A 144179-nucleotide genomic window follows, 5' to 3' on the forward strand; every position below is an offset into this window, starting at 1 on the left:
TTTATTTATTTATTTATTTATTATTTTTTAAATATATATATATATATATATAACACATTTAATGTCATTCTTCCATTTAATTTTAAAGGATTATTAATTTTATTTGAATTTTTTTATTGTGAATTTAATTCAATTTTTTTCAAATAGTTAAATAAGAGTTTTAGTATGTAAACACAAGGGTGCTTGGCAGAAGGATATATGTCTAATAAAAGGGTGATACCCACCTAGTGGTTCTCTTAATTCAAAGCCATATAAACTTCTGAATAAATTTTAAAAACAAAATTTTAGTGTTTTGTTTGCATCCTACAACTGCTAACCCATGTGTTGTGATTTTGTAAGGTCATAATTAATTAATTAATTAAGGGAAGTAAGAAACTGCATTTGTCTGGCTCATGGCCCTTTTTACAATAATAATAAAAAAAATGGTAAAATGTTTCTTCACAACATCATTTGATGGTTTCATAACAAATTATTTACCAATGTTTTTTCATGATATCTTTAGGATAGACAAACCAAGGGCGTTTCTATTTTTTGTTTAATTTTGTTATAAAAATATTAGGTGCGTAATTTAAAAACAAAGCACTTAACTGAAAACATAAAATTATCTTTTACTATTGAATAAAAAAGAAAACAACCTTATTTCCAGCATCAATATAATATATTGATATATATTCCTATCTAGTAAGAATTTTTGACATTGATACATGCATATTTCAAAATCAAAATTAAAGCCATCTCAAACAAGCAAACGAAGAAATGAATCAGTCTGTGCACGTGTCTAAAAACGTACACACTCATATAGTAGTAATTTATTTATTGGTTTTCTCTTCAATTTATTTTTTTTGATTTGCTACAACCAAGCCCCGCACACACCCGACGTCGTTCCCACCAACCCACCCAAGTGGGAATTGTCGGTGGTTGCAAGGAGCGCCGAAACGACGAGCTTCAATGAACCTTCAATCGAAGCTTCCAGAACATGGCCACAACTGAAAACGAGGAAGAAAAACGAAGAAGGAAACGATGGCAACAGGATGAAAACGGGGGGGGGGGAGAAGAAAAGAAGAGAAGAGAAGATAAGTACCATCAGATTGTCCGCCACTCGCATCATCTGCATCGTCCACCGCAATGCTGTGAAACATCGCTCTGACCAGATTTTCACACTGAGAATCTGCTTTCCCCGAGTGGAAGTAGTAATAGTAGTGACAGTACCAGTACCGAATTCAGCCATACTAACGTGTCTAGGAATTTGCGACGCGACTTGTGGGAAATATATTTTTTTACGGAAGGAAGGAAGGATGGAAGGAAGCCGAGATAATCTTGTAGCTAAAAATCTAGACCTTGATCGCAGCGTCACAGGGAGATCTTAGGGGTGGGATGAAAAGAACCGACAGTGGCCATTGGTGTGGCAATTAACGGCGATGCGTCGTTACTTCTGACAAAGGCACCGCCCTTGTTCACGTGGCGCCGAACTGATGGTGTATCAGTGAATCGTTGCAGCTCCCAGCCCTTTCCCCTCCCCCTCTTGGTCAAGTTGCCGACCCATGATTATTGTCCGGTCGTCGTGATCGTCGATACATCAACCCACCGACTATGTGTTTTTTTCCACCGACCTTTGGGTGCTGTTTGTTTCAAGCACCTGCTAATTATCTGCCACGTTTGCGTTGGGTACCGCTTTGTGTTTGTGCGTTACTGTTGTGGTTGATGATGCTAATTTTTTCTTGATCGTCGAGTTTAAAAAAATGGGTTTCAGTGTTACTATTGTTTGGGTGGGGTCTGGGTTGCGTGGAAGGGGGATTTTATGGTTGTTTCGGTGAGGAATGCAGCTGTGGGTGGTTGGGTTGGCGGTATGTGCGGCGCAGAATGTGATGAGAGAGTAGTGGGTCCACACGCCGAGGTTTGGGTATCGTCCCTTCAGGAAAACGCCGACAGTGGTTCACTGTGGCGGTGGGTCTAGTTCCTCTAAAAATAATTGCGGCGTGAGATGAGCTTGAGAAGAAAGGGTGTTCCGCACCAAGGGCGTGATAACTGTCGGGATTTATGACCAGGGTTGTTCTTCAGTCACTGGCCGCCATCAGATTTGACCTCCGTGTGCGAAATGGCGCGTACGTGAGACACCAGCGTCACGAAGCTTTTCGTCCTCTGCGTTACCATCTGCATCCACTTAGAATCATCAACCCTCACTTTCCATGGCTCGGATCTTTGGTTGAGGTTCTGTCGGTAATCGATTAATACTGACGATGGCTGACCCTGGCAACCATGAAAGTTCGTCAATTACGCAAGGGATGCTGATTTTCGCTGTGACGATGGATGCGGTGGTGGGGGGGGGGGGTGTCGATGAAATGCAGCCTTTACCGCCAAGGAAACACGTCGAAAGGTTTTAAATTGATGGCATGTTCACTTGCCGCAAACTTGATGACACAAGACCACGCGACATCGAGAACAAGGTCTGACCATCCTCCGTCTGTTAATCGCAATATAGACAGCATGATGTACAACACTCAGTATTCTTCCCACACGAATCCGCGGAGTAGGGATGGATTTGGTTTCAATGCGTCGAAATCCAGTCGATTCAGCAGATCTGTGCAGACCAATACATGAATCCTCACCTTTTTCAATTCAGCTTTTGAGCAAATGATGAACTTTTTGTCTACTGAACGTCTTTTAGTATCAACATCATCATCTGCATCAGATCAAGTTCTAACAACTCACAGAAATTCTTCTGAGTTGTTTCCATCCTGTGGAAAGCAGGAAGCAAATTCTTACAAACTATGCATCTTGGAATTTATGGAAATGTTGTCACTTGGAACAACACTGCCAAAATTAGTGATAAATTTTATGATTAGATGGACATGAGGGGGGTGTCAAAGAAAGAAGTGGTTGTGCATTTCTTTATTTCATTATTTTGTTTTGAAGAAGCCAAATTTTTCATCAACCTTGTCAAGGTGATTGTGATGTATTTTTGTGTGATTGGATGAGGGAATTTTTATTTTGGTGGAGATTGTAGGTGGTGGTTACTGATATGTGGTAAGGATTGTTTTCTACTTGGGATTGATCTTGTTCTAACATTGGTTAGAGTTTTTTCAATCATTATAGTTTCTAAGGTAGGGTTGTTATATGTAAGGGTGTTGATATTTTTTGTAAGCACTTGTTTAATTTATATTTTTAGATGTTTATGTATTTAATAACTTTTAGCTATAATAGTATACAACACTATTTCATAGTTTGTATTGTTTACTTTCAGTTTTTTGATAATATTATTTATCTAATTGTATATAAAAAATTATTTGAAAAATTTATTACATAAAAATTTAAAATTTATTATTTATATTAAAATATCAAATATATATTTTTATGTGTATGTATAAATAATTAAAAATAATTTATTAATTAAAATTTATGATTTATATATATCTAATACATTTAAAAATGGCATAGACAAGAATTAAGAAGCTTCACTCTTATCTCTATGTATACTACCTAATTAAGAATTATATAGCAACATTCTATAAGACCTCTTATACGTAGCTAACTTGTAACACAAGTTTTTTATATGTGTAATTTATGGCGGACTGTCATGGATATATATTTATTGTAATTGTTACCTAGGTGATATGAATAGATAGAAGTAAGTAAAAGTAGATTAATTTCATAATACCTTCTAGAGAAGCTTCTTAGAAGCTTTATAGACACTGCTTTGACTTTACATGTGTTTATACTTGATTGATAGGTTAGAAACCTGGCCAAATAGTTAACCACGTGCCACACATGTTGATAGCTTGTGGAACAAGCTAATTATGTAGTGCCCACATAAAAAACTTGCCTTGCAAGTTAAGATACGTGTTGTGCAAAGTCAACACGTTTTTGGAGGTCTTATAAAACGTCACCGCATAGCTCTCTGCTAGATAGTATTTTTAGAGGTAAGAGTGAAGTCTTCTTTACTCTTGTCAATTCTTTTTTTGCTTCTAGTCTAGTTCAAGGGTCTCTAGTTTTCTTGCCTTTTGACAATAGCCACTCTAGTTTCTTTCTTAATATACATATTTAGTTATTTCTATTTTGTCATCATTCTTTCAAAAATGTCTCACTTCTTTATTTGTTTTTATCAAGTTTTTGTACTTGACACTAACTTATATTATAAGTCACCAACATGTATAATACATGCCCAATTTAGTATCCAAGTTTTTAATCTATCAATCATTTACAATTACATATAAAGTCAAATGTACATTTTTAAAGCTCATAAAAATTGATCTCACCCATTGATGGTACTTTATAATAAGGTAAAAAGACCACCTTATTATTTAATCATTGTTAAGGCCCTTATAACTTTTTTCAAATAAAACATCTAAAATATCAATAAGAATTCTTTATATCTCTAACAATATTACCAAATATTAAAAGTCTCTTCTAAGGTTGTTATATCAAACATGTTTTTATCTTGCCACCTATTCAACAAATAAGATTTTTTTTTTAAGAATCTTCACTTCTATTATGTTATCTTAAAGGATGTAATAATTTCAATATTTTGTTTTGAAACTCAATAATCAATAACTTTTGAGTTGATTTTGTTAGTTGTAGATTCTTTATCTCTTTACTGCCATATATATGACAATCACATACATGACAATCATAAGCAATAATATGAGATATAATAGAATCTTTATAAATCATCTTTTTATTTATAAAAAAAATTACTTGATTCTTTATCTTAATTATGATATATGTTATCAATAAAAATATTAATCTTCTTTGTTGCCTTTTTAAGATTCTTTGTTGGTTCCTATGTGCATTTATTAATATCATATCCATGCTAATCTAATATATTTTGGTGCCACCTTTTATATAATTTTTTTTCAATTTTAAACTCTTAATTATTATTTATTTTTATAGAAGTAGGTAGTATTTGTCTTCTTTTCAATACATCCATTATCTTGTATGGTTTAAGAAGAAATTTATGGAACATGGTGTCAAGGTAGAAAGAGTTTGCTTTAAGAAAGCATTAGGCTTTTGGCTATCATTACTTACTCAATCAAGTCTCAAGATAGAAAAACACCAAGTTTATGTATAAAATTGTCCTCATAGAAGCAATTACATCAATACATAAGTCTTAAGTATCAAAGATCATCCAAAATGTGAAAAAAATATTCTAAAATCTCATATATCCTTAAGGTAGAAATTTTCTAAACTTCAATTTCTCATATTTCACATTCGGACTATCCAAACAAACTAAATTTTTATATGAAGTATTGATGTAATATAAAAAACTACCAAAACAAATTTCAACAACAAATTTATTATGGATCTTGAGATATTGTCAAAATCCTAATAGTAGCTTCAAACCCTTGCTTACATATACATGTGTGAAATTTTCTTTATATCTCACAAACTAGGTACTTAAATACCATAAAATTTTGATATATAGATTCTTAACCTAATAACCCATATCTTTGAAAAATTTGAGCCAAAAATTCATTTAGAAACTCAACATATGGCTTCAATCATTACTATCAAAAAAAAAACTCACTTATTGTCTTTGAATTACATGTGATGTCTTCAACACTCTATAACTCCTTCATGCAAACTCTGAATGTAGCAAATCTTATACAAAAGACATAGATCTTATAATCATCTTTGCAGCTGCACCTCGCAATCTCAAAAAGTTCTAGTGTAATTTGTTATATTTTCGAAAGAACAACAATATGTCTTAAAAAAATACTTTAACTTCAAACAACTATAATTTTATCATCCTAATTCCAAATCCTCTAAAATTTATATGCAAATTATAGTTTAAATCCTAAATCTTATAATCTTTGCTTTTGATTTTTAAATGTCTCTTTTGAAGTTACTAAAATCCTCGTTATAGTCGTAGATAGCCTCGTGAGAGCCTATCAGGCATAGCTTTTTATCAATAGGGATGAAGATCCTTATTTCTTGTCTTTATCCATCCATACTTTGTTTTGATTCCTCCAAATGAGCTTATTAGAGGCTTGGATTTTCATCTTTGAGCTCCATTTTTTTTAAAATTTTATATTAAATATTTAAATCTTATATAATTTAAACACTATAATCAAAATGAATAAACCTCAAAATAAATTTTCTTACATCAACTCTCTTTAAATTAACCTACGAACCACTTTATTATACATCAATACTTATAAATATATAATATATTTTAGTTAATTTTTATATACTATAAATAATTATAGTACAAAAATAAGATATATTTTCATATAATTATTGATTATACTTATTTTTTTATTTGGATGAAATAATCTACTATCACAAATATTGAGTCAAAAAAACTTAAGATTTAAATTTTTGTGTTAAAATCTATGGAAACAAAAGACTTTGGTTATTTTGGTAGAGGTAATGGTTGAAAAAATCTATAAAGTCAATGACAAAGATTTTTTAATCTTAAACAAAGACCATATGATTATACAAAGTCTTTAAATATCTTTCACAATTGAAGCTACTAAAAATTCCTTGATAATAATTCTAAAGTCTTTTTGTACCCAAAATATTTTGTAGTTAGAAAATTGTAATGAGCTAGAAGAGCATGCAATTTTATTTTATCTTTTGAAATATAAAAGTGTCTTTTAAAATAGAATAGATTATTCTTGAATTTAAATTTAGAAATATAATTTTATTATAAAAGATTATTATTAATATTATAAATAAGAAGATTTGAAGACATGCTTGATTAAATTTTCTTTAAAAATATTAAATCAATAACCAATTTTATTTTTAGCTTGAAGAGAGAAGTATTTTGGCTTTAAAAGAATTATTTGTTATTGATCAAAAATTATATCTATTTTTTTTGGTCCAAGATAAAAATATCTAAAAATAATATGTAACAAAATTCGTTTTTTAATTGATACAATATATGAAATTTAAATCTTGAATTTATTTAAGATCTATCATAAGACTATCATTTGAAATATATATATATTTTATATATTGACGTCTAATCATGTATTTTTTATCTTTTTTAATATATATATATATATATATATATATATAAATTATGCTCTTTTGTATTCTTAGAATAGATTAAAATTTCATTTAGATAATAGATAACAAAATCTTCTAAATATTCTTAAAAAATATGCAAAAAGACTTTAGAATTATTATTAAGGAATTTTTAGTGCTCTTCTTAGTAGCTTCAATCATTCATAAATCCCAATCACCATGTTACTTTCATATTTAATTAATTTAGAATTTTTTATGTAAATCCTAACTCTAATCATTGAGCTTGGCAAGCAATAAATTTTAATCTAATCGTCCACTTGATGTGAAATTTTGCATGCAATTTTCAATATAAGTCTTATATATGCTTAATAAATTTCAGTCCAATCCAACTTACAAATTTTGAAAAAACCTTCAAAAACTACACTGATGTCACTTGACTGCCAACTTGAAAGGTGATGCAAAAGTTCTAGTAGTGATTTCTCCTTCTCCAACTTTTAACTTCAATTCAAAATTAATGTGCAGCTTGATCTTTCTTCAATACCATGCCAAATTTCACCTTGATCTAACTAGTAGATCTCTAGATATCATAGAAATCCTATCCAATCCTAAACTACCAACTTTCGATATGTTCTTGTATTAAAATCTAGACATTTTTTAATTACACTATTGGATTATCACAAAATATCACATATACTTAGAACACCTAATTAACTAAGTATTGTCAAAATTTTAATGGTAGATGTGACACCAATTTTAGGAATTAACCAAGAATGCTAATCCTAATATCATTGTATAAATTCTAAGTTGCCAATACAAACCTTGATTTCCAACAACAATTGGAAAGTCTTCAAAAATAGTATTAAAAGTAACCTTATGTTTCTAAAATAAGCTCCAACTTAATTCTCAAATCCTAATCTCCAATCTTGGAATGAAAACCTATTTTTTTGTAGGCGGTTGTTTTAGTGGCTAGAGGTCTGATTTTGACCATGTCTCACAAACGGTCAACCCTCGCGTATCAATCTAACCTATCCTAAGGATTTTTTAGTCCAACCTTATCTTCAAATTAATCCTAGTATCAATCATATTAATTATTTACCTCTTCTAACCTAGTATTATCAATTTATGGTCTTTCTAAGGTAATAAAAGAATTTCTACAACCTAGAAAGTAAGAGTACTAACCAACCTTCAACCTACTAACTATTAAGATAAGAGAATAACCTAAGATACTTTTATAAAAGCCATATTTAGATACTTTGAATTATTATTGAACCAAGATAATTAAATATTTATTAAAAATTCAATTTTTATTATAATTTCATTATATAGTTGTATTATATCACAACAAAGTTAATATAATTCAATGGCAATACTAAAGTCTTCTTAACACATACATTTGAAAATAGAAGATATGCAAATTAATATGGTATGTTTCAAATTTCTTATTAAGCAAGAAAATAGTCATTGTCATAAAGAAGGATTATGCTTGTATTATGGAGAACTTAAGTACATTGCTTAGTATTGTCCAAAGAACCAACACAACTACAAATTAACAAGTACAGTTGTCAAAAAAGATAGTATATCAAAGAATTATAGAATATCAAAAAAGATAGTATGTCAAAAAAGATAGTTTGTCCTATTGCACTAAGGACTTTGTAACTAGAACCTTATACAACACGTAGTGAAGGTCCTATTCTTTCCTTAGAACCTTCTTTTTATTTTATAATAAATGTTATTTTAGCACCTAAATATCACAAAGCCTTTGTCTTATTAGATTCAGGAGCCTTAGCGTGATTTCTAGATGAAAAATTTGCTAAAAGACATAGCATACATATAGTAAAGAAAACTAAACATACTCACATAGAAGTCATAGATGGTTGTCTATTATCTTTAGGAGATGTTACTTATGAAATCCTTCCTATAGAAATAATAATTAATGGTTATAGTAGCTTTTAAACATTTAATATCATTAAATCTTCTTTTAATTCAATTATTTTAGGTTTATCATGGCTAAAAAAATATAATCCTAAAATAAATTAGATTTTTTGTAATTATGACTTTTTAAAAAATATAAGATTGTAGTTAATCAAGTAAAAAGTTATATATCTAGTACAACTAAACATATATTTATATTTGCAAGTACTCTCTTACATGGTGCAAAAAAAGGATTACCTTGTGTCACTTATATTACATTTATTTCTAATGGTGGAAAGACTTTAAGTGGCATTCTAAATCAATATGAGATTTTCAAGTTGTATGTGAGAAGAAGAATGAACATATTCTATCAAAACATCATTCCTATGACTATTCAATTGACCTTTAAGAAAAAACTCAATCAATGTTTGGATCAATTTATAATTTATCACAAAATGAATTGATTGAATTCAAGGAGTATATTGAAGAAAATCTAGTCAAGAACTTCATACACCATTCCAAATCTCTAGCAAGAGCTCCTATTTTATTTGTGACAAAAAAAAAAAAAAAAAAAAAAAAAAAAAAAAATGATCATTGCGGATGTGTATCAATTATAAATTACTCAAAAAAACCATCATAAAAAACAAGTACTTGCTACCTTTGATATTTGGACTTCTTGATATGTTGAATCAAACTAAAATCTATATAAAAATAGATCTATGAAGAGCATATAATCTGATACACATCAAAGAAGAAGATAAATGAAAGATTGCATTTTAAATAAGGTTTGGATATTTCAAATATAATGTCATGCCATTTGGACTTATAAATTCATTAACAGCTTTCCAACATCTAATAAATGATGTCTTTCAAGAGTTTTTAGATGATTTTATTGTCTATTATCTAAATGACTTCTTAATCTATTCTAAGAATAAAAAAGAACATGAACTTCATATTTGTCGTGCACTACAAAAACTAAGAGATGTAAGATTCTATGCCAAGATAAAAAAGTGTATATTCTATACTATTCAAATCAACTTTTTAAGATACATCATTTTAAATAAAAAAGTTCAAATTATTATCGATTGAAAGATCTCAAAAATGGTAAAAGATGTCTAATATTTTTTGGAATTTGCCAACTACTACAAAATCTTCATCAAGAACTTCTCTCAAATTATAGCTCTACTTATACATTTGACTTATAAAGACAAACTTCAATAGAATCAAGAAGCATAAGCAATATTTGAAGCTTTGAAGAAAGCCTTTATTTTTGCACTAATCTTCTATCATGTCAACTTTTTTAAATTATTTTTTATAAAAAAAAAATGCATTGAACTTTGCTTTGGATGTTATATTATCACAAATAGAAAGAGATGATAAATATCATCCAATAGCTTTTTATTCAAGAAAATGTTTAGTGGCCAAATCCTAAAATTTCTCATAGATTCTAAATTTCAATTATTTAAGACCATAATCTAGAAAAACTCTCTTACTCTTTAGTTTAATTCCTTGATTGATATCAAATTTTTTACATGTATTTATAAAAAAATATAGTAACAAACCATTAAATTTTCATCTTTACATATGCTACAAAACTCACAAAATCGTCAAATTTGTAAACTTATTTTTATTTCTCAAGTTCTAAACCTACTAAGTATATCATTGACTTTGAAAATTCTTCAAAACCTCAATATTAATCCAAGTAATATGAAATCAACTCTTAAAAATCTCTTTACAAGTGTGCTCTCAAATCCTATTCTTCAATTGACAAAATAACTTTGGAGTCACTATAGGTGCATGGTTTTGTACCTTAGGGTTTGATTTTAATCAAGATTTACAACTGGTCTTTTTTAAGTATCAATTTTTGGTAATTTGAGGTAATTTTTGCTTAAACCTATTTATCAATCCTCTACTAAAGATGCCTACATTTTTTTCTTATTTCATTTACTTTGATTTTAGGTATTTATGCCTCTACAAAGTAAATAGAAGTCCCTTCTACAAAAAGCATCATTAAAATTAAAAAAATTATTAACTTCCTAACATTTATTCTTGTTTTTCTACTACATTTTTCTTGTATAATAACATCTATATTTTTATTTTTTACCATAAAGTCATATTACCACTTGACAATATGAGATAAGCAGCCAAAAACTCTTAGATGATTGAATTGAGGTTTATTACCTGAAAATATCTCCTCTATTGATTTGTTTTTATTGTTCCTATATATAGGTAGTCTATTCAATAAATAGATTATAGTTTTTGCTGCTTGAGGCTATAAATAAGTGGGCAATTTTGTATATAATAGCATGCTTTAAACTTTGTAACAGACTGGTGATTCAGCCCACTCTGCAAAAGACTTGTAATGTGGTCAATTCTGTGATACTACTTTACAGAATGTCTTGTTGGATAAGCTTCAAGTTCTGTGTCCAAACGCTGTCTGATGCTTGTCAATAGTGTTTTTTCTGAAACTCAGTACAAACGGTTCTTCATTCTATTCTTCACTCAAATTCATCGCCATTTCTTCTGTGCAATCGGCTTGCCAAGTTTGCTAGGGTTGGTGTATCCTTCTCAGATTGCAATACTCTTATAAAGGTTTCAAACTTAGCTAATAGATTTTTCAGTACTTTGAGAACTACCGCAATATATGATGGGAGTTTATTGATTTCCCTCAAATTGTTCAAGAGGTCATACATATATTGCATAAAGGTGAATACCCTCATTCCATCCATCATCTTAAGGTTCTCCCATTTATCAAGAATTTTCATACCATGGTCTGCGTTGAGTAAACATTAGTAAGAATTTTCAATGCAACTGCAGGAACGGTTGTGGTTAAGATGTATGACTTTAACATGTCAGTTAGCGATAATATGAAGAAGCCCATTGCTCTTGTTTTCTTCCTTCTGATGCTTTCATTCATGAGGTGTCTGTGACGTGGTGTTGTTGTTGACACCTTCAAGTGCGTCCGTTTCCTCCATTTCCTGCTTCGTCGTTGCCATGTTTGATGAAGCTTAGTTGTCGGAAGCAGTTCGCCGTGTGCTTTGTCTCTGTGACGTTGTATCGCTTCGAGTCACTACCTCCCATAAGTCCTCTCTTTCTAATACACTCTAGATCGTGCTCTTTCACGATTTGTAATTCTCTAGTCCAGCTAGCATTTTGAATTGTGCTATCATTAGGTCCATTGTTTCCATCTCTGTTCACACAAGTTACTCATGTTGTGACACTCTCTCTACTGTGTTGTCCGCTTTGATATCATGTTACGCCTATTGAATAACAATAGGATCGCAACACAACAAAACTTCATGGTGACACTAGAGAATCAAAGAAAAGAGAACAAGCATTCTACAATGACTTAACCTCTCCACTACAGGAGACCTCGTTGTTGCTGCTTAGAAAATCAGAGACCAACTCTCTTATGCAAGATAATGTTGTCAAAGGCTGTTTGATAGTCTGTAGGTGCATATCCAATGCGACAAGTAAGAAACCTAGACACAGGGGCATTTCGTCAACATTAACAGCCGATTGAACAAAAAGGAAGAGTGTCTGAAAAGGCTCCTGGTAAAAACTTGCTCGAGATTTCGGAACTCATTAGTCCAAAACGAATGGAGCGTCTAACGATCAGGCTTCACCAACGCCCGTTCACCAGAATAGATCATACAGAAATGTCTGACGGCTTAGCCAATTTGTTGTCTAGGCCAACAGCATTAAGAGATGCATCCATATTATCAGAAAGACTGACGTCGTGAAAGAATTACATTTTTGCACAAGAATCTCTACGATATTTCCGTACAGTCAAGTTGCAGCGAGTTTGAAGTAGGACTATAGCGTAGGTCAGCAGGAGCACAGCATGCCATTCTCTTCTGACACCATGTCACTACGCCAGGAATAGCTGTGGGGTCGCGCAAAAAGAGCCGTTTAGTTCCAGAGGAGAGGTGACGAAGCTGCACCCACCACTTGGCTGGAGCCATAGGTGAATAATCGTGAAACTGATGAATCAGATGTCCTCCTTCGTCTGCACAATTGTAATGCTAATTTTTCAGTTGCTCCCGGAGCTAAGAAGTTTAGGATCTTGTGTTTTAAATCATTTCTCACCGATATTGGCGTTGGTCGTAGTAGCCACATCATAGAGGTAAGTTAAAGCAGCCTGCTCTGTGAAATGATCTTAAAGACAGTCATATTCGGCCCTAGTTCCATGTCAGATAATCCATTTCATAAGTTGAAGGTGATACCCAGGTGGTGCGGTTTTCAGACAATACCAATATGCGTACACAATTGAAAAGCTCTAACGTGCACGGGTCACATGAAAGCTTATATGTCTTAGAGGACATGACTTTTCTCTGTCAACGTCGGCATTCGATACTATGACATCGGCACGTTTGATCATGAACATTGCACGACTGAGCATCACAAATTAGATAGCAAAGGAAGCTCACCGAGAAGGAATTGGAAATGCTTGACTGGAAGAACTTCTGGGCTCTTACCCATAGATTCGAAGTGCCCAGGTAACATCTTTGAGCTTGAGGATATACCATAAAGAAAAACAGATTCCTCATGCTTTTGCAATGTTGCGGAAAAATAGAAAATCGGACCGAAAGTAGAGCTGAAAGGGAGAGGCATACAGATCCAGAAGTAAGAGAATGAATCTGGCTTTTTTTTACCATGCGGTGAGTCGAAACATGCCATAATCCTTGCCATCATAATTGCCTTGACTTTGAATGCTGTTCTGTTATTTCTTCTGCCTCGTTCAAGCCCTCAGAGTTTGGTGAAAGCAGATTGCTTCACAGTTTCAATTGAAATGTACTGAATATAGAATTTCTAATCAGAAGGTGAAGCATTAATCTTCGCACGATTTCTGACAACAAAAAGATGGGTTCATCAGAAGTTAGAGCAGTACTGTTTCTTCAGTTTCCGAAAATTTTACTTCGTCTCCTATCGGTCTGAATAGAAGTAAGCAAATATTGGCAGTTGAATACGTAATAACGTTCGGTTCAAACACACTGATGGATTTTTTTTTCCAATTAAGGTTGTGTGACCACAACAAAGTTGCCATGAACAGAATATCCCTGCACTGAATGAGATTCATAGTTGAACTTTGTAAACGCTAAACTGGGGCGAAAACTATCCCGACTATCCAGCGAAACCGTGGTATAAAACAATACCTGCACCTCCGCGTTGAAATCGGTGCTAATAACACTCCGATGCAGAGCTTATTTTGCCCCCAAATTTTGTGCTTCAAAATGACCCATTTTTGCAAGGTCATAACTGTTACGAACTTGCCCTTGGTAGTCATCGGTAGCGGATGTTCGTCCAGTAGTACATGTTCAATTATTTTCGTGGACAGACCTAAATTTGGGTAGACCATGCTTCTGGAGCTCATTCAAGACTTACTCGCCCTCTTTCTGGTTCACGTCGACTTCCAGCAAACTATGTGCAGGGATAGATTCATCATCACAATCCCGCTCATCCACGATGTTTTTTTTTCTGCATGTCGAGACGCAATCAGACATCGATGGGGGAACTTATTTGTCTGCGTACGATGCTGCAAACATTGACAAATCATGACACAATGTTGAAATTCACGTACCTTGTTAATTGAGATTCTTTCTTTGAATGCATCCGTGGCAAAGCATACTAAATATTCTAAGGGAAAATATCATTTATACCCCTTAAATATGTTGATATGTTGATACACCAGTATTCTTGATAACAGCAAATCTACCCTCATTTTCTTGATAGTATCAAATGTACCCTTGATCTTGATCTTATCACAACTTTCTTTTTTTAAGTGGAAATGGGCCCAATTTGCTTGCCGCGGAGAAATCCGAGGGCCTTCTTCCGCGGTTTTTGGCACAGTTTTCGGCATGGTTTTAAAGCCAGGCCAAATTAGTAGCTTCACTCAGGAGCTATTCGTTCTTGGGATTCCATGACTTGAGATTTAAGGTATCATGTAACTTGTTCCACTCCTTTAAGAATGATATTGGATTTTCAGAGCATAAAAGCAAAAGAATCTTCGAAACGTGGTCATGGCGGTAACACTTGCATACTACCGTAGAATAAGACTTGCGTACCCTGGTGATTCAAAAGTGCGACCTCACAAACACGTCCTGTTCACGAGATGTACATAACAAACTAATTTGTTGCAATTTGCTTGGAGATTTCTTCATGTTTGAAGAGCTTCGAAAGTCTACCATGAAATAAAATAGATTCAAGGAGTCCGCGGGATATAAAAGTGGCTAACATGGACGGCCAAATGGGATGCTAACTTGAAACGATGCTGCGACGCATCCACAACTTTTGCGCGCCCACACGCGGAGCATATCAATAACTCAACAATAAACTGTGGGCGGAATCTGATCACGCACCTCAATCGGGCAGGACCCAATAATGCAGTGCAGTCCCCACACAACGTTTTCCAAGTAGTTCCACTTGTGTTATTATGATGCAATGTAGATACAACTGGACAAGTTAATGGTGATGGGGTTTCTGGTTGAAGAGTGTCTTGCTGCTAGATTCACATTTTTGTAAATGTTTACGATCACAGAAAGCACTGTGTGTAGTAGAGATTGCCGTGCGTCAAGGATTTTTGGGTTTCAAAAACTCCTGATGTGATGATAGTGACGAGTGGCTGTTGACAAGTTTGAATTTAGCGATGTCCAGTTGACTATCTCGAATTATGGAGACTTTGAGGAATCTTTGCACTTAGATCATCGTTATATGTGTTTTGTAAAGATTGAACTGTGCGCTGCGGATTGAAAGTGTTCCAAATGCGAGTCAATCACACGCAAGAAAATTGTTGTTTGAGCAGTAAGCGAATCAGCGGATGTAATCGTCTGTACACCACCAAGCTCAGTGTTATTCTATACATCTGATCGTTCAACTTAGACGCCTTGTATACTTCTCAAGATTCTCAATCTAGTCTCGGGTTTGCTTGCTACCAAGGCCTATGGTGGCGAAATAAACTTCAAAAGTTCAATTCCTACATTAATTTTGGGTTATCTTCATCTGCTTGTTCATTGCATTTTGATACTCAAGACGAAGAATAATTACTTGAGATTGAATGCAGTCCTACTCGCAATGAATTCCTCGGTGAGCACTTCGTTTCAGAATCTACAGGCACCTCTCCTCCTACAACCCCATGTTTTTCTTGCCTGAAATCCACAGGGGGGGGGGGTCACAAACTCGATGGCCAGCTTCGCCACGTTCTAGCGATGTTTCTCCACATACCCCCGAATTTCAAATCTGTAATCTATGGGCGTCGCTTTAGCCAAATTCAGATGTTTTCCTACAGCAGAGTCTGCGAGAGCAACTACGGAGTCAACAAAAGGTTTTGTGAATTCCGATCCCAGCCCGATTCCATCCTGATCAGCAGCATCCTCAAAATTTGCGTCTGATTACACTGAAACGTAAGAGTTAGACACGGTTCTGGGCTCCGAAACGATGAATACATAGTCTTTGCCTATAAGTTCAAGGTTCTGCCAGGGGCTTCCATCGGCAGGTTTATGAATAATTCCGAACTGCTTAATGAGGAACTTTGAAGTCCTCTTCTTCTTCTTCGTTACTCCGTTCTCCGTCGGCACAATGCCTTCAAAAATAACACCGCCTGAGGTCTCCTGGCTTTGATCCATGAGCACCAGATCGACTCGCTTCAATGTTTCTGGAATTTTAAGGAACTCGCTGCTCCACCTTAGGCACCACTCCATTCGGTTTCCGTTACGCGACACGATGAGGCCAACTGTGCCGAAAAACTGCGAAAGAGGGCCAGCGGATTTCTCTGCTGCAATCAAGTTGGGTCCCAGTTCCACTTAAAAAATAAAAATTATGATAAGATATCAAGATCATGGGTACATTTCATATTATCAATAATATTAGGAGTAGATTTGCTAATATTTCAACATATTTCAGGGGTACAAATGATATTTTCCCATATTCTAATGACCCACTAGCGTCACAATAAAAGAGAAAACCCGTTTAACTTCGGCATTTTTCTCGATACGAAACTTGCTTACAAGGGTCTAATAGACTGCCCTCCGAACACTATCACCAATGTCCAAAGTATGTTTAAGAACTTGTCGAATATCGGCATTAAAAACAGGTTGAAGACAGTTTAACGATCTTGCGTACATCCCACACCCGGCACGATGTTTTACATCAATTTTTGGTTTATGCAAACCTTGCCGAGAAGATCGAAATGTTTGCGTGAGGAGAGAACATTACTGCATTATGATCCGAATGAAAATTTGAGCAAAAAAATAAATAATTAAACCCCCGCAATAGGATCATTGTCATCATCTGTACTTGAGCATTACAAAATTTTCTAATCACATTCGAGATGCAAGTTCTGATTATGTTGCAGCTTGTTGAACTTACGAAACAGTGGCGATGGTTCCAACAATTAAGTGTATTACGAACAAAAATGTGAACAAAAATCCACATCTGTTCATCTTAGTCATCAAGCGTGTAAACACAGTACGGTTTACATGAGTGAATGACAAGAGGTGTGAACAAGGAGAGGAGTTAGGGACCACGGAAAACGAACAACGCATTGACGAAACTACTGTCAGTCGTCACAATAGGCAACATCTCCACACATAATACGTCATTAACACCTCACAAATTTAGATAGCAACACTATTATCCAACCCAAAATGCACAATTATGCAATTATTCAAAGTGGAACATGTGTAGAAGAGAAAACATGACCTCAACGATCACCAGGAAAACATTGTGCCTAACAGTCTTGTTTGCATCATCTACAGGTGTTTTTGGGTTACAGGATTTAGGGTTAGGTTAGGGTTACATGGGTGAATCCTAAACCCTAAACTTAAATTCTTCATAGAGGAGTTGCTGAGTTCCGCGCATTTCTGGTCATAGTTTGAAGCAAAGAAAAAAACATGACTCACAACCTTCTACGTGCTTAGCTCCTTTTTCTATGATAATTAAAGGGGAATATTACATAGACTCAGGTTTTTACTACATTGACCTAGTTATGATGAAGAGTATGATAATCATGATAAATAAGGGTTGGTTTTTATTGATTTTGGATCTAGTAGTGGAGAAATGAATCTAGAGGTCTTTTCTCTTTTCTTTTTTTCATGATGGGTGGGGCAATTTAATAAAAATCTAGGTCTATTTAACATTCTCCTAATTAAAATAATTAAAAGGGCACATGAAAAGGGGAATCAATGTGCAAAAGAAGGTTTGAAGATGTTTAGACAATGCAAGTTTAGGTCTTCATACTTTTAATAGTTAAACAATTAAAATTATGAAGACCTAAAAAATATAACTCTCAAATAAGAGTTTAAATCAAAGTATGAAGATATAAAAGCTTTATTTGAATGCATTGTGGTACTTAAATGTCAAAATTAAAAAAAATTAAGCAAGTTAGAGATAATTTGTGAAAATTTAAAGAAGATTTTTCACATTTTTAGTTTCTCATAAATATCACTTGGTTGAAAAAGATCCATAATCTTCATTTCTATACATTTTTATTTTTAAAATAAAACTTTTAAAAATCTTGACATGATCCTAATAGATAGGTATATACACACACATTTAGATGAATGTTAAATAGACCTATGCTTTTACTAAATTAACATACTCATCCTAACCACATTCATCATGATTACCATATTCTTTATCAAGGAAAGATTGATTTAATAAAAACTTTATAATTATTCTAAGTCTCTTAAAAATTCTTCATATGACCTTTATAAATGTTAATAATCTTTTTGAATTTTAAAATTTTGATGTTTTAAATCTAATTATTTTGGGAATTCTAATTTATTTTATTATATTATATGCAAGGTATTATCAATGTTTTTATTAATTATTTAATACATAAATATAATTTTTGTTTTACAGCACCAGATTATATTCAAAATAGAAGTATTCAAGTTCTTCATCATAATGTTAAATTGAAGAAAATATAATTAAAATCTGAGAGAACTTCAAAGTAATTTTTATTTGAAATTTATTTATTTATTTATTGATGTGGTGTTCTCATGAATGATTATTGAAAAATTCTTAAGTGGTGATTGTACTTTATTAATGATATTCTGTTGTCAAAACATAATAACACACCATGTAAATATATATATATATATATATATTAAGTGATTTCCTTATAAGTTTAAAATTAAATTGTTCTATATGAGTTACTATGAAATTGTTTACCAGACTTTTTTGTAAAATTGTATTTTTTTCATTAAACATGCCAAAATTACACGCACTTATATATGATAGTTTTTGTACAATGAGTTAGTTAAGACTTTAATTTTTTGATTACTTTACAATTCTGTTTTGTTTTACATTCTTCAATACTGAGGCTCTAAAAGTCCAAAATGTCACTTGACATTCTCCTTGTTCTCATTGGTGTCACATTATAACTAAATGTAAAAGTACAAATTATCATGTATATCTTTTCTCAATAAAATCCAATAAACAAATAAACAAATCGTAAAGAATACTTATGAAATCTACCTTTATTTATTTATTTATTTATCTATGATTCTACACCATATATTAAATGTAATCTTAGTGTTGTTTTACACAAAAACACCACTCACCATTAATACTCTCTTTCATTCTATTAACATACTTGAGGGTAAACTAAAAACTGCAAAACTAATTATCAAAGGTATCTAATGCCACATCTACACTTAAGCATACAAAAATTACATTCATTCCACCACTTCATTTCAATCTATATCCTAACATTTCATTGTAAGGTTTTCTAATCTTTTTTTGCTCCCAACTGTACCTGTTTACTTGAAGTGTTACCACCACTAGTTGCTTCTTCATAAAACAAAAACGAAAAGGAGTAGTAATAATAAAAAATAAAAATAAAAAACATGAAAAACATGTTTTTGGTTAAAAGCTTTTGGACCTAGAGTGCATAATCAATAAACATTGAACGCAATAGAAAGTGACTTAGCTATTACATATGGTTTGCTACCAACAAGCAGTGTTGGAATCACATATTGTACAACGTGTGGATACACACCATTTCTCTACCATTAATTAATCCAAATCATGCCGTGAAGGTAGAATTAGTGCCAGCATAATCTCAGCTCTACCTCTAATACAAAACGCTTTGGTGGGTGCACAGCACCAATTAGTGCACTACCCACATGCTTGTGTTTAGGGTTTAGGGTTTACGAATAAGTGAATTGAAAAACCATGAAGAATAGTGCCAAAATGTGTCTATACAGTGACTAGTCGATGTTGATCATTCTTTCCGGGCTTTGCACTTGGAGTCCAATAACGTCTGGAGCTCTTCCTCACCTCCTACGTTCTCGAGCTCCTGGATTCACAGCAGCAGTAACCCTAATGTTAGTATAGAAGAAATGATCTAAAGATGCAAACCTCTTGAGGACACCAAAAAAGAAAGAAAATAATGGTAATGTTAACAATAAGAATAATAAGATAAACTCCATCGTGAACTACACGCAGTTACAGATGGACTGCAGAAAGTGCAATCACCTGAGGGCCGAGGAAAAGTCCGAATGGTACACCCTCGAAGAGATCAGCATGGTGAAGCTGCAAAAAAAAAACACAGGCAAAACGTGGAGATGGCGCATGAAACCCTAAAGAGAAGTGGGCTGCTAACTGGTACAAAGACGTGCACGTCAAACTGATGGACAAATGGGTAAGATGGGTAGTTGAATATTTATGAGTTATCAATGAGTACCTGATGTGCAGCTGCTACTTTTTGAAGGTAAGGAACGTCTGCGACAGGGCCCACAGGAAATCTTCTGTGTACAAGTCCATCGTGGACAAACATGTATGCCATACCAAACATTGTAATCCCGAGACCCTGCACGGGACACCAAAACTTGTGTCACGTCAACTGGCTCATCGAAGCATTCTCGCAAAGTCAGATGAGGCAACAATGCACTGGAGTTGGCAAGAAGCTCTTCAAGAGCCCTGGGCACACATAAAATGGGGATCGGATCTTTATCTTTGACAACACAGTCAATCATCTCAGTAGTTCTGGGAGTTTTCAGTTACTTACTGCTCCAAAGCAGAGGCCAGGCACTAGGCCTTTATGGAAAAACCCATATGCGATTAGAGATATCGCTGGAATGGCATTGATGATCGCGAATACGTCGTTCATCTCAAAGGGTCCTTCTCGTGGTCTGTGATGCGACTGGAAACCGCCAAGACTACAAGCTCAGTGTAAATACTTGGAGAACACGTATTTGTGACAGGTTAATCTTTATCGTGTTAAATTCAAGTGCGAAGTCACGCGCTCACCTCGTGCATGTTCCAAAGCGAGTCGTGCCAGAGAGCTTTATGAGCCCACCGCGCCCAATATTCCATGCCCACCTGAAGAAGAGCAGAGATTGTTACTGTCAGTGAATGAGGGAATTATCAGACGCAAATGTTTTGGTGCACGTTATTTTACGCAGGAGTAATGAGCATAACCATATTGCTGTGAAGCTAAACGATAGTAGGAGTGGAAGTCAATACTGGCAGATGTTGACTACATTGAATTTCATACCACCATGCTCGGACTTACCGCGGCACCGATGGCTAACGAGAATGTCCCAGTCATTTCCGAGTAGGGCACTTCTCCTGAACCCTGTGGAATGTTGGATGTGAGTAAACTTTTTGACTCGTATCCCATCCCATTAAGATGCAATGACATTGCAATAGACCCAAAAGAACACAGTGACAGATGGTCAGGATCAATCTCCAAGGCTAAACGCAGTCTACAAATCCTGCGCTCTCACTTGTAATGCAAATGTCTCTGGTTGCACCAAAAATTAGACAACACTTTCGACTGCTTTCGCCACTGGCCTACCCCCCCCCCATCAAATAAAATAAAATAAAATAAAAAAATATGTATATCGTTTCGCAGGGAACTGCATGGAAAAATTGAAAGAGAGGAATTCAGACAGGTAAGAACCTGTAATTGCCAATAGAATCGATAGTATACAGCACCAGCGGATAAGGTGATGAAACCTACGCTGGAGGCAACGGCCGCCATTAAGTATACCTTTCGTTCTCCTTTCCTGTTCCTTCTCTTCTTTCCTGACAATTCGGTTTCGCTCGAAGCATCAGAGCCAACGGCAGTTACGAGCGAGGACGCAAAATCTATAGATGATACCGAATGCTCTCCAGCGGGGACATTTTCATATCCCTCTTCTGCTTCTGCAGAGAGTTGAATTGGTTCTTGCGAAGAGTTTCCTGTGGGAGATACGCGCACGGGAGCACCTGGCCTCCTCTCACACCTAAGCGATTCCTGCGTTCTGAAACTAATTTCAGCCGTAAGTGATCCAGTGTTCCTTCGACAACACTTCAAAGGATTAAATGCGAGACCATCTGGTCGATTGCGAAGATTACGTGAGTGTGCAGCACTGACGCAAGGGTGAATGCTCCTACTAACAACGGAATGCGGAGTGGCAACACACTCCGCCATCGCTCCAAAGAGGTTCAATCAAAGCTTCGCAACGCAACGAAAGGAGGGAAACGAAGTGAGCAATCCCAACGTTTAGAGCCACAGTCCCGAGCGCAAAAACTATTCCTGAGTCACAAAAGATTGGGTCCAGCTCCAAGTCCACTCAACGGAGCATTCGCCATCGACCATGACCAGACGACCACACTCGTAGAGAGCACCGTTATCCCAGGTCTCACATCAAACTACAATCGAAGCTAACGACAAGACTATCCACCTCAACAGCGACAACTCAGCAACACGGCTTCCAGCCACACAATGTGAGCTCACAGTCCACGCAGAGCGTTGCAGAAAACGTCGAGACGGCGTATGTATGTATTTTTTTAGGTCTCTCCCTCCGATCGCACAATGCTTCTTTTTTCTACTTTTTCTAGAAAACTCTTACGACATCCCCCCCTCTCCAGCGAAACGACACATTTGTGCGCTTAAGTATGCACGCCGAGACAGCTCCCGGCCCAGTGCTGCAGGAAACAATTCTCCACCAGTAGCTCTGATCGATGTCAGTAACACCACCAAGCTCAGAAATCTCTTCGGAGCCTCTATCAATGCGCCGTTTCCACTTTAGGTCGAGAGAGTTGCAGTTAAGCGAGAAAGCCATTATCGCAAGTAGAGCGACGAAATCTCAGTTTTTCCATGGCAGTGCCGTGAAAAAGGAGCTGCGAGCTTCACCGAGCGTTGACAGTTTCTCGGATCAGGAGGACGAATCGGCCAAATATAGACGGAGCTCGACGAAAATGATGATGTGGCACTAATAAAGGGTCGCGTTGTCAAATCCCTCTCGTCCCCACGAGTTTTTTTAAGGGACCTTTGGGGCGGCTGAGGCTTCATCCCTGGTTACGGATGTGACGTGTCGCCACGCTGGCGACTCGCTTCTGTGGAGCTCTGTGACGTCGTTTCGTTTATGGATGAATGTCCGCGTTCGTCATATTTATTTATCAAGGGGATTATTAAATTGACCCATGTATTTACTAAATTTACTTACTTATCCTAACCATCATTCCAAAAAAAAAGTCTCTGTTGTTGTACTCGCATTTAAATGGTAATTTTATTAGATTTTGGTTTAAAATCTATAATTTTTTCTAAGTTTGTTGATACCTATAAACAAATATTTTAAAACTTGTGTATTAGTCATTTTTGAGTAGTTTAAGTTGGAGTTATCATGGTTCTAATTTTGTTTAGATTTTTTATTTTATTTTAGAGTGCTTTGAGGTCAAGTTTGTGATTTAATAATTAGAAGATAAATATTTCATTTGCAATCCTATATGATAAAAGATGAAAAGCTTTTCAATATTCTTTAGATATTTAGATTTAAGGTGGAAGTAGCTCTTTTCAACATTCTTATTTAACATGATTATTTTAACTATTAATTATTTCAAATAATACAACAACATCAAAAATTGATGATGGAAAATTTTCTTTCAACAAAAACATACAATTACATCACATTTTTAGGAAAAAAAAAAAAAAAAAAAAAAAAAAAAAAAAACTTTCATTTTCTAATTGTCAGTTTTTAGAAATCTTATACTCATTTGGATCAAAATATTTGCATGATTGTAGAAGAAATTAGTTATTTGAAGCTTTTTCTAAGTTTTTTTAGATGTAACTAATAATTAGAAGATTTAAAAGCATTATTTGCTATACTTTTGTTTCAATCTGCACCAAATCATCTTTCATAATCATAGAATAAATTTATAATCAATATATTTTTTATAATTAAGATCTTTGAAGTTAATCTTAAGTTTTTATAATGAAGCTTATAAATAATATTATTGAAATAAGTCTATTAATTAGAAACTATTAGAGAAAAAATACTATTCTATATGTATATATATATAGTGATTTACTTTTTGTTCTTTATTTCATAAATTAAAACAATAAAAATTTGTAATAAAACTTACATTTTGAATGTTAATTAGTTTATTAAGATTGAATATATATATATATATATATATATAGACTTCAATGCCTATCTATAACTAATTTTATGTGGCTCTATCTTACTGTATATTTTAAATTTATATTAAACTTATTCATCTTAGATAAAATTTAAAATATATCAATAAAAATAATAAATCTAATACTCTAATATAATAATAAGTTCAAAAAAATAACTTAAAATAACATAAAAAATAAAATCATCATACATATATTTAAATCCTAAGTATGTACATATATATATATATATATGTGTGTGTGTGTGTGTGTGTGTATGGATTATATAAAAATATATAATTCATATATTTTTATATTAATATTGATAGCGCTTTTCATGGCACAAGTTTCCACAAGTACCACATGCGGGCAAAGCGAAGCAGCAGCGAAGAAGGGGCCGCGGCGTTAGACGTGAGCAATCAATCAACGCCATCTTCCGTGGACTTTGCGTTCCCTCCTCCTCCGCAATGTCAACAACAACAGCGAGACGGGGCCGCAGTCGGTAAGAGTGCGGTAGTCAGAAGGTGTGATGGATGGAGGGATTCCCGGCCCAGATGTTAAATCGGGCCCTGGTCGCATCCTCAAATGGCACTGCACCCATCGTCTACTTGGCCACTAGCAAGGGAATGGGTCTCTCAGTCAGTCGGCATGTTCAGTGGTGTCTCTTTGTGTCGTTTTCAAGCTCTGGAAAATACCGCTTGAGTGAGGTTTAAGCCGCACTAGGGAGGGGGAGGAGTTTGAGGGAGGCACGGCGCACACACGAGGGTTGAGTGATTGCTGAAAGCGAGTTAGTGAAGACATTAATCTGTGAAGAGGAGGGTTATCTGTCTGTCTATCTATCTATCTATCTATCTATCTACGGGTGTGAGAGTGAGATTGGTTTGGGAGTAGTTTTGAGAGGGATCGAGGCTCCATGCCGACGAAGAAAGCGCTCTTGGTTGGAATCAACTACGAAGGTCAACCGCACCATGCTCTTCGGGGTTGCTGGAAGGATGTGGAGCGCATGGGGGAGTGTTTGGTGAGTCGGTATGGCTTCCCGAAGGAGAGCATTTGCACGCTCGTGGACCGGCCGGGGACCAGTCCCGATTTGATGCCGACGGGAGAAATCATCCGACGGAAGCTGGAAGAACTAACGCGGGATTTGAAGTGGGGCGATTGTATTGTCTTCCATTTCAGTGGGCATGGTTTGCAAGTAAGTAGAACCCTTCGTCTCTTCGTGAATGTGCTCGGCTTTTTGGTTGATTGAGTTGAGCATTGTGAGGACTTGGTGCGCGTAATGGGGGCTATGGTTGGAATTGACATTCGCAATTCCAACTCTGCGCAGATGCCTCCGGAAGGAGAGCCGGATGAAACGGGCATGAAGGAGGCCGTAGTGCCTGTGGATGCGAATATGATAACAGGTTGGTGATCTTCTCTCGGTGACATTTCTGTAGGCAATGTTTCAAGTGGCTGAGCGGGTCGAGCCTGCTGAATTCATCTGACTCGCCCGAATTGCGTGCTAAACACAGATGATGACTTCCGCATTCTCGTGGACAAAATCCCGGATGGAGTGTTCTTCACCTTCATTGCAGACTGTTGCCACAGTGGAGGCCTAATAGCTCATTGTGAACAGCAAGTCGGCTCTGTTCATACTAAACCTGTTTCGATCTTGAGCACACTCGGACCGCAGCAAAAAGAAGAAGAAGAAGCTCCTAACTCAATAGAGATCGTCATTGATGAGGAGATGATGATGCAAATTCTGGCAACTATGCTAGGATCCACTCCCTCTGCAGATCAGAGTGTGTCTCTTTTGGAAATACTCGCTGTAATGCAAACAAATCAATCTGTTCCGCAGGAAGTGAGTTTGTTGGATCTTGTGGCACTATATATATCTTCACAGCAAGGACAAAATATGGATATGTCGGATGTGCTGGAAAGTATGGTGGGAGCAGAAGAAATGAATGCTACTGATAACCAAAGGGGACTCTTTGTCGCCACTCGCTCTCTGCATCAAGACAAGCAACTTAAGAAGGACAGAATACAGAGTATCTTAGCAAAAACCAAAGCATACAACATAGAGCGTTTGCTAAGGGTCAATGGTGGACACAGATCCATGTCAATGGAATTCAGGGGTCCGAGTGCGGGCTTCGCAGGACAATACGAGCACCAAAACTACAACCGCTCTCCCTACGACAACAGCCAACCGGCTGCACCAAGCCAGTAAGAGTTCTCAACCTTCATCTTGCAGAGGTGCCAGGGTATCCAAAAATTGAATGGAAAAGCTGACTATTTCTTTGCAATGTTCGTCTAGAATATCTAATTATACTCTGTTTTGAGGTTGTCATCGTTTCTTCTGGGCAGTAATTACGGCTATCCACCTCCACCAGGAGCACACCATTATCCCAACTCTGACGCACCATGGCAGCGTCCTTCGTTGCACCACACGGTCAGTGCTCCTGCAGCTTACAACTACCTTCACACAGACACTTCTTACACTAGCTCAGATAACCCATTCGGGCCCCACCCATCAATGCAGAGGTGGGGAAGTGATCTCGGTGGAACTTATGGCGCAGGCCATGACAGACACATCGGCCAAAACATCCATGGAGATATGGCAATTTATCCTCCTCCCTGGGCAAAGCATGCTCCAGAAGACAGATATGCAGCTCCGAATTTTGGGAACAGTCACGAAGGTTTTAGGGGTAGTTACAACGGCAACCTAGAAACTGTGCAACCAGGAGCATGGCCTTATGGCGGCGCTAATTTAGGTCAATCAAGTGGACGATACGATGCTAACCTTGCAACAAGTAAATATACATCGAAGAGATCGATGCCTGTTCATGCAGTTACTCAGATGCTGAGTGCACGCGCAGGGCACACAGTAGAACCTGGCAATATCTGTGCAAATTTATACGATTTGTTCGGTGACAAGTCAAGCGTCACCTGCAAGGAGATTGTGCATACTGTCTTCAACGGGCTTAGGAGCAAGGTATTGTGGGCTGTCACCTCTCTGTCTTGCGCAATTAGGTTGAGTTTGTCTTGGTTATACTTCAGGACCGTTCCTACACACCGCACCAGCAAACCTTGGGTTGAATTCATCCACATCCCCAATGTACAGAAAACTGACAAGACATAACGCTGATCTTGATTGTTGTTACCGCGACAGGGAGGATCAAAACGCGAAATTCTGAAACGCATCAGCTCCAAGAGCATCGACTTTCTCAGCGCAAAACTGCACAGCTCCAGCCTCAGAGACAGCAACTACCAACAACAAACTGCGACAAGAGACCTGACAGATGCAACTCCCGAGAACCTAAGCCACATCCCGAAACGCCCCGATCGGTGCATACTGATCACCGCGTGCCAATCTGACGAGACCGCATCCGAGCACAGAAACGAGATCCACGGTGCTTTCACCAAGACCTTGCTCGACATTGTGGACGAACACAAAGGTCCGCTGGACAACCACCGCTTGGTCTACGAGTGCCGCCAACGCCTGGCGAGGAAGCCGTACGGGCAGCACCCGTGCCTTTATTCCACCCCGGCGCAGGCTCACCACGTCTTCATCTGCTACTGACTCCCCATCCCCGACTTCGAACTTTCCCCCTTGCAACAACGCATGTCGACTCGGCCAGTCTGCGGCGTCGGTGGCGGTACCAACACCCACACCGACAACTCCTGTGTCCACTAAACATCAGCATGTGGATTCTATCACGCGAATTTGGACATGTGGATGTGTCACCTGGATTTGGTCACCTGGATTTGGTCACGTCGGTATGTCACCTGGATTTTGTCATCTCGGTTATTCTTTATTACTGTGCCAAGCGCAATACGAGACCATATTTTGGGGAAATTTAATGACCATTTTTTTCGACAAAGGTGTAGTTTGCAATTAATTAAGAAGACAGGTATGTTTTCTGTACTATTATATTTCTATAAACAGTTATTTTATGCATGTTTTCTGTACTATTATGTTAATTTTTCTTCCTAAATAATCATATAATTAGAAACCATAGTGCTTTACAACATCAATGTTGGCTTGCAATTGAGTCTATTTTTGCATCCTTGCACTTTGTTCACAGTTCCAAATATCCATTGCTATCTTTGTTACAACTTCCACCACAATCATGAAACATAAGATTACAACAATTGTAATTCCTTGTTAAATTTTAGAATTGATTTGTTGTTATTTAGTGCATAAGATACAATTGTAATCTCTTGCTAAATTCTAGAATTAATTTGTTGTTATTTGGCGCACAAGCAAGTGCAAGCAAACCAAGTTTATAATCTTCAATCTGAAGCATCAGATGGTAGAAAAACATGTTTTCTTCTTCTTTTTTACAACATGTTGTTTTGTTTTAAAAAAAGTCTTGACTCCTTCAAATTGGTTCGGGTACTATCTCTTGAAAAGATGGAAACTATGAGTTCTAAAGAATTTTGTAAATGATAAGTGAGTTGATTAATTTATGCATTCGGATTCAGATCAAACTTGTGCAGAATACAATTACATATTTTCCCAGTAAAAATGATGCATCATGTGAACTATTTTCGTGAATCCTTGAAAAAATGACTAAACAATTACATCAAAATTACATAAAAGTTAAATCAATTTGTAAATTTTTAGTCATAAAATACGAGTTCAAAATCTGCACATTTCAAGACATTGCACTATTGTTTATTTGTAATCCATTCATCAACTTGAATAATCAACATCCAAGCATAGTACATATATTTATTTTTATTTTTATTTATTTAAACTTACAATGCTTCCATAACCAACATCTTGGGTAAGGACCAAGGTTTCCAATAGGCAAGGCATTGGACATTGTTAGGAATGGCCCTATGCAACTGCAAATACAATAACCTTATTCTTTTCATTTTTTTAATATTTTCTTCTTTGTCTCCTTCTACGGTTGTTTTTAGTGTTTTAGGGTAAATTAAATTAGAGGCTAGCTGTGTTAAATTCCAATAGAAAGTGGTGGATTTGGCATAAATTCATATTAATATATGATGATGATAATAATGATAATAATAATTTTAACAAATAAGAAGAATGAAAAAGATGGGAAATGAATATGCATGAATGATTGGGTCACCAAACTTAAAATCATAAGTATTATTTAATACCCTCTTTAATGGAAACAAACCAACCCACACCTTATTAATAAACAAGTGGAAATAGAGAAAGAAAATGGACAGACGAAACATGGATTAAAATTGATAATTGTTTGAAAATGTTTATATGGAGGGGTATCTAATGCCTTTTAAAGTCTTATAATGATACAAGGTATTCATCTGACCTAATTGCATTATTGTATCTTCATGCCTTTTTTTTTTTATCAAGAATTAATTTAATTGCCATCTATGGAGAGTAAAAATCAAGTGGAAATAAATGTTTATTTTCTCATTTTTTATATTGAGATTTTTTGAAACCATTTTATGATTTTTGAAAATTCCTTTTTGATGGCTTCTTATAAACTTTAACAATTATAAAACAGTGATGTTTCTTTAAGAATCAAGGAACGGTTGCTTCATAAACTCAAAATAATATATTTTTCAAAATTTTCAATAAAAACATAAAATTTAATATCCATTGACATTTGTTTTTTGAGATTTGTTTTTTGTAATTTTGTTTCCTTCTGCAACCTCCTCTTCTCAAAGCAGAAAGTTTGATACATTTTGTCAAGCTATGCATTGCAACTATAAGTGAATTTGATCAAACATTCATTAAACATCTCTATTGTGTGCATGTTTCTTTGTCAGTGTGTAATTTTGTGTATAATAACTCAATAATTTTTTGTATTAAAGAATCTAAATATAATTTCATAGGCATCTTTAAAATAAATAGATTTTATCTCACTATATGTGTATGTATATATATATATATATATATACACTTATATAACCCAACTTGCAAATATTTATTTTAATTTAACTTGTAGACTAGAATCTTTATTATTCTTTTAAATTATTTCTAATTAAACAATAGCATTAAACAAATTTGAGATTTAATCTATTTTATTCTAACAAAAGTGTCCAACATATAGACAACAAAAAACTTAAATTAGTACTTGAGAAATCAATAGATAAAGTGTTACCTATGATTTTTATAAACATATCTTTTTAAAATTGAAAATAAAAAAATCAGGATTTATAAATTTATTAATTAGAACACACACAAACACACCCCCCCCACACACACATACACACACACACACACACATATATATATATATATATATAATTTAGTTTTTAGATGTGATTATGTTTTTATAATACTGTTTATTAATTATAGTAATATTGATATAATAAAATTAATAATCATAATGTAAATAATAACTCATACTTATACCACTAATTATAAACTTGAGAGAATGAGTTTCTGAAAACATTTACTATTTAAAATATATAATGTAAAGTTTATAATTTATTTAGCATACAATGCCCAAGTTAAAACATCAAAAATATAATCCTAATTAAACTATTTATTATAATTACAAATGTTAAACACACAAACAACAAGCCAGAGTAAACTAATAATTTGATGAATATGTTGTAGATATCAATGAAAATAAGTATTTACTTAAATAAAGATGAAAGTGCATCTACTCTATAAAAAAAAACTTCTAAATGCATGGATGTATGTTTCTTAGAAATAAAAATAAATTCTGAATACATATATTTAAATTCAATTCACATGTAAATGTTGTGATTTAAGTCCACAGAAGAATAATTTAAAACCAATTTTTTATGATAATTGTATTTAGTATATATATACATATATATATATATATATATATGAAAATTTTATTATTTCAACTATTTTGATTATTTAAATAAAAAAACTAAACAAACAGAAGAAAAAATATAATAGGGTAATAATATTATAAACCATGCTAATTTGTTTTTTTTAAATGTTGGATTTATATATATCTTCCAATATGCCATGTGATCATTTTAAATTTTTGTAGAAATCTTTTATATACAGAAGACTACTAAGGAAGCATTCTATATTTTGATCATGTTTTGCTAGCTTTGTAGTTTTTAGATTAAAATTACATAAAATTTCTTTTAGTTAATATAAATAAAAGCGAAGTCAAGGTCTTCTTGAATTTTATTAGTACTCATAATAGTACGATCTCAATTTTGGATTATCTATTATCTTTTAATTTATTTTTTTAAATAATAATATATTTGTGAATATGTTTTAGAAAATTTGGTGAAAAAAGACTCAAAAATAAAATATGGAATTAAGATAAATTTAATATAATTTTTGAGATTATAAAGGGAAGGAATAGGAGTAAATAATTAAAATCATAAAAAGGACCAATGATAACATTTGTATTCATGTGTATATATATATATATATATATATATTTAACAATTGGAATTATGGAAGTTTGAAATAAATTCAAACATATATTGAAAAAATGGAAGAAAATGGTGAAGGACTTTGTGTTGCTAGATATGAACTGTTCCATTCAATTTTATTACACTTTGAACTTCATTTGAAAATACACACATTAATGTAACTTCGTAATTATGACACAGTAATGATTTCTATGAATTATTTTTTCATACGTCAACCCAGAACATAATAATATCAATAATAAAAAAATAAGAGTATTACTATTAAGTTAAAAAATTAGACTACATTTCAAAAAATGAAATTACAATGTAGAATTTGTATGATGATGTATATAATAATATGTATATTAGTTTTCGACTAATATATCAAAACAGAACAAAATAATCACATTCAAAAAAGAAATCGGTTCTAATGACCAAAAGATGAATATATGTTATGTTATGTTTAAAACTTAGAATGTTTCCCGGAGTTTTTAAATATACTTATACATAAAATTACGATATCTGTAAAAAAAATAAATAAAATGATGCATGAAATTAAATTGGTTCAAAAGTACTTTGCAAAAGATATTTACTTTGAGTCAAACGTGGTTACAATTTGAGAAAAATTAAATATCATTTTTGATAATATCAGGTTCAAAATAACAGCACACACACAAAATAAAAATAGATTAAAGTAACATATATATATATATATATATATAAGCATATTTAAAGCTTTTCATAAATGGCATATTTTGGTTCACCATAAAGCAAGACCCATTTTGTCAACAGAAAGTCCCCCCTTCTAGAAATAAGGATTTAAAGTTCCAGAAAAAAGGAAAAGAAAAAAGAAAAAGAATTCTCCACTGCCCACATTCAAGGAAGTGCGACATCCTCGATTCCGTGGGCAAACCCCAACGCCAGCTAGACACGCTTCGTGGCGTTCTAATTGACCTACGTGGACCCCGTTGTAAAATCCTACGTGTACCTACCTCGCCAACTTTGACCGGCTCTTTGGGAACGTCGTGCACACGCTCCCAATCAGTGACATGTGTTGTTCGAGGTTCTGTGCTCTTCATTGGGAACGGGGATCCAGCGTTCCATTGATTCCTCGGTTCCTCCTCTTCACGGCCCGCTTCTGCCACCTGGAGAATTACTGCATTGTGACTGGTCCATGTCAGCAAAGCGGAGGTGCAAGTGTGAATGGAGACACAAGGATCACCACATCAGCACAGTCCATGTGGAAGGGCTCGGATAGGAGGTGACAATGACTGGGCGACCGACGTGGCCCTTCTCGATCACTCGTGGATGACACCTTGCCCCTTCCAGTGAATTTTTCATTGATTCATATGTTACATGTACATCCATTTCGTTTCATCCGTTGGGGTGGAGGGGTTCCAGTGATGGATTTTGCAATATTGATATCAGTTGTTTTGAAACATTTGTTTGTATACCAGAATCAGGAGATAATTTCTCAAAAGTGGTGGAATTGACCCACACTTGCTGTATTTTTTTTTTTTTTTCCTGGAAATTTAAAAAATTATTTTTGAATTAAATTCTATTCAACAAATAATATATATATATATATATATATATATATATGTGTGTGTGTGTCTTTTTAAAGTAATTATAGGCACTTTTCTCTCTATATTTTGAATGTATAAAAACGATTAACAACCCATATTCTGAAATCCAGCTGTAGTTCGTTCTTACTCATATCAAAATTTATAATTTTCTTTGATTACTTTCTGTCTATTTTTGTATTGAGTATTTTCTTTATTATAACTCTATGTGGTTATCAAAGAATACCAAATTTATTGAGCGACATATGAAATGTGTTTTGAAATTTTCATGAGTAACTATAATATATTTGATATATAAATATATATATATATATATATATATATAAACCCAAGTACAATACAATAAAACCTTTATGTTTTATTTGTTTTTTGAACTAATTTAACTATTTATTTTAAACTAACCAGTATTAAACTAAGTAGTGTGATAAACCGAAGATTAATTGCTAAGCCTTAAAACAGCTAAGAGATTTTTAAAAAGAGTACAAGGATTAGGAAAAATGAAGTATTTATTTAAACTAAAATTTCTAATAATAATAAATTTATATATTATATAATATTTATTTTTAAAATTTGTAATTTTAGAAATATAGTCCAATTATATTAGAATTATAGAAATAAAAAATTATGCAAGAATTTAGAATAATAATTTTATACATTGTTTTTTAATAATAAATGCATAAAAATATTATTTAGTATTTGGTTTGTTATAAATTATTGAAAAATATAATCTTTCTAGATGCATAAGATTCAATTTTTTTACATAAGTAATAAAAATATAGATTCTTTAAAGTTTCTAAAAGAGCTTGTATATTAATAAAAAGCAAGAGAATTACAAACTAATATATGCTTATAGAAGATATTATTACAACTAAAGATGTATTTTTTGAATAAATAAATTCCTTAGATATGACTTACTTATGTCATGCACAAATAGATTGAGTAAGTAAATAAGGACGTTTTGAATCACGAAGGTATCAACTTCTAAAGGAAGTACATTATTTTAAAGTAAGATTTTGTGAACATTTTGTAGAGGAAAGTCAATACAAAGTAAACTTTGATAGTACATTGTATAATATTGAAAGTATGCTAAACTACATACATTGTGATATGTAGGAACTTGGACGTGTATAATAAATAAAAAATTCAAGTATTTATTAGCTTGAACTAATAAAATAAAAACTTCATCAAAAACATAGAAAATAAATAAATAAACAAATAAAATGAATAGTTGTTAGACTTAAAAAATGAAAAGAATGATACCAAACAATCAATCAATTCATCAATTTATAACTTTATTTATTATGAAAAGAAATCATATTATTATTATTATTATTATTATTATTTTAATTCTTAAAAAATGATTGATTATTTTTCTATAGACAAATAAATTATTTATCACTTTGGATTTTTTTAGCACTTATCAAAAAAATATGAGGTTTGTATTGATATAAGTTAGAAGTATAGTAATATGAAATACTTATAAATTCACTACCAAACCATCAAAGATTCAAGAGAACTAAGTATTTGAAATGAGCCTTAGGTTTTTGTTCTTATTGCACAAGTTTGTAGTCTATTGACATGGACTTTTTAGTGTAAACACACTAATAACTAGCTTAGACTCCAAGGTCCAATTGACATGTGGACACTTGTCTTGTTAGGGTGCATGACAATCTTAGAAGGTGGCAATAACTATATGTTGACTATTGGCTAATATGGCAACTATGAATTGTCAACTAATAACACAATTTTAACCGTCTACATAGATAATCACATAATATCTGATAACAATTACACATGTATATATACATTCTTTTAACAACACTTTCTAAAATATAGAATAGAAAAAAAAATTAATTTAATGTACTTAGATAACAAATCAAATCATATTATGCAATTCTAAACTATTGCATAAAATTTAGACTAAATTATTAATATTAGTAATCTTTTAGTAAATCTTTATACATCTATTGTTATTATAATATAAAATAATATAACTGAAAATTAAATTTTAAAAAAATTTTAAATAGATAACTTGCTTCAATAATAAATTAAATTAGATCTTATAATAAAATAAAGAAACCACTAGATAGATATCTTCCCTGCACTATGAGGATGCCTTTATTTATTTACCTTTATTTATTTATTTTTAATGTTTAAACTATGTAGACATCCATTGTGCTACACATCAATATAACAATCAGTGTTTGAAGTCTTGTATGATTATTTTTACTTGAATTTCAGTATAAATAAAATGAAGCCTATTTTAAGTAAACAAAACCTTTATTTGTTTTTATGGAACTTGTGTTTCAGTATATATTTATTAATGCCAACAAAGTTGATTTTCTTTTTATACTGAAATTCAAGTTATAAATATAGTACAAGAGTCTTCAAACATAGTTTTGAATGATGTTTGTTTATTTTATTTGTTCATTAAATTGATGTAAAGGCACAAAGGTTATCCATACAACAAAAGAGATGTGTTTACAGAGAAGGGTGATGCAAGCACAATGTTTACCTAGAAGTGTTTGGATGGGCTTGCATTCACTAATCTTGCTTTGTCTCATAATTAATTTGTAAATTTCAAAATTCTATATGTATTTAAATTTATTTTTTTAACACTTCAAATAAATTGAACAAATAAATTTCTAATAGGTTAGAATAAATAATATTTAAGCTAGATGTTTTAATATTTATAAAGATATTTTAGTAGAAATTTAATGATTTACTATTCAAGTTGTATTACTTAAATTGATATTTTATATAAATATAAATGTATACATAAATAAATTAATAAATTAATATACTAGCATTGGAGCTTCTTTTTTATTTTTTTAAAATTAGTATACTAAAATAAATTATTAATTTAAAATTATGATTCAAATCATTTTTCTCAACTTGGAGTTCATAGATACCTTCCTCCCATTTAAAGTCAACTTTAATATGGTGACAAATGCCACACATGAAGTGAACTCAATAATTTCAAAAGTAGAAAGAATCTTAGTCCTTTTTAAGTCAACCCAATCATAATTCTATTATAAAATTATAGTTGATTTATTCTAAAATAAAAATCACGATGACAGCTTCAGAAATACATATTCCCGAATATTGCTTTAGTCTAGTGGGCCGTCCACACGTCATCGAAGACGACGACGACAAAGACCACAGCGAAGACGACGTACATGCATGCATGCGAGAAAAAAGCTTAAACAGATTGACGACGAACGACGACAACGAACGAGGAAGAAGGCGGTGAGAGCAGGAGGCGAGAGCAGCGGAACCAGGTTATGAGCTGTTGCGAAGGCGCTTTCACCGCAAGGAAAGAGTAGAATCAACGCTAAGCATGAATAATTTGTTGTTGTAGGAAAAAATCGCAAGTAGAATGCGCAACCTACAGTCTGGAATGTGCATTATTTCACCGCCTGCATTCCCCAATTCACTCTGGGCCCCAGCTTCTCACCCTGGCCCTTCTCGTAACGGTGGTGCAGCTGCTGCTGCTTGCGAGGTGTGCAGCTGAATGTGAGCCGAGTCCACACTCTGTTTAAGCTTTTTTCTCGCATGCATGCATGTATACTTGCTTGCTTGTTTGCGTTGCGTTGCGTTGCGTTGCTTTGTGCTCCTCTGTTGCACTCATGTCGCGGATTCTCCTCCCGAGAACTGGCGGCTCTGGGCCCATCGGGATTGAATAGACTCGTTCCTCGGCCTATTTGGCTTCTTTTGCCCTAGTTTCTACGCTGGAAGTCGTGGGAGAATCTGATGTGGGGGAGTAGAAGTAGATACGTGATGGCTTCTCACGTTGTGCGCGTTGAATGCGACCAAACGGTTGGGGTCGCGTTTGGGAAGCTGCTGGGGTCCACCCTCCCGCCCTTTCCGATTCCTCCTGGAAGCTCAGAATTACTACTGTTCTGTTTACTCTTCTTCTCCTTCTTCTTCTCTCCACAACGACTCTCGTTGAATCCTGCGCGTTAGGTGGCAACTCCTGTTTAACGTAGTTATTTTCCCACCTGGGTGACATTTGCCAAACAAGTAAGACCTCGTGCAGCGGTAATAATGCGGATGACGCGTAGAGCTTGACATTGACTAACTGCGTTGGTGGGACCGTTTTATAATTCTCGTTTGAATCTCTTTCTTTCACCAAGGTTGAGCTGGGCACATGATCAGTATTGCTCGCCCTGTAACAGCTGTTGTTTGGACATGGCAAACCGATGAGAGTTTCAATCATAGAAAAGACAATTGGAATGATCGTGTGAGAAATTAGGGTCTTCTCTGACAACCCAAATTCTGCTGGAGAGTTCTCGTCTCCGATGAGGTTGTTCCTGATCACCCATGCATGGCATCACAGTAACCCCTCAATGCAATTAGAGCGTCGGAATTTTTCTTGATGGCGAGCTGGCTGAATGTAACCATGATGCGAGAATCGGTAACACAAACGCCAAGTGCGAATGTCTAAACACACACTCCAACGCAGCTCCAGAGTGTAAGAAAATGGTTTGCCGACAGGAACAACGGGCCAACAATAGTGAAAGGCTCATGCCACTATTGGGAGAGCAAAGACAAGCAAAATCCTCCGTATCCACGCACTTTTTACACACACAAGCACACACACAGGTGCTGGGGGAGTGAGCCTTGATCACGTCATCGGTTTGTTATTATTTTCTTGCTTTCCCCGAAATGAGTAGAATATTCGTTCAAAAATCAACACCCTTCTAACTGGCAAACAGTTACAATACTCAAGCACAGATTCACTACTTTGCAATTTCAATGGTTACCGATAAAAGTCCGATTCAATCATGGCCGCGAATTAATGCAATTATGTGTCTGTATAAAAATTCTCGCGCAGACCCTCTCCTGCTAAGTGAATCAGTCCCAGCTTCTGGAACTGGGCGAAGACTGTGTGCTCAACAGTTTCTTGAGACGTAGCGTTAGATTGAAGCGCTGCGGAACTCTTATTACCCAATTGGAAGGGTAATAGTATTCATGACCACGAGGGTTAGAACAACCGTTTGTGGACTCGAGGTGCGATTCGTCGACTCGGGTGTGTGTGTGAGAGAGAGTGTGTGTGAGAGTGTGTGTGTTCGTGGCATGAAAACGTACGCGACTGGATGAGTCTTGGCGAGGATTGTTGGAATTGAGCTCAATCAGCTTCGTTATTGCTAATCAGACGATACACTTGGAGAAGCCTGAACTCTAGAAAGGCATCGTCGCGACACTGCAGCAGCTCAGGATAGGTGCGGGTAGAGCCGCGACGACGAAGAATCGAGAGTGTGGCGAGGTTTTTGGATTTGTTTTTTTCATTTTTTTCTTTTCTTTTCTTTCTTTAAAATAGTTTTATTCCTATATGGTGGGCGAGGGAAGAGATAGCTGCCCAAAGTCGTTTGACTAGGGGGTTGAGAGAGCGTCACTGTTTGGGGAGTTCGTGGTCAGTTCCAGTGGTGGGCCTTCAGGTGGTGCATGGCAACGCGGGCAGGAAGAGGGCGTTTGGAGGTACCTGATAGCTCGCTGCTTGTGGTCATATAAATAATTTTTTGAACGTGTTTTGTAGAGAGAGAGAGAGAGAGAGAGAGAGAGAGATGGCGGGGCTTTAGGGCGGTGATTGCAGAAGAATGCATTAATTTTCTGTCCTGGCGAGAGGATTGCGAGGGAGCAGCGATATTGTGTTGAAGTGGAGGAAATTGAGCTGCATTGAGAAGTGAAGAGAACGCGAGTGATAGGTTCAGAGCTGGACTTTGAGGTTGGAAGAGCGTGTTTGAAAGAGAAGGTGGTGTGATCGGTATTTTTGTTTCTTACGATCTCGCTGTAGAATACTATTGAGATTCGATTGCTGGGGGAGGGGAATACCGCAGTTCTGTCTTCTTGACGAGCAATTGTGTACCGGACGTGTGCATCTTGGTTGCCTGCATGGGAACGATCATTGTGATTAGCATAACTTGTGAGTCGGTAGTTTTTGATGTTATGGCGAGTTTGTCGAGAAGATTAACGGTGTCGGGGTGAGAATTATTTCTCTGACATCTTGGATACTAGAGCATGAATTGTATCTCATTTGTTGACGGTGCGTGCACTGGTGGAGTGACGCTCAAGCTATTGTGGTTTCGGTGACGAACGCGGATGAGAGGTTCAGAAGTGTGCCAATGGGTTCATGTTCGAGCGTTAAGTTTCGCTAGTTTCAGTCGATCGGTACTCTTACATGTGGACAAAGACGGCTTTGAAATTCCTCTGTTTAGGTTTGCAGCTTCCACAAATTAGTCAGAGCAGCATCAAACTTCAAAAACTTGCAATTGCAGAAAATGCGCTCCGATTCCTGTTTCTGGACTTGATCACGTGCGGATTTCTGGCTTAATTCTGGAATAATCATTGCACTTTTGTGTGATAAACCAGTCGGTTTCAAGAAGTCGACATATATAGGTAGACATTTGGAGTGGTTGGATCTTGGCAGCAGAAAGTTGTCAAGATGACTCCGAAGTTTGATTTTGTCGATTGGTGGAGCAAGGAGCAGCATCGAGGGACTCCGGTGGTGGTTAAGATGGAGAACTCGAAGTATTCTCTTCTGGAAATTGAGAGCCCTACGAAGTCCAAATTTGAGGACCACCAAAACAAAGGGAAGCAAGGGAATGCCAAGCAACTGACGTGGGTGCTTCTTCTTAAAGCCCACAAGGCGGCGGGTTGTGTCGCTTGGGTGGCATCAGGAGTAATGTTGTTGCTTGCCGCGATCAAAACACGTCTCATTCTTGGCCAAGGGGTGGCTCAGCAAGACAAAAGCAAAGGAAAATTGTTTAAGGCCATCACAGCTTTTTTAATGTTTGCTGTGCTGATGTTGTGTATGGAAGTGGGAGCTCATGCTTTGAGTTGGCACTTCACAACGCCACACTGGCCTTCTTCTATTGGTATTCGGGACATCCCCCACGCCGTTTATGTTGGGTGGATGTACTCTCGTGCCAATTACATTGCTCCTGCGCTGCAAAAGTTGACGAACTTCTGCATCGGGTTGTTCCTCATCCAGTCCGTGGATCGAATTGTATTGTTTTTGGGCTGTGTGTATATCAAGTGGAAGAAGATTAGACCTGTTCCGGTTAATCCATCCCTGGAGTCTGACGACGCCGAGAATCCCGACGGCGGCCACCCCATGGTTCTTGTACAGATTCCGATGTGTAACGAGCGCGAGGTTTGTTCTAACCCAAGTTCTTCATGCCTTCACAATGGAGGTACTCTATTTTTCAGCATACTACAGTACTGGGTCTGCTCGTCTAGTCTGTGTAGGCGCTTTTATCAGTTTAAGGCGGTTAGCGATACAGATGAAATGATCCATTTAAATCATCCGAAGTATGAGGACCGCAGCTTCACGCCATGTGTCACTGTTTTGGCTTCAGCAATTGGTGAAGATAAGCAAATTTACTCGACGATTGATTGACTTTGAGAGTTAGCTAGTTGTGCGTTACAACTTGTTTCCAGAGAGGTAATTTCCTCGACGATTTGTTCGAAATTTTCGGGTTTAAAATTAAAAGTTGGTTTCGTTGTGTGCAGGTATATGAACAATCCATAGCCGCCGTTTGTCAGCTTGACTGGCCACAATCTCGCATACTCATTCAGGTTTTGGACGATTCTTCGGATGTAGAGACACGCTTTCTGATAAAAGGCGAAGTGAATAAGTGGCAGCAGAAGGGAGCAAACATAAAATACAGACACCGGCCTGACCGCACAGGATACAAGGCTGGCAACATGAAGTCAGCCATGCAGTGTGATTACGTAAAGAATTACGAATTTGTCGCTATTTTTGATGCAGACTTTCAGCCCAAGCCAGACTTCCTGAAACGCACAGTTCCTCACTTTAGGGTAAGCTCTTGGTTCTCTTAGTCAGCTGATCAATCCAGAATTTTCCGTTTTCCTCAGACGGATATCTGAGCAGCTTTAGTTATTAATGAGGCGCTTTTTTTTTTCGTAAGAATCTCTTGTTGATTTCATTTCAATCAATACCCTTTCACAAGGTTATTTCTTTGCTTTGCTTTGTTTTTGTTTTTGTTTTGTTTTCTTTTGTTTTCGTTGAATCTATGCGTTTAAATTCACTGACTTTTGAGTGCTTGTGAAAACCATCTATTGGTGGTTACAGGACAATCCAGAGCTGGCGCTTGTGCAAGCTCGGTGGTCATTCGTCAACACGGATGAAAATCTTCTCACACGCCTTCAGAACATTAATCTATCTTTCCACTTTGAAGTGGAGCAGCAAGTGAATGGTGCTTTCATCAACTTCTTCGGATTTAATGGCACGGCAGGAGTATGGAGGATCAAAGCACTTGAGGAGTCGGGTGGGTGGCTGGAACGGACTACTGTGGAGGACATGGATATTGCTGTTCGAGCTCACTTGCAGGGCTGGAAGTTTATTTTCTTAAACGACGTTCGGGTCAGTTGTCTTTGTCTTCTTTTGTACATTTCTTGTCCATTAAGTAATCATCTTATCGTTGTGATCCCCCCTTCTGATGTACTTTTGGAGTGTTTTATTTTGTCAAAATCCTTCTGTGGATTTTTGAGTATCATGTGTCTGGAGCATTTGGGATGGTGTTACTGATCGATGATCCGGTGATCTATGTTGCAGTGTCTCTGTGAAGTACCGGAGTCATATGAAGCCTATCGCAAGCAGCAACACCGGTGGCACTCCGGACCTATGCAACTATTTCGCCTTTGTCTTCCAGACATCATTCGAGCCAAGGTGAGTGGCAGTACCATTCGGGGGAGAATGCTGTATGTGACCATTCTTAGGTGCAAGCATTTCTCAAAGTCTCATTGTGAATGTAGAACTAACAGGCAACCTGGTTCTGATGTTCTGCAGATCACGTGGATGAAGAAAGCAAACATGATCTTTTTGTTTTTCCTTCTCAGGAAGCTTATTTTGCCATTTTATTCATTCACACTCTTCTGCATCATCCTTCCCATGACCATGTTTGTGCCGGAAGCAACTCTACCAATTTGGGTTGTGTGCTACATTCCAGCACTCATGTCGATTTTAAATGTGCTGCCGTCACCAAAGTCATTCCCTTTCCTAGTTCCTTACCTGCTCTTTGAGAATACCATGTCGGTGACCAAGTTCAATGCCATGATTTCTGGTCTCTTCCAACTCAGCAGCGCGCATGAGTGGGTAGTGACCAAAAAGACCGGGCGAGCTTCTGAGGGAGAGCTTTTGAACATGGAGAAACTAGCAGCAAAGCCTGCTTCGGCTATTGACAGAGCCATGTCCGAGTCTAACATTGATGCGTTGAAGACAAATAATGCAACAATGAAACCGCTGCTACCTCCTTCAGTTCAAAATCCTACAGAACTTAAGAAGAAGAAGAACCGGCTGTATCGAAAGGAGTTAGCACTGGCTTTCTTGCTGCTTACAGCTTCTGCACGAAGCTTGCTTTCTGCGCAGGGAGTTCACTTCTACTTCCTACTCTTTCAAGGTATAACATTCTTGGTGGTTGGTCTTGATCTTATTGGAGAGCAAGTGAGTTGATTCTTGTGTGCCACAAGATCAAGCCGCTCGCTTTGAAGGTCTCTTAAACCTGCTGTTGATAGATCGGGCGACTAAATATCTATTTGTTGGAACCCTAGTAAACCTGAGAAAAAAAGGTCTTAAGCCGATCTGCATTCTTCTCCACTTGTCTTAATGGAATATCTGAGAGCAGCGAGATTTGCTATCTTCGAATCAACGGTAGTTTTTCTGTTTACTGGTGCGCATCAACTTCGAGGTTTCAGTGGTATCATTGCAATCAAGTGTTGAGCTGGAGGAAGGTGCTAAGCGCTGGGGGTAACTTAGCATCCAAGTGCATGGAGGTTGAAGAGTTTATCATCTAGAACTGCATACTTCTATGGTTGAGGCATGAGGCTTGGAATGTGGGAAAGGAATTGCTGGTGATGTAAGGACAGCAGTTCAGGTGTCTCCAGCAGGGGTATGTCAACCATCAATTGCTGTAAACACCTAATATTCATTGTAGTTTGGCCATTCATTTAGTCTATAGTATTATTTCTGATGCCTCCATTTAGAAGCAGTAGTGGTTGTAATAAAAATTGCGCCTTAGGATTATGTGAATAAATCTTCAGATCTATTTGCACATTACCATTGGAATGTGGCGAAGATTTGCTGAGCATGTAACGTCAGCCATTCTGACCCAAAGGTATTCTGAATTGGAGGTCATTTCTTTTACGGCCATCTGCTTCCTTCGCCATTTCGTCACACTCTTGTGGCAGTAGAGTATGTGAAGAGTATTTTACAACATCTAGAAGCCATAGTTTGATGGAACCTTTAGAAGGAGACTAGATACCAGCGTTTTTGTTACTTCTTTGCATTAATATGACACGTTTCAGCGACTGATTTCCATTAGTGGGTGCCGCACGGCTCGGTAATTCCGAGGCATTACTGTCTGACATATCATATCCTCTCTTTGGCTCGAACGAGTTCTCAACAGCTCTGCAACCATGACAAAATCCCTGAACTAGTGGCGAAACCACTTTCCCCAAGTTTCCCTTACCAGTCATTCTCCAACTCTAATCAACACAGTACTTCGCACACTTGCGACTATTAAATACTAACGTAGAGGTAGTTATGTCTATTGGATTTTCCAAGGCATCGCTGTCTTGGAGGTAATCTGGCATGGTTCCTGTGAGCTAGTTCAACCCCCCACAAGCACATCAATGTGGAAAGGGACTTAACACCACCAGCAGCAGCACTGTGCGAATTATTTGCAACTTCAAATGACTGAGTTATTAACACTTGACGCACACCTCGATGACAAGACACTTCTCTCTCATTAGAATCCAACCCACGTAGAAAACCACCACTGGTGTTGATGGGTTGCCAGGAAGTCTCGCTCCAGCACCATTCTCCACACACAAAGGACTTGAGCTTCTTCGGCACTCTAGCAAAGGCCCTAAACCCTAAAACCTGTTTTCTCTACATGATAATTAGCATCCTGATAATTAGAACACATGATCTTTGTACATGTTTATGACACTATGTTGGGTATGTACACTGTAGGTTTTATTTTTTTATATTGTAATCACAGCAATTTTTCATTCAAAGAAATTATTTTATTAATAAAATTTTAACTGGTATTTCTGTATTTTAATGAGTTCATTAAGTTCATTAATCATTCATTAAGTTTTGAACCTTTGACAGTTCATTCATCTTCATTTTGTAAACCAATAAAATAAAATAAAATATTATAAATTGATAGATCAAATCAAAAGAAGAATAAACTTTTGGCTTGATATAAACATACATAGGGATCAAACCAAAACAACATATCCAAAGAAGTGGAGAACTTAAGATATATAAGTACAGTAGGAACCATGCAAGTATCATCTTCTTACAATGAAAATACGAGAATAAGGAAATTCATTCCAAAAATATAAATACCATAAATAAGTATAAGAAAATGACCTAAATCCGACAAGCCGTAAACGATCTTAAAAACTTCAGTTGTTTCTGAAAGTTGTCTATGACAACAGTACAATATTCTAATTTAAATTTTTCTTTAAAAATACGAAAGAAAATCCAAAACAATTTACACAATAAAAACGAAAAGATCATATTACAAGGAGGGGTTTTTGACTTTGATTGATTTTAGTTGTTTCTCTATTTTGTGAATAAATTAAACAGCTCTCGATCAATCCTAGCAGGATCCCTCCCATCTGTTGCAAATCAAGACTTCAGATTGCATCAAAGTTAGTCTTCGATCAAGCGCTACACATTGAAACGTCTCTCCCATTGAGTTAAGTTGGTTTTGTTTCTGAAGAGTTCAATCGTAAACTCCATCTCATTTCATTAATCTACACACTAATCCCCATTGCTGTGTTCAGGATTTATAGCACATTTCTAGCTCCTTGCAAATACCTGCATCAGTTTATTTCTAGAAGCGTTGACCGATTTCTTTGCAATTGCCGTTGAAGTCTACAAGTATATCAGTTGGGTGGCGTTCAATTCATCAGCATTAATTTAGTGAAGGGTTAGTAACGAAGACGTAACTAAATGACCATGGTATAGTTGCTGTCTAGTGTCGTGGACCGGAGGAAAATCTAGATACAGTGACACGGGAATTTTGTTGTGAATGGTATACATACTGCGACTGCTTTACAGAAGTGTGTTCTTTTTTTCTTTTCATTGCGAGTGCTAGTGAATGGTTAGTTGGAATTGAGCAAAATCGTTGTCTTTTATCTACTGCTGCTACCTTGCAGACGATCATACTATTCAACGGCTTCAAGAATAGTGGATGAGGTTTCGTGATCCTACTAAGAAGAGAAACTCGAACAAGGACTACGGATGGTACTTTCACGGGTTAGACTCCATATCCAAGATCAGAATGACTCATAACACTGATCTTACACTGACACTATCTCCGATTCCGATTGCAAGGAATGACAACATCAACACATTCTATCATAGGGTCTCAAAATTTATTGGAGGTAGTACCGAATCACAGTGAAAATCAGATCCCATGAGCCATTCCGAGAAATGATAAATGTGGTCAAACTTTATCGAGCCACAACCTTGTGCCGTGACCAAAACATATGTACAAGTACTTCTGCGTGATCGATAACAAGGATTGTTAAGAATGGTGTTATTGTAAGTCTATGTAGGGAAGTTATTGCCCCAGCTACACATTCCTACAAAAAAAATTGTTTTCAGTAAAGGAACAACACTGCAAGTCCCATGAACGCAACGCCAGCACTTGAAGCCATGGTTCTTGCAGCGTCGGACTCGAGAGGGCTGGGTCCTGGGGCCATTCCAAAAGGCACAAGAGCGTCGGCGGGAGCATCCGCAGGGCTCTCCACGGGAGCGTCAGCTGCAAAAGTCAATCGCACACATTGTCATTTGATAATCACAAAAATCTGCTGATCCGCTCCCACTAGTTTTCTACCCTCACAAGACATTGGAAACTGGGTTGGAATTCAAATGAACAATATACTAGATTGTCACACGATTCACGAGTTGTAGCTCTTGATCAGACCTGGTGATGCGATCGGAGATCCCACGGGACTGGACTCGGGAGCCACCTCAGGAGCATAATACTCAGGAGATTCAACTGGTGCATATTCAGGAGATTCAACTGGTGCATATTCGGGAGATTCAACGGGTGAATATTCGGGAGCATAATCTGGGGAGTAATCGGGAACCACGGGAGGGGGGTACATCGGAGCAATCGATTGGGGCGCGTAAGTAGGAGTTGTGGCTGCAGGCCATTGTGCCGAGACTTGCCCAAGCACCAGAGTGAAGAAGATCACGACACAGATCGAACGAGAAGGTAAAGCCATCTCGATCCAAAGAAGTGGAGACAGATCTCACTTGAAGAGCGCAAACGGGTTGTGTTCGGAACTGCGACCTCACCACTACAATTATGAAAACACAATCGTAGAACTCTCGATAGAAGCGCCGTCGTAAACACCCTATTATCAAGAAAAAAAAAAAAAAAAAAAAAAAAAGAAAAAAAAATCGACTCTGGAGGAAGAGGAGATTCACAGCGACAGCTTCTGGTTACACACGAATGGAGAACGGTGCTTCTGAATGGAGAATGCTACTGCTCATATGCAATCTCCGAATCCCAGAAATAGACGAAGCGGCATTCGAACGGTACATCCGTTCATGCTAAATTTGGTCACACGAAGCACGTGTCAGTGTGGATCTAGTCTGGCTTTGTCCACCCAATGAAAGCTTTCTGCATCACTAACAGTCGGTTCCCTCAACAGTCATTCAATTTGATACTGCCAAGTATAACCGAGGTGATTAAAAAATGAATTCAAATTGCACAGAGCACTTGCTAGCTGGATTCCAGCTTCAGCAACAATAACCTTCACCACCCTTCCCAGCACTTGCTTAGGTAGTCCACTGGTCAAATGGTTTGTTTCCAATAGCAAGCTGGAAGAGATGCATCTTACTCATTCCGGTAAATTTGACGTAAAGCAGTTAAACTTTCTCTTACGAAAGCGAATTATAAAGCAGAAAAGAATTAGTAGCCCCAGAATTATCATTCACCCCATTGACAACTGGTTGCAGTCCATTTACAGCGTCAAATTTATGGGAAGTTGTAGATATATTATGTGCATAGTTTCGTTATTGTTCACTTCGGTTCACTTTCTCAAGTTTCTTGTGCTGCGAAAGAATCTCGAGGAGACAGTTCTACACACATGAGGTGACTACAGCATGATGTGAGTGCTAGAGCTTCTTACATAACAAAGAAACGGATGGAAACATTTCATAAACAGCATATACCTTGCGTAGAAAGAGTAATAAAATTCAACAGTTTCGTTTGACACAACATAAAAGTGTGCACATTGGAATGGAGCAGTGGTTCAACTATGAAATTGATTTTTAGTTGAGCAGTAAGTATGGGATAAATACTTGTTGTTCTTCGAAGCTTGCAACAAATTGAGTGGGACTCATGATTATCTCTATCTCATCTGAAAGTTCGACAAAAATTTAGAGACGTTTAATTGAACTCCACTTAATTAGAATGCAAAATAACCCATAATCTCTGATAGACAGTGAAATTAGGTGTGAATTCAATACAGGAAAGGGAAGCCAACTTCACAAATTTGGTTAGAGTTTCAACACAGTTGCATGCCCTTAAAATACCTTGAGGTTTCTCCGAATAAGAATATAAAAAAATAACCACACTAATGAACAGAAAAAATGATACAGATATCTTCGGCAGTGAGCCTGAAACATAGCCTATGTAATCACCAAAATGTGGTGTGTGACACGCTAAAGAATGGAAGGAAGTAATCATGTTCCTGCCTATAATCCGCTTATACAACCTGCAAGGCCTCACTCTGCACTACTGCCATGGAAATCTTGCACTGCATAAACCGCAGGAAGTTGCTCTTAAACTTGGCACCACATGCCATTAATCAAATATGAACTGAATAAAATTCCTTAGGGCTTATCAGCAGCGGAAAAAAGCAGTAAGTCTCATGAACACAAAGCCACCATTTGAGGCCATAGTCCTGGCCATCGCCGGATTCAACTCGACTTGACTCTGGGGTCATGGCTCATGTCTCTGGAGCATCTACTGGAGCGTTCACAGAGCTCGCTATGGGAGTGTAAGGTGCGAAGATCAGTAGCGCACACTGTCAGTCGATAATCACAAAATATGGGGCTCCTCCATTTGTTTTCCCAGCCTCACTAGAAATCCGAAACTGGATGGAATGCTAATGGACATCCCACAATGTCATACGATCCGAGAGCTGAATCCGAATGTCAGACCTGGCTCCGCCATCGGAGCGATTGAGGGGTGCCTTCAGGGGACTGAACATGGGAAGCAACAAGGAGGCCATTTTTGGAGCGTCCTTGGGAGAATGCGTGGGAACCGCTTGAGGTGCAAAAACTGGAGTACCTATTTTGGGAGCATACGCAGGAGCTATGTCTGAAGCCCATTATGCAGTGACTTGTCTATACACCAGAGTGCAGAAAATCGCAACGCAGATTGCAGCTCCTACCACGGTATTGCGACGAGCTTTTACTATGGTTTTAACACGGAACCAATATAAATTGTTGGTGTGATTAAAACTTCTGTTAAAAAATAATGGAGAATTTCACAAGAAGCACTCTGGCATTCCACTAACACTGCAATATCAACTATGCTGAAAGAAGATACACAAAGGGGGAGGTAGAGATTCACCGGAAAGCTTCGTGCCACAATGTGAGGTGGAAGCTGTGATTTCTAGAAGATCAATTACTTACGTGAACTATCACTACACATGAGAATGAATTCAAAATTGATAACCGGTTGTGATTCTTAATTCAATGTCGAATTCTCACCTGCTAAAGCATGTATTGACGTGGCGCTCAAGGGAACAAAGCGATTCTATTTGTCGGGCTTTCATGCCACACGTTTCTCGGGAATCTGCGGTCTCGTTGAGTCCATAATTAAGAAGGCCATTTTTACATTGATGCGACACATCTTACCATGTCAATTCCCTGCAATTGTGTCCCTAAATTTGAATGCTTCCCGATTTTGTTTCGTCCGCAATATTGCAGTGCTCATCGAGGGAGAAGGAAAGAAGGAAGTCCTATGGATACTGTGTCAGCATTTGAAGCCGTGTTTCTGGCAACGCCGGATTCAGTTAGTCTGGGGTCGGATGTCACTGATGAAGCTTCTGGAGCCCAGATAAGGGCGTCCTCGAGACTAGTGTCGTCAGTGTAAGCAGAAAGAAACAGTAGAAGACCACATTTATTGAAAACCATAGATCCCAGGACATGCATCCACTTCTCATTCTGGGTGCGACATATCATCAAAAACTTCGTCTAGATTCAAACAGACCAAATTTGAGATAGCACATACTCCAGATAGAGGTTGATGATATAACCCAGAGGTGAGATTGATGCCCAATCAGGCTCTCCAACGGGGGACATCGTGGACGCCTATTCGGGAGGGTGATTAGAAGGATGAACAGGCACCGCTTCTGGTGCGTAATTTCGGAAGTCCATCGTGTGTACAACTACTTGAGAAGAGGACCACAAAGACAGATTGCAGATCTCACCGAGAAAGTGTTGCTACCAACGGTATCTGCCATCTTGTTTGGTAAAACTTGATTTCAGAAAACGTAACAAACTTTATCTGACGAATCTATACACTGAATGCAGCCGCAGATCTTGTGGAACTGCAACACTCTCGATCCTAAGCGCGGTTCCTAACAGTACCATTGCACCGCATATCTCAGCCTAGTCTGAAATAACGAAGCTGGAAACAGACATTCGACGTCCCAACGTAGTGGCTACGACAGGTGCCGCCGCTGACATACTCCTGGTCAAGCCAAGAAAAATATAATCGTAGGCCGCTGTATTCAAACGGCGCGTTTCTAGGCACTTCAAATCAACCAAGAGATATTAGCGTGCGGACAAGGTGTCCCACCGTCATAGCTGTTTCCGTTCTATAGATCCGTTGCGTGTGGGTTTTTCTCGCTTCAGTAACCGCAACACTACGGTCTTTAAAACTGTAAGAAGTTTTCAGAGATGGACACCCTTCCATCTTCTAAGTTTGGTCTTGTTACGTTTATGCTGCTCATGACCGTGTTGTATGTATTTAGAAACTTTGCAGTTAATGTTATCCCATGTTGTCGGATGCACACCATGCCGATGCTAATTTTCATCATCAGATTCATGAGACTGTGTGCCCAACTTTGAAAAGGGCTTAATTCAGGGATTCCTGATGCTAGCTCATCTATGACGTGGAACTACTGTCCTCCCACTGAGGTGAAACTTTGAAACCCAAGATCTGGGATTTTATTCTAGGTCATTCAAATTAATAGCAAAGAATTATGTCCCCTTCCGTTCCAACAACATATATAAAAAAACAAAAAATTAGAAATAAGTTTCGGCATTAACGAAGAAGTGTACCGATAACGATTTCTAAAATGAAAGTATGTTATACGTAATATATTTTAAATTCATTTTTAAATGCTGATTCGGGAATGTCTTTTTTTCTCGCCCGTAGCTGTCGCAGTGAGAGGTGACAAGATTTTCTTAGATGGGTAATTCGAAAATGAGGATGACAAACCTCTTCAGGTTCAGAAACCAACATGTGTACAGCTGTATTGGCATTGTACTGGCTCCGAGCTTTTCTATTTGTAAACCATTAAATTGTGCTTCATAAATGAGAGGAGACTCATGTCGTTAATGAATTGAAACAATTATGACTTATCTAGATTGATGATTCGAAGATTGTGATGGAGAGTAGGACGATCAAGTTCATAGTGTTTATATTTCATCAAAAGTAGACAGGTTCTACGAATCACGCTATGAACTACTTTATTTGAATAACCACAGAAACAATCTAGATCAGACCCGATGGAGAAGAACATGTATCGATCTCAATCCTTGGCACCAAGCCAGTCTTATTCTCAGGACTAGTGACTTGCACGAGTCAGAATTTTATTCGACAATATGCCTGTGAGGCGATCAATGTAACAACCACGTTTTCACCGTGTTCTTTTATCTACTCCGACACAGACCCTGGCAAGGATGCATGCCTAACGTCATTTATTCGGTACTGCCAAGAAAACAATACGTTACAGAATCCCCGCTGCGTTGTCCTAAATCCATATGCTGTACAGCTTGTGCATTGCGTGATCGCGACCTAGGTATTTCAATTTTAGTGTCGTCGTCAGTGGAGCACAAATGCTGCGAGACTCATGCACAGAACGCTGGCGAGCGCGGCCGAATTTCTGGAAGCACTGGATGTGCTTGGGCTGGGTTCAGGAGCCGGTACTGAAGGCTCGGGAGCGTTGGTGGGTGCCTCTACGGGGCTCGGCTCAGGAGTGGAAGCTGCAAGAATGAGCAGTGCACAATTGTCAATCACAAGCTGCAAATTTCACTGCCTGCGCAACTAGATTTGTGTGACCAACAAATATCAAATCAGAAAATCGGCCAGGAACATGTAGGAACCAAAGCCAAGATCGACACGAAATTGAAAGGGGAGAGCCCAGCGATCAACCTGGGGGTGCGACTGGAACCACTGCAGGTGTCTCCGCAGGAGCACCCACGGGAGACTGCACGGGTGTTGTCTCGGGAGCATATTCTGGTGGAGAGTACACCGGAGCCAACTTGGGAGCGTAAGTCGGGGCACCCGTGGGCCACTGCGCACTGGTTTGTCCAACTAGCAGAGTGAAGAACAACACCACAACACAAACAGAAGTCCTCATCGACATGGTAATACGAAGAGCAAAAACAGCCATCTAAAGACAAGTTCAACAGCGACAATTCTGTATCAAAACTCAGTGCCTAACAAAACTAGACACCGAACTCCTAACCCGCGCTTGGTGGCGTACAAACGTTTACAATGCAGTGAATGTTGCAGCAGAACGAAGGAGGAGGAGAAGTAGAGAGAGAGCGGCGAAGAAGAGGGACCACCACAATACAAGACCCCGGGGACTGCGAGCTCTCACAACAACCGTGGATAGAAACCAAGCATGCCCACACCATATAGATTGTCTTGAGGTCCAAAAACAGGACCCGTAACGTCCAGCAGAGAAAAAGTGCGACCGAAAGGTGCCAGATTTGGAAGGCGAGCACCGTGCAATCCTGGTTCCTACCGCCATGGATCGATCCAGCTACCGTCGCCCATCGGATCCCCCAATGCTTGCTCGCATTTCGGCGGAACCCATAACCGTTCCGCCCCGTAACCGTTAGGCGTTGCCTTAGCTTGCCCGCATATCTTCGGAACCTATAACCGTGTTCGTCTGTAACTGTGGGCGTTGGAGTTGGAGCAAGCGCCACCACCTCGTACGTGCACGGCGTTTTTCACCTTCTCATTCGTTGGATCTGAACTTCATCCATCCATCTGATTTCATCGAATTTGCTGTCTACGTTTCGTCATAAATAGTACTTCATGATTGGAATTTAATCTAAAAACTAATCTAAAAAGCCGAATTAGAGTTGCTTTATTATGCTTTACTATGCGTTATTTACTAAAAAAAATATTTTAAAATCTTATGAACAATGTTAATTGTAATATGTTAATTAGTTATTTATTCATCTATTTATCTAAATTTACAAAGAATATATTTTACAAAATAAGAGTCTACAATTTGTACAAATAAATAAAGGTGATACTATCAAATTAAGTAGTATTGAAAGCATTATGTTTTCTTTTCTGCAGATTAGCCCATGATGAGACTTTGCAAGGTTTATTCTACAAATGAGTATCAGAAAATTGACTGTGTTGGTATGTTTGTGCAACAAAGTGTTGGCAATATCCTACCCAACCTAGATTTAAATAAATGATGAAATATTTTAATCTTCTTAATTTTGTTTCGAATGTTCTTTCTATGCTACTATTATCACATATACATACTTGTATATAGTCGATTATATTAATTACTATTATTATCTGATGGGCCTTGCACACAAGTGTGTTATTTTTATTTTAGGTATTCTAGTGAATAGCTCTCACCCTATTCACTCAACCCAAAAATAAAAATAAAAATTTGACTGAACTCCAAACTGCTGACACCATAGCGCAAGAACTGATTGCAGCAGTGCTACATGTGATGCTGTGCAGATTGTAACAGAACATGGGTTGGTTTGTAACTTGATAGACAAGATGAAGCTGTGCAGATGAAGTCCCTTCGCCACAGAATAAACACTAACAGCAGTAAACGTTTTGTTTGCTGTTGCACTCGTTGTGTAGAGATTGGCTTTATCGGAAAATTGAAACCACAAATTGGTGTGCATTGAAGAGCACAGGATAGCTGGGTCAAACTCATTCTCGCTGAACTGCAGATCTGAGTAATGCCGAGCTTGCTTAATATACTCTCAAAGGATATTGTTGCAGGTTTCGTTGAAATCCTGAGATCTGGACCTGTGGGTAGTAAGCAACACACTCTCGTGGAGCTTCTGGGAGATAGATTGCAATGAGGTCTTGTACCGAGGATTTTGAACTCTCTTTAAGCTTAACGTTGCTTCAATTTGCTGTTGAAAGTATACAAGGCAACATCATCCAATACCATAGAAGCAATATTAACCCCATGTTCAAAATATGAGATTGTAATGGTCAAAACCCTAAACCCTAAAGCCTTTGAAGACCTTGCAGTATGGCACAGGATACAGAAATTGAATGTGTACCAGGAAATGATGAATGTTTCAATGTGGGAATATTTTGGTTTAAGTGACATCAATATTGTTGGTGCAATTTATTTTTGTTGCAAAAAAAAAAAGGTGTAAACAAATCTTTATCACCAATGTTGTTCATGATATGTTAATTCTCAATTTATGCATATTTTTTTATCTTGATGCTAAGATAATTTATTCCTAACTACTTTCAACTGGATAAATTGTTCAAATTGTAATTAAATTGTATGCATTTCACAAAAAAAAATTAATATTTTCAAATTATTAAAGACGAGTTATTTAAATTTTATACACAAAAAAAGTATACATGCAACATCCAAGCAAAGTATCTTTGGTTATCAACACCTTCACCTTTTTTTTTTTTTTTTTTTTTTTTTTTTTTCATACAATGTGTTCAAAGATATTAGATTGATTGTTAATTCAAAAACTGGCACGAGACAAACCTATTCTTAAATTTTTTTGCTGCTAATCTAGATGAAAATAAGGATTATTATTGAAAACAAGGATTATTAAAACAAAGATCTATAGTTGTACAGGTGTAGTTGTTCACATATATATTGAATTCATCTTTTTATACAAATGGAATAAAATTGTTGGATTTGTCATCCTCAATTATTCTATTGAATCCAACTCCAATACAAGACCTAATCCAGGGAATAACATATAAAAAACAAAGATTATTAAAACAAAGATCTCTAAGATCTTTTGTCTTAAGTCTACAAATCAATTAAGGATCCAAAGTTTGTGATCAAGGGAAAATAGAAGAGATATGGTATAACTTTTATTCTAGTCTTTATAAACATCAAAGAGTTTCGAAGCTGAAGCAAATGGCTTACACTCTATTTTTGATGACAATTGAAAAAAAAGTTACAAAATAAATAAAGTCTAAATTCACTAGATCATTGTAGTTGTCTAAACCAGAGTTAGAAATGAATAAACTAAAAACCAACACAGCCTAATGTCTAAATGGAGTAGGGATGAAATTTTAAAAAGGGAATTTGAAATATTATTTAGAATCATCACATTCAAATGGATAGTTGATCTTTGAAAAAAAAGGTAATTTCCACAAAAACAGAGCAAAAAAAAAAAAAAAGAAGAGACACAATTTAAAAAAAAAAAAAAAAAAAAAAAAAAAAAAAACTGGCACCTTAATATCTTTTTGAACACAAAATTTAAAATATTATGCCAAAGATATTTTTTAAATGACAAAAAATAATACACGAGAAAGTAATTCATCTAAAATAAATTGCTTTATTACTCTTAAGGTTTGTATTATATAATATTTCAGTTAATAAATATACAATTAACAACTTTTCTTATTCACATTAGATTCTTCTAAGATTCACAATAAGGTTTTGTAGGAGTTTTAACTTTTTTTTAGAAAAACATTAGGATTAGGCATCCAACTTATATATGTTTATTCTTGTTTATTTTAGTCAAAATATTTATAGACATTGTTATCTAGGATGTTATATATATATTACTATAATTAGAAAACTCACCTAATAAACTTTTAATCAATACACTATTAACTTAATATTGGCAATTAGAAGAGAATTTACTATTTTATTATTATTTCATTACATTAATTTTGTTCCAAGCTTCTAAGATATATTGTTGAAATTAATTGATCTAAATCAATTGCTTATTGAAATTGTAATAATTATTAGTATTTGTAGTAGATTAATTAATTTACATGGACATGAACTAATTTTAACAAGTTTAGTGAATTGTTTAAGATACATATATAAGGAATCAAAACTATATAAGCATTCAAAAGTTGTGACTACTCACCTTCTCCCTTAAATGTAAAAAAACCTCCAAATTTACCAATGTTCCTTTGTTCTTTGATCCACCCAACACACACAAGATGCAATAATTTAAGGCACGCTTCTCAATTTAATCTAAACCCCATTTTTGTCAAAGTCTAGAAAAAACAAAATGTACAACTGGGTTGGAATGTCTTCACGCAGATCTAAACCGAAGACCTTTTGATTCGGAATTGTTGACAACGAGCACCCAAGTTGATATGGTGCCTCGATTTGCGGGGAAGATTACAGGCCAGCTGCACATTAATTACGGTACAAATCGGAAAGTGGAGATGAAGATGAACACAACGATGGAGACTCAGAAAACGTAGCCATGGTGGACGGCAGCACGCGACCAAGGCAACGAGGAAAGAAAGAAAGAAGGAACCCATCAGCATCATCAGCAGCAGCATCATCGCCATTGCATTTTTCTCACCTGCACCTCCTCCACATCCATTGATTCACCATTGGATTCACCTTCTCCCTGCTGCTGCTGAAGGTGATTGTCGGAGGTGGTGTAGGATTCGAGCCCTTAGGCTTCTTCTTCTTCTGCAGCAGAGGGCCGATGAAGCGGATGATGTCGGAGAGTAATGAGCCTGCCTGCTATTTTCTGACATGCTTTTCCTTCGTCTTGACTCTGAGCTCCCCAAGTTGAAGGCTTTCCTCTGCAGTATTTATCATTGAGGTTGAGAGCAGCTTTTTTTGTACCTGGGTTGTTTCTGGGACGATAGATTCTAGCGTGGTGGTGATGGTGGCCGTGGTCGTAATTCAGCGGTGATTGCACTTCGTCCTTCAGTCTGCCCAGACCTTCGTGTATGTTCAAGTGAAGAAAGTCTTGTCTTTGTTGTGGACGTTTAGAGGTCGAGGAACTCGCCCAGAGTGAGCGTGGACGGGTTTTCGCTCGAGAGAAGGTTTCCTGTTTGTGAGCACGATTTCCTGATTGTACCTAAATAGTGTTTGAAACTTCCAACAGGTGGAAGAGCCGAGTGTGGTCATGGCGGCAGGGACAGTGAGAGCTGGCATGGACCTGGCCATGGAGCCAGTGGACGAAGGAGAGTGTCGTAGGAACAGGTGAAGTTCGCGAACTAGGGTTGCCGCTACTGAGTGGAGGCAAGTCAGCGTTACGTTAGAGCCTGCGCAAATGAAGCGCTCGCAAGGGATATTAGAATTGCGCGCTTGATAGCTGCAGTTACAGACACGAACATGGAGTTGCTTACAAGCTCTTCGACAGCCGAAGCCAGGGATTGTGGGTGTATTCTCTAGAGTATGAAACTGGTAGCGGCGAGGGAGAGCAGTCGAACACGATGGCGCAAGGGATGGCTCACAGACAGGCGCTGGAGACAACAACGCTGCCCGGACACGGGATGCGAGTGACAAGACGGGCAATCCTCGGCAGACGCGCTGCGCCCTCCACGCCAGTGCCCAGCTGGAAAGTTTTTAACAACCAACTCTATAATCGCATGGGCAGGGCACTCCCTACGTCGGCGAGGAAACTCGGAGCTTCTCTGTGGGAATTGCAAGATCTCCCTCCTCTGGCGCACTTCCCTGCTTGTGTATATAGTCCTAATTGGATTCCCTACTCGCAAAGAAGTAGTTCGGATTCCATGAGCCCCTACTCCCAACCTGACAACGCGCGATCTCCACCAGGCTACCACCACCATTTGAAGGTTTGTCGGGACCCCATTTTTGGAAAACCCCGTTCCTAAAGCCACCGTCAACCTAGACTTAAATTTCTTTTTTGCCCTAATCCTGGCATTGTCCTGACGGCGAAGAGGTTCTGAACCGTAAAGGTGAACCTGTCAGAGAGATCCTTCATTGACTAACCTCGTTTGCTCGACTCATTGTTCGACTCATTGTTGGTGTTTGCAAATGTAGACTGGATCAAATGGTAGCTTGCAAAGGCATCTGCAGAGACTGCTGAATCGAAGCAACATGGAGACGAATGACACGGTAACTTAAACTTTTGCGAGTGGTCTTGCCGCTTTTGTGGACCGAGTTGCTAATCTGTACGGGAGGATGAATTGAAATTATACACATATTTTTTGGGCGAACAGGTCGATAGGCGGCGAAATGTGCCGTGCGCATTATTTAGTGGGGCGAGGAGGGGGGATGAGTCTACAACAATGACACAGAAGCTGCTGAAGATGTTCAGTCAGCTACGGCTGCTGGAGGATCAGCACAGCGCGGGACTGAGTCTGATAAGCGCGCTGCATGGGGAACTTCTGCAAGTACAAGCGCGAGTAAGGGAGTTGGAGCAGCCGCAGCAGAATGCACGGCGTGAAGTAGAAGGGCTGATGAAGAAGTTCGCTGACGAGAAGATGGTATGGAAGGCGAAGGAGAAGGAGAGGATCAAAGATGCAATGCGGGCAGTGAGGGATGACCTCGAGGAGGAGCGGAGTGCAAGGCAAAGGCTAGAGAGCGCCAACCGGAGATTGACAAAGGAGCTTTTAGAGGCCAAAACGGCAACTGCCAAGGCTCTCCAGGAGCTAGAGAGCGAGCGCAAGGCGCGCCAGCTGATGGAGGAGGTATGCCACGAGCTGGCGCAGGAGACCGGCGGCGACAAGGCCGAGGTGGAGGAGATGAAGCGAGAATCTCAGAAGGTGATGGAGGAGCTCGATGAGGAGCGTCGCATGCTGCAGCTGGCGGAGATCTGGCGCGAGGAGCGCGTCCAGATGAAGTTGAGTGAAGCAAGGTTGACTCTCGAGGAGAAGAGCGCCGCTCTAGATGCCATGCGCGGCGAGCTTGAATCCTTCCTCCGATTGAAACCCGGCGATCCCACCGCCGCAACCTCGGACGACACTGCTCTTAGAGAAGCCCAAGTCCTTCACGATTTTCTGAATGCAATCCAGCAGAACATCGTCACTACCATCTCCAGCTCCTTAATTCTCGACACAGCTCAGTCATCAAGTCAAGTAGAACAGAGATCTAGTCCTAGACACGTTGAGACGGAGACCAGGCCAAAGTTTTACCCCGAAGACTTACCAGATGCGGATTAGTTATTAATTGAAGCTGCGGCCATTGTAAGCAATCTGATATTTGGGGCGATGGTAGAAAGCGGAAACATGGGTATTAGTCCCTCGCCTGTACAGATGATATTCTTAAGAGACGATATTATTTTGTTTAACTTGAAGCAGATCAACGCCATCTGAATTGGTTAATGCGGAGCTGCGCGTACTCCAGATGAACTGGTTGCCAAGCATTTCTGTGAACGTTAGTTTAGTGGCAGTCAAATTAGCATGTAGATTTAGAGAATGCTTTGAGAAACTGGGCAAATGGTAAGTTGAAGCTGCAACGGTTAGTGTGGAGCAGTGCAAGTAATCAAGAGATTGTTTCGGGGTTACGAGAAGCCAATGAAAATGAAGTTTGCTGAAAACGCACATCTTGGAGGTGAACGAAGTCTTCGGAATTACACTTCCTAGAGATAAGAACCATACATTCATGACGTTACGGGACTCATATGTGCATCCGAAAAATAAATTTTCACGATGTTTCGAAAGTGACAATTATGGAGATGTCGAAGTGCCCCACGGCTAGAAAGTAGCAACGCATCATCAATATGTCTCTACGACAATCGTTTTGAGAGGGGTGCACACAACTGTGATATATGTCGATGGCATGCACAAGTACATTACGCTCTAATCAGTAGTTAGTGCATGATTGTGTCACCACCTTCCATCACCGTTGAGATTCTACTGCTAGAGGGCACGGGCCCGGCGAGAGTAAGTTATGCTACACAGATATCTTAACATATTCCCTAATTCAGTTTTACTCTGCACAGCTTTATTGATTGCTTTTCACGCAAATGTTGTCAGACATCACAATGTTCAAAGAAACGGTACTCGGAGTTATATTTGAAGCCTTCAAGGTTGTACTGTCACTACATTAAAAACAATTCAAACTTATCCTCCAAATGGTTGAAAATGTCACCTGTCCATCGAACAACCATTTTTACGAGTTAGCTCAGATCTTGCATCAGATAATGAAGCGATTGACATTGAGAAATAGACTGAATGGAATCCTTCAGAACAACGATTCAAAAAGCTATACTGCATAAAGACTTTACAATACTAACTTGATGAACAAGTAGTTCATGATATCTACTAAACAAAAAGCTATACTGCATAAAGACTTTACAACACTAACTTGATGAACAAGTAGTTCATGATATCTACTAAAGCAGCAATATCGTTGACTCTTCTGATTGGACAACAAGTATAAGCACCTTGTGGCGTTGCATGACATGGATGAGGCCTTGGGAAGAAGTTGCTAGCAGATGACATAATCGATCGCATGGCAAGTCCAGGATCAATCCTCTGATACGTAGCGGTCTTTTCTTGCCTTGAAGAGCAATCTCTGAAAGTGAAGTGAATTAGTAAGAAAATTGGTCGTTTTATCATTTGAGCAATACACAAGGGAATTTGTCCATAACACCAGCATCGCAAATGCAAGAGCAACGTAAATTTGTGTTGCTGCTACGCTGTCTTTTGAAGCTCTAACACGAAAGATGAGGATAGAAAACTCACAGCTAGAATCTGGGTGTACGCTTTGAAGCCAGTAAGGAATCGCGGGTATGTGCTGCTATTTTTATTTTCTTCAACAATTTTACGAACTCGTGGTACAAGATACTTTGCAACCTATGAGATAATCAAGATTTCGAAACTTTGTACAAGTGTTAGCCAAATGGAGAAGACGAGGCATTTGATTGACATAGAAGTGTACGAGAAAAAATGCAGAACTATGCTTAACTTCCTCTACTGTCATACAAAATGTAACTTACCGTATCTGGAGTTTCTGCCAGAACATTTATGAAGAATTTTGCCTGCAAAGAGCAACAAAAACTTATTAAGAAGAGAGTATTTTTGTCACTCTATGTAAGTATATTCGCGATATATCTACACATGAGGCGCAACTAATCGCAAGTGCTCTTGATGATCTAGTGACACGGCTTTTGAATTCACTTGTATCTTTCCAATGTTTAAGTTCATGCACACAAGCTTCAACTGCACACCATGCAATTAAGGACAAGGGTGTTGCTTCTTAACGACCACCATACCTGACGAGTGTCACTCCCTGACATAAGGAGGTCTGTGGTTACCATGCCTGGCTGTTACACACAAGACCCAGAATTGTGGTTAAAATCAGAAGCACTGGCGAGCCACTCGTCAAACATATATACACCACGTGTTCTGTTTACTAAAAATCTGGAAAACAACTGAAAACTGCACTAATCCAAGATTACTAACAGGTACAAATGGCCCAAACCCATTTACCAATGTAAGAGGAAAAGCAATTTACCGATATATTGTGAACAACAACATTCTGAATATTTGCCTGCTTCAACTCTGCCTGTTCAGGTACGGTACCAACTCTTGAGTTAGACTACTAGCCATTACATGCAACTTTAAGGCCGAAAGCAGATACCTCTCCAACTTCTTTTATTGACCACTTTTTCGATTTCTCTCCACCGTTCGAGAAGAGGAGAAGGAAGGGTTACTTTCCGACTTCACCTTCTAGAAGACAATCTACACAAATGAATAACATACCGATTATAGTACTTTATTGTTTTGAGGTCAACTCGGTTAGCTATTCTATCATGATAAGAAAAAGCATGCCCCACATGTCGGTACTTAATCATAGTAACTGTCAATTATGGTAATACAAATCAATGAGCAGTGAATGATCACACCTGCAATGATTTCGTAAATTGTGCAAGACTGCGTTTCGTGGCTCCATAAGCTGCAAATCTGGAAACCAAAAGAAGTCTCTCAGTAGCAGGCAATAAGAGGTTGATATATGATCCATAATTGATTAGAACAACTAACCATGACGCATTTCGAAGCTTTACCTAGGTGTTGGATTCCCATCAGCTCCTGCTCCATCCATGTTGAAGATATGCCCACCCCTACGCTGGTCTCTCATCATCTTGATAGCCTGCTTACCATGGTCCACCATTGCGATTTACTCAATGAGTATACGAAAAAAATCATTCATGTTCATATAGCTTCTCAGACATTGCGTTCTTGTTATATAATGACACTGAAAACCGCAATGAAACTACAGGGTCACACTATCTACTACATGGACGACCAGGACTTTGTACATAAGTACCTGACGGCAGCAGAGCATAACACCGAGGGTATTCGTCTCCACTATCTCCCTGAAAAGTATTCAGCTCAGAACCAAAAGTAGTAGAACTAAAGTTTTGTACGCAGACATTTTAGCACGCGGATTTAGCAAGACCAGCAGCTGATCGTCAACTGGTTGACATGTATTCTCGCCCTGGAAAAACTATTTCAACATCCACTAACTCCATGAGTATCGGCAGTACCGACGCAAGCAACCAGACCACACTTACATGATGTCAGCATCATCTGAGTCTACGAGAGAGTTGTACTTGTACGCATTTGTGCCGGCATTATTTATCTGCCCAAAAGTAGAAAGAATTAACATCATGATCTTACTTGTAATCTTTCATCAAAACCTGAAGTTATTGATGGTCACGAAGCCATCATTCAGAGCAGCCTGATTTTCGACAAACAAAAAGCTTCTCAAAAGACTACACATATAGTTCCAAAATACAATTATAGCAGAACCTCACCCAACAATCTATGTGACCAAGGTTAGACTTCACATAATCGGCTAAAGCTTCGATGCTTTTCGCATCTCGAACGTCGCATTCCTTACCCTGAAAATTTAAGAGACAAAATTAGATTATAGGTTTTGATGCCACCAGCAACGAAGAACTTTAAATCCTTCAAGAACCACATAAATAAATAGAGGAGCAGAAAGACCAACCCAAACACGTTGCTCCCCGAATTGACTCCTCAGCTCTTGCACTACACTTTGAACCCTCTCCTCTGTGGGGAGAAGAAAGCACCACAAAAAATTCAGCCCCCGGAGAATTTGAGGAAAATACTGATAGAAAGAAAGAAAGAAAAGAAAAGTAGGGCAGTCCAAACAATGTCATTACAGAAGCGAGAAGTTGTAATATATTATGTATTCAACATGAAAGTCTACTTTTGAGAGTGAAAAGAAAATGAAAATTGGTTAAAGAAAAGTAGGTACGTGATCTCGAGCAAACAACAACGTTGTCTCCATTCCGAAGAAACTCCTCAGCCAAGGCCAAACCAACACCTGAAATCCAAAAGCTCTAATCACTTGCATTTTCGGAAGCAGCAAGGAAGTATGCGAAACTATGGAAGGGGTGTAAATTGCATAAACTCGTTCGACCAAAGATTATAGGATTCCAATATACATGTAAAGATATTTATGCGTAAATAGGCTGCCTTACCTTTTGTGGAGCCTGTGATGAGCACATTAAAGCGGGACGCACCATCCCTTAGGACAGAGTCAGGAGCGTTCTCTTTGGCAGAGACCATACTACAGCTCACAACACCTGTGCTCCTGCTCCTCCGAAATAGAGCTTCATTAACACCGCTCGACAACTCCCCTCCACCCCAATCCTGCCTCCAGGCTACCGTAGGCCGGAGCTTACACCCTAACACCCCTTCCCTCGACAATACAACCGCTGCAGAATTCTTTCCCAGCACACCCGTAACGTGGGGCGGAGCACCGAGGGCAGGTAGTGTCATCGCCATAGTCATGGCCACTCAGGTAGCCACAACCTCACCGCCTTCACTCCCCTAATTTCTCCCACAATCAACAACAAAAACTATCACCAGACAAAGAACCCGTGAATATGGCAACGGATGCGAATTTCCAGAGAAGAACTCGAGATTCGCGGTAGAGAGCTCCTCCTTCAATCGGAACGTACTAGAAAATCAAGACACTTTATCTATCCAGCTGAAAGTGGGCCACTCCTCAAGATCATCTCCGACATGTCACCGGCCATGTCACCACCCAGTCAGCATAACATCTCGTCGTGCGAGCTAAAAATTACTGTACTCTAATGGCATCTACGGACATTCGATTCACCCTCAGGCTGGCGAGCATTGAGTGAAATGCGAGGATTGTTGACGCCCTGGGGGTCTTTAGTGATGCTTAATGCGCATGTCCGTTCTCTTCGACTTTTGAAAGTCTTGCGTTGGTTTCATTGATTGGATCCATCGGATTCATGCACTGGGCATGACGGAGAGCAATAAGAAGGTCTCTTCGTTGTCATGTTGAGCGGCTATAGTGGGAGAGAGTGAAATGTTGAAGGTGGTGCTGATGGGTTTGGGTGTGGGCAGAGAGTCGCGTTGAGTTCTCTGGTTAGGGTTTTGATCTTTGGGAAAAAAGAGGAGAAGATTCTTTAATAGGGTGGAGCAGGCGTAGACACTACTGTTGGCACAATGTTGCCCACGGTCAATCGGGGTCGCGCCTCGACCGGAGGCTACCGGAATAATTCTGTTCTACCTCAATACCTGCGACGAATTGTTAAGGTGTGTGGTTGGTTGTGTAGAGGGATTGGGCATGGAGTGTGACATTTTTGATCTGTTGATCTCGATTGATCTAGAGGGTGATTACTTTTGGCAGATTAGGATTTCATGGAATCGCCAGCTTACAGACGTGGGCAACTCCTCCCTGACCTCGGGTGAATGTTAGACCCCAAAAACGAGCTGAAAGTCTTGGTACTTGAGTTCTGTAGTTGAGTTCGGGCATATATGAATTCTTGGCAAAAAGAAAACCGCGCAAGCACTGTTTTTAATTGTCCGTTAATCTTTAAAAATCACTCTGTAGATACTCGGGCCAAATTTCACGGTGGTAGTGATGCGAGAATATAGAGGGCTATGAAATCACTTTGGCATTCTGAATTCTGAAAGATACAGTTTTAAGGTTTGTGAACCTTGTGTTAGCATGTGTAAATTTCTTCCATTTTGTTGGGATAAGGTGAAATTCTCTGATGAGTATCGCAGATTTGATAAGTTTGGAGGGTTCACTCGCGTTCTATTAGTTCTAGAAGGATAGTTCACAGCTGCAACAGGGAAAATTATTTCACTGATTTATCTGAATCATTTCAGTAGGAAAGAACCCGGATGATTGACGATTGCAGAATCCGATTGACAGTTGAGGGTACCTTGACAGTCAGCATCTTATTGTGGATAGTAAGAGCGTCTTTCTACAAAAATGTAAGAACTGATTGGGACTGTGGATGATTTTCAGTACAAACAAATGGACATGGAGTACACCTTCTGGCAAATGCTTCACCTTTGCACATCACCCAAAGTTGTGTAAGTGCTCTGTAGGCTGCATAACCTTCAAAACGATGAACTATCTGTTTAGTTTGGCATGGATGTTGGGGTATGAGTTAGGTTTGATGCCGCTGTTCTCATTTTTACCTCACTGACATCTATGAAAGGTGCTACAGATCCGAACTTAAGATCACATAAAATAATAGACTCGTATTTCTTATCTAGTAATTGAACTTATGTCTGCAGGTACCAGCAAACGAAGTATCACAAACGTAAGTGCTCAACAGAGTTTGTTTTTACATTGTCCTGCAACAACGTTTTTGACACAGAAGCTCATACCGAGCAATATGCTTTGAAATCAGTGATTAGTATAGCAGTCATGTTGTAATTAGTTGTCCAGTACACCCTAGCCTGGAGTTCAGGTTCAAGTGTCTAGCAAGAAGATTGTCCTGTAGTATGCAGTATTTCTACTATTTCTTGCGTCACTTTCGAAATTGCAGGATTTTATCTGCAAGCTTTGATGAAGGGGACATCTCATGCAGAGCATTATGCCTTGCGTTGATGTCGGGTTAAAATCTCAGTTGTTTCCGAGTTTGGGAGGAAACGATTGACATGGTGGTGCTAGCACATTTGTACTGTTGAATGCAGAGACAAAGAATCAGTGGGCACGAGATGATCCTGCATTTGTGGTTATCTGCAGTTTTTTATTGGCAGTGGCAGCTACAGCGTTCTGTGCAGCGTATGTTCCGTTTCGGACCCTTCTGTTCGAATGCTTTGCTGATTGCCGCTAGGGTTCACCCACGCAACTCCGTGGTGCCATTTTTTCTGAAATGTAATTTGAGCCTTGGAATGGTTGCGAAGCATCAGTCTGTAGTCGATCTTAAGAAGATTCCAAATAGACCTGTCGACAGTAGCAATTTATGGTGGAAGAGCTGTGAAGATTGTTGGGTTTGTGTCCCATAAAATATTGCTCTTTTCGGATTTTGTTGAATTTCTCTCCCAGGTAGATAATTAATCAGCTAATGCTTTGGGTAGCAGAAAATTGCCGTATTCTTGCTATCCGCGAATCGATAGATATTTGTAGGAGTATTTACACAGTAACCTAAGTGCAGGCTGTTTATCTGCTATCTTTTCCACTGACGAGGCCATTTTGGTGCGCTTCAGGTATGGACACAGCGTGGCTCAAGCAACCTTCACCGTCGTATCCGTGGTCTTCATGCATTTTTTTCTTGTTGGAGTCTCTTTGGCTTCTATCTGCTGGTAAGCTTCCGTTAAAGTCCATTCATAAAAAGAATTCAATCATATATTTTCCTGTAGACGTAAACTTAGTATTCGTCACGCTTGGAATTTCTACATTCAATGAATGTAGTCTTCTCGCAAGCCGAACGTCTTTTCTTTTCTAAGTTTTTCTGATTTTCCCAATTTCACACATAAAACGCATGTGAGATATCACTTAATCTCTTATAGTACATGTTCAGACTTGCTAGATCAGTACATCTAATTCATCGTCTATGATAAATAAAGTGGTAACTGATCTGTAACTTGCTGCTGGCAGGTTCTTATCTAATCACTACCTTCGTGAAGAGTTCACTGTACATACGCATGTCGTAGAGCAGCGCGTTGAATGGTACAGTATTTGGTTTCATTTTAATAAGCAGATCATTGTCCTGGTTCAGTAGTTTGTGCTACAATGTCTTCATGCTGGACTTTTAATTCGCCAGAGCGTTTGTGCAGACACTTAGGATGTTATAGCTTTTCAGTATGACCCCTTGCTTTTTAAAAACTGTTCGACACGTTTTCTGGAGGTTCGGAAACTTAATCAAGGGGATAGCCAGGATCTGATTAACTTCGAATCTGATTTCCTTACCTCAAATGTCGATTTTTGAACAGGTTATACGCATTCGACGTCCATTGCAATGCTTATTTTCCCCTTTATGTGGTTCTTTATGGTACTGCCTTTCTGTTTAACATCTCATTTGCTAGTTTTCAGCTCATGTTTACAAGGTTTCTACATCTATTGAAATAGATATGTTAGTGGTTACTTTACTGCCATAGATTGAATAACTCAATGCGTGTATTTAGGTCTTGCTACTTGAGGATACATGCATGCTTGTCTGTACAATGTCAATTTTGTAGTATGTGTTCAACTTCATTACCAGTGCAGTTAACATAGTCACAAGAAGCCAACGCTGTAAGTCTAACATTGCGTGTCCAACACTTGATATTGATCGTTGGCCTGTCTTGCAGTGCTGCAGTACTTCCTGTCGCCACTCCTCCTGGCACATGGGTTTGTGGCGACACTGCTTTCGAACACGCTTTACTTTGTTGCGCTTTCCTACTACCATTATCTCAACTTCCTCGGCTATGATGGTAATTTCTTAATAATTGCGATTAGTTATATTATTAGATTTCAACTGTTCTTTTAGTCGACTCTTGCACCAAATGATATGATGTATCCTACTTCAACTAAATTCTTAAAGCTGCTTCATTGTGGTTGCAGTTCTGCCTTTCTTGGAGAGAACAACGTTTTTTTTGTATCCTATCGGGCTACTGGCTCTTCTATTTCCTATCTGTAAGTTTTTTGGTCTTCCATCTGACACAATAGTGTCGGTCAGTGATTTTATAACACATTTATATGATTCTCATAGATTTCTTTTGAATCACTTGGTGTCGTATAGATTGTTGTGAAATTATTCGACTTATAGAATGTCAAGTTAACCCTTGACTTGTCAGTGGTGGGTTGCGCTTAGTAATACTGAACAGCAGTATTATACCATATTTGTCACATGTTGTAGGGTGCTCCAAATATGTACATTGAGACTCTTTCTAATTATAGATCATGCTGGTTCATGTGCTGCAGCTCTTTTGACCGGATTCAATCCCTCTAGATTTGCTTTGGGCTTGTACTTTGGATGACTATTTACGACGTTCCAGATACAGGTGAGTGCATCACTATCAGGCACAAAATAATTTACACCAGCACCAGCATTCTAGCATTCCTACAGAGAAGGTATCTTAGGCTATGTTATGGGGGGAGTTTACGGTCTTAGCTATGGAGTTCGACACAGCAGCAGAAGGATGATTAACGGGAGACATCGATAGTTTGTGCAGTGTGCAATTCTTCACATGGACAATCACTGGTATATATATATAGAAAGGACTTGCAAATGCTTGGAAGTTTGAGTGGAAGTTCTGCCTGAACACTCGATTTGTGAAAGTAGAAATCGAGTGTAGGTCTAGGAACTGAGTTTTTTGGAATGCAGGTGGTTGGCCGATCTGCAGATGTTGCACTGCGGCGTTTTGTTTCGTAATATCCAAAATCAGTTCCTCATTTTGGTGCATCAACGAACTACATTATCAATAACATAGTAGTTTAGTGAGCTAGCCCTTCTTGTAAACAGAATCCGATCCAGCATTTTTTGCAGGATACCCTTTCTGAACATATCATGGATAACAATTGATTTTTGATGAGTTGGACCAAGGTATCGTTCCAGTGTGGTTGGATGTTATGGTCCCCCGAAATAGCTTCCTGGCACAGTTATTTAACCATGAAAGTTCCAAGTGCTTATTGTAGTAGAAACAATTCTATGTACCTTCAAGTTCATGCTCAGATAGTAGGTGAAATATCATCCGGATAATACCATTATCATTAGCAATCCATATGGTGGGAAGCAATTTCTCAATTTCTCAATTTCTTAAAATTATTTTGTAACTATGGCGTAGTTAGTTGAAATGGTTTTCAGAAGAAAATGAAAAAATGGTTAAAAGCTTATTTCAGCTGATTTTTTAAATAAGGTTTTATTATTATTATTATTAAAATGATTTTAAATCATTGTAGTGAAGGTTACAAACTGTAAGAGTATCAAATTCAATCACACCTGTAATATCACTAGGAAATAGGTTACAGTACGAATTATACTTAAGGATTGATCTTCATATGTGTTTTTTGAGGTGGATTGCCCAAGCTGAGAGTAGTGTATGTTGTTTGACGTAGAATTATTCATAGTCTCTACAAGGCAGGAATTGTAAGTGTTCTGACTTCCTACGATTTTCTATGAGTTTTTGAATAAAAAATGAATGATACTCCGTCAGAATCCACATTGTTAGCAGATGAGGATTAGTCATTTGCTCTGTGACTATCAGTAATTTCATACTTCGCACACCTGTCCACAGTTGCAGAGGGTTTTCTATCAGCTGTGAAAATTGAGAAAGAAATATTCTAATGAAAAACATAAATAATTTTTTTTATTTATCTCTATTTATATATACATTAAAATTGTACTATTTAAATAAAGGTTGTTGTTAGTGCCCATTTAAGTGTCTATTTCTTTAGATTTGATGTGATTTTTTATTTGCATTCAATGCTAAAAACAAATAGTTATGTACTCAAATTCCATTGATACAAATATAGATTCTATTAAATGCGAACAGATTTTTGTATACATGGATCAAAGTTTTGTTATGAGCACTTAATGACTACTTATGGTTAATTCAGGTTAAAAAATTAAATAAATAGATATATTTTTAATATACTTAGTTTGAAATTGTTTTGTTGATAAACAAATAAATATTTATTTTATTTTTATTGTGATGACTTTTTTAAGGTAATTTTGTCATTTTTGTGTTTCTCTGACTCAAGAAAGTTTCTACTTCATGCACAGAAATGAAAAGTTGACATATTGCTAATCTTAATTTTTTCATTAATTTAATATTTGCAACTGAGATATTAAATCTTTTATTGTTCTTCCTTCGAATAATTATACATGTTATGGAACAAAAATAGAGTCCATTTGTTAAAATTATAATAAATTTAAACTCAATGTTTAGGAAAAGAAATGTACTATATCAAAAACAAAAAAAAAATAAATCAAGACCATGAAAATACTTTGATGCTTCAAAAAAATCAAATCAAGATGCCTTCTAATATTTCCGGTGTTCGTCTTTTAAAAAACAAGAACAAAAATTACTAGAATGAAGAAGACTTGATTTGCTAATTGATTGATGTGCACATTGACATCTCAATTCATCATCTTTTTCCTCATCATCACAATGACACATTTTTTACAAAATGCTATCCAAGGACTTTGTACTAGAGAATCCCTTGTATCCGATGTACTAAACATCCAAATGTCCACAGGCTGAATTTCAGACAGACACTAATTGTCTTCCTTCTTTCCTCAGAACAACCAATCCACAAATGTGCTTCAATAGAGATGAGTACCACAACAAATATGTTGCTTTCCCCACAGTACAATTTCTTTGCAGAATTCTGTAATCTTTAGGGAACAGTAGGAACATCAGATCTAGGAACCTTTCATAACAAGCTAAAATAGAAGTAAAGACACAGAGACTATTAATAAATGATATAGAAACAAAATAAATTCCTTATCACATTCTGATCCGAAATAAAGTAAGAAATTGGGGCCTGTTAAATGACCATTCTTATAGTGGACAGAAATCACTTCATGCAATGTGCATGAAGAAAGCTCATGATGTTAAGAAGTGACAGAAACGTTAGCCTTCGCAATCTTCAGTGAAAAATTTAAGACTCATTCAAAAGCGAATTGAACTACTTCAAAACCTGCATTATCAGAGCTACCTCATGACAGTCTCCAAGCTGGGACCGTAGACAACCTTACATCGTTCTTCAAACGAACCAACAAGGCGAGCTTGCACTTCATTGAAAAACATGTTTGCCACCTACAAGGTAATATCTAGATCAGTTCAATGCATTCTTGCAGCAATGAAAAAACAACTCTGACAAGCCATCTCTAGTACGAATATGCTTCAGCCTTCAAAGACATAGTATAAGTAAACAGCGAACATACCCGGCGATAAAGAGGTGATTTGAACTGGAAATCGACCACAAAAAAAAGATGGCAAGTTTCTGGAGTAGGACCAGGCTTGAAATGCCACTCATTGTTCAAGAAGTCAAAAAGATTACTTTGTGAAACTGTTGTCTGATTTAAGACATCCATGTGGGCCAAAAAACTAGTTAGTTCAGACCATGGTCAGGTTAATAATTAAATGAGTCTCTAACTGCTAGCATGAGTAAAACATAGGGCCCTTAAAAGATGATGTAGAAAATATGTTGAATGCCCTTTTGCCTGTACAGAACTATTGACGAATGTTTAAAGCGCATTCTGACATACAAAGGCTAGGAATATATTGCAGGCATGAAAAAAACTGGAGATCTAATTGGCACAACTTTACAACAAGGTTATAAGAATACCTTAATGAGGCGCGGAGCCTTGAGCTCAACATGAGATACATATCTTTCTACAAAAAGCTTAAATCCGATCTCCAGTTCAGCGTCCATTCTATCATCTGTACGCCATAAAACTTTTGACTTCTGGCACCAGGGTACGAAATCTTCATATAAATCAACTCCCGCCACAACGTCAAACACCTGCTCCGGCGTATACCTGAATGGTACACAGTTTTAGAAAAGTGAAATTCAACTGTAACACGACTCTCGAATTCCATATTTCTACAACCTAAAACAAGGTACACCATAAGTCCTACTTCACACTACCCCCCAAGCAATGACGTATCTGTGTACGCCATAAAAGTTTTTATGACACCAGTGCGAAATAGTGATAGTAATATATACATTCCTTGCACCTCCACTTCAGCCCATGCATGTTTGTAATATTGAGGAGCTTCGTTCTAATACATTCATTTGCCGTGTGTCATATCATCATTCCATCTGTGTGAAGTATCTAGTAAATATTGAGATAGTAAGGGTCGTCTATTATTGCAAACCCTAATATTCATGATTGCTGTTTTCAAGTCAGGATAATAAGTGGCATGTATAGGATATTGTTAAACAAAGCAGCTTCTAAGGTTACCAGCACTACATCTTTGCACTTTTATACAAACAAGTACCCAATTCAACATACTCTGAGAGCAGCCATTTTCCTCCAATTGCCAGAAGATATTCCTGAGTACACTCCCTCTGCATTCCAGAGAAGCAATGCTGGTCCTGCGTAACTAAAAGCAGCATTCGCATCAAATTTGACCACAACTTGAACCATTTACCCGATAACACGATCCTCTTCGAAATGCTTTGCGACTCCAATGTCCTCATCCCCGTCTCCGATACCCAAGAATCCGCGCTCTGGTTGCAATTGACGACCCCAAAAAGTGGCTGCCGGTAATATCCGCTGCATCAACTTCACCTCGTCCGGCAACCTTCCTTGCCCCCATCTACCGCCCTGAGCTCCGGCAACGTTCACCGTCTCATCCCCACCTCCAATCCTCTGCTGAGCAAGTGGAGCTACAGCGCGGTATTGCCGATGATACTCGAAAAGCTTCCCAAAAGACCTCACCGCCGCCCTCCCCACTCCCGATGGCGATCTCATCATCTTTCTCTTCCAATTCACTTCACTCCCAAATCAATGTAACCTCGCTTTCTAAGTAGAAAATCCTTTTCGACTCGACCAAACTCTCCTCCACAGAGAGCAACCCCCACTCCACCCCTCAATAGTTCTCGATCACGACAGCATACTTCGAATTCAAGTTACACTTGCACCCAACTTCGAAACTTAACCAAAACAGAATGAAGTGCTGTCAAAGCCAAATTGTAGAGGCAGTCAAGTTAGAATTGACATTAACCACAGGGGTTTCATTGCGTCCTGGAGTTGAATGTAACACTAATCTGACGGGCGTTGAACGTAGAAACAAAGTTGGACAGGCAGAGCGTCGGAGCAGGTGAAAGTGAAGCGCACATGTCTTCCATTCATGGATACGCGTGTCTACCTTTCAATGGTTGCTGTAGAGTCAATTTCATGTTAGGGCTTTAATTTTCCAAACCATCGCTATTTTTAGAGTGAGTTGCTTTGCTGGGCTTTAGTGCCAGCGCCGAAGACCAGTTACTCAAGAGCTCTTTAGCATGGCACGTATCTTCTATGTGGCTCGAAATGAAACCACAGCATGGTAAAATATTAACATCAAATAGGGACTGACCAAGAAAGATGCAAACATTTGAGTGAGTGGTCACAATATTATGGCTAGTGCAGTCAAGGAAGCTATTCCTGCACTTCAGGAAGGTTTATGTCATGTGAAGCAATTAACAGGCGAACATGACTCAAGTGAAAACATAGCGTTGGTTGACACTTTTTGCATTCAAGGCTCAATTCACTTGAAAGTGGCAAGTAAATCATCTAAGTCAAAAAACTTGAAAGAATGGTATCTCTCCAATTAAGTGCTACAAATCCTGGAACTCATCTCCTTCACCTCCTAAGCATGTCAACTGTAGCGAAATGGTTTGTGTCAGTGCTTTCACTTCAGTTGTTTTTAGCCACTAGTCCAAATTTGAGAACACTCCAGGCAAAACTCTTGTCCGTAATTAGAGGAAAGAATAATAAACTATGACTCAATACTTGGAACAAATTGGAAGAAATAGAGGTAGCCCATGTCCTTTCGTGGATCCTCTGATAGAGTAACCTGAAAATCGTTGAAAATAACCCATCGACTGTCTTTCCGAACATGAGCAAAGTAGTGACCAATGTGACTTACAAAAGCTAAAAGTTTGTATTTTCCTGGGCCATCTCGATAATTTATTTGCGGTTGTACATGAGTGTCCGTTCCCACATCCATCTCCATAGCTAAGGATTCCTCTGAATGGTTTGAGATCCACTAGGCTGCCCTTTTCATTTCCCCTCCCTAATACGCAAAACAAATATGTAAGTTCAAGCATCAACGCGGATGCTGGCAACACTATGACAGACTAATGTACAACGCGACATTTCAGACTGAAATCCAAACACGCTGAGGATTTCCACGCCCTTTTCGATCGCTGGAACACCACTTGATGTTTCGCTACCTCAAGGTTCTGGAATAGGATCATCGATATCAGGTAATTATTGCCAGTACCCAAGATAAGTTGAAAAGTTTTGAGACTGAAATCAATAAGCTTCATATCTTATAAATAAATAAACTTACGTTAATTTTTCGTAAAACTTAGCACAGCGCTAAAAATTATCTTCAAATTCCACCAGCTCAGAAAAAGAAGACGTGACAATTGACAGCCAACCCGAATCATCCATATGTGCCAGAAGCCAGTTCATAGCTTCTTCAAGTCCATTATTGAGGGTCTGAATAGCTGCTTAACCACAACGGATCCTTCGAAATCCATATCAACTAATTGAGACACAATGACAACTGCTGCTGGGCCAGCGTGCTCAGGAATTTCATCTGAAGCCACACATACATTACAGCATCCAATTTTAAAGTGTAAAATGCGTCAGAGACGAACACACGCAAACCTGAAATTAAAAATTAAGGACAAACGAGTGTCTTTTCCTCAGGTGATTTAACGGAAAGATGATTTGGGAACACATGCGACACACATCTTCACTCTGGTTACGTCGTAGTTTAATTCAAATAGAGGTATCAAGGAATGTTAAAACTTCATGTAAGACAATGGTAATAGGAACCGTAAGTCATGTTGAGAGCAAATACACGCCAGGTGTCTCAGGCAGAAAGCTGTTCGTCTAGCTGCAACGCTTTACAGTTCATATCACTAGTATCAACATCATCAGAGACATCCACGAAAACATCTGCAGCCAAGTCTCCTTATTAGAATTCCGTTTAAATGGACTTTAACGACTATAAACAGAGACCTCCACAAAATTAGAACGAATTTCTATTTGTTGCAAGCTGAGAAACGTACCAAGCTTTTTTGGAACCCAACCAGCTGCCAACACAAATTCCCGCACGTGAAGCACCAAATAGTCTGAGAACGTAGCTAATCTTGTTGTCCTGCCACAGAAAAACATTTACCACAAAATTCAAAGTTAGTGTTCTGATCTAGTTCCCGCTCTGCAATTGTCATTTCTGTCTGAGATCAACAAACCGTTTAGTTTCATTAGTCAAGAATAACTGCGAAATCAAGATGTGAAAAAAGCATTGGATTCATCACTTCAGGTCCAACACTGACAAACGTTGAAACTATTCGGACTGTTGTCAACCCTCATTCAACTACTAGTGAAACAAGTCAGATGGTCTCTAAAAATGCTTAGCAAAATTTGGTGAACAAACCCAGTATTCCTACATGAAGCTGCTGGTCAAAAACGAGATAGTATCAAATCATTCAATATAAATATTTCATCACAAAGAAAGTGCAAGCATTCACTTCTTTTGGTATCGCCTTAACAAATACAAGAAAATAGAGTATCAAACATTTCCTGAAAGAAAACACACTGAACAGTACAAACACCGACCGCGTTACATGATACAGCACAGCAGTGAAAAGATCAAGTTGGTCTTGTGTCTGTTATAGAAAAACCCATTACCTTTCTCAGGGATGAAAAGCCAATCCCAAAATGCGCAAGATGTTGTGACAAAAATCGATGCTCTACCGCGTTGTCCTCCGCATAACTATGCACGTCTGCAACGCACCCTTGTCAACGAGATAGCGTTCCCAAATATAAATAATGCACTTCTACCTGGAGCATAACATGCCACCTAGATAGCCTGCAGTCAAACATGGTGCTATGAAACTGGTGAAGCGAAAACCAATCTTCTATTCTACTAAAGAGATGTATGTAAGTATTAAAATTCCTCATGTTGAAGAATAATGAGCGAACACAGGAACCATAAAACTAACACAAACACCAAAAAAGAAAAAGTAATCACCTGCCCCTTCTAAATCAAACGTAAGTGTCCCAAGTTTCACCGCCAATGGTCTCTCACTACTGTTCAAAAACATGATAGTTGCCTCTGGATCCGTCCCAATTGCGACGCCCACACAGAACTGTTCCATCTGTAAGGATCATCCATAGATTGTCTGCTTTAACACATTTGAAGCACTTCCAGCCAGTAGGTGGCACCTTCACTCCATTGTTCAGTTGCTGCAACGACGAGGCGTGAAAACTAACTTGCATCTTGTTAGCAGTCCAAGCTGCGACCTCTTCCTTTCTTTTGGCACTGACAGCTGCAAGTAATCCATCCACTGCCAGCCTGATTTGAATCATCAAAAATGCAATAACCCATCAAAAGGAGTACGGTAAGAAATCGTTCACAATTGCTTATACTTCTGATGCCATTGTAGTCATGGTGCAAGCAAACCGAGATGAAATTGAAGCATCAAACATTGATGTAAACAAGATAAGTGTAAGAGACTCCTTCAACCAATACAAGGCATAAAATCAAATAAAATCAAATACAGGTTAGACTTTGAAAAATCCCATAAAAGAAAAAATACGCAACACAAGTCATGTAGCACATAACCACAAGAAAGTGTGGCAACCACGCTACCATTTCAGGGATCTCCGTGCTAGAATAAGGAAGTGAGATGAAGTCTGGCAATATGATAATGCTGTAGGATGCTTCGTATTCAGGATCTTTGATAACAAACCCCTCTTCAACTTCTGTCAGTCACGTCACAATTGTTAGAAAAGCACAATACAACACATCTGCAAAACCAGCGTCACGACGTCTAGTGAGTCAGCAACTTACCAGTCGCGAACTCAGTGTATAGGTCACTTATTTTATTAAAGAAATAATCATGAAGCCACAAACCCCGCGCAAAGACACGAAGAGACACTTTTAGCCATTCAATAGCAAGTTGCAAGTAAGCTCTAGAAAAAACGGATATTAGAATTTAGATTTCATATCGATTGCAAACAATGCTGGTTTCTTCTGTGGCCAATCCTCTCTAACTTGTTTCAATGTTTCTTAGATATTCAAATAAACTGGGTTATCAGTCTTTTCATAATTCCACATAACGTACTCATTACCGAACGCCAAAAATGACTACATGTCGACAAACAAACCTCCCAGAGAACTCTGCATCAAACCTCTCAGATGGTGCTGGTTAATTGGTGATAATAAGAGAGATACGAGACGACTTAAGAAGACCAATCCAAATTATACTTCTCGCTCAACTAGACCCTTCTAGATTATCAGGCGTTGCCAGGTTTAGGGTCCGAGATATTGGTAAACATAAAAAAATCAAGAATTGGTAAACATCTACAATGCGGAAATGGGGATCACGCGGTTCAAGTATCCAATGAGCTACTATTGATCCTAACGTTCGTTTATTGCCTAATTAACACGCCAATGCAATGTGGAAGGAAAGGCTGATTCGGATAATATAGAGAGCTACCCCCATTCCCTGTATAAAGACACAAACTAGACTACCAGTTTGCTCTTCTCCAGGACTGGGAACACTCTCGCTGGAGACAATAAAGATTGTATGTGAGCAAACAACCCTCTCTGACACAGCATTTAATCTACCCAATTCGTACAGTGCAGCTACTTCACACATACTTTTGCATTCTGATTGTGCACAACGCTAAATATTCATCTCCTAATCAATCAATCTAGTTAATATCACAATGTAGGAGTCTTAAATTTGGTATGGCGAATTGTAGCTTTTCAGAGAGCTCCAACTTAAAATTGTTACACGACCCAGTCCTTGCAATAGACAAGAAACCTACAAGAATTTCAAATTCCACGAATTCCTCACCGGTGTGGAAAATGAGACACAGCATTCTTGCTTGTAGATTCAACTCAACATCTCGGGGATCCGCACTTTGGATACATGAAATCTTCTCTCTCTAAACTAATATCCTTGGGACTGGGTGGATGATATTAGTTTATGGAGGTTATTAGATTACTTAATATTAAATGGGGTATCTGTGTATGGTAAGACTGGGTTCTTCTTAGTTGCATACATACTAGTTGGCAGGAATGTAATTCACTTGTAATGGGTTTTAGTAATGCCAAATTTAAGAGTTTCAGATCTAGGACTGAGGCAGAGCAATACTTTAAGGGTCAGTGCTCATGTCTTTGGTTTTAGCCTAAGTTTTTGAAATTGTAGTACTTGTACTTCAGATTTGGAGCAAATTTTGTTTCTACAGGTTTTGAATTTGATCTTCCCAAGAGCTTTGGTTAGTATATTGGCTAGTTGCTCAATGGTTCAAACCAATTCAACTTCAATTGAACTATCTTTAATTTTTTGTCTAGTAAAGTATAAGTCTATTTTAAAATATTTGGTTTTGTCATGAAAGATGAGATTTTTGGATAACTTTATTTTACTTTGGTTGTTGTATAAAATTGTTGTTAGTTTGTTATCCACAAAGCCCAATTCTTATGCTCATTATCTTAGTACTTTATAGGTGTTTTTTATTAATGCTTTTTATTTAGATTTATAGGAAGACCTTCATGTTCTTGTTTGTTTTTTGAGCACCCTGAAATTGAAGAGTTGTCTACAATGAAAATATAGGCTCCAATTGAGATGCAATCATTGTTGTGTCTTGTGTAATCAGCCTCAAAGAAACCTTTCAATGTAATATCTTCTTCCTAAAGATGCTAAAGATCTATGGAAGTACTTGACTACAAAAAAAAGTAGTGATTTTATAGATGTGATGTGGTGTATGCATATAGCTACTAAAGAGAAATATATTAAAAATGATATTTCACTAAGACTTCGTATAATAGTTGAGTTTGTTGACAAGGTGTTGATAGGCAGTAATATCAATGAGAGGTGATCAATGTACTTAGATAGTTTGAAAGAATCTAGAAGTAAGAAATGAATAGGATAGTAGTCAAGCATGTGATATTTAATGGAGATGGTTACAATATAGTTGGTTTGGTGGAGTAGTATTTCTTAGTTGGTTTGTAGTACTTGGATGCCAAGAAATTTGGACATTAATTTCAAATTGGTCATATCATATTTGGAGTAGAAAAAGCATTTGAATATTTGCATGTCGCTCATGTCTGACCCTTTGATGTAGAAGTTGTTAAAATATAAGATGAATGTAAGAGTAAGTTGAAGTTATTTATGGACAGAGACATTGTGGTCAATATGGATATAATTGAGGTCCTATTTGTAGAGGTTAAAGTTGATGTAATTATATCAAATATGTGGACTTTGATCAATTTTATATAAAAATTGATTCAACTTACAAATAAATTTTTTATGGCTAAGTTTGACACAACTCTAGAATTAGATCATTTCGGTGAAAAAACAATAGTTACACATATGTAGTAGATGGACTATCCAAAATGTGTAACATAGGCAATTACTATTCTTATTGACTCCCATTAGACAATTGGAGAAAAAATTTCATGGTAGTTAATTCCATACTATTATTGAAATTCTTAAGCTATGATACAATTTTTGTATTACACAAGACCTTTGTGCATGCTTGGTTTAATTTTGTATATCTAATGTCCTAAGATGGGACAAATATTAGTTAGTGGTTTGACTTATATCTATTTGTTATTTTTTAAAATAGAATTATATTCCAACTCCATTGTCTTCAGTCATTAAGGATCACATGCAACTTGTTCTTAGGTAAATTTTTTTCTTCTTTCTTCTACTTTTTAAATAAAGAATTTTTCTCTATTAATGCATATATAATTTTCATGTGCTTGTAGGTAGTTTCAAATATACTTGGACCATCAAGGAGATACAAGAATCAATATTAGAAGTAGAGTTGATAGGTGTTGTTGGTATTGTTGTATATATGTAAATAACTATAATGTGAAAGATAGTGAGGATACACAAATAATAAGCATAAAGATATTTGGTAGAGTATTATTTGGTGACTGCCAATGAAGAAGTTTGTGTAAAGCTTGGATTTATTTGAAGATGTATAGATGGCATAATGTCTAGGAGTTATATGTAAGGTAGTGAAGAATAGTGCAATATATGAGAGGGGAGCTCTACTTCTATTAGGGGAGAAAAATAAAAATCCTTGATTTTTTCATCTATACTCAAGTAAAAATATTGATGCAAGTGAGGATTGAATTTGAATTTTTCTAGCTTGGTCTCAACAATATAACCTGGAGAATAAAAAATGTACAATTAAGATATATTTGATTTGATGCCCAAGAAGAGTTCATTCAAGATTTTATTTGGATTTTGTTTTGTAGATTGTAGGTTGAGTATGATAGCAATTGCACAAAGAACTTCTGCTCACATATTACTAAAGAGTTTTCTATCTAATAGAAGACAATAAGTGTTATTAAAGAAAAAGTAATTTCTTCTTTCTAGAATTTTATTAAATTAGAATATGTATGGTTGAAAAAAATGATATTTGATGTATTTTGTGTAATAGGTAAGAAATATTTTTAAAATATATTCTCTACTATTTTTAAATCATAAAATACACAATTTTTATTTATTTGATTTTTTACATCTTTATAAAATATCTTAAATTTTTCAATGGCTTCACTCTTCTTATGTATAAAATAAATGAATGTTTTCTTTGAAAATTTATTTATAAAATTAATGAAATATTTAGTGTCTCTTATTGAGGAAATTTTGAAAGGTCTTGGAATATCAATATAAACAAGTTCAAGAACTGGTGAATAAATTGACTTCTTATTTTTGATTTTTTTTTTGATTTTTATTTTATTTCTTTTTTTTTATTTTGATTTTGATTTTTTTTAAGTATGGTTTACATAATAGATTGATAATGGTTAGATTTGAAAACTCTTTGATTCCAAATTATATCATTCTTTGTAATCTTTGATAATAGACATGTCTTAAATATTTAAGCTATAACATTGTTTTTGAAATATAAGTTGTTGTGTACCACTGTAAAGTCATATAAACTTAAAACTAAATTTTTTTTAATAAAATCTATATAAATAAAAGACTGCAATTCTTAATTGTGGATCTTGTAGTTGATCTCAACTACTAAAAGAATTCTCAAATAAAAAGCTATTAGATGAAATTTATCATTTTTTCTTATTTGTAATAATATTGCACATAAAAAAGGTTCAATGCATCTATTTTCATATGTGCAATATTATTACAAGGTTTATAAAATATTTTTAAAAAGTTGATACAATATAAAATTAATATAAAAATAAAAATTAACTTTAAAGCTTAAAATGATACTTCTATAACTTTATTCTATTGAAGTTTGTCTTTACAAGTCAAATGTGTGAGTGGAGTTGTAACTTGAAAGAAATTATAAATAAAGATTTGATAATAATTAAAAAATTTCAAAAAATGATAATTATTTTTTCTTATTTTTAAAATCCTTCAATCCATAATTATTTATATTTTCTTAGGATCTATTATAAGGCCATAATTTTAAATGATATATCCTAAAAAAATAATTTAAGTTATGTAATATATATACTTCTCCATCTTAACATATAGACCATATTTTTAAATTTTTATAATACATGATCAATGTAAAATTCATATTTTTTATATTTTTAGATTAAATTAAAATATGATTTAAATAAAAAATAAAAAATAATCTAAATTTTTTTTAACAATATCATTTATAGGATGTTAAAAAGTACTCAGTATATTTGTGAGTTCAAAAAGTATGACATTATATTCAAAATATCTATATTTGGTTCACAATATAATCTATTTTTTTAATTTATTTTTTTAGTGATTAACAAATTATATATTTTTTTTAGATTTATTTTAGTATAGATCTTTGTTTAATCCAATTGATTAAGAAGTCTTAACATTAAAGTTAGAAGATACATATTCTTAATGGTAATGTGCCTAAATCTTCAATAATCTATACACATGTGCAATGAATTGTCTTTTTTCTTCACAAATAAGATAAAAATTTCTACTAGAGATTTTAATTGCTTGTGAAATTATTAGCAAGGTTCTCATTAAAATACTCCTTGAGTGAAACAAACCTATTCAGTAATAAGTTATAGATTGGTCAAAATGGAAATTGAGCTCTTTTTTGGAGATCAATAGAACAATCATAGGAATCATACTTTGGAAGAATATTTTCATTTTTCTTCTAAAAAACGTCTTGATAATCTTGATATTGGCTTAAAATGCCACTTCAAGACTTTTCTCCATAAAAAATGGATGTGGCATAAATATCAAAATATAACCTTTTTTTTGGAACATGAATAAAAGCTCTTGTATCTACTAATAAAGATTTGATTGTACTAAATTTATGATTTTTTTTATTAATAAAAATTTTAATTATTTTTTAATGCTAGTATAATATTCTATTAAATATATATATATATATATATATATATATATATATATATAATTTAATATAAATTTTGAAGTACCTTTAATGTCAAGGAGATGAATTTCAAAAGACTTAAAGATCATTATAATCTTATATTTTTTGAAAAGACTAAAAAATCACTTAAGGATAATATAATATTAAATTAAAATGATTATTGCTAAAGACAAAGAGATTAGAAAGTCTTGAAACAGAACTAAAGACTACAAAAGAATGTATGTCTATAGCATTATTCTCCCTTTTAGAGATGAATTTATAATAATTCTATTTTACCATCTATTTAAAGAAGTACATGTCATTCTTGAAGATCTTCATTACTATTGCATCATCTTAAAGGTTGTGATAGTCACAATGTTTGGTTCAATAATTTATCAAATAATAGCTTTTGAGTTTAATCTATTGGTTGTTGATTCTCTATATTTTTAGTACCACAAATATACAAAAATGATAAAAAATGATAAAAAATAAAATACAATCTTTCTTGAATTATAATTTTTTTATTCCAAAGATTTGTTATTTTTTAACTTGATTTTGATGGATATTATTAATAAAAAGTATCAATCTTCTTTGTTATATTTTTAATTGGGTTCCAAGTGCATTTACTAATATCATATCCGTACCAACGAATAAGATAGTCTAACTTATTTCATGGCTGCCTTGAGTCTAAGACTTCTTCAACATCATATTTTTTGTTATTATCTACTTCTTTGAGAAGAAGTGGCATTTGTCATCTTCTTGGTATATCCATTGTCTTATATGACTTAAAAAGAGACATATAAAACTTAAAATAGATCTTTATAGACTCTAAAAGATGAAATTGATAAGAAATGGATTAATTTATTTATATATATAAAATAGTTCAAATCAACAAAAATCCAATTTATTATAAAAGAAAATAGTCTTAATATTACGATGAAGTAATTATGCCTTATTATCAACATAGAATTAAGGTTGTTCTTTGTAATAAGCATCTATATTAATATTTTATTGTTCTTGAACTTATTTTAGTTGTATCTTCATTGTTACATGTAGTTCTGACAAATGATTTGTCAAATCTTCTGCGACAAGATTATTAACTTTTAAAAAGTTAAAACTATCAAATAGTAGATAATAACCATAATTAACAAAGAAAGATATTTATTGAATACAAGAATATATCATTGTCATGATATAATATGCTAATGAATGAAACAGAAGAAAATATTATATTATAGAAGATCTTATTTTAAAATATTATAAAAAGTTCTATTACAAATATAGATAATAGTAAAAAATATAGTAAAATTAAAAGGTGTTAATACTACATTTTTATAAAATAGGCTTCTATTTACTTTGTAGAGCCATAAATAATATAAAATAAAGTAGATTAAAAAATTAAATAATATAAGCATGTTTAGGAAAGAATTGAGAGTAGATTTTAACAAAATTTACCTCAAGAAGTGAAGGATTGATACCTAGAGAAGATAGATTATCAATCTAGATCAAAATTAGATCCCAAGGCACAAAACCATGCAACTATAGTGACTTTGGAGTTCTTTTGTAGATTGAAGAGTGAAATTTGAGAGCAAACTTAAAGAGAGATTTTTAAACATTAGTTTTATGTCAATTAAATCAATATTGAATTTTTGAGGGACTTTCAAAGTTATTGATATTTTCAATTAGTTTAGATTTTAAAAAATAAAAATATGTTTAAATGTGTGTGTAAGTTTTGAAGTCAATCAAATAATTAGATTAAAATATGTGAAGGTTTTTATATATTGAGGTCTCAAAAATTGGATTTTGAAGGTTAGTAAGTGCTTCTAAGATCTTCAAAAATCTATCAATTGGATTGAAGTGAATTTTTTTATATAGATACTAGACTTAATTTTTAATATTTGGATAAAATTTGAGAATAATTCAACAATTTAAAAAAGAGATATTGGCACTAGAAGTTCAGAATTGAAGTTGGAGTAGGAGGCCTCCCAACACTTGATTGGATTATCTTACATTTCTCTTAATTTGTAAGTGCAATTGATTTCATCTTTCTTATATTTTTTCTAATTAAGACATTAAGAATTATGCAAAATTTGAGTTGTTATCAATGATTTGTTTATTAGTTGTTGAGGTTCTATTTTGATATAGGATTTGTTAAGAGTTTATTTAAGGTCTAAGGTTTGATTAGGATTTGATTTAGAATTTGGTTAGGATTAGGATTTGCTTAAGGTTTGGTTTAGAATTTATTTAGAATTTTTCTAGAGTTTAAGATTTCATTGAAATTTCATTAGGATTTGACTTAGAATTTGGTTAAGATTAAATTAGGATTTTAATTAGGATTTGACTTAAGATTTGGTTAAGAATCAACTAGGATTTTAATTAGGATTTGACCTAAAAATTGATTAAGATTCAATTAGGATTTTAATTAAAATTACATTCAAATTTCTATTTTTAATATTTCTTTAAGATTCTTTATATTTTTTTGACTTCTTTTAAATTTATTTTGATAGGTTAAAGTTTTTTTGGATTATTAGGAATTATTTAAAGTTTATTTAAGGCTTTATTAGACTTAGTAGAATTATTGTTGCATTGTTATCTGTCTTCCACAATAAGATGTCTAGTGAAATTTCAAGCAAGAATATATGTAATATGATATATTTGATGAACTTAAAGTAAAAAGCTTGAGGTGGAAGGTATTTAGATTTTTTTTGGTTTATTTGAATTTTGGAGAAAGAAGGCAAGAAAATGGAAGGAAAGGCTTAAATAGTACTTTTAATGGAATTGGAAGTAGAGCTACAAGTGGAGGATAAAATATGTATTTTGTTCCCAACTCCATAAGTATGTTTGAGGCTTTTGTCTTATTCATGAATAATAAGAGATTAAAAATTGCAAAGTGAATATGACAAATAAAGCATTACAAGCGATTGCCAATAATATTGATTAATTCAAAGAAAAAGATATTATAAAATATTTAAGATGTTATGTAAAAGAAATGGAATTGAAGCATGTTTCAAAAAATGAGATGGTTTAATTATTTGCATTGGCTATTACATCAGAGATAAGAAATGAAGTGAAGTCCATTATAGGACATTTTGAAGGATCATGAGAGAAATTTTTACAAGCTTTGAAGGATAAATTTTTCTTAAAGGATAATAATTGAATTACAAAAAAATTATTTTTTAAATGAATTGAAAGGCCTAAGAAAGATCTTCTAGCAATAAAATTATTAAAAGATTTTAAAAAGTAATATTCTTATTTATCAAAGAAAAAAGACAATTATTGGATTGAGGTAAAGTGGAGTTTTTTCTTCAAGCAGCTAATGGAGAATTGCAAGAGAAATTAAAAGTCTTTTTTGAAGATAAAAAAGAAGACAAAGGATTGACAATAAATTGGAAGGAAATAGAAGAGGCAGTAGGATTGCTTACAAAAAAGAAGAAAGAAAGGATAAGATGGATATTCAAAGACCATTGTAATCTTTTAAGATAAAAATATCTACTATCCATCTTACATCTATAATTCAACCTCAATGATTATAATAAAAATAAATAAAAAATAGACATTAATGAAATTATATAAGAAATGAGAGATTTACAAATAAAATTTATAAAAGTTGAGAAGAGTCAATTATCAAGAATATCAAGAAGACAAAAATTAGAAGCAAAGGAAGGTATAGTGTATAGGTGCATGTAATATGATAGCATGGATTATTCAAAAAGAAAATATGAAGATTTTATAGAAGCTTTATACAAAAGAGTTATTTTTTTAAAGATGGTATGATACATTTAAAAGAAGGTGGAAAAAAAATTGAAAACAAGCTTTAGTAATAAAGGGATGAAGGTGTTTACAAATGAAGCATTTAAAATTTCAAGAAATGAAGCATCAAAATATTAGATGGAAGCAAATCTGGGCAAAGGTTTAAGCATAAATTTAAAATTTCTTAAAGAATCTAGTTCTTAGTGGTCAAATATAATGAATTATTCCAAAAAAAATTATTAGAAATGATTTAAAACATATTGGCTATAACATTTGATACATTACTAGGTAGGATGATCTAGTAGATAGATTATTGGTCCATGCTCATATTACAAGGAGTCAATATGAAACATTAATAGAAGAAAAACAAAAGAAAGATGAAAATAATGAAGGACCATAAAAAAACTATAAGAGGAGAAAAAATATGATAAAAAAAGAATCCTATGGATAAAGAGAGAAAAAAGAATATTTTTACAAAAATAAGAAAAATTATAAAAATAAAAAGAAAGGATATTGCTTATAAATTATAATTAGATATTAAAATTACTATAGATTTGAAGAAAGTATTAAAAGAACAAATTTTAAGTAAAAAGATTGAATTTACAAATGATGAAATTCTAAGAATTACAAATTGTGAATTTCATGAAATTATTAATGATACAATAAAGACAAAACTAAAATCTATAGAAGATACTATAACATCAAATATACAAGGAACAATAAGAATGGAAAGCAATGAAGATGAAGGAGATGAAATGCAATCTTTTGGAAATATCATTGAGCTAAGGCTACTATAGAAACTTTGGTGAAATTAGAAGATTTAGAAGAATCAATTGTAGTATTGATTGATCATGCTTTTGAAATTAATTTCATATCAAAAGAATTGTATGAAAGATAAAAATGGCCTATTAATATTGAACATAAGTTGCTTAATTCATTTACCAATAATATCAACCTTAAGCACCCACTCGTATACAAGATTGTCAAAGATGTGAGGTTTTTTAATTCATTTGGTAATAATGATAAGCTATAATAAACTTTTATATTTAGAATTTTTAAAGAAATCAAACTTCTTATTGACTTTGTTAATATTCTTAATTTCTTACAATTTTTCAAATTAAATTTTTGCAATGATAGCAAATGCTCTTTTATATTTGATAATATTTCTAAGTTTGAACACCATTCTAGATTAAGTTCTAATAATATAATCATTTTAAAGAATGGCTTTAGAATTCTTTTAATAAAATTACAATTATTTAATTGCAAGGCATTAAAAGTCTTAAATCTCTTCCAAACATCTTTGTCATTTAACATATACCTTATTTTATCTTATATATCTTATTATTTATTAAATATAAATAATATATTTAATAGAAAATATTTTAAGTTGGGAGATTTTTTTTTCAAATCAAAAAATGTGCCTAATCTTCTTATGTCATGTTTTGATGTAAGATAATTATTTTTGCTTAATAATTGAAGTGCTAAAAAAACAAACACTTCCAAATTTACCACATATATTGCTTAGATTGTTGAAATACAATCCTTCCAACTATAAAACAACATAATTTCAACACACAATAAGTTTCAAATTTTCACACAAATAATACACTTCCTATATATATAAAAATTTACAAAAATATAAAATAAATAATTCAAAAAATAACTTTGCATTAATATATACCTCGAAAATATAATAACTTCTAAATAATATTAATGTATCATATTTTCAAACTTTGAATTACAAATCTTTCTTATCATTATTAGTTCCATGTTTGCCATATAAATAAATATCAAGTACATTATCTTTTTTGAAATTCCATGAGATACCTTTACATTCATATTCCACATTTAAATGTTCTTATATTTCTTATATTTCTATTTCAATAATAGTTCTATTCATGTCTCGTAGTAGATCATGCATTCTTATAATTCCATTTTTATCTACTTTCATTAATGATTGATTTATCAATGTATTAAACATACATTATATGTCTCCTCCAAATATCTTTTCTTTATTGTTAGTCCATATAAGCAATGCTCTTTCTTTCAATATGCCTTGCAGATATATATCATTACAAAAGAAATAACATATATCCAAAAATATAATCTTCTCTTCAACTTTCAAATTTTCAAAACTTATTTTCAACATATATCAAATTTTGTGATTACTATTCTTTTCATTTCCATTCAACTCTCTTCTTCTTTTTAATCTTTGTAATCTTCACTTTCAACATCTCAATCTTTATTTTTCTCTTAAGAATGTACCTATAATATTCAAGCTTAATAATAGGCAACTACAAGCTTTTATAATTTTTTTGCCAACTTCAACAAGTTTACGAAGCAACTTCTTTTAGTATCTACAAGAATAAGTAATAAACAACCTCAAACTTATTTCTTTATTAAGTTTTTCAATATTCACTCCACAAATTTTTATAGCACAATATTCTATGACTTTTTAATCTTGTTTTATTATAATCAATGGACTACCATTGCTAATAAATAAATTATGCATTGATACAACATCTTCAATTTTTCTTTTGTTCTTCATATTATCAAATACTAAGATGACTTTTTTTTTTGGTCAATAGTGATTTCAAAATTTTTTGTACATCCTTCAAATCTTTTGGTATTGTTTTAACTTTCAATTGTTTTAAAATGCTACAAGATGTTATATAACTATTACCACTACTTTCAATGCACTCAATAAAACATGAAGCATCATACATGTACTTCTTACTTTTCAATGTAGCCTTTGTTATCGTAGTCTTCGTATTCCATCCATTCCAACAAGATACAATGTCTTCACTTTACTTGTGCATAGTTTTATTATTTGCAATAAGTATTGTGCTCTATTAAATACCTTTTCAACTTTATCAATCTAAAATGAGAAAACAAACCATCCTTCAATAAAAATAATAATAAAATCAAAATACATGATTTATATATTACAATCTAATCTAATTTTATAAACTTGTTTTTATATTTAAGCATCTAACCATTAACATAGTATAAAAGTATGTATATAAACAAAACAACCAAATCAATTCACTCAATTTAATATGTATATACCACAAATTTAGGTACAAGGCTTATCAATGACAATCTATCATTTGATTATTGTGGTTCTACATCTTGATGACTTTTGTCTTTAATATATAGTGCCTTATACTATTCTAACTATAATCTTTCTCTTTAATTTAATCAATCTTTCACATATATTTGAAAACTTTGGCCATTGCAAAGGATTCAAGCTCCAACTCTCTTTGATGAACTTAATTAATTTATCAAAATTTCCAATACCTTTCTCTTGAAATTTTATGCATAAAATCAATAAGAAAAATATAAGATAATTCTCCACTTTCTTTAACCAACTTGCTTAAGCTTGTTTCTATCATCAAGTATAATTCTTTTATTTTTCTTATTTTTAGTTGCTGCCATTTTTTTTCACCTATATTATCTTTTATTGCAAAAGAATACTTAATCAAGTTAAGATGCCTTAGACTTTATTTTTACCTATTCTTACATAATCATATAATAATTTATTAGAATATCTATGTATGTTCGTGATATTATCCCTTCTTTTAGGAACAAGTTTTCTTGAAGAGCGATCTTCATATATTGAAGAAATCTAAAATGCAATGAATTGTATTTGCCACATACTCTGATCTTTGTTCTTTTTGAAGATAGTTGATAGGTCTTTTCAGCGATCAATAGTGTTCTATATCAGGGCGAGAAGACCATCCTGTTGTTTACTCGTTGTTGAGGCCTTCGTAACTTCTTTCAAATAAAATATTTGAAACACCAACAGAAGTAGTTCCTACTTCTAATATAATCACCAAACATTGGGAGTCTCTTCCTAGGTCGTGATACCAAATACATTATATCTTGCCATCTATGCGAAGAAGGATATGTCGTTCTTGAGGATCTTTATCTCAATTTTGTCGTCTTGAAGGTTGTGACAATTGCAATGTCTCATTTAGTAATTTTACAAATGAAAGCTCTTGAGTTGAATCTCCTGGTTATTGATTTTTTATCTCTTTAATTACATGGAAGCTTCAAAAAAAGAAAGAATGTAGAGTATTATCTTCTTCTAATTTGGTTTCTTTTATAGGAAAGATTTACTATTCTTTATTTTGGTTTTGATGGATGACATTGATAAAAAGCTTCAATTTTTTTGGTGTATTTATAAGATTCTTTGATGCCTCCTATGTGCATTTATTAATATCATATCTACACCAAATAATAAAATATTCTAGCTTATTTTGGCATTGCCTTGAGTTCAAGACTTCTTCTATCTCAAACTCTTGATTATTATCCAGTTCTATAGGAGGAGGTGACATTTGTCTTCTTTCTGAGATATTTACTATCTTATATGGCTCAAGAAAGGATATGTTGTCGGGGAAAAGAGAGCTTGCCTTGAAAAAGCACTGGGCTTTTGGCTGACACTAAATTCTCAATTAATCATAAGATAAAAAATACTCCAAGATTATTTATAATTTTTTTTTATTCCTTTACATAATATTAAACATAGTAGCAATAAATATCAAATGCCAAGCCTCTATTAATAGTAAAAGTTATAGCAATAAATAATAATTATTAGACTTCTAATAATAATAAAAGTTATAGCAATAAATAATAATTATTGGACCTCCAATAATAGTAAAATTAGTCAATAATTTCCAAATCTTTCATAATTTCAAAAATCCTTTTTGTAGTAGTAAAAACCTTGTAATACCAAAATTCCTTCAATACCGAATCCCTTTGATGCACTGAACTTTAAAATTTGATAATTCTCAATTCAACTGTTAGATTGAGCTCAAATTATTTGAAAAATAAAGCAGTATCCTTAACTCTTTTATATCCAATTTTCAACCATTGATTCTTTACAAAACTCTAGATAACACAATTTTAGTAGCATGGCCTTTACATGTTGACTAACAAACACCTATGTACTGATTTTGCAATTTCTTACAAACCCAACACTCAAATGACATGAATTTTATTTTTTATTTTTTATTTTTTTTTGTAGCTTCTTAATATTATAACTACACTTTTGGCAAGTTTGAGCCAAAATTCATTCAAAAATGCTCAAAAAAATAGCTCAAAAAATAACCATCAACAATTCGGTTCACTTACTACCTTAATTTGCAAGCTCTGACTTCCACCAGCCATTCCTTCCTTACTTTAGATATGATTTTATCAAATCTTGCATATTAATTGAAGCCCTTCAAGTCAGCTTTCCAACTCCACCTTCCGATTGTTAAATGCCTTTCTACAACTCTTTCTATACTTGAAAGAGTGAAAGTAGATACAAATTTCACATCCAGACTTTAAATAGCTATAATTCTCTCATTGCAGACTCAAAGTTAACAACCCTTGTATGAAAATTGTATTTCTTCAAACTAGCTTTCCAACGACACCTTTCATTTTCCAGAAAACCTTCTACAACTTTCTGTATGCTTAAAAGACTGACAGTCGGTAAACAATTCACACCCTAACTTCAAACAACCTTAACTTCTTCATACAAAACTCAAATAACAAACTTTATACACCAAAATTATAGCCCAAAATACAAGCTTTCTGAATCTTCCCTCTAAACCCTCGAATGCCCCCGAAGAAGTGGCCTCCCCTTCGGTTTTCTTTCGGACAGCCCCGTGAAGCTCATTGGTCATGACCTACAGCCAATGAGAGTGAAGATCTTCTTATCCTTGCCTTATCTATCCACATAGATGGCCTAAAGCCACAATACTATAATATTAATACCCATATCTTTTTACATCTTTCATATTAAATAATCCTAATACTTCTACTTTTACTTATAAAACTTACACACATTATTTAAGATTTCTATAAACTATAAATTTCTATAGAAAATGACTCATTATTTTCTAAGGTCATTATTGAATAACATCAATATAATAACCATTATTTTTATATTATGAATAAATTACAACACGACAACATGAAATACATAGTGGATCTTCATAAACTCTGATAGATGTAATCAATAAGCAAGAGGATTGATTTGTTTACAAATAGGAAAAGGTCCCAGCCTACAATAGTCTAATTTATCATAAAAACAAGTAGTCTTGATATTGCGACAAAGTAACCATACCTTATCACCTACGTTGAATTATGGTTACTCTTTGCGATAGACATCCACGTTGGTCTTTTGTCATTCTTGAGCTTCCTTTAATTATATCTTCATTCTTGCATGTAGCTCTAACAATCTATTTGCTAAATCTTTTGCCACAAGATTATCAACTTTTGGAAAGTCAAAAGTATAAAATTATAGATGATAATTATAATTCGTAAAAAAAAGTGTTTGTTGAGTGGAAGAATGTAGCAAATTATTATATGCAAACTCTGCCAATGGCAAAAAGTTGTTCAATCATCTTGATGATAATTGATGGTACACCTTGAATATTACTCTAAAACTTGATTCATTCATTCTGTTTGTCCATCAATTTGAGGATGAAAAGCCAAAAAGAGCTTTATATCCACCTTTAGAATCTTAAATAGGATTTTGTAGAATCTTGATATAAATTGAGTTCTCCTATCTGATGTAATATCCTTTGATAGTAATAATGATAGATATTATCAAAGAAAAGTTTAGCTATTTCTTTACTTGAAATAGATTTTGTACATGATACAAAATGTGCCATTTTGATAAAGTAATCTACGATTATAAATATAGAGTTGTATGAACTTGAACTTAAAAGATTTATAATAAAATCCATAGAAATAAAAGATCATAATTATTCGGATATAGGCAATGGTTGGAGAAGTTCATAGGATTGATGACGAAGACTTTTTAATCTTGAACAAATATCACATAACTAAGAAATAGTCTTTTACAGCCTTCCACATTTGCAGCCACTAAAAATCTCCAGATATAGGCTCTAAAGTCTTGTTATATCCAAAATGTCCTACTGTTAGAAAGTCATGACGTGCTTGAAGAATATGTAAAAATGCTTCTCTTTTTGGAATATATAGATGTCTTTCAAAATGAGAAGGTTGTTTTTGAATTCAAACTTTGAAACATCATGAGACTTAGAAGAAAGATTCTTAATATTATGAACAAGAAGATCAGAGGACATGCTTGATTAAATTTATTTGAAAAAAGTCAAATCAACAATCAATGTTGATTTTATTGTTAGAAGATAGAAATGCTCTGGCATTAAGAAGATTGTTCTTTATTGATCAAAAGATATGTCTCTTTCTTTTGGTATAAGATAAAAGCATCTAAATAGAACATCTGATAAACCTTATTATTTTTCAAGTCAATATATAAACTCGAAATCAAATCTTCATAATGACATGCTCCAATGGACTTAGCAACAATTCAAAACATGTGTCCACATGAAATATTCAAGGTTCTTGTAATCTGCATATACTATGATTGGACTTGAAGTGCCTTCTAGATAATGACACCATTTTTTAAATGAATCTACAATTGCAAGAAGTTTTTTGTCTTAGATCTCATAGTTTATCTAGACTACTAAAAATTTCTTGGAATTAAAAGCTATTAGATGGAGTTTGTCATCTATTTTCATTTATGATAATACTACATCCAAGGTAAAGTCTGATGTATATGTTTCTATAAAGAATGCCTTAAAAAAGTGGACATGATACAAAGTTGGTGCATAAATAAATTCCTTCTTCAAAGCAAGAAATGATGCTTTGGCTTCTTTATTCCACTCAAATTTGTCTTTACAAGTCAAATGTATAAGTAGAGCTATAACTTGAGAAAAGTTCTTGATAAAGATTTGGTAATAATTGGCAAAGTTCAAAAAATATTGTATACCTCTTACTGTTCTTGAGATCTTCTAATCTATGATAATTTGGACCTTCTTTGGATTCATCATAAGGCCTTCATTGGAAATGATGTATCCCAAAAAGTCAACTTCAGTAGTGCGGAATATACACTTTTTCATCTTCATGTACAATCTTGTATCTCTTAGTTCTGTAATATACAACAAATATGAACTTCATGCTCTTCTGTGTTCTTAGAATAGATTAAAATGTGGTCCAAATAACAAACAACAAGATCATGAAGAAACTCACAAAAGACATCACTCATTAGATGTTAGAAAGTAGCTAATACATTTGTGAGTCTAAAAGGCATGACATTATATTCAAAATATCCATACTTAGTTTGAAAAGCAGTCTTTTATTCATCTTTTTTTTATGATGTAGAGCACGTTATATGCTCCTCATAGATCTATTTTTGTATAGACCTTTGCTTGATTTAGTTGATCAAGAAATCTTGAAATCAAAGGTAGAAGATACCTATTCTTGATGGTGATCTTGTTAAGTCCTCAATAATCCACATATATCTGTAAAGATCCATCTTTTTTCTTCACAAATAAGATAAGAGCATTGGCTTAAGATTTAGAATGACATATAAAGTTCTTAGCCAAATTCTCATCAATGTACTCTTTGAGTACAACCAACTTATTTTGTGATAGGCTATAGATTGGTCCAAATGGTGGTTTAGTTCCTTCTTGTAGATTGATGGTACAATCATAAGGATGATACTCAAAAAAAATATCTATATTCTTCTTTTCAAAAATATCTTAAAAAACTTAATACTAGCTAGAAATACCACTTGATATCTTCTCACCATCAATAATGGGCATGGCATATAGCAAAAGATAGCAAAAGATGGCCCTTCGTTTGCGGTATGCATGAAAGCTTTTGTACCTACTAATAAGGGTTTGGATATACTAGACTTATGGATTTCTACTTGCCCAATAAGACCTTGAACTAAATTATGAAAAAAATCAAGATTGTGAGAAATCCAATCTATCTAAGGGTTATATCTTGCTAACCATGATAATCCTAAAATGATTGGATTAGAAAGAGACTTAATCACATTAAATATTACTAAACCATTGTAACCACTAATTGCTAGTTGTATAGGAATAGTTTCATATGTAACATCTTTAGAAGATAATGAACGTCCATCTATTACTTCTACATGTATAGGTTTGATTTTTTAAACTAAGGATATATCTTGTTTTTTGACAAAGTCTTCATGTATAAAACAAGTTGAGGCTCTTGAATCCAACTAGGCTAAAAATTTGTGATTTTTCAGCTGTAAACAAACTTCTATTATAAAACAAGGTAAGAGATCAAAAGAGAGAATATCACCTTTACTATAAGTTTCATATAATTTCAGCTACATGTTTCCTATTGTAATTAGAGTAATTTGATTTTTGATACATTGTCTTCTTTGGCAATTGTGCTTCTTTTTTTGTAATTGCATTGTTTCTTTAGATAATGTTAAGCAGTATGTTTACCTTCTCTACAATATAAGTATAAGCCCTCTTAATGTTGTCAACTCTTTTCAAGCACTAAGAGGGATTTAAAACATATTGTATCAATTTGCATTGGTTTTGGCTTTGATAAATAAGTTTCTGAAAACTTAAGAGCTGACATCATTATTTCATTTTTTCTTCTCTAGCCATATCTTTGTTCTTGATATCTTTTAAATAATCGATTGTCACATGTAATAGCTTGAGCAATAAATTATTTTAAAGATTCTATCTTTGGCATTATAAGTAACAAGTCTTTGATATTGTTCTTCAATCCATATCAAAATTGATTGATAAGGGCTTTGTCATTCCACTCTACGTTGCAAGCGAGGTTTTGGAATTTAGCAGCATATATGGTGGCTAACCATTGTCATGAGGTAACACGACTAATAGGTAAAAGAGTGTAAAAATTATTATAATTTAAGAGATCTTAGTTTAAAGTATTAAAGTAAATTATCTTAGAAATATAGTTAATAGTCAAAGGGTAGTAAAACTAAAAGGTATCAATGTTGCCTTTTTAGAAAGGTGACTTCTACTTATTTTATAGGACCATACATAAGGCAAAATAAAGTATATTGGAAAAATAAATAATATAGGCATCTTTAGAAGGAAGTTAAGAGTAAATTCTAGCAAAATTTAGTTAGAAAAACTAGATATTGATACCCAAAGAGGGCCGGTTATGAACTAGGGTCAAAATCAGACCTTGAGGCACAAAACTAAGTTTCAACGACAACTCGAAGCTTCTTTTGCAAATCGAAGAGTAGGTTTTGATAGCAAACTAGATAGGATTTCTATGAGCATTGGTTTTAGGTGATTTAGAGTTGTTATGACTTTGTAAGAGCTTTACAAAGTCAAGATTGTTTTCAGATGACTTGGGTTTTGTGAAATAAAATAGGGTTGATGTTTCTAGTATTTTCAAGAATTTTGTAATAAATCTATAGGTGCAATATTGTGGGTTAATGGTCATAGTTGTGCTTAATATGTGTTTTAAATCTTAGCTTGATCTAACGGTTGAATTGAGGGTTATTGAGGTTTAAACGGGTCAAGGTCTCAAAAAGTAGAATTTTAGGTCTAGTGAGGATTTTTAAGATTTCTTGCAATCTACTTGTTGGATTGGAGTAAAATTTATATGAGAAGATATAAGACTTGTTTTTTTATGTGTAAAAGAATTTTAAAATCAATTGTATGGTGAAAAAGAGAGATATTAGCTCTAGAAGATTGATATCAAGGTTGGAAAAGGAGGCCGGCCAATATCCAGGCATGTTTTTGAGGCTATCGTCTATTTGGTAATTTTGATCCTTTTCAAATTTTTTTGTACTTGTTTTCAACTTAAATTTTAAAAAACATGAAAATTTTGAGTTAAGATCAATAGTTAATTCATTAGTAATTGAGGTGTAAATCTATTATCGAAATTACTAGGGTTTGATTTAAGGTTTAGGATTTGGTTTAAGATTTGATTAGGATTTGATTAGGATTTGATTAAGGTTTGATTAGAGTTTGATTTAAGATTTAGGATTTGATTTAGGATTTAATTAGGATTTGATTTAGGATTAGAATTTGCTTAGGATTTGATTTAGGGTTAGGATTTGGTTAGAATTTAGTTAGGATTTGATTTAGGATTTAAGGTTTGGTTAAGGTTTGGTTTAGAATTTAAGATTTGATTAGGATTTGTTTTAGAATTAGGGTTTGATTTAGGATTTAGGATTTAGTTAGGATTTGGTTTAGGATTTATGGTTTGGTTTAGGGTTTAAGGTTTGATTTAGGATTTAAGATTTGGTTAGAATTTGATTTAGGATTTAGGATTTGATTAGGGTTTGATTTAATATTCGATTAGGATTTGGTTTAGGATTTAGGATTTTATTAGGATTTGTTTAGGATTTAAGATTTAGTTAGTTTTTGGCCTAAAGTTTGAATAAAGTCCAATAGGATTTTAACTAGGATTAAATTAAGATTGAATTGAGATTTATTTGACATATATTTGTGATCATTTTAATATTTTTTTAAGATTTCTTATTATTTCTTTGTAATTCTTTTGAGGTTTCTTTGAATTTGATTAAAGCTTGCTTAGCATTGTTATCATCTAATTAGAGTCTAGTTAGTATTCTATTAGAGTTAGGATTTTGTTGTTGCAATTTCCATTCTACCTTCCACAGCCAAGTGCCCGGAGCATTCTCAAGCAAGACTTCATGTATTATGACACCGTGATCCTTGCTGTAAAAATAAGAACCTGGTCTTTGCTACTCTTTCTAGATTACTTTCTCCAAATGTGGCTATAAACACTTCTAGAATGAATTCAAATCATAAAGGAGTCATGAATCTTTTTCCATTAAAGGTGCAAATCAAAAGAGGGCACTTCTTGATAGAAGTGTGCCTATGAATCCAACTTGAATAAATCCATAAGGGTATTGGAAAGAGTGAAACCTTAGATAGAACTTGACTTATTGTAAAAATCCACAAAATTTTGATCTTGTTCCATCAAACTTCTCAAGCATACTAATTCTCATCTTCGTCATACTTGTAGAATCAAAACTCTATGGATTCGGTTGTGAGGTTAATCTACTTACTTCTTTCAACACCACAACTTCTTGCTACAGACTCTGAACTTTTTCTATATGCGTAGGCATAGTACCTCCATGATTCACGTTGGAATATGTGAGATTTCTACTCTTAGAGTATTGATAAGTTCATGAAGATCTACAATAGTTGCAAATCTATTTTCACTTCTCTTAAGAGTAGCATCTATAATTTTTCTTCCATAGGTAACTCAAATAAATTCAAAAAATTAAATTAGAGGATGGAAATTGGCAATCTCTAATAAAAATTTCAACAAAGAAAGGTAATCCACTATCTTTAAGAAAAAGATCATTGTTAAAAAACAAGATTTTTTTTGTTTAAAGATGGATAGTCTGTAACTTTTAAAATACAAAAATAGAAGTGGGATAATCCACTCATATCTAAAACAAGACAAAAACAGTATCTTAGCACTCTTGTCAAATTATCAAGGACATGAATCTTAAAGAAAAAAATTCTCAACACACTCTTATATTTCTAAAAAGAACTAGAAAGTCACTCAAAGATGATATAATATTGAATTAGAATGGCTATTGCCAAAAGCAAGGAGACTAAAAAGTTTTGAAAGAAGACTCAGGACTAGAAAAGGTGTTGACAAGAGTGAAGAAGGCTTCACTCTTGCCTCAATATATACTCTGTAACTAGGAGCTACGTGGCGATGTCTTGTAGGACCTCCAAAACATGTTGACTTTGCAAGACATGTATCTTAACTTGTAAGAAAAGTTTTTTACATGTGTGCCACATAGTTAACTTATTCCGCAAGCTTTCAACATGTGATTAACTTGTTGGCCAAGTTTCTAACCTACCAATCAACTATAAATATATGTAAAGTCAAGCAACATCTATGAACCTTCTAGGAAGCTTTTCCAAAAGGTCTTATGAAATTAACCTATTTTTATTTATTCCTACCTAATCATATAACTATTTACTAGAATATATATATACATACATATATCTGTGACACCTTCTACTTCATCATAAGTTGCAACATCAAAAGTACTTCACATGTTGTCTTTAAACTAGTTGGGATTGTGCTTTACAAGCATGTTATAATAATGCTTCAAATCCCAAAGTAGTTCTCTAAATGTTTCTTTGTTCTTCATTTGAAATATAGTTGTTTCATACCAATTTCTTTCTCTAGAATTCTTTACTAGCAAATAAACTTTGTTCAATACAAAACATAACTTACTATAATAAAAGCCTATATTCTAATCCATTGTTGTATGCCAGTAGGCATTTAAATGCCTCTATAACATTTTCAATCTTCTTATATAGATTTGCATATTGGTTTTTGTTCAAGATGTCTTTTTCTTCAATAAAACCTCCATCTCTTTCACATGCACTTGACATCCTTTCCATAAATCTCCTCTAATGCCTTGAATGTTTGATATTGAGCCAATATTTTGCATATAATCTTCATTTTGTTCCATGTTGGCCAATAATCTTTGCTTTCATAAACATCATACAAACATTTGCATCTTTTATAAACACTCCTTCATTAAATCCAAAAACTATGCTTTGAAGAATCATTTCTTTTAATTTCCCACTATTACCATACATCCACAAATACATATTACATTTTTTATGTGTTTCAAAATATTTACTATACACTTTTTTATCTATATTGCATCATCATGCATATACTTTTATATTGTATAAACTAAACTTAAAATCCAAAGACTAAATCTTCACACCGAAACAATCTTACTACTTATACTTAATCATTGCATGTATTCTAATAATCTATTTCTAATATGTAATAATAATACAAAATTTTACTAAATTTAGATATAATTCCTAATTCTAACTCACTTCAAAACCTAAATCATAACCATAAACTTTAAATAACTATCATCCAAAAATATTCACCACCAAATATTTTGTAACGTGACTAAAACAATCTAAGAAGACAAAAGTATACTTTTAAAGATTTACATGCATCATATTAATAAGTCATTTAAATACACCTACCCTTTCTTTATTCAAAATATAAATGAACAAATAACTAAAATTCCAAGAAACATCACAACAAGCTAGAACTTACACAAATCTCTATTCATAATATAACTTCTTTCTACCCATTCAATAAAAATGAATATCAAATATCTTATAACTTTAACTCTTTTTTTTATTCAAGCCACAAAGATACCATAAATAATCCTACTTTTTCTACTAAACTTGACTTTGTCCATATTCCTATTACTACCACTTATCTAAAAATTAGTCTTAGAAATTAGATATGCTACCCTATCTAACACAACAAGAAATACATATAATTATTAACACTTCTAATATTGGTTATATTGACTATTGCCACAATCATATAATCCTCAACCTTCCATAAGAAAATGTAAAAAAATAAAACATTAAAAGCATATTGATCTTCATACCAATTCCATGAATATATTGATCTTCAATACCTCCATTAATACCTATGCACTGTACCAAAGTTTTTCCTGGAAAACAACGAAGGCTAGTAGATGAAAATAGCAATCACTTGCTCCCATATAGAATTTGCAATTCTATCAACATCAGACTACGCATCCTCCCAAAAAACGCTTTAGAAGCCCGTTGTCTAAGCACCAAGAAATCCCGTCTGTACTTTTGCACTTCCAAACACTCCCATCAAAGCAAACCTCACCTCATGCATGCTCAAATCCAAAAACTGCAGCCATCGAATACAATTGTAAAACGCATCTAAGCCTGACGATACAACACTAACCAGCAACAATCCCACCTTTACAAAGGAACGAGAATTAAAAGCCGAAACAAGAAGAACAGCGTTGATTCAACTGATGACACATCCGCAGCTCAAAACACAAACGCCGACTACCCAATCCAGGAATTCTTACACAATCCGTAACCGACCACCGACCCACCACTCTCTACACCAAAAACCTCCCCATCAAAAACCCTCACAGCATTCTCTGACCACGTGATGAGATATTCAGACGGACCCAGTTTCATCGACCCTTCGATTCTAGACAAATAAGCAATATTCCCACAGACTAACGCACTGATACGGAGCAGGGAACAACCAGAAACTTGAATTAACACTCAAATTCATGATTTGCAAATTGAGAACGCCCTTATATCAGATAAGTTTATCGAAAGAAAATCATGCCACACACACAATTCCCTGTCCAGTTCAGAGAGCGGCGAAGGGTGTTCATGGATACGATGGTATACTGCACATCGCCGACGCAGTTCTCCGTCCCACTCAAGCTCGGCATGACATATCCTGCAGTGCCTGGCTTGGAGAACCATATTTTCGGTCCTGAAAATCTGAAGAGCTGGAGGTCGCCTGTTGATGTAGTTTGTGTTGGATTGTTGAAAGTTTATGTTTAGAGCTTCACTGAAGTTTGTCAAGGACCAAACCCTAAACCCTTACCCTCGTTGTTTTGCAGGTAGATGAGTGGCTTAACTATGCATCTAGCATTGGTGTGGGGTCTGAGTTCGAGGGAGCTTGTGCGTATGCGAACAGCTACCTCGCCTTGCGCACCTACTTCGTTGGCAATGATCTCACTATAGCAGATATTACCATTGTTGCTCACCTAGCAAAGGCAGGACCGAGATGGGAAAATTTCAGAAAGTCTGCCAAATTCCCGAATCTTGAACGATGGTACAATTGCATTCTTGTGCAGTATCCTGCGATTGCGAATGCCCTGCCTTCGCGTGGCGCTAGAAAGCTCGCCCCAGAGGTTTCGAAGTTCAGTTCTGCTGCAGCGGTTTCTGCTTAGGCAAAGGAGAAGGTGGATGGCTCATTCGACGTGGATTTGTCTGGTGCAGAGATGGGCAAAGTATGCACACGGTTTCCGCCCGAGCCAAATGGTTACCTTCACATCGGGCAAGCTAAGGCAGCTCTTCTGAACCAATTTACGCTCAAAAGTACAAACGACGGACATTTGTTCATCTAATTATAGGTTCGTCCAAATACAGCAGAGATTGTCTTTATCTCATCACTCTTTGAAACAGAGGCTTCTGACAACCTAAGTTCTCCAAGACTTCTGAAGTGTGATCCATATCCACTTTGTAAAAGATGATGTGATTGATCTTAGTTGCAAAAGCACTAGAGATAGTCAAGCATTTGCAAAGGAGAAAAGACAAACTTAGTCGTCAAAAGTCCAATTCATTTTAGAGTCAATGTAATAGTTGAGAGCAAAGTCTTGCAAGATTTGTGGTGACATTTGAAGGTGGTATAATTGTGTGCTGCAACATTGCATTTGTTGCTTGTATCTATACAAACTATCATGTTTATCACCATATTTGAACTTTTGGTGTATTAATTATTAAAGGTCTTAATTCTATGTTTGAATGAACATGTCTCTTGAAAAACTAAATTTCTATTCCTTGCATGATTTATTTTTTTAATTTTGGATTTTTTCTTATGCACTTGTCAAAATGTGCTCCTTCTTTGCCAAGAGTTTGAATTCTCTAGCTATTAGAGATTCTCAAACTTGATGTGCTATCAAGTTATAGCTTCTTACTTGATGGATTGTTTTGAGGCTATAGCAAAATAGGCACTAACATAGCATCTATGATTAGATGAAAAAAAAGTTCAAATGTATCTTTGCATTACAATATTCTAACAAATTATAAATTTTTAATATTTTCTAATTTCATTTAAATGATTTTGTGTACTTTTTTAAAGCTCCAAATTTTTAACTTGAAATCCTTTCTACTAATATTTTAGGACTTATAACAATTAGTTGTTTGTCAATGAACTACTCAAAAAAATTGAAGTAGGTTTTTGGCACCTATGTTTATAGACATACATGGATGATGGACAAATGAACGAAAAAATTAAAATACCATATAGATATTTGTATTCTAAAATTGTTCTTTTAATGTTGAATTTTTATCTTTAAATCAATTCATTTATGAAGAACAAACAAATTAAGAAGATTGTAGTACTCTAAAAAGACGTATAGAAGCACTTAACTTCTTGCATGTCAAATACAATAAAGCTAACTATATATACAATAATAATCAAGAAAGGGACCTTATAAATACCTCATAGAGTTTTCAACTACTTGTGGAAGAAGATGAAACTCCAAAACTCACCTTTGTCAGGTCATTAGCCAAGAACATATCCTCACTCCATAAATCCTCACTAATATATGCCATTATATTCTTAAGAAATAGATCAATTTTAAATCAAGCCAGTAAGATAGGAATATGAATAGATAGTTAATTATGTATGATTGCCCTTTCATAAGGTGTTAATATAGAAAGTGCTACAAGACCTTATGAGGTCATGCTTAGGAACCCCTTCAAGAGAATTTAGGTTTTTTTAAAGATTTATAATCTTTTGTATTTTGGTATTTAAGTGGTCTTATGAAAAAACCACCATGTTTTATTTCTTATCATAATAAACTAGCAATTTGGTTATTTTTGTATCTATGTTGTTTGTTTTCTTATGTCTATATGAATATTGATTGATTGATGTTCCTACCACCTCTTATTCTAAAGTGTACATCAAAAGAGATAAACTTAGCAAGCTATTGTGGAAATCAAAGTATCAAAACCAAAAAATAAAAATAAAAATAATAAGAATAAGTCTTTAATAGATTGTGAAAGAATTTGAGTTGAGGATTAGAAGGTGCATCTTATTGAAAGGAGAGCAAGAAGCCCATTACAAAGGCAACTTACACAAGATTTAATAAAGACTTGGTTTGAGTTTGGACTTTGACTTGACTTAATGGTGATCCATATTTTTAAATCAAAAAATAATGAGTCAAGATATTTGATAGCATTTTAAGTTGTGACTTAAATTACTTATTAATTCAATTATCATGGCCTATTGGAAGCAAGGTAAGAGTGATAAACGCTAGGAAAGTTAGATACTTCATAATTGGTGGTGATTGAAGTGAAGAGAGTGATGCTATTAGCTTTATTAGCTAAAAGAAGAAGACAAAAAGATCTTACTTTAGCTATTCCAAGAAACTACTCAATTTTAGAAGAAAGAAAGTCATTAAGTTTTGATATTCAAGTAGCACAGGACTCATAGTCTAATAGCTTTATTGGCTAAAAGTAGAAAAGAAGAAGATCTTGTTTTAGTAGCATTGAGTGCCTATGTTGCTTTAGAATGGAAAATGCCACAAATGCCTAAGACTTAAGCATTGTAAAACAATAGAAGTAATTTCATATTTTATAACCTTTTATATGACTTCAAAACTTGGATTATATTATTTTAGTATCTTCAAAATGGAGTAGTGGAAGAAAATTGTATAACACCTAGTTTAGAGTTGGATTGCTATCAATATCAAATTTTATAGGCTTTTAACTTGATTTCTATTAGCTAAAAATATTGTATAAATTATGTATAAGAATGACTTGGTTAAGATCACTATAATAAAAGTGGAGCCTTTTGCTTAAACCAAAGATTAATCAAAGTCCCAATTTTAGGTGTACAAAAAAGAAAAAAGTCTATGAAAATATTTTTGTTCAAGAGGCATTGATGCCATATTAAAGAAATATTGAAGTGGAGTGGAAAATTGGCTGGGGATAGGAAAACTTGGCAAGGGGCTGTTGATTTTGGAAAGAAGATACTAAAAAAGATATGAACCTCTATTTAAATTCTATCACTCATTAATATCCATAATTGAAATCAACAAAGAAATAAACAGTAGAGCATTCTTAACTTGTTTTAGAACTACCTTAAGACATTCAAAGATACTTCTTAAAATCACATATTCTATAGATTGTAACAAATTAGATTTAAAAATAACAATAAATAAATCAATAAATAAATAAATAAATTTTTTATTATTTAAAAATAAATTAAATTAATTAAATATCATTTTTAATTTCCACAATTAATAAAAATCTATCTTGAATTCTATGTGTTTTTTTATAAAGCCTTATATTACAATCAATTTATCAAGAAAAAAGAAATTACTACCACCTCTTAGTAAAATAAATAATGATTAAGAAATTTATGTCAAAGAAGTCTTGGATTTAAGGAGGTGCCCAAAAAATACTTTTTAAATTGATAATATTACAATATTAATAGATGCATATGAAAGCCATTTGAAAATCTTGTAAATGTATTAAAACTTTTTTTTTTTTTTTAATTTTTTTGACAACATGTATGAAAACCATGGATCAATCATTAAAAATAAATGATATCAATCAACTAAAATAAATTTAAGGATCAATTCTTAAAACTTCTTTGTAAGATATAAAATTGATGATTGGATTATTAATCTCATTAAATTATTTATACAATTGTTAGATGTGGAACTTAGATTTGTTCAATCTTTAATATATTAAAATCAAAATTAAGATTATTTAAATAAATAACAAGATATAAAGTGAATAATATTATAACCTTAAAAAAAAAAATGATGCTAAGTAAGACCATTTGAAATTTTTGTTGGATTTAATATTAAAAAATTAAAATTTTATAAGAGACATAATGATCCAATTATAATTAAAGATAGTCAATAAGCCTTTCCAACTTATAATAGAGTTTGGACTTAAATTTTGAATAGTTGGAGCAAAGACTAGGTTATGTCCAAAATATTAGAACTTTGACTATAGGATTATTAAAGAAGTATTCAAATTCAAATAGTAGATATTAAGTCTTCATCTCTCTTTTCTTTATGTCTATGTATTCTTAACACGTATGTTTTTGTTGAAAGAATATTCTTTTGGTTTGTATAATATCTAAAGTTAATAAGTGTTAAGAATGTATTATTTAAAGGTAGATATAAAGCCCTCAACAACAATCAAAGAATTAGTTGATTATATTGCCTTTGTATAGATTGTTGTTTATGACTTAGGAGATATATCAATTATCTTTATGTAAAATAGAAATCAAACTTTGTTGCTAATTTTATTAAATAAGTTTTAAATATTATTTACATAAACAACAACTTGATTAATCTTAAGAGATTGGTTTTTAAATAGAAAAATTATATTAAAGAAATATATATATTAAATAAGTAAATAAAAATAAATATAAGCAAATGAATAAATAAGTAAGTAAGTAGAAACATGTTGGATGGATAATATCTAAAAAATAAAAATAAAAATAACAAATAAATCTTAGATCTTATTGTGATCTTTAAATTCTTCTAGATATGCAATGTTGATATTTAAAACTCTTTTACAAAATCTTTATTTTTTTTAAGATACATTGAGAGTAATTTATAATTTAGATGCTTAAAATGGTTCTGTAAAGCCTTCTTTGTAGCTAGTATACATAGAGGCACAACTTAAACCATTCTTATTAATACTTTTTTTTATGTTCCAATCTTGACTTCAAACTATCTAGTTTCTTTGTATTTAGAAATAATCATTCCAATTCTTTTATATTTTATGTGAATATTCTTTATTTATTTTCTACGTTTCTATACATGACTCTATTTATTTTCTGTATATGACTATGTTGTCTTTTCAAATTGTAGTCTATATTTATATCTTTAGAAATAAAAGATGTTCATACTTCTTTGTGTAGAAATATCGAATTATCCTATTATTATCAAATGACTACATGTGGAATCTTTTTATTGAATTGAACGTTGGATTCTTATTGGACAAAAGAGAGAGCAAAATAAAGGAATGTAAAGAAGACAAAGAGTTGGAAAATATCAGCAATTAACAACTTGTGTGGATTAAATATTAGATTGTAGGTAGGATATCCTAAATATGTAATATATTTATAGAGAATAAAGAAACACACAGGTGTTCTACACGTCTTCATATTGGGATGTAAAAATTCAATTTGGAAATTGGATTTTAAAGTGATTTTTAGATAGAATCTTAAGACTTGTTTTCGAACATTGGATACTCTAAAGATAAGTTTAGAATATTACAACTGTAAGTGGTAGCTCAGAAAGAAGTTCGCAAAACAGATGCATTGATCATGGTAATCATTCAAAAGTACAAATTCATCCTTTCAATGCGTTAAAGTGAACAAAACGATCACTACACAAGTCAACATCAAACCAAAATCTCGAAGTGCCAATCGTTGGAAGGAACACTCCAAAACTGGCTGATTTGACATCACACTGCGACACCTTTCCGAACAAGCGCCAACATTCTGTAGCAACTCAGGAGCAACGTCCATGGCATCACATGTCCCGGCATCGAGCTGCCACGAGTACAAGCATCACCCTCGATAAAAACTGCCGAACCATCCCACAGTTTACATTCCCCTTCTGACGAAGTCACCACTTTAGCTTATTTCAGAACCTTCAGTTGCTTCAACTTCCAGCCCCCACCACTGCCCCTTTCCCCACTCCAAAGAAAAAACACTAACACACAAACACAACACCGACTCCGAAACCTTCCCGGACAAGATTCTAACTCCACTTTCCTAACACTGAACATCTGCCTGCCTCCATGAGCGTAAGTTAAACAAAATAACAATCTGCCCTCCGACAAGCATTCTCACGAAACCACCCAACCAAGCCAGAAATATAGACCACTACAAACATTCCAACAGTGTGAGACCACAAAAGGTGTCCGAACCCTTAACACATCCGACCATTTGTATCACCACATAATTACACTTCCGTTTCAATCACTAATTCCCACTTTGTTGGGAAATGATCTCTGCAACATATCCATCATACAATGCTGAACCCTCAAAAACCACATCAATCCCCGTCACGGCAGAAACTTCACACCCTCATTCCACGCTAGCAAGCCCGCCACGACTTCCCCTCAACCAACCTCCACTCCGACATCGCCTTCCGACCTTTTCCACCTACACGACCTCAGCCACAACCTTCACACAACGTCAACAGCGAATCCGGTGCTGCAAGACTTCGAAGAAGCGCACGAACGTTCCTAGCATCATGCTAAACCAGCTCGACTATCTCGACTATCTCAATACGCTCCACACCTAACCAGATATTGTCACCCCCTCTGTCCACCATCCAACGCGTTCGCCACACCGAAACCACAGCATATTCCACTGTACCCAACAGCACTATGTCCTGCGAGACAGCTACAGAGCAGAAAAAACATGCGACCATCCATCTCCGCGACCATCACCGTCTCCGACAGAACGTGCACTGGTCAAAAAATCCTCAAACGAGAACGCCACTAGTAGTCTCAAAGGCAACACGCACTAAGGCAGCATCAAGCCACGTCCTATCCGTCCATGCGATCCACCCCTAAGCGGTCCTCAGCCCAGCCGCCTCCCACGTCCCTGCTGTCCAACCCCGACAATTCGCCATCCGCGCCAGTATCCGGATCCCGCTCCACCCTCTTCACAGCTTCCCATTTCACCACCATACTCTCCACGGACCCGCCCGGCGCCGCTGGAACGCTTCCTATCGACACCCCCGCTCTGCGACCACTGTTCCGACTCGACCTCTGTCTTTTCGGTACACTATCTCCCTCCCTTACCATCGCACCAGGGCTCGCACCACTCGCAACGCCCAACCCCGCACTGCTCCCCTCCACGCCCATCTGTACACCACCCTTCCCGACTCCTACCACCTTCAACTTCCCTTTCCCCACCGTCTGAATGTCCCCTCCGCTTCTCCTCTGCGCCGGCATGTACCGTTGCTGCTTCTCCACCGTCTCCATCGCCGCGTGCCGACTTCGATAGTCCTCCTCTTCGATCTCCTGCGCGCACACCATACATCCCCGTCACGCACTCTTAATGCACTCACCCTCTGCCTCCACCGCTCAATCAAACCCCCACCCTCCACACACGCACCTTCGCCATGCTCACAATCCGCCGTCCCCATCCCATCCCATCCCATCCCACCCCTCCCATACATCACCCCTCACCTTGGGCGCATTCCCTCCCTCCCCCGACTGTCACCCCACGCCCTATCCCCACAAACAATCACCACAACCCCCCCAACCCACGTCCCTCCACCCACCAACCCACCCTCCATCCGTTACCCTCCCTGCACCCTGTGCATCATGCGCACCCACATCTCCACGCCACCATCGGCTGCTCCACCCACATCCCCACTCCATCCCGGAACGACTCTCCACGCAACACGCTCACACCTCCCAAACATCACACACGCACCCCATTCCTTCTCCCCCCAATCCACACCCTCCGTCTCCGCCACAATCCAACCCACTCCTCGTCCCTCGCCCTACCTCTTCGCTCGACGACTCTTCCGCCCGCTGCGTCCCTGGACTTGCGTCGTCCACCACCCTCCACATCGGTGTTTCGATGTCCACGTGACGCACTTGTTCCACAAACATCCCGCCCACGTTCACCGGCATCACCATGTTGCTGATGTCATAATCTGACGCCTTCCGCCGCACCAGCCCACCGCCTGAGCTCGTTCTTCCCAAACCCCCGCCCGACCATGACGCCACCCCTCCTCGCCCCACCCCCCTCGGAGACGCCACCGCTGCCACCGACGCCTTCCCTTTCTGACCCGCACCGGGGGCCGCGCGCGGCGACTCGCTGGGTGCGCTGCTCTTCCTTGCAGCTGCCTCTTTCCTCAGCAAATGCTTCTGCTTCTTCACCCGCACCTGCAACGCTTCCACTTGCCACAGAAGCTGCTCCATCGAGTCTTGACCCGCCACTGCATCTTCCGCGCCCAACTGCTGCTCCGCATCTTCCCTCTCGTACAACGATTCTGGTTCCGACACTGCGCACCACGCCACACAATCACTGCCAAACCACCCCGCATCGCCCATATGCCCACCCACACATCCGCCATACTACCTCTCCTCACCCACCACCGCTCCCCCACAGCCCTGCTCACCGACGACCATACATCATCACCGCCCAACCCACACTCCCCGCTAACGCCAACGCCAACGCCACCCCGACTGTGACCGCTCCACCCCTGCACCACCCCAAATCCCATTCCCCTACTCCCTCGCCTTCAACCGCATCCTCCGCACCCAAACCCACCCCACACTCTCCAACCCCAACATGCACTGACCATGCCACACACCAAGGTCGAAAACACCCACCCTCCAACTCCGCCTCCGCAACATGCTGGCTCTCCCCCTTCCTCTGAGTCGACCCATCGTTTCCTTTCCGCTGAGCCTTCCTTTTCTCTGCAACAAGAGGTCCCAAACCACGTGAGTGTTTGCGCACCCACTCCTCGCTCTCATCGTCTCCAACTATCACCACCCATTCATCCTATCATCGTGCCCGCCACACCCACCCACTTCTCAATGCTTCCTCGCCCGCACACTACCCTGCCACCCCTAACCCAACTTCGCCTTCCACTGCCCACATTCCGCCCCACACGACTCCATACCACGTCAACCCACCGCCCATCCATCACGCCACAACCATCCCCTCATCAATGCACCCCCACCCCCCTTCCACCACACCCGCACACTTTGCAACACGAAACTTCCACATGTCCCGGAACTCGTCCGGATATATTTCATATCTCTTCTCGTCGTTGTACACAACCGGCGTGCTGCGCATCCCCCATGCTCGCACTCCACACGCTCCCTAACTCTATCCCCACCGCCACAACAATCACACAATCGCACTCCACACGCTCCCTAACTCTATCCCCACCCCCATAACAATCACACAATCGCACTCCACATGCACTCTCACAATCTCCCTCAGTACCATATCGCGAGAACACCGGATGCTTCCCCAAGTCCACGTCTCGATCCTCCTCCGCCCTCCTCCGATGCTTCCGATGCACGATCGCATGGTTCCCCACTATCTTCACCGGCACCGTCCTCGCGCACGACCCCTCCCCGACCTCTCCCTCCCACCTCCACACCTTCTCGCTCTCTGCCCTCCGCAGCACTCTCTCGTACTGCGCCAGCCTCGCCCGGATCTCCAGCGTCTTCAGCTCCAACCATCGGCACCTCCACTCGATCCCCCGCCTGTTCTGCTTCCACTCTGCGTCCAGCGCCTTCTTCCCTCTGCCCACACCACCCACAACGCTCCTCTCCTTAGAACTCCACAACACCCAACCGTCGCCTCACCACACCTCCCATCGCTGCCCTAAATTCACCCACCACAATCTCAACCTCTACCTTTCGCTCGCCGCAACTCCCTCCTCCTCTTCCGCCAGCCCCACCGCTCCGTTCCCGTCCCGCAAATCCGACTCTGCTTCGAACGCCGACTGCACCCTCTCCGCGCCGCCTTCCCCTTCCCCTTCCCCTCCCCACCAGCTTCCCGCTGACCCATACGAGCTCGATGACTCCGTCGCCTCGCCGTCTGCATCCAACCGGTACTCCCCCGAATCTACATCTCCCTCCTCCCCCTCCACGTCCACGTCTTTGTCCGCCCGCCCCACCCCCTCCCTCCCCCTCCCACCGCTCCCCGCGCTCCGCACTTCCGTGCTCGCCGTCGCCCCATCCCTGTGCGCCCAGGTCCCTCCCGACACCGCCCCCGCCCCCTTCCCATCCACCGACGGCTCGCCCTCCGTCATCTGCGTCCCTGCGGTTCCCCGCCGCATCGAACCGCTGTCCTTCCCAACTCCCGCATTCTTGCACATCGATGCACCCCCACATGATGGCACCTCGCTCTCCGCCGACCCCGTCGACGCGCTCGATATCGCCATCTTCACTCCCTCGCCCGCCAAACACTTCTCCCCCACCTGTATCCTACCCTCCACATCCTCCGACTTCGCTCTCCCTGATCCTCCCTCCCGCGCTTCGCTCTGGTCCAGCGCCACTAACTTCTCCCCGCATCCCTCGTACTCCTCCAACCGCTTCTTACCTCGCCGTAGCAGCTCCCCCGCAGCGGCCCATAAGATGCTACGCTTCTGATTGCACCTCAGCGCATTGTAGCATATCCATTCAAAATCTTCCTGGACAAACAACTGAACCACGTCATCGCCTCGCCCCAACCCCCCCCCCCACGCATGCATCCACCATCTCCCACCTCCACAACCGCTTCCCACACTCCTCCAACACACGCGACCACACCACACAACCTGCCCCCTACCAACACCCGCTTCCCAACCCCGTGCCCGTCACCACTCCTCCCACCTCCTCTACCAAATCCACAAGATGTGCTCACCGCTCGCCGACCGCCACACCACCACTCAACTTACCACAAACATGCGCCATGAGGAGTACCGCCGAGCCCGGATCTTCTCTTGCATCATTGCAAAGCACATTGGAGCCTCCGCGACCCTCGACTCGTTGGACGCGGATACTCCATCCAAAACACCCATAAAATCTCCTTTCGAATCCAAACTGCTCTACACACAACCACCCACCCACACATCAGAATCTCCTTGCCATGCCCTTCCACGCTCCCTCCTCGCCACCCCTCTCACCCCCTACACGCCTCCACACCCACGCGTTTCCGTCACCCAACAACGCACTCCCCACCAAGCCACCTCCTGCCGAGCCTCCCGCTGCTCCTCATCATTCACAACCGCCACCCCTGTACAACGCCCACCCCCAACTCCCACGTCCTCCCCAACATCACTCCCGCATACTCGCGCCCACTTCTCACCGACACCCTACGTTCCACAGGCGCCATCCTTCATTGCGCCACCATACGCCCACATCAACCACCACACGGCACGCCCACTCACCACCACCTTCCACGACCTCCTGTCAGAATTTTAACACCATTCCCACTCCAACTCCAGTCCCCCAGTCCACTCCACCAGGAAACCCCACGTCCACTGCCTACCCTACACCACCTCATCACCACCACACTCCACCGCACGTCGGGGCATCGCCCTTGCTCCCCAACTGCTCCACGGCCTACCCTGAACCCGGATGGACTCACTACCCACACAACCATGACGGACGCATCCACATACTCAATCCAAAACTGACCTAATACCTCATCAACGCCTCCAGCACGCCAAGAAGACTCCCCTCCTTTCCTGCAGCATGCTTCTCCTCGCCCGCTGGCATGCTGCACCCATCTCCAACACTACCGCCGCCATCCTTCGCCTCCTGATCTCCGCCCTCGCAACTCCCGCTCACATCCAAACGCTCCACGTCCTCGTTGCTCCTGCCTCCCCCTCCTCCTCCTCCGCTACCATGTACCAACTCCTGTCCCAATTCTGCTTCCACCGGACACTCCACCCCTCTCGTTACAGATTCGCCTGCTCCAAAACCCGAACCACCGTTCAAAACCCCGTCTGCTGTCATGTAAATTTTACCTCCCACCCATCATCATACCAACGATCGAAACGCACATGACAACAACCACACGAACTCGCGACAGCAACCGATGCGCCCGCAGAAACCGCCACACACACCGTCACCAGAAACCCCACAGTGCTGCCACTGTACACAACCTCCTCACAACGCACTCGCCACCGTACTCCGCAAGCCCGTTACTTTACCTCTCCACCCTCCCTCCCTAACCCGTCACCAGGGGAACCCCACAAAATGCAACTGCTACTGCACCCCATCTCTGACGAAGAGACGTCGAGAGCGACACACATACCTCTTCCAGACTTCCGAACGCACATCACCGCGACTGTGCCCTCACGCTCCGGCGTCCGCCCGCGTCAAGAACTCACATCTTCTTGAGACAAAAACTCTGGCACCCGCTTCCGGTCCCGTCCACCCGCCATTCCAGCACAGCGACGCTGCCACACTCCGCATCTAGCTCCGAGGCATCAAAACCCAACGGCTGTGCACCACGATTCCACAACCCCCCCGCACCTCGTTAGCTGCTACCCACAAAATTTTCTTCTTCTTCAACCTGGAATGCGAGATTTGCAGACCTACCCCGCGAAGCTTCCAAGGTTTCTAGCTTGTAAGTCATAGTGGGGCCACTCGAACGCGCGTGCCATCCCCAAACTGGTACGGTTCACCTATCTTCTTGCCAGGCTTCACCACATCGTCCCCGTCCAGGCTGTGGGCTACAAACCGACAGTTCTCAATTGGATTCCGATTTTGCTCCTTTCTGAGTCGAGATGCTGTGGTGAGCTGCTGCTTCGCCCCGCGCCACCTCGCGAACGAGACATTGAAGCCCGTCAGGGAAAGGAAGAGCCCGCGCGGCGCTTTCCCAGGATGGATCAAAATCACTTGCTCCTCTTCATTACGACTGTGGCACTCGTTGTGTCCTGCTGCATGCCAACGTCTCCATTCACGATGTAACCCCCCCCCCCCCCCCCGACCTCAGTTTGCTTCCGCTGTGATTGCGGCGCTACCAAGGCAATTTGAAATCCCTTGTGGACAAAAAAGTAACGCGAGATATTTGGTTTATTGAAAAGTAAAAGTATTATTGAGATTCAAAGAGAAATACACACAAATATATGTAGGTGTTTTACATTTGCACACGTATTTCAAGCAGATATCGTGCACTACACTAATTCCCGTATGAGAGTTACTTTGTGAGGGTAAATTTTGGTTTTTTTAATACAACATTACAAAACTAGTATTATTGGTCATGTGTATTGAATTTGAAAAGATGTGTCACTGCCGTACATTTTAAATATTACTTTAAATGTTTATGATAAAATTTTAAAGAAATGATCTTAGTTTCAAATTTTATTTTCTTCAAAAAAGAGCAATAACAAAAATAAATAAATAAATTATGCATGTGTTTATATATTTTTTCAATGTCTAATAGTATATTAACATTATGAATTAAAAATCTAATATATGTCATAGATTGATTAAATAAGTTTGATATTTAAACTTAAACTTTACATGTTATAATATACATGAATGGAATGTATATTATAACATGTAATGGAATCACACAAAAGATACCATATGATTAACTTTTAGAAAACAGTGCATATTTATTTTAAAATTTGAAATAAAATTTCTATTGTAATGAAGCATTGAGTAAAGTAACTCTAAAAACCATATTTTGAGAAAGTAAACACAAAAAAACTTAATCAATTTGTTTATGGAAAATTTTACTATTCCTCAATATAAATATATTACAAATACAGGATTAAAATTTTGTTATTTAATCAAGTAAATGAAAATTTTATAGTATTGCAATCTTTTTGAAAATACTTGTCATAATCATAACACATCTTTTTCCAATAAAGTTATTTGTATATATCCTTAAATGACTATTTTATTGATAGAAAGATAAAACTAATGTCTTAAAACTTAAGAATTATTATTTAGAGATTACAAGTTTTTTCTACAGACAACAATTTATATTCAAATAGTATTATTCTAAAAAACTAAATCAATTCTACAAGAACTTTTTGTAAGCAGCATTATATAATTTGTAAAAAGAAATTTTAAATTCTCTTTCTTAATAAATTAATGTTATCTTCAATAGAAACAAAACTACTTATTATGTTTTATTCACTTCTAAATTTTATATATATAAAGGAATTAAATGTTTTTATACTTTAATCAAATATCATGACTGTATTTCATATTAAATATAACAAAATAATGTTGTCTAATGTACAATACATAAATAGTATGTACAAATAGAATTATATATATATATATATATATATATATATATTTATATACACAAATAGATGGATGTTAAAAAGTACCTAAAAAAATTGAAAGTTTTTTTTAAAAATAGTTATAAAGTTACTTCTAAAAATAATATTGACAAAATTATCATACAATCATATATTTTATCTAAGATAAAACTAATTAAAAACCTTCTAATAAAATAGTTATCCATATTCAAAATAATGTGATATTATTTAATATTATTATTACTTGTGTTAATTCTATTATTAGATATATTATCATAAAAAGTATAATTTTTGAAGAAATTATATGTTTTATAATTTTAAAATACTTGTTTTTCTTCCTAAAGATAATTAAATAAGAAATATATCTTAAATATATAAATTTTAATTAGTTGTTTATTAGAATAAAGATAATTGTTCATATTGCGAAATATAGAGCTTTGATGGTTGTAGAAGTAAGAACTAATTCTCATCAAAATTAAGCTTCTAACATATTCTAAATATATGACGAGTATTAAGATGTATTCAAAAAAATATAGATAGCTTATTTAAATATTTTCCTTTTAATTGAAGAACTAAACTTTTATAAAACTATAAAATGATTTTAAAAAAATTAACCTGGATTATATAGGATCCTTAGCTTTTTCATTTATCTTCATGTATCTTATTGATTTATAATATATTTAAGTAATGAAGTAAATGTAATCTTTATTAATCAACAATCTTTATAAATATCTGCCAATAAATACACAACTATGCTATGATTTTTAATTTTTAATTTAAAGATTGTATTAGTTATAGTAATAAGTAATTTCTATGCTTTCATTTGCACAATACTTTTTGGACTCATTATTATTAAAATGATGGGCAAGCCAAAGAATTATTAGCAAAACCTAATAAAACAAAAATCTACATCCAATTTTATTTAGTAATTGAGCATTTTTATTTTTAAAATTTCTACTAAGCTTGTTGGAAGCACTAAAATCTTTAAATAAGCATTAGTTGACAATGCAAAGAAGCAAACATGTTGTAAATAGACTTCACAAGATACAACAAAAAATATCAATATTATTTGCCTTTCAACTTAATATACCTTTTTTATATATATTAAAGACAAATCAATAAATCAATCTAATTTTATTATTATTATTTTATTACTATCAATATTATTATTTTTATATAATAAAAAAATAAGAAATATGATTTTTGTAATATCATTTAATTACTAGAAATTATTTAATCATTATTCTTAAATACAAAGTTTTGATTTGATTTTATTTTTCATTTAAATTATTGATATTAGAAAAATCAAAGTTTTAGTACTTTCTATTTAATTGTACTTATCATAGACATACATATTTACTCCAATATTTATCTGTATGATTAAATAAAAGTATATAAAAATAAATTTATTTCATAATATTTTCTACAAAAGCTTCTTAAAAGCTTTATAGATGTTGCTTTGACATTACATGTATTTGTAGTTGATTGATAGGTTAGATACTTGATCAACAAGTTAATCACGTGTTGATAGCTTGTGGAACAAGCTAACTATATGGCATACATATAAGAAACTTGTCTTGCAAGTTAAAATATATGTCTTGTAAATTCAACATGTTTTAGAGGTCGTATAGAATACTGCCATGTAGTTCTTAATTAAGAATATATATGGAGGCAAGAGTGAAGCCTTCTTTACTCTTATGAATGCTTTTCAAGTCTTTAGTCTTATTTCAAGTCTTTTTAGTCTTTAGTCTTGTTTCAAATCTTTCTAGTCCTTTTGTCTTTGGCAATAGCCATTCTAGTTTAATACTATACTATCTTTGAATGACTTTCTAGTTCTTTTAAGAAACATAGAGTACATTAAAGATTTCTATCTTCAAACTTCATGTCTTTGATAGTTTAACAAGAGTGCTAAATTTTTGTTCTTGTTTTGTTTAAAAATGAGTGGATTATTCCACTTCCATTGTTGTATTTTGAAGTTAGTAGATTATCCACTTTTAAACAAATTATTTATTTTTCTAAGACTAATTTTTTTCTTTAAGAGAGCAAATTATCCCTCTTTCTAAAAAACTTCATTTGATATTAGAGGTTGTGTCATAGACATACATATTTATCTTGATAATTATCTAGATAATAAGAATAGATAGAAGTAAGTCAAAGTAGATAAATATGATAAGATCTTGTCGATAGCTTCCTAGAAGCTTCATAGACATTTCTTTGCATTTATACATGTCTATAGGTGATTGGTATGTTGAAAACTTGGCCAATAAGGAGGCCACATGTTGACATGTTGATCACTTATAGTACAAATTGGACATATGGCACACCCCTAGAAAACTTACCTTGCAAATTAGACATGTGTCTTGCGAGTTGAATGCATATTAGAAGTCTTATAGCATGTCGCCACATAGTTCTTACTTAAGTAGTATATATAGAGGCAAGAGTGAGGCCTTTCTCACTCTTGTCAATTCCTTTCTTGCTTCTAGTCTAGTTTCAAGAGTCTCAAGTTTTCTTGTCTTTTGACAATAAGCCATTCTAGTTTCTTTTAAATATACGTACTTGCTTATTTTTATTTTGTCATTTTTTCTTTGTCACTGATTTCATTGGTTTATGTATCATCTTCTAGTTCATGTCCATAATAGGTTGTGAATTACCATCTTCTAATTTGACTTGTGGATTTGTTAAGTTGTTTGAAATGAAAGAAAAAATCATAGATGCTACACTTGGGAGAAGTAAAAAAAAGATTTGTAACTATTATAGATCTTCATGAATTTGTGAATATTTTTAGGGAAGAAATTTCATATATTACTAATGTCAACTACAAAAATACTAATCCCACATTATAGAAGAAGTTCAAAAACCATGTCAAAAAGTTGTGCAATTAGAAGAAGTAAGTAGATTAACCTTACAACCAAATCCATGAAGTTTTGCTTCTACAAATATAATAGGGATACAAATTAATATGCTGAATAAGTTTGATGGAATAAGATCAAAAGTTTGAGGATTTTTGCAATAAGTCAAGCTTTATCTAAAGTTACAGCTCTTCGAATATCTTGATGGATTTACTCAAGTTAGATTCATAGGCGCACTTCTATCTGGAAGTGCTCTTTCTTATTTTGTATTTTTAGTGAAAAAAATTCATGACTTTTTTATGATTTGAATTTATTTCTAGAAGTATTTATGGCTACATTTAGTGATAGTAATTATAAAAGAGTAGGAAAAGCTAATCTCTTATTTTTACAAAAAAGATCTCAATGAGCTACCATATGTATTATTAAATTTTAAAATTTTGCTTCCAACATGGATTGAAATGACAAAGCCCTCATCAATCAATTTTGATATGGATTGAAGGATAATGTCAAAGATTTATTATTGAAAATGCCAAAAGCAAAATCTTTAGAATAATTTATTGCATACAACAATCGATTATTTGAAAGACATTAAGAATAAAGATTTGGTTGGAGATGAACAACTCAAGTAATAATTGCAGCTTCTAAGTTTTTAAAAACTTGTTTATCAAGACTAGAATAAATACAAATTAATATGATATATTTAAAATTCTTTATTAAATAAGAAAAGATTTAATATTATTAAAAGGGTTTGTACTTATATTATGGAGAAACTAAGTACACTACTCAACATTATCCAAAGAAGCAATGCAATCATAAAATGATTGCCAATGAAGATAATATTTTAAAAAACAAGTTTTTTTAATTACAATAGGAATTGTGCAGCTAGAATTATATGCAATACCTAATAAAGGTTATATTCTCTCCTCAAATTCCTTGCCTTATTTTACGATAGATATGTATTTAGGATCTAAAAATCACAAAGTCCTTGCATTATTAGATTTAGAAGCCTTTGCCTATTTTATAGATAAAAACTTTGTCAAGAAACAAAAAATATCTTTAGTCAAGAAATCTAAACCCATACATGTAGAAGTCATAGATGGTTGTTTGTTGTCTTTTGGAGATTTTATTCATGAGACTATTCTTTTAGATGTAACAATTAAAGATCATAATAATATGATAATATTTAATATGATAAGATCTTTCTCTAATCCAATTATTTTAGAATTATTATAGTTAAAAAAAACATAATATTTAGAAAAATTAGATTTCTTGTAACCTTAATTTTTTTTATAGTTTAATCCAAAATTTCAATAATGAAATAAAAATAGATAAGCCTAATACATCTAAAACTTTGATAGTAGATGCAAGAGCTTTCATTCATGCAACTAAAAAAGAATCATCTTTTGCTATAATTGCCACATCCATTTATAATGGTAAAAAGACATCAAATGGTATTCTTAGCTAATATCAAGATTTTAAAGATATTTTTATAAAGAAAAATATAAATATTCTTTGAAAGCATTGATCCTATGCTTATTCAATTGATCTATAAGAAAGAGCTCAACCTCCATTTGCACTAATCTATAACTTATTACAAAATGAATTAGGTCCATTAAAACAACATATTAATAAGAACTTGGCTAAGAACTTCATATGCCATTCAAAATCCTCAAAAGGAGTTTTTATCTTATTTATAAAAAAAAAAAAGATGGATCTTTGTAAATGCATGTAGACTATCAAGGACTTAACAAGATGGCTATGAAAAATAGGTATCTCTTGTCTTTGATTTCAAGACTTCTTAACTAATTTAATTAAATGAAGATCTATATAAAAATAGATCTATAAGGAACATACAACTTGGTTTGCATCAAAGAAGGAGATGAGTGAAAGATTGCTTTTCAAACTAGGTATAGACATTTAAAATATAATATCATAGCTTTTTGACTCATAAATGCACCAACTACTTTTTAATATTTCATAAACAATGTCTTCTGTGAGTTTTTTTATGATTTTATTTTCTGTTATTTAGATGACATTCTAATCTATTCTAAGAATAGAAAAAAATATAAACTTTATATTCATCATATATTACAAAAATTAAGAGATAAAAAATTATATGCAAATCTAAAAAAATGTATATTCTATACTACTTAAGTTGATTTCCTAGCATACATTATTTCTAATGAAGGATTAATGATGGATCCTAAAAAGGTCCAAACTATCATGGATTGAAAGGCCTCAAAAACAATAAAAAAATATGCAATGTTTTTTGAGATTTGCCAATTATTATTGAATCTTCATCAAGAATTTTTTTCAAGTTACAGCTCTTTTTATATATCTAATATATAAAAACAAACTTCAGTAGAGTAAAGAAGCTAAAATATCTTTTGAAGCCTTAAAGACAACATTTATTTTTGCACCAATTTTATATTGTGTTGATTTTTTTAAGACATTCTTTATAGAAACAGATGAATCAAACTTTACTATAGATGCTATCTAATCATAAATGGGAGCAAATGATAAGTTCTATTTGATATCTTTTTATTCCAATTTTTTTTCAATAGCCAAGAAACTTAACTACAAGATTTATGACAAAGAGCTTCTTGCAATTATAGATTTATTTTAAGAATGATGTCATTATTTGGAAGGTTCTTTTAATCTACTTATTGTGTATATAAATTACAAGATCCTTGAGTACTTCGTGTTGGAACATGTTTTGAATTGTTACCAAGTTTATTAGAACATGTCTTTATCAAGATTTGATTATAAGATTACTTATATATCTAAAAAGTAATAAGGTTTATTAAATCTCTTTTCTAGACATTCTTATCTTGCACCCAAAAAATAGATGTAGCTTTTGATTCATAAAAAAACTATTTCTTAAAGCCAAATCATTTTCAACTTTGAGTAATAAAATCAACATTAATTGTTGATTCAAACTTACTTAAGCAAATTCAATCAAGTGTATCTTTTAATCTTCTTGTTCATGATATTAAGAATAATTCTTTAAAGTCTAGTAATACTTCCAAGTTTTAGTTCAAAAATAATCTATTCAACTTGAAGGAACAATTATACATTTCAAAAGGCAAAGCACAATTATGTATTCTTCAAGTTTTTCATTACTTTCTAGTAGCTAGAAAAATTAGGTTTAATAAGACTTTAGAGTTAATATCTACAGATTTTTGGTGTATTCAAATTTGAAAAAAAATTAAAGACTTTATACAATCATGTGATATTTATTCAAGATCCAAAACTCCTTGTCATTGATGTTATGGACTTCTTAATCATTACCTATTCTAAAAAAATCATAGTCTTTTAACTCTATGGATTTTATCACAAATCTTTCAATCTTAAGTTTGTATGATTTTATATTCATGATAGTAGATCATTTTATTAAGATGGCATATTTTGTACCATGTACAAAATCTATCACAAATAAAAAAATAGTTAAGTTTTTTTTTGACATCTATCGCTATCATAGATTCCACATGGATATAATATTGGATAGAGGGACTCAATTTATATTAAGATTTTGGAAAGTACTTTTTAAAATATTAAAGGTGGATATAAAGCTCTCTTCAATTTTTCATCCTCAAGCTAATGGATAAACAAAATAAGTGAATTACATTTTGAAGTAATATTTGAAGTATACTATCAATTATCATTAAAATAACTATTCAATGAACATCTTTCTTTGCCAATTATGAATATCATCTATGACTTGATATTTTTAACTTTTCAAAAATTGATAATCTTGTGGCAAAAGATTTGACAAATCATTTCTTAGAGCTATATGCAATAATGAAGGTACAGTTTAAATGAACTCAAGAACAACAAAATATCATTACAAATATCTATTGTAAGAAATAACTACAATTCAATGTGGGTGACAAGATATGATTATTCCATTATAATATGAAGGCTCTCTGTTTTTGCTACAAGTTAGATTACTGTAGACTTGAACTTTTTCTTATTTGTGAACAAGTCAATCATATTGCTTATTGATTATATCTACAAGAATCTATGAAGACCTATCTTGTACTCTATGTATTTCTTTTTGAGCCATATAGGATAGTGAATATCTTAAGAAGAAGATAAATGCCACTTCTTTCCATAGAAGTAGATAATAATCAAGAATTTGAAGTGGAAGAAGTCTTAGATTCAAAGCAATCCTCAAATAGCTTGAGATATCTTATTCATTCGTATAGATATGATATTAGTGAATGCACATGAGAGCCAACAAAGAATCTTATAAATATAGCAAAGAAAGTTGAAGCTTTTCATTGACAATATCTATTAAAATCAAAATATAAAATAATAAATCTTTACTGTAATAGAAAGAAGATTCAAGAAAGATAACATTCTACCTTCTATCCTTATTTTTAATTTTTGTGTATTTGTGATATTAAATAGATGGAGAATCAACAACCAATGGATTCAAATTAAGAATTTTTACTTGTTGACTTATTGAACGAGACATTATGATTGTAACAACCTTCAAGATGATATAATCAAAATAAAGATTTTGAAGAATAATACTTCTTTTTTTGAACAAATGGAAAAATATAATGTGTTTGGCATCACAAACTTAGAAGAAATTCTCAATATTTAGTGATTTTATTAGAAGTAAGAACATCTCTTGATAGTACTTCAAATATTTTATTTATAAGAAGTTATAAATACTTTAATAATGATTAAATAATAGAGTAGTCTTTTTTTTATATATTTGATACTATCGATGGTTGAGAGGACCTATCAAATATATTTGAAGAGAATAAAAATCAAAGTATATGACAAATACAATTTGTTGCATCTTGGATTTTCTCAACATATGATGACTGCTCTTTGTACTTATTCTTAGAAGAGAAGATGGGAGGGAGGAGGTAACATCATATATATATATATATATATATATATATATATATATATATTGTAATATTTATCTGTATGATTAAATAAATGTATATAAAAATAAATTTATTTCATAATATTTTTTTAAAAAAAATCTTAAAAACTTCACAGATGCTACTTTGACTTTACATGTGTTTGTAGTTGATTGATAGGTTAGATACTTGATCAATAAGTTTTTTACATGTGTGCCACATAGTTAGCAACTTAACCAAGTGTTGGTAGCTTGCAAAATAACCTAACTATGTGACATATATATAAGAAACTTGCCTTGCAAGTTAAGATACACGTCTTATAAAGTCAACACGTTTTGAAGGTCATGTAGAATATTGCCATGTATCTCCTAATTAAGAATATATGTGGAAGCAAAAGTAAAGCCTTCTTTATTCTTATCAATACCTTTCTAGTCTACAGTCTTGTTTCAAGACTTTCTAGTGCTCTTGTCTTTAACAATAGCCATTTTACTTTAATACTATACCATCTTTGAATAAATTTTTAGTTCCTTTAAGTAACACAAGAATATATTAAAGATTTCTTTCTTGAAGCTAAATGTCCTTGATAATATTACATTTTCTTAAGAGTTGTACTCAACATCTTTTTAATGCCAAAAAAAACATACTAAAATCCTTAAATTTTCTAATTTTGTTTTTAAATAAACCACTCTAAAAATATTTATTTAAAAAAAATTATGCTAAATATAAAGACAATTCTTTAGTGGCTTTTCTTGCATGGCTCTATATTCAATCAATTATTAGATTAATAAAAAAATATAAAAAATAATAATATCACATAATTTTTGAATTATTTTATTTTAAGCTAAGGCTATAATCAATTTCTATTCTTGTATTTCTTTTTTAATCCAAAGTATTCCATAATAAACTTAATTACCAAATTTTCTTGCACTATACTTCAAAATTAGATATGACTAAAAAACTTTGTTATACTATGATATAGTTAGGCATTGTTTTATTGTCTACCACTCTTGATGAACAAAAAATATCTATTGTTATAGCTACTGTCACTAAGGTCACTTTATCAAAGTTTGCAACTTTAGTACACAAGATCTAGTCTCAACTTATTACATTGATGAATATTATTTTGTAGAACTCGCATACACCTCTACCAAAGTAAGCTTTGTAGACTATAAAAATTGTAGTTGATATAAAGACTCAAGAGCATTGAATCACTTCATTAAAAAAAGAGCTTGATTAGAGCTAGTAGATGCATAACACTATAAGAGGAATATAAAAATGCAGATGAAAAGATCTATAATATTGATGACGTTGGATCTTCTAATCTATAAAAAGAATTTGAGATCAATAAAACTATATAATATTCTTTATATACTTATTTTACAAAAAAACTTGATTTTAATAGATTTATTAAGTGATGACAAACATCGTATTGTATTCAGATACAAATAGAATTTAATTTTCAATAATCTATATGATAGAATTATTTAAGCAATAAAAAATAAAGAAACTAGCTTAAGATTCTAAAAAATCAATAATTGCAACAATCTAGTGGATTCAATTAATATTATTTCTATTGAAAAGGAACTTTATACATGATACAAATAATTTTTTACCTGAATTATATTAAATTATACTATTTCACATTAATATATAGAATTACAAGACTATTACAACTTCTACCTATAAAACATATAAGTACTGACTATCTAGTTGATAAAACATCATAAATTAAAGCATATAAGATAATCCAATTAATCTACTATAATTTAAACAAATCAATAAAAATTTCATCTCTTAGTAGATCCAAGTACTATAGAACCTTCTTAAATGAATATTCTAAAAAAAACTAAATGTATTTTATGAAGAAAAAGAAAAAATAAGACTATGTAAAATTTCAAGAATTTCAATCTTAATTAAAGAATAGAATTAGAAAACAAATTTTTTGCCTTAAAACAAATGAAGGTAAAGAGTATCTTTCTACTACATTTACTGACGACCTATTCAATTATAAGATATGTCAACAATTTACAATGGCTTCTATCTTTTAGCGAAATAAAGTTAAGAAGAAAAGAAATCACACAATAATTAAAAGAACTCAATCTATAAGAATTATGAGCAAATGCCTTGTATTCTTTTGCATTGAATTAATCAACACTGCTAATTATCTTGTTAATATTATTTTCATAAGAACAAACATCAAAACTATATCAGAGCAAAAGTACTTGAATATCAAACCAATAGTAGATCACCTATGCATGTTTGCATCTCTAGCCTATCTATACACACCAAAAAAAAATATACCAAGCTGGAAAGTAAAAACACCAATTAGTAATTTTTGGATTATGACAATGAAAACAAGGCTTAGCATGTATTCAATCCAATCACAAATAAATTCTTCATTAGTCACAACATCATATTCTATAAATTACAAATCATATTTGAACTAGCTTAGTTACATATCTTTATTTTTAACAATGCAAAACACTTCTCTCCAATATGTTTCTTGGATGAAAAAAAACAATCACCAATGTTACAAACATATAAATTAAACTAGATAAGAAGTACTAGATAGAAAGTAAATATAAATAGATTTGATATTATCATATGGCAAAGCTTTTTAAAAGCTTTATAGATGCATATTTGACTTTATGCATATTTATATTTGATTGATAGATTAAAAACTTAGCCAATAAATTAGATATGTGTCATTTATATAATAGCTATGGTACAAGCTAACAATATAGCATACATATAAGATACTTGCCCTGCAAGTTAAGAAACATATCTTGTAAATTAAACTTGTATAAGAAGTCTTATATAATGTTGTAACATAGCTCCTAGTTATATAGTATATATAAAGACAAGAATGAACTCTTCTTCATTCTTGTCAATACCTTTATAACTCTTAGTCTTATTTCAAGAATTTCTAGCCTTCTTCTCTTTAGTAATAGCCATTCTAGTTTAATATTATATTATTATTCAGTGATCTTTTAGTCTTTTAAAGTGAAACAAGAATATATTGAACTTTTAGTTTTATAAAATTCATGTCCTTGATACCAACACTGGCACTACTACTATTACAAGACTTACTTATACAACAAATATATCAGATAGAATTTCTAATCAATATCAATAGCCTCATTTTGTCTACATTAAGTACAAACAATAACAAAAATAATATACATGAAAAAATATATATCTCCATTGAAGAAGAAAAAATACCTATTTATACAAGATAATCTAGTACAAAGTATTTTTATAACTTCATGCTGAATACAAAATATGCCATCAAATCATAATTGTACTCAAATACTATTATGTGATTGGAATAGAAAAATACTATTTATAAAAAAATAGAATCTATTTATTAAAATAGTCATTCATTGTTTTACTTACAAAAAAAATCTCAATTTTGGCCAAATAGGTTTTTCAAATCAAACAAGGATACAATAACAATCTTAAGAAATTTAAAGCTTATATAATAGCCACAAGTTTTGAATGCATCGACTACTTAAAAATCGTTGCTCTTGTTGTCCATTGGTCCACCATTCAAAGTATTATAACTATTGCTATATAAAAATAATAGAAATTCTTGCATCTCAATATGAAAAGTATCTTTTGAATAAAAAAATTATTAAAAAATATGTATAAAAATATTTTTCTTCGACTTGAAAAAAACACCAAGTGTCAATGAAGTATGTCAATTGCATTGAGCTTTCTATAGACTCCATCAAGTACTTCAAGCATGGTATATAAGAATACATAGTTATCTCAAAGACCAAGCCTTCTTATAAAGTAAAGAAGATTTGAACTTATATTTTACCATCAAAGCCTACCTCTATACTACTATTCTTCTATATGTTGACAATATCATATTCATTAATAATGATCTAGACAACCTCATAAAACTGAGGCACAACATGATGAATACTTTCTAAATAATTGATCTTATTGCGAATCATCAAATTGACTCACTTATTGGTTTAAAATGAAAACATGCATTTAGAATGCTTTAAATTACAATATATAGTGAGTAATATAGAAATCCTTAGAGAAGTAGAAAATTAAAATGTTAGAAGTGGAAATGGAATCATAGTAAGTCTTAGAGGCAATTATCTTCATTGATTTAATATTTTTATTTCATTGTTGAATATTAAGGATTATTTATTAAGATCAATGTTTATATTGGTCTTCTATCTATATATACTACTTATAAAAACTATAAATATGAGCAGTTAGAAGAAGCATGAGAAAGAACCTCATGACATTTTAATATTGATATGAAAAATAAGATTTATAGTGGATTTAAATTAATTTTTATTATTATCAAAATTCCCCAAGGTAGAAAAATATAACTTTAGATGGATATAAGTAATATAGAAATATTATAGAAATTTTCAGAATTTAATTATAATTTATTTAGAATTTATTTAGAATTTTTTAGGAATTTTTAGAATAATTTTCAAGATCTTAGTAAAAAAAAATTGCCACTTTGGAAGCGTTTATGAAGAAATGAAGAAAGATTTGAAGGCTACAAAAGATACCTAAGTTGATTGGATATTTTTGAACATCATAGTGAGGTCAAAATTGTAAAATTATTGATCCTTCTAGTAGAAAATAAGAGGACTAGTAGCTAGTATAGTCCTTGTAAGAAGGGAGGTGCACAAATCCTATATGGGTTGCAGCACCTTGAAGGTAGTTAGAAGAATAAGACTAAGGCCTTGTGGCCTCTCTTAGACACCCTTATATACTACATATGAGCCTTGGTGAGACTCAAACCTTTGATCTATAAGCAAATTACTTTTGAGGTAAAATATTTTTACTTCACTTTTTAATTATTTATTTTATATCTTTAAAACTTTATAACTTATTCATAGTAATTTGGATTTACATGTTTCTAATGTCATTAGAAAGATAAAAAAATTATCTATCTAAAAATATAAATTTTAATTTTTACTTTCACTTTTTACTTGGTAAAAATATAATGAATAGATTATGATTTATTTTTGAGTGTTGTAATTGCTTTATGTCATTTATTTCAATTTCTTTGTAGTTGTTCTTCTTTTGTTCTTGTTATTTGCTTACTTCACTTTACACCACCAATTACAAGAAACTCTTAATTGAAGCCATCTTGTAATTTGGATTGAAGAGTGAAAATTTACATTCATACTAATAAATGCTCAAATTTGCCTCGAAGTTGAGTTCTACTATGAAAAATAAAGTATCAAATTTTATTAAAGTCAATTTATAGATCAATTAATAAAAGTTCAATCTTATCTATTACAAACTTTCAAAAGTCTTTATTTATCTAAAAACTAATCTTTAAAAGAAAATAAAAATAATTCTTATAGATCCTATATTGTACCAAAACTATTTAGAAAGCTTTTTATATACAACTATCAATCAATGGGATATATAATATGAAGTCAGATGTGTCTTAAGATTCATACATAACTTATAATTCACACATATGACAATAGCAAAGAGAACTCTCATATATCTAAAAATAACAAAAGAATTTAGTATATTCTATCTTTCTAAAGATTTAAAAGGGCTACTTATTTTTATAAATAAAAATTGTATAAGAGATATCAATTTTTAAAAATCTAAATATAAAATATTCTACAAGCTTGATTCTTTCTTTATAGCATGGTTGAGAAAATTTTGATCAATAATGGTTTTTTTTCTATAGAAGTTGAATATTGTGTATTCTTAGAAATGGCTCAAAACATCACATATTATTGGAGACTACTAAAAAAATTATTAGTAAAGTAAGACAAACCTACTTCATTGCTATATGATAATATAAGTAGCATCAAGCTAATGAAGGATCCAATTATATACCATTGTAATAAATTTATTAAAATAGACCATTAGTATATATAAAAAAATATTTAAATGGAAGAATTAAAATTAGATATATTCCATCTTAAGCATAACAATCCAATATTTTTATAAAACCTTTAAAAGAATAAATTTTTATTCAAAAAAATAAAAATAAATAAAAAAATAGATTTAAGAAAATTTCAACTAAAATATAAAGTCTTAAAAGAATAAATTCTTATAATTTACAAGTACAAAAATAATTACATAAGTATCAAGGTGCTAGTAAAATTATAAATTTATAAAATTCTTTATATTTATTTTAGAACAAAATTTCTTTTATGATGATCTTTCAGATCTTTTCACTTGTACTTAATACTTAGGCTAAGGAAAATAAACATCTATTCAATATCCTCTTTGTACCACATAAAAATTTTGGCACTATTAATCGACAACCTTATAAAAGAGGTCAAATCCTAACAAGTTTTTTTGTAAAACCACCATTTTTTTTGCTTCCAACCTTTCCAAGGAATATGCATTAAGTCCTTTTAGAACCTCAATTCAAGACAATGACAACACCAACTATGATAACAAGATTTGTAATGACTTATTAAACAACTTGCGACAAATAAAAGATGCAGTCTACATAACCAAGAAAAAAATAATAATAATAATAATTATATATGAAACAAGATAAATTATATCCAATACTTTAGCTTCTACAATCATATATAGATTTGTCTAAAATACTACATACCAGCTTAATATCTTCTATTGTTAACTTTAAAAAGTCAATTACTTCCATTGGTACCATATTCAGTTGAGACATGTTACAAAATTCCAAGTACATGTTAAAAAGAGGGTGTGTAACAAGATATAGATAAGATATTTGTATTATTGGCAAATAGGAATAGATAGTTAGAATCATATTTGAGAAGTTATGGAAGTTTTTAGAATTGGAATTAGATAAGTTGATCAAGTAGGAACCACCATGGAATATTTTAGAAAGAATTTAGGACGATTATCTAGGTAAGGCCTATCATGGAACCTTATAGAAAAGGCATAGGGCGATTATCTAGGTAAGGCCTATCGTGGAACCTTATAAAAAAGGCTCAGGGTGATTATCTAGGTAAGACCTATTGTGGAACCTTATAGAAAAGGCTCAGGGTGATTATCTATGTAAGGCCTATCATGGAACCTTATAGAAAAGGCTTAGGGCGGTTATCTAGGTAGGCCTACCATAAAACCTTTTAAAAGGAATTTAAGGTGGTTATCTAAGTAGGATCCATGATCTATGAATATTCTAGAAAGTCCAAGGTTGTAGAAAAAAATATAAATAGGACTAGTCATGGCCTTTTGAGGCATCTAATCAAGTATGGCTCTGGACCCTTTTTTTTTTTAATACAATTGGATTTTATATCTTCCTATTTTTTTTTTTTGTTCTAATTCCGGTTATTCAATGTCTTCTACATCCCATTTTATTTATTTCTGTTTAGTTTTATTCTAGTCCAATTTGTCCTACCTTATGATAAGGTTTTATGTTGTTTTGGATTAGAAGGATCTTGAATACTTGAGATAGACCAGCCTTCTTTTAGGGTATTATTATCAACTTGTGCTAGTAAAATTTCTCTCATAGGATATTATTGTTTTTTTTTTTTCCATTCATCATTTTGTCATCTAACAATCATTAATTTTAAGTAAATATTATTTTTTACTTATTCACTTTATTTATAGATTAAATTTCTTATTTATATATATTTGGACTTTCTACACTAACAAAACTTTCTTGATTCAAATTAATCCTATATAAGTTTAGCAATATTATGTTCAAATTCAAAAAAACTTCTGTAGATGCTACAAAGATAGATAAGTCATTACCTATTTCAACAATCATTCTAACCTTGGAAGGAATTCTAAAATCCAATAAATCTCTTTAAGTAGCTCTTAGAGATTTTATTTTCTTTTGTATATTATATTTCAAACAAAAATGTAGCAATAAGAGATAATTTTTTGTATCTTCAATTCAACCAATTTTTCTTAAGAAGTTAGGAACTTGAACCAGCTTCTTTATATATTAAGCTTTATCATATCACCTCACAACTGTATTTAATACTTGTGAATTAGGTTTATATTAAAAATTCTTTATATTTGCTAAGACATAGATGATGTCTTTTAATACAAGACTAATATGAGAGTTAAGATTTGATGATACTAACATGATATCCAATCTCTTTATCTCCTAAAAATAAATCAATGCATTTCTAAGCTTATTTGTATATCTATACATCTTTATTATACAACTATAAGTAATCTTATTTGGCTATTTCTATATCATTGAAAACTTTAAATTGGTATTACTATTAAATCACTTGAAAATAGGATATTAGGCTTAACCTTCTAAAATATTTTTTTCCAACAATTAGCAAAGGCCATAAAACTCACTTCATAGCCCGAGTCATTCAAATATATTCACCAAAAGAGGTTATAAGTTTTTCTCCCAATTCTTTTTAAAAAGCTATAGCACAACATTGATAGAATACTCAATTCACACTTTGACATTTTTACTTCATGCTTGTCATCTCAAGTTTTTATAGAAATAGATTTTGAATAATTGCATGAGATTTTGTGAGCAATTTAGTAATAGGCACCTAATTGTGAAAAGTCCTTCAAATATTGATAAGAAGGTGTAGAGTTAAATTTATGGAGTTTTTTTAATTTAAAAAATAAAACAAAAAAAAACAAAAAAAAAAATCCTTTTTGAATAATTTGACAAGAATTCTAAGTTTAGAATTTTTAAAAATATTTTGGTGCAAGGAGCTATTTGAATTTTTAGTTTGTTGAATACAAGGTAACAACTAATTACCTATTATGTTATGGTTACTAGTGATTATCTAAGATTTAATCTATTACAAATGAACATTTAAAACTTATCATAACAATGCAACAAACAACTTCTATTCATAATAAAATATCATATTCATTAAAAAAAAATCCTTTAAGAATGAGCAATGAATATAATACGTTTTTTATATGATTAGAATTAGATAGATTAGAATAAGTAATTAATAGAAAAAATTTAAAATAAAGAATAGAAAAATTAAAATTATTGAATATAAAATAGGCCAATTCAATGAAATTGTGATTAAAAGGGATAATTTTTAAAAGTCATTATGTTCTTATTATTCTCTCTCTCTATTTTTTATTTTTATTTATTTTTTATTCTTTTTCTAAAATATTATAAGATTTTTTAATTTAATTTATTAATAATTTTTCAACAAAAATCAAGCTTTAGAAGATTTATAAATTCTTTATAATTGAATGATAAGTTTTAGAATCAATTTAACTAAAATATTTTATATTATTATTTTATATTATTATTTTAAAAATATATATATTTAAGATATTAAATATGTCATTAATATGAGAACTAATTAAATAAAATTTTAATTAAAAAATTCTTAGATTTTAAGTACTTATTCTAAAAAATAATTTAACACTTAGTATATTTAAGATATTGATGTATATTTATTAAATTTATAATATTATTTTAATAACATCTATTTTATTTTTAAAAAAATAATTAAATATTTGAATAAATTAGTTATAAATTTTCTAAATTTTAAATGCACATTTTGGTATTTTGTCCAACAAAAGTTACTCAATCTAAGTTGTAAAACAAAAGCAAGCTTAAAACTCAAGTTAGAATTATTACTTATGATTCTCTTGTTTTTTATATTTTTAAATTTTTTTGTAGCATATGTCGTATTTGAATAATTAAAATATCTATTCGAAAATTTTAAAACTTAAGTGTGAAAACTAGTGTTTTCTTTGATGGACCTTAAATAATAGAGCAAAGTAGGCCTTTAACCTTAGTTGGCATTTTTTTCTTGTACTCATCTTTGGTGGCTTTTTAGTGCCTATTTTTCAATTTCTATTTGAATAGATTTGAACTTATTTAAAATCTTTTGAGCTAGAAGAAGGTTTAAAATGAACTTATATTAATTAGAATTTTTTTTTTAAGTTATTAAAATTACTTTGATTTTGGCCAATATATAATTACTACTTTTGTAAAAAGGACATCAATCACAAGTTTGACTTGATCATACAATAATCAAACTACTATGACTAATTCTATCCTTATAATAAACTATTTTTGTTCTAAAATATTTTTAAAATATTCAAGTGTAATCAAATTAATCATATATTTTTCCTATGAGACTACTCATGGTGTATGTAATTACATTCAATGTATTTTTTTTATACAAAATATCTACTTCAAACAAATACTTGTATATTTAGATATAAATTAAATTAATTTATTAATATTATTATTTATAAGATATTTTATTTTATATTCTTCTTTCATTTAATCTTATCTATAGAAATGATGAAAATATACATTATTAATAAATTTAAAATCAAAATAAATTAGTATAATTTTTACCTATTTTAGAAAATATCTAATACTTCTATTATTTATTAAATCGCTTTATCTTTCTTTAGAATCATATCTTTTCATTGTTCCATATATTTCAAAATTTTGAATCTTTTGTTGTTTTTTTAATTGATTCTTAAAGTTTATAAAGTCTTTTTTTCATTTTCCCTTCTTTATATTTTATATTTTTTCACTAATAAGTATTTTTTCATATAAGTTAATAAAATTCGAAGATGTATTCATAAATACACCATTATTCTTGTTGGACATATTTTTAAGTATTCCCAAATATTCTTTTGCTTCAAAACTCAATATCATATCTTTTAATGATATTTTTGTTTTTTAAATATATCAAACATGTGCCTTAAAATGCCCTAAATTGCTAATTCTTTCTAAATCCAATAACTTATTAATTTTATTTCATCTTTTAAAATTAATGTATATAATTCTAAATTTAGAATTTTCTAAAGAATTTAATATTATAAATTTTTATTAACAATAATATTAAAAATGATAAATTATCATAAGAATATTTTATTATTATTTTATTGTTTTTATTTAGAAATATTAATTTTAACACAACAATTAGATGTAAATGTAATTCATTTTTGGATAGTTTTTTAATATAAAGTCAAGTCCAAATTGCACTCAAATATAGATTGTTGATTACATTCACAATAGACTGAGAGACACCTATTGTTAAGGGTATGTCTTTTGACTTATAAAATGCTCCTATAACATTTTAAACGGCCTTAATTACAACTTATTAACAATATCATTGAAAATTCATAATGATGTTTTTAAATAGCCTTTTGTATTAATTAAAAGAATAAATCATACTACTTATCCTAAAATATGTTGTAAAAATGTTTGAATATTGTGTTTCAATTAATGCTACAAAATCCATATTTGTCAAATTTTAATGCAAATTAATTAGAAATATTATCATTATAATAGGAATTGCAATTGAATTGCTCAAAAATTATAAAAATTCTTAAAACACTTATTTTCACAAATATAACAATTATTAAAGAGTATTTAAGTTCTTTTTCAATACTTACAGTATTTACATCAATAAATCAATATTACCTTATCTTTAAAATAAAAATAAAAATAAAAACTACAAAAATAAATATCTATTGTAAAAATTGAGAAATATATAAAAACTAATAAAATAATAAAAATAAAAATAAATAATAAAATAATCATTTCACATTTATTAGTACCTTCAAAATAGAGACAAGAATTTAAAGTCTATTCTAATTTTGTAATAAAAGTGTCATAAGTCAAGAATATCAAAAGAAGCAAAAGTCAAAAGTCAAAAAGATTAAATAACTCAGTGTAAACTTCATTTTGCTTAATAATTGAAAGAAGCAAAATACAATATGGCTTATAGTAAGAAATATATTTTTTTATAATTATTAATAAAAAAAAATATGGTGTATTCAGTAATAATTTTAATCCAACTATTTGTAATAAAATCAATTATTCATATTTTATTTTTAAAATTTTTTGAAATATAGGAAAAACTTTTTAAAAAATAAAAAACTTACAAATATTTATAATTATTAAAATATTTGTTAGTGAAAATCAATGTATTTTGTAAAGAAATAATAAATAAAGAAAACTAATACATAAAAGAGGTATTAATTTTTTAAAAAATGAAAAGAGAACAAAAAAAAATTTTAAAAATCATTTATTAAAACGTACATAAGATAGATAATCTGTGTGGTTTCAAAATTATTTGTGCTATTTTCATTTATTTAAAAAATTAGATTCATCAGTATTTTTATTTTTATTTCTTTTATTAAAATTACATCAAATTAAGTAATTTACATAAATTTATATACTTATATAGTTATTTGTTTTAAAACCATCAATTAAATAATACTCACAAAACATTGAATATATTTTTTGTTACAAATAGGCCTGTATCAGAATATGTATCAAAATACAAGTTGTACTTATAATAGATGTTTATATCAGTCAAATAAACAACAATAAGTTGGAGTTCAAAAAAATATACTAGATAAATAATATTTTCCTAGTAAATCTTCAAAAAGTTTTTCAATCATAAATTTAGATTTTTTCATTTCTACAAATACGCCATGTAGCTGGTTAAAATGATGGTACATATTGCCTACTTTTAAAAAAGTGCATTTACAATTTAATACTTATATCAACAACCTCATAGTTTTTAGGCAATTTCTACAAGATCTTTGTAACTAGTGTATACAGAAGCAACAAACAAGTCCGTAAGTGATACACCCACAAGCGCATCCAATTCTCAAATCCTTCAAAAGCAATTTAGCTGCATGCTCCTCTCGTTCACTCGCTTGAATGCAAAAGAAAGATCATCACAACAACAGTACTTGATGCCGTGATTGCATTTCTACTAGCAAATTTCTCAGATTCTTAACAGTTAAAAGCAGTGAAGGAGCTTGCAAACATAATAATTCGCAACAGCATGTGGTCAAGGAGAGAGAGGAGGGGGAGGGAGAGGCTGTAGGTCAAGGATGTCACAATGCACGGATCCGGAACAGTTACGGCACTAAATTGTGGATATTCATGAGGTACCCTATCTAGTATCGATGCATCAAATGGCACACAGACTTGCAAATTTTCACTCACATTTGCTACAACTCGAAGCTACAACTAAAGCTATCAACCAATATTGATGGACAACTGGCTAGTTTTCGCGGATACAAGTACCCCGCGTCGAAATGCAGTCAGATTCAGCATACAAAAAGCGGAAGTCCTCAAAGGTAAGGCTCTTAGAAGATGGTCAGAGGCTTGCAAACTGTAGCTACACAGTTATCAATCAGACGTCTCGAAAGTGGAACCATCCTTAGCGACAGAACTATTCGCTGGTGGCGGTGAGGGTGCCATTCTTGGATTTCGGATTGGGCTGCAAGACTCAGGCACATAAGATGATCAATACACGATCAGGAGTCGGTCTCACCAGACAGACGCATCTACATTTCGAGGCCTCGGGATCATGTGCTTGAGTTGAAGCCCCATACATCGATGAGGGCGATGGTGTGCAGTCAGTCCTGAAAGCTTAACAGTCAGTTAATCAATCCAGTCTGCTGGGAAGGATCATCACCTTGGCCGCTTGTCTGAACTCCTCGTTAAAGAGGTAGAGTGCATGAAAGAGGAGCTGTTGGAGCTCTCTGGACCTCTCGCCCCTGCACAACCAGCATAGAGTTCTCTTCCGAAAGCTTCCAGACCTGGGGAAGGAGGGGGCGTCTCCACGGGAGAGGGCCCTTCCAGCATCTTCACCACTTCCTGCATCGAAGGCCGGGCATTGACGTCCTCTTGCACGCACCGTAGAGCCACAAAAATCATGTTCCTAAGCATCCCCTTATAAGTACTCGACAAGTCTCTTACTCCAATAGAAGGGTCTACAAGCTCTAGCACAGCTTCCTGACCGTCATCGCCGTACTTACGACTAATTAGAGAAAACCCCCACGTGGGTAAGAAGCACTGCTCTGCACTGGCACCCTGCTTAATGCACCGACGCCCACTAACAAGCTCCAGGATCACGATGCCTAGACTGTAAACGTCCACCTTCTCTGTGATGGGCATGAGTTTCACCCACTCCGGCGCCATGTAACCTTGAGAGTTACGCATGTTGGCCGCACGTAGTCTTTGGTCTCGGCCCATCAAACCTACGAGACCATAATCCACCAATCGAGGACTCTTATGCCTATCAACAATGATGTTCTCCGGTGTCAGGGCACCATGAATGGTTTTGCAGGAATTGTACTCTTGGTGCAAGTGGGCGACACCACGAGCGGCCCCTAACGCAATCAGGTGGCGATCCTGAACGGTCAACATATGTACCGAGTTCGTCACGTTAAAAAGGTACTTATTCAGGGATTGACCTTCGGTCACAAGCTCATATACTAGCATTTGGTGCTGACCGTCCTTGCAATATCCCCGTAGTGGCACAAGATTCGGATGCTGAGAAATGCGTCCAATAGCCGCTACAGCTGCCAGAAACTCCTTCTCTTTGAAATCTATGTCCTCCAGCTTCTTGACTGCGACCTTGGTGTTGTCGGGCAGGTGGCCCCGGTAGACACTGCTAAAGCCAGCAGACCCAAGCTTCTGGGTGAAGTTGCCTGTGCTTTCCACCATCTCCTGGTAGGAGAATCGTTGTAAGGATTTAGAGTATGGAACATCACCTACCAGCAGATTTTTCCCAGCATTGTTGTCGGCATCACTGAACAACTTCCGGCGGTTGTAGAATAACCACCACATTGACCCTACAAGGAGAAGAAAAATGAAAGCACCAGCCCCGCCTGCGAAAGCATCAGCAGTCTTCCGGGTGGATTTTTTCCCACTCTCAGGACTCACGACTTGCGCGTCAGACCCGTTCACAATTCTCAAGAACAAGGTCTGAAGGTCAATAGTATCATTCCCCGTCTTTCGAATCGTTTGCACAGCTTCGCCGGGCATCAAATAGCACGTTCCAGAGTCAGACAGCGAGCTTTTCACATGAAGGGCATTCGTGCACTTGCAGTCATTGGAGCAGTTCAGCTTGCACTGCGCAAGAGTTGAATTCGGACACCCAAATAAGCCGATACCCAAATAAGTCATCCCGGTGACACTGATGAACGTATCATTCTTACACGTAGAATCAATGTCCACCTTGCGTTTACAGGTGAAGTAAGGGGACGATGATGCCACAAAACCTGGAGGACAGCTGCATGAGTTATTCCCCGAGTGGCACAACCCATAAGGTCCACATTGCCCAGGAAGTAAGCAAGCTCTATTTGGATTAATCGTTCTGTTCCCGATTTCGGTCCCGTTTTCGTCATAACTTGAAATCACCAAAGCTCCTGTCTGGTGCAGCCTTGCATACTGCCAGGATGACGATTGTGGGGAAGGCTGATCACTTATTGTTTTATTGTCGTTAATGAAAAGACCTTTGTTCAAGGACAAACCAATACTGCGTATCTCTGTGTCGTTGGTCACATCATAATACGAAAAATTGTATATTCTCGGTTCATTTAAACAGTTGATTTTGAAGTGTTGAGTTAGCGTCACATTTTGACGTTCCACTAGCATGGAGAAGAAGCTTCCAATGGAGTAGTTCCGAATTGGATCCGCTGCAGTCAATGCCAACGGATAACCTGTGACATTGACGGTCTGATATGCTACAAGGATATCAGATGGAAAGTCGAAGCTACACCACAGTACGTTGGATAAGGAATTTCTTATCTCGAGGTTTCCAAAGTCAGTAAGCCCCAAAGTGGCCGTATCCTCTGGTTTTGGTCGAACACTCCAAACAATGTCGGATTGATTACTGAGCTCCAAGCCATCCTTTGAGAAATTCAAGCGACAATTCTGATTAACTCCATCACATCACAGAGATTCTAAAATCAGTACATGTATAAAAGCCTGCATCAGTCCAGAAGGTCCTCTCTTTCAGCGCACTAGGTCTTCTACAATGAGATCAAAATTCACAAAGCTTCCTATTGTACAACTCTAAAACACGAACCGATCAGCTTTAAACTTCCTACCCCTTTCATGAAAGGACAGAGTAGAAGGAAGCGAGTGCAGTTAAAAAATTAGCCTTATTTGTCATTCAAAACGTGATTCTTCATTTCAAAACTGGAAAGCAAGAGATGAGGTATCGGAGGCATACCTCATTTAGGTCGACTTCATCGTCTCTCGGCAGAGAGGAGTTGCTAGCGAAGTTGGCAATCCAAATTGGTACATTGGAGGGAATATGCAACACCTTAGCCACACATGAAGAGACTGAATAATTGGATTTTTCGAGATTGAGGGAAAATTTTTCATTCGAAGACACAAGGACGGTTAAACTCTCAGTCGCTGACCAATAGTTAAAACCTGAAGAATTTTGTGCTGAGGATGACGGTCTGAAGTCTAAATTTCCTGGTGCTGATGGCGGTGTTGATGGTGTCCCCTCTGATGGAGGCTTCTGTGAGGCGACACGAAAAACTAACGCCGAAAGCCCCAACAGTAACAGAAACGGCACCTTACAACCCATTTCGCACTAATTATAAATTAGCACACCCTAATCCTTCTTCTTCCCAAAGTATTTAGTAAGCAAGTGCGTTGCACATCCCGAATGAGTCAAGAGAATGATCCTTTAATACAGTGAAAAATATTTTAAAACTAAAAATATGAAGAAAAAAATCCTTATACGACACACACGAACTGAGGTGGGGTCGTGCTCTGAAGAGCTTCTACGAGCATGAAAAACGTCTGGAGCTCCATCCCAGGATACAGCAAATTCCCAGTCTTGAATAAGTCCATACCTCGCTCCCATTCAGTGTAAGCACCAGACTCACATTTGCGATAGCTTTTGTACCTCTTTCAAGACAGCCGATCTGAATTCTTGCAGTAGACTGAGTACACCTCCAAAATTGCTGAGGCGCTAGATAATCTAGACAGGTTCTGAGAATTGGCTGCCAAAATGTCGACAATACTGTGCAACCTATTTGGTCATTACTTTTCGCATCTTTTCGAGATTTCTTTGTGACCGTCCGTTTCGAAACCCTCACACAACCTTCTTCGCTGTCAAATATCAGATCTGCATGAATGTAATCCACACCTCGTCGACCTAGTCGCAATAAATCATTCCCACGTACTCTTTGCTCGAACAAGGTCGTGCTCTGACACCCTCCTAAGCAGGAGAAAATGAAGCTATCAACATCCCTGCCAACATACCTCCACCCTTGCAGCCTCCGCCATATCCACTCTTCAACAGCTATCACCTAAGTCGACCTGCACAACAACTGACCTACACCAATCAACGCACTGTGCCAACCCCAGTAAAACCCAGACAGAAGCAACAACGTCCTCGTTTCAACAGTTCCGTCTGTGCAGACATCCACGACATCAACTGCACCCCTCCCTCCATCCCAGAGCATCCTCAGAACGCAAGTTGCCAACGATCAAACCTCCAAAAGCAAGACCTGGCCTCGCAAACCACCATCACACACAACTCCCAGAGCTAAAAAATCGGTAAAAGAAAAGACATGCCGACAAAAGCTAGCATCGATGAACCGGTTTACTGGCTGGTGGGGATGGCATAAACCAAAAATCGAGAAAAGACGAAACGACGGCGGTGCAAGCGGTCTCCATTTTTAGCCCCACCAGCGCGGATTCGGCTCCAAGTTTTGCACGACACTGGGTGAGAAAAATCTTCACTTCTGATTTACTTCTTTTTTCTTTTCCCCTGTTTTTCTCCCTGTCTGTTTTACCAACATCATACCCTCCTCGTGCCACTCATCACCAGCTTCCCTTCATGCCACTCAACCAACTTGCAATCCCCACTTTTGGCCCCATCCCACAATTCCAGTGATCCCACCCACCTTCCAGCCCAAATTCATAGCCATCCCCACATCTCTCCAAACCTCTCCCTCACTCTGTCCGTCTTCCTCTCTATGTCCGCGCCTGCTTGCTAGATTTGTCTCGACGGACAAATGCGATGCGCCCGTTTTTTCTGTGCGTTTCGTATTGTCCCCACAGCTGGTCGAACAAGAGCAACCCAAGTGCGACATTTCTTCATGTTTGCACTGCGAGGCATCGTCTCCGTAAGTCCTAATCGTGGAAATTTGAGACCCCTTGCCGCGGAAGTCAGCGACGGAAGGCTGCTAGGGCTTGATTCGGTACCATGTGAGGGAATGCAGACAACTCCACACATCCCCCCACCCCGTTTTCTTTCTCACCGCTCTTTCTCCTTAATCTGGAAAAACGCCACATTCCAGCCGCACGGGAAAACCCTCCACCTCCTCCGCATAGTCCGTCGGGAAATTCAACAGGACGATTCCTACTAAATTTTCTTCTTATCTTTTTCCTTCTGTTTTTATTTGTATTTTTTAATTCCTCCTTTTGCCTTTCCCACTCCTTCACTTCCCCGAACTCGCGGCGGATCTACTCCGTTCTACCAAGCATCTCGACATAGTTCCCACCCAGCCCACACATTCTAATGCGACTTGGGGCACAACTGGTCATTGCTCTACTTATTACTGCATCTCGATCTGCAAAGATCATGAGCAGGAAAACCTTAAAATAAGCAATGAACAAAAACAACATCACCCTAAATTACATGAAGACTAAAACAACACAACAAAACAAACAAGCACTTACACCACACTGAATTGGGTACTGTGTTCTATTCTCCGATAGATCAGGCTTTGGGAAGGCACACCTCATTCTCATATTATTACCGTTATTATTCTTATTACTCTTGATACTACTTCTCCCCTCATTGGTCAATCTCCACAGTCAATTACCCGCGGTAATTGTCACAGTATCTAGGTCACAAAATTGGCAAAAACTATCCACAACTCCATACTCCAATCCATAGCTTGCCAGCTTCCTAGGGGGAATTAATATTGCAGAAAAATAAAAATAAAAATAACCAGGACCAATAACAACAATGGGTTGTGACTTAGTCCTGCATTCAACGGTGCGGTGGGCACCGCAACACTATAGAATGAAGGTTCCCCTCATCACCAGTTTCACAAATAATACATATATATATCACCATGTTTATGTACATCCCTGTTTTTGGGTTTAGTTATATTGCAATTTAAGGAATGTTCAGCTCCCCTGATTGATCTCAGTTGCGGCCGCTCCGACCCCACGTCCGCCAAAGCCAGCTCGGTCAATCCTCCACCACTTGACTCCCCCCGCCGCCCCCTTCAAAAGTCCAACTACTCGCCGAAATTGCGGACCTTTCCTCCTTGTTATACAATTATTTTCATGTCGTTTCCATGCTTTTGTATTCTCACTCTCTCGTGTCCGTTTCTGACGTGGATTTATTTTTTATTTTTATTTTTTTCCCCCTCCCTTGTGGGTGGTTAGCTTTGAGAAACATCATCTTCTTTTTCTTCCTTCTCCTTTCCTCTTTCTCCGAGTCTTTCAATGGATTGTTTGTAGAACCCACATCGACAGTGTGTCGAAAAGTTCTTACTCGAACCACTATTCTAAATTTGATATTATCAAGTTTTTGACTGACTGAGTGGTGGCTTTTAATTTTTTTTTTTTTTAATTCACTAAAAAAATTTCATGGTTTATGTGAGAATTGGAAGTGGGGTTTGATTTTGAATGAGTAATTGTATTTTGTGTGCACGATTGTGTGTGAATGTATCCACTTGGGTGCTTGTAGTGCTTGAATTTATAAATAAGTGGGTACATGGTAGTTTTGTTGTTGATGGTTTGGATTAAATGATCAAATTCGATTGTAATTATTTTTAGATTGATATGACATAATTTGCTTCTAAATCTTTTGATTATTAGTGTGAGTATATACCAGTGAAAGGCTTCACAAGAGCAAAAAGGTGTAATGTGATACAAGAAATTATTAGGAACTGTTCTGTTGTTGGAAAATCTGAGTAGATGGGTTCATGTGTTAAAAGGAATGTAAATGAACATGAGGAATGTAAAATGGGAATCAAGAGTAGACACAAATGTAATAATGAAGTATAAAATTCTTGATTAGTAATCATTATGTGTGCTATAAATAGTTTAATGACTTATCACTCAAAGTTTTATTAGAAAGTGTATTAATCGCATTTCCAAAAGATATATATATATATATATATATATATGTATATATATAATATGTTTCCCATATTAAATAGAAAATTCTATACATGTATTCTGCAAAATAAAAAACCATTATTTGAATACCAATGCCTTAAATGTCCCACATAGATGCTTTTTAGTCATCAAATAACACAACAATGAAAAACACAACAAAACAAAGAAATCTTACTTTTCCACTTTTGGCAAAAAAATGACAAGATATTAACTAGTTGCATAACACACAAACTGTACAGTTTGTTTTAAATGGTACATCACTATTGGTTTTACACAATTCAACAAAACATACTCAAGTCATTAATTTGAGATTTTAATTTTTTTTATTCTATATTTTTAAAATTCTATATGTACAAAATTGTCTACATGATATTTATTGAACAAAATAAACTTCATATATATATATATATATATATAATTACATACATGTAATGTTTCTCATATAAATTCAATAATCAACTATATTTTATTTCTTTTTCTTATTTTTTATTGTTATTAAAATTTAAAATTATTTTTGTAATATAAAATATTTAATAACTACATTGATTGGGTGATGAAAAATCTACAAATTTAATTAAATAATTGTTAAATAAATTTTGAAGTCAACTCTGCAACAATGTAATTTTAGAACTTAACTTAATTAATTTAATAATTTCTTTATTCATTAGCAGAGATATTTAATTCTATTACACTTATTTAAGAAATATATCAAAAAATTACTTAAAGCAGGTAGATTGGATCCAAAAAGCAAAATTAACTGGATATATATTATTAAAAAAAGAAATCATAAAATAATTATTAATTCATATTGTACGAACACTAGTTGTGATTTTTATTAAAATATCATTTCACAAAAAGATGTAATATTAGTACCTGAAACTACACAAAATAAATTAACAGAATTTGTTTATGATGTGATATATTCTAATACACAAACAATCATCTAAAGTGATAGCTAATATATAGGTGTAAGGTTTTATTACTTTTATTAATTAATAACTTTGATGTTTTTATTAAAGTATGATTACACCAAATATAAATGAATGCATTAAGCTACTAAAGGAGTAAATAAGATATATATATATATATATATTTATATATCTTTTTCCAAAAACGATTGATTTGAAAGCCAAGAATAACAAAATCTGGTAATAAATCTATGATATTTGGTGCAAAATGATATTAATAATGATTACACTATGTACAAAAATCTATTATAGCAATGTTCATGTTATTTTATTTTATTTTATTTTATTATCTTTATCATCTTCTTCCCAAATAATCATATTAGATAATGGTAAAAATAAACTAAGATAGAATATAAAATAAATGAAAATAAATGTAAAAATCAATTGCACTTCTTCTGAATCAAAATATGTTTTATTAACTGTTTGAGCATAAAAGTTAATACGAGGAAGCATAGTTTCTTTTCTATCACTTTTTTTTCTTTTGCAGTAAAAGTAACTACAAATTTTTTAGTTGAGTTGATGAAGTTATTGTTTTTGAAAGCACCATAAACCAAGGTTTCTAAAAAAAAAAAAAAAAAATCAAAAAGCTGTAAAATCTTCTTTGCACATAAGAATTATCCAAAGTTTATTTTGATACTTTTTAAGGACTCAATATGGTTTAAATAAATCATAACTTAAGTTTCAAACTTCTACTAGTGTCAAATTCTACAATCTGATTTTGTAAAAATTATACAAGAGTCCAACTTTCTTTTAAACCAACAAATATATTATATATGTGTGTTATTAAATTAAAAAAACTTGAAAAAAAAGTCTACTTAAACTCACATAGTACAATGAACTATATAACATCCTTTAACCTTGACTCATTATGGATTTTTCTAGAAAAAAAATGTATTTTAGTGAATTTTTTTAATAATAATATAAAACTTTGAATCACATAATTAGATATAATAATAAAAAACTTTAAATTACATATCAAATAAAAAAGAAGTGCAGCCATTTTTTATACACCTTAT

At 34.7% G+C, this 144179-nt stretch overlaps 12 protein-coding genes across 24 annotated transcripts; 4 read left to right on the top strand and 8 right to left on the bottom strand.

Moving 5' to 3' along the window:
• Positions 1–19778: 19778 nt before the first annotated feature.
• On the bottom strand, positions 19779–22941 carry LOC112273933 (beta-carotene hydroxylase 2, chloroplastic). The gene is made up of 7 exons (XM_024502998.3): positions 21785–22941; positions 21395–21457; positions 21130–21201; positions 20888–21022; positions 20564–20689; positions 20356–20412; positions 19779–20176 (listed from the first exon to the last, which is right to left on the bottom strand). The coding sequence occupies exons 1-7, from the start codon at positions 22295–22297 to the stop codon at positions 20102–20104; spliced, it is 1041 nt and encodes a 346-aa protein (XP_024358766.1). The 5' UTR covers positions 22298–22941; the 3' UTR covers positions 19779–20101.
• A 1825-nt stretch (positions 22942–24766) lies between these two features.
• Positions 24767–28276, top strand: LOC112274548 (uncharacterized). Its single transcript, XM_024504205.3, has 5 exons — positions 24767–25457; positions 25590–25665; positions 25774–26464; positions 26606–27233; positions 27411–28276. Exons 1-5 carry the CDS (start codon positions 25179–25181, stop codon positions 27819–27821), a joined length of 2085 nt encoding a protein of 694 aa, XP_024359973.1. The 5' UTR covers positions 24767–25178; the 3' UTR covers positions 27822–28276.
• Positions 28277–38732: 10456 nt separating this feature from the next.
• Positions 38733–43522, top strand: LOC112273888 (putative xyloglucan glycosyltransferase 9). The gene is made up of 5 exons (XM_024502916.3): positions 38733–40333; positions 40693–41001; positions 41276–41566; positions 41759–41872; positions 41993–43522. The coding sequence occupies exons 1-5, from the start codon at positions 39623–39625 to the stop codon at positions 42653–42655; spliced, it is 2088 nt and encodes a 695-aa protein (XP_024358684.1). The 5' UTR covers positions 38733–39622; the 3' UTR covers positions 42656–43522.
• A 2050-nt stretch (positions 43523–45572) lies between these two features.
• LOC112274028 (uncharacterized) lies at positions 45573–46682 on the bottom strand. The gene is made up of 2 exons (XM_024503160.3): positions 46149–46682; positions 45573–45983 (listed from the first exon to the last, which is right to left on the bottom strand). Exons 1-2 carry the CDS (start codon positions 46450–46452, stop codon positions 45823–45825), a joined length of 465 nt encoding a protein of 154 aa, XP_024358928.1. The 5' UTR covers positions 46453–46682; the 3' UTR covers positions 45573–45822.
• A 4316-nt stretch (positions 46683–50998) lies between these two features.
• LOC112274016 (uncharacterized) lies at positions 50999–52131 on the bottom strand. Its single transcript, XM_024503150.3, has 2 exons — positions 51630–52131; positions 50999–51460 (listed from the first exon to the last, which is right to left on the bottom strand). The coding sequence occupies exons 1-2, from the start codon at positions 51868–51870 to the stop codon at positions 51300–51302; spliced, it is 402 nt and encodes a 133-aa protein (XP_024358918.1). The 5' UTR covers positions 51871–52131; the 3' UTR covers positions 50999–51299.
• Positions 52132–55882: 3751 nt separating this feature from the next.
• Positions 55883–59075, top strand: LOC112274505 (uncharacterized). Of its 4 annotated transcripts, none has more exons than XM_090245631.1 (4): positions 55883–56159; positions 56546–57239; positions 57448–57522; positions 57627–59075. In XM_090245631.1, exons 2-4 carry the CDS (start codon positions 56877–56879, stop codon positions 58566–58568), a joined length of 1380 nt encoding a protein of 459 aa, XP_090101757.1. In that variant the 5' UTR covers positions 55883–56159; positions 56546–56876; the 3' UTR covers positions 58569–59075. The 4 variants fall into 4 exon arrangements, with proteins under 4 accessions (XP_090101757.1, XP_024359850.1, XP_090101756.1 ...); XM_024504082.3 differs by having other exon boundaries at positions 55892–56257; XM_090245630.1 differs by having other exon boundaries at positions 56005–56385.
• Positions 59076–59330: 255 nt separating this feature from the next.
• On the bottom strand, positions 59331–63234 carry LOC112274506 (chlorophyll(ide) b reductase NOL, chloroplastic). Its single transcript, XM_024504084.3, has 14 exons — positions 62864–63234; positions 62638–62706; positions 62368–62429; positions 62171–62257; positions 61928–61995; positions 61681–61729; positions 61418–61503; positions 61259–61316; positions 60868–60918; positions 60626–60676; positions 60350–60391; positions 60096–60206; positions 59795–59925; positions 59331–59499 (listed from the first exon to the last, which is right to left on the bottom strand). The coding sequence occupies exons 1-13, from the start codon at positions 63174–63176 to the stop codon at positions 59878–59880; spliced, it is 1095 nt and encodes a 364-aa protein (XP_024359852.1). The 5' UTR covers positions 63177–63234; the 3' UTR covers positions 59331–59499; positions 59795–59877.
• A 249-nt stretch (positions 63235–63483) lies between these two features.
• On the top strand, positions 63484–68184 carry LOC112274507 (uncharacterized). 3 transcript variants are annotated; one of them, XM_073529882.2, is made up of 11 exons: positions 63491–63953; positions 64675–64742; positions 64950–64975; positions 65352–65442; positions 65868–65963; positions 66259–66330; positions 66594–66652; positions 66951–67073; positions 67204–67275; positions 67564–67643; positions 67815–68184. In XM_073529882.2, exons 1-10 carry the CDS (start codon positions 63864–63866, stop codon positions 67617–67619), a joined length of 753 nt encoding a protein of 250 aa, XP_073385983.1. In that variant the 5' UTR covers positions 63491–63863; the 3' UTR covers positions 67620–67643; positions 67815–68184. The 3 variants fall into 3 exon arrangements, with proteins under 3 accessions (XP_024359853.1, XP_073385983.1, XP_024359855.1); XM_024504087.2 differs by having other exon boundaries at positions 67967–68184; XM_024504085.3 differs by having other exon boundaries at positions 63484–63953; positions 67564–68184.
• Positions 68185–70069: 1885 nt separating this feature from the next.
• Positions 70070–72404, bottom strand: LOC112274441 (uncharacterized). Its single transcript, XM_024503950.3, has 4 exons — positions 71745–72404; positions 70936–71128; positions 70532–70663; positions 70070–70403 (listed from the first exon to the last, which is right to left on the bottom strand). Exons 1-4 carry the CDS (start codon positions 72068–72070, stop codon positions 70299–70301), a joined length of 756 nt encoding a protein of 251 aa, XP_024359718.1. The 5' UTR covers positions 72071–72404; the 3' UTR covers positions 70070–70298.
• An 820-nt stretch (positions 72405–73224) lies between these two features.
• LOC112274442 (uncharacterized) lies at positions 73225–77094 on the bottom strand. 4 transcript variants are annotated; one of them, XR_016499659.1, is made up of 8 exons: positions 76816–77083; positions 75966–76078; positions 75345–75668; positions 75002–75096; positions 74380–74468; positions 74169–74266; positions 73650–73901; positions 73225–73370 (listed from the first exon to the last, which is right to left on the bottom strand). XR_016499659.1 is itself a non-coding variant. In XM_073529936.2 (7 exons), coding segments are annotated over exons 1-7 (669 nt in total). In that variant the 5' UTR covers positions 76978–77094; the 3' UTR covers positions 74100–74265. The 4 variants fall into 4 exon arrangements, 1 of the variants encoding a protein (XP_073386037.1); XR_016499658.1 differs by having other exon boundaries at positions 73225–73539; XM_073529936.2 differs by lacking the exons at positions 73225–73370; positions 73650–73901 and having other exon boundaries at positions 74100–74266; positions 75345–75471; positions 75587–75668; positions 76816–77094.
• A 29685-nt stretch (positions 77095–106779) lies between these two features.
• LOC141044676 (uncharacterized) lies at positions 106780–113289 on the bottom strand. Its single transcript, XM_073529801.2, has 8 exons — positions 112652–113289; positions 112037–112304; positions 111288–111432; positions 110263–111041; positions 109844–110148; positions 109222–109308; positions 108388–108890; positions 106780–107895 (listed from the first exon to the last, which is right to left on the bottom strand). Exons 1-8 carry the CDS (start codon positions 112674–112676, stop codon positions 107416–107418), a joined length of 2592 nt encoding a protein of 863 aa, XP_073385902.2. The 5' UTR covers positions 112677–113289; the 3' UTR covers positions 106780–107415.
• Positions 113290–134951: 21662 nt separating this feature from the next.
• On the bottom strand, positions 134952–141152 carry LOC112274185 (G-type lectin S-receptor-like serine/threonine-protein kinase SD2-5). 5 transcript variants are annotated; one of them, XM_090245588.1, is made up of 4 exons: positions 140799–141152; positions 138264–140628; positions 135717–137962; positions 134952–135518 (listed from the first exon to the last, which is right to left on the bottom strand). In XM_090245588.1, exons 2-4 carry the CDS (start codon positions 138627–138629, stop codon positions 135428–135430), a joined length of 2703 nt encoding a protein of 900 aa, XP_090101714.1. In that variant the 5' UTR covers positions 138630–140628; positions 140799–141152; the 3' UTR covers positions 134952–135427. The 5 variants fall into 5 exon arrangements, with proteins under 5 accessions (XP_090101714.1, XP_090101713.1, XP_073385949.1 ...); XM_090245587.1 differs by having other exon boundaries at positions 140738–141152; XM_073529848.2 differs by having other exon boundaries at positions 138264–139369; positions 139683–141152.
• Between the last annotated feature and the right edge of the window lie 3027 nt (positions 141153–144179).

The sequence above is a fragment of the Physcomitrium patens genome, chromosome 21 (genome assembly GCF_059467195.1).
Source record: "Physcomitrium patens ecotype Gransden chromosome 21, ASM5946719v1, whole genome shotgun sequence".
Lineage (NCBI taxonomy): Eukaryota > Viridiplantae > Streptophyta > Bryopsida > Funariales > Funariaceae > Physcomitrium > Physcomitrium patens.

Excerpts from the sequence above, each read along its gene's own strand:
- LOC112273933 (XM_024502998.3), bottom strand. The coding sequence starts at position 22,297 with ATGGCGGAGTGTGTTGCCACTCCGCATTCCGTTGTTAGTAGGAGCATT. Across the intron at positions 21,202-21,394 it reads CGTTAGCCATCGGTGCCGCG|GTGGGCATGGAATATTGGGC; the intron begins GTAAGTCCGAGC and ends GCTCTTCTTCAG. Across the intron at positions 21,023-21,129 it reads CGCTTTGGAACATGCACGAG|TCGCATCACAGACCACGAGA; the intron begins GTGAGCGCGTGA and ends GGCGGTTTCCAG.
- LOC112274548 (XM_024504205.3), top strand. The coding sequence starts at position 25,179 with ATGCCGACGAAGAAAGCGCTCTTGGTTGGAATCAACTACGAAGGTCAA. Across the intron at positions 25,666-25,773 it reads GGATGCGAATATGATAACAG|ATGATGACTTCCGCATTCTC; the intron begins GTTGGTGATCTT and ends TGCTAAACACAG. Across the intron at positions 27,234-27,410 it reads TCAACGGGCTTAGGAGCAAG|GGAGGATCAAAACGCGAAAT; the intron begins GTATTGTGGGCT and ends TTACCGCGACAG.
- LOC112273888 (XM_024502916.3), top strand. The coding sequence starts at position 39,623 with ATGACTCCGAAGTTTGATTTTGTCGATTGGTGGAGCAAGGAGCAGCAT. Across the intron at positions 40,334-40,692 it reads CGATGTGTAACGAGCGCGAG|GTATATGAACAATCCATAGC; the intron begins GTTTGTTCTAAC and ends CGTTGTGTGCAG. Across the intron at positions 41,002-41,275 it reads GCACAGTTCCTCACTTTAGG|GACAATCCAGAGCTGGCGCT; the intron begins GTAAGCTCTTGG and ends TGGTGGTTACAG.
- LOC112274028 (XM_024503160.3), bottom strand. The coding sequence starts at position 46,452 with ATGGCTTTACCTTCTCGTTCGATCTGTGTCGTGATCTTCTTCACTCTG. Across the intron at positions 45,984-46,148 it reads ATCTCCGATCGCATCACCAG|CTGACGCTCCCGTGGAGAGC; the intron begins GTCTGATCAAGA and ends TGACTTTTGCAG.
- LOC112274016 (XM_024503150.3), bottom strand. The coding sequence starts at position 51,870 with ATGGCTGTTTTTGCTCTTCGTATTACCATGTCGATGAGGACTTCTGTT. Across the intron at positions 51,461-51,629 it reads GGTTCCAGTCGCACCCCCAG|CTTCCACTCCTGAGCCGAGC; the intron begins GTTGATCGCTGG and ends TCATTCTTGCAG.
- LOC112274505 (XM_090245631.1), top strand. The coding sequence starts at position 56,877 with ATGGCGCAAGGGATGGCTCACAGACAGGCGCTGGAGACAACAACGCTG. Across the intron at positions 57,240-57,447 it reads GCTACCACCACCATTTGAAG|ACTGGATCAAATGGTAGCTT; the intron begins GTTTGTCGGGAC and ends TTGCAAATGTAG. Across the intron at positions 57,523-57,626 it reads ACATGGAGACGAATGACACG|GTCGATAGGCGGCGAAATGT; the intron begins GTAACTTAAACT and ends TTGGGCGAACAG.
- LOC112274506 (XM_024504084.3), bottom strand. The coding sequence starts at position 63,176 with ATGACTATGGCGATGACACTACCTGCCCTCGGTGCTCCGCCCCACGTT. Across the intron at positions 62,707-62,863 it reads CATCACAGGCTCCACAAAAG|GTGTTGGTTTGGCCTTGGCT; the intron begins GTAAGGCAGCCT and ends TTTGGATTTCAG. Across the intron at positions 61,730-61,927 it reads TCAGATGATGCTGACATCAT|GGAGATAGTGGAGACGAATA; the intron begins GTAAGTGTGGTC and ends AATACTTTTCAG.
- LOC112274507 (XM_024504085.3), top strand. The coding sequence starts at position 63,864 with ATGTTGCCCACGGTCAATCGGGGTCGCGCCTCGACCGGAGGCTACCGG. Across the intron at positions 64,976-65,351 it reads GCAAACGAAGTATCACAAAC|AGACAAAGAATCAGTGGGCA; the intron begins GTAAGTGCTCAA and ends TGTTGAATGCAG. Across the intron at positions 65,964-66,258 it reads TCTTTGGCTTCTATCTGCTG|GTTCTTATCTAATCACTACC; the intron begins GTAAGCTTCCGT and ends TGCTGCTGGCAG.
- LOC112274441 (XM_024503950.3), bottom strand. The coding sequence starts at position 72,070 with ATGATGAGATCGCCATCGGGAGTGGGGAGGGCGGCGGTGAGGTCTTTT. Across the intron at positions 71,129-71,744 it reads GAAGAGGATCGTGTTATCGG|GTATACGCCGGAGCAGGTGT; the intron begins GTAAATGGTTCA and ends TGTACCATTCAG. Across the intron at positions 70,664-70,935 it reads AGGCTCCGCGCCTCATTAAG|ACAACAGTTTCACAAAGTAA; the intron begins GTATTCTTATAA and ends GTCTTAAATCAG.
- LOC112274442 (XM_073529936.2), bottom strand. The coding sequence starts at position 76,977 with ATGTGTGAAGTAGCTGCACTGTACGAATTGGGTAGATTAAATGCTGTG. Across the intron at positions 76,079-76,815 it reads TCTTTATACAGGGAATGGGG|AAGTTGAAGAGGGGTTTGTT; the intron begins GTAGCTCTCTAT and ends CGTGACTGACAG. Across the intron at positions 75,669-75,965 it reads GCACGGAGATCCCTGAAATG|GCTGGCAGTGGATGGATTAC; the intron begins GTAGCGTGGTTG and ends GATTCAAATCAG.
- LOC141044676 (XM_073529801.2), bottom strand. The coding sequence starts at position 112,676 with ATGTGCGTTCGGAAGTCTGGAAGAG. Across the intron at positions 109,309-109,843 it reads TCCGGTGTTCTCGCGATATG|AGAAAAGGAAGGCTCAGCGG; the intron begins GTACTGAGGGAG and ends CTCTTGTTGCAG. Across the intron at positions 108,891-109,221 it reads TGCGGAGGCGGAGTTGGAGG|TGTCGGAACCAGAATCGTTG; the intron begins GTGGGTGTTTTC and ends CGTGGTGCGCAG.
- LOC112274185 (XM_090245588.1), bottom strand. The coding sequence starts at position 138,629 with ATGGGTTGTAAGGTGCCGTTTCTGTTACTGTTGGGGCTTTCGGCGTTA. Across the intron at positions 137,963-138,263 it reads ATGAAGTCGACCTAAATGAG|AATTGTCGCTTGAATTTCTC; the intron begins GTATGCCTCCGA and ends GGAGTTAATCAG. Across the intron at positions 135,519-135,716 it reads AGTTCAGACAAGCGGCCAAG|CCCAATCCGAAATCCAAGAA; the intron begins GTGATGATCCTT and ends TGAGTCTTGCAG.